This window comes from Centroberyx affinis, unplaced genomic scaffold (assembly GCF_046629955.1).
Source record: "Centroberyx affinis isolate AG114_WGS23_722 - 3 ecotype Tasmania unplaced genomic scaffold, CSIRO-AGI_Caff_v1 ptg000058l_1, whole genome shotgun sequence".
Lineage (NCBI taxonomy): Eukaryota > Metazoa > Chordata > Actinopteri > Beryciformes > Berycidae > Centroberyx > Centroberyx affinis.
Genome location: NW_027278769.1, coordinates 515,905 through 633,629, shown reverse-complemented (window position 1 = coordinate 633,629; position 117,725 = coordinate 515,905). Strand labels below are relative to the sequence as shown.

Sequence of the window (117,725 nt, the reverse complement as noted above, 5' to 3'; positions counted from 1 at the left end):
TACTTACAGTGTAAGAGATGGATGTGTTGGTTTTATTCTTCATCAGATATCCACAATTGGAAATGTTTAATGTGACACCTGACAAAATTATTGCTGGCATGAAAAACATCAATATAGATTATTGAATATATTGGATAAGTGAACATCTGATCATTAACATTGCATGTTGATGTTCATAACACTGTTTTTCCAGAGGGGATTTAAATTGTTTTGGAATTAAACTTTTCAGTTCTGTATTTTATGCCCACAGGTCACTGCCAGGACGTCACCCAACACCCTGAGATCAGCTGGAGTTTCGTGTCCAAATCTGCAGAGATGAACTGCAGCCACAAGAAAGATGTTGATTATTCACAGATGTACTGGTACAGGCAGCGTCCAGGAGAGGCCATGAGCCTCATTGTCTTCACAGCAGTTGGTCGGGAGCCAGTCTATGAGGGGGGCACTCAGCACAAATATCCAGCCATCAAAAATGTCTCAGAGAGCGGGGCTCTCACTGTGAAAGATTTGCAGCTGGAGGACAGTGCTGTGTATTTCTGTGCCGTCAGCAAACACAGTGATGTAAGAACTATGTGCAGCTGAACAAAAACTGCTTGCCATTCATTTGGTGAGTGTATTAGTTATGTGGAATCACATCTTTACTTTCATATGTTTCCTGTAGGTGGAGTTACAGCTCAACAGATACTCTCCAGCTCAACAAAGGCAGCACTATTCATCATGATATAGCTACAGTTTACTGTTATTTTAGCCAAGGGAGTACAGCTGCTGTTGTGTGTAAGATCAGAAGAGAGTCAACATGTCCACATTTTTCTTTTTCTCCTGGCTCATCGGTAATTACTTGGCTTACCATAAATGCTGTGTGCATACTTTGCTCTATGCAGTTCATTCATTTTCTCTCTTTCTAGGGTTTTCTCTGGGTCTTGAGGTCCATCAGACTCCTTCAGCTCTCCTCAGAAAAACTGGAGAGAAAGTGCAGCTGGTCTGCACTCATGGGAAAACTGACTACAGAGTGATGCTATGGTACCAGCAGTCACCTGGAGAGACAGCTATGAAACTCATTGGACATGTGAACGTCAAAGATCCCAAAATGGAAGAGCTGTACCAACAGCATTTTAATATCACTGGAGATTTGAGTGGGGAAACAGCAAAGAATGGCTCTCTGTTTATAGTTGACCTAAAGGCACCTGAGCACACTGCTTTGTACTACTGTGCAGCTAGCTATGCACGATGACTGCAGATCCCCTCTCCTCTATACAAAAACTCTACACTAACCTTTATCAACAATGGTTTTGAATCAGATCTTGAACAGGCTCCTCCCAGGCAGCTGCGCTTGAGGTCCCAATTTGATCTGATGCCATCCTCATTTCTAGCTGATGTACAGCAATGGTGTTTCTTCTTCACTTCCATTTCCTCCTCAAACCTCAGCAGCTCAGTGAGGCTCCAGGCAATTCCATCATCCACATCATCCACATTACATCCACATAAAACTGTCATATCTAGTCTGACATGTCATCTAAGGGTTTTAACTCAGTGTTTAGTGTTGATCTGTAGGCTAGAGGAAGTCAAAATGATCCGATTTCTCTTTTCCTGCTGCCTGACAGGTAATGACTTGGTCATGTTGAAAATGTATTTAGAATGTGGTTAGGTGTTTATTTTCATTGTTCATCCATCACAATGTAAGTAAATGTCTGTCTTTCCCTCTCTGTCCAGGTGTTTGTCTGGGTCTTGAGGTCCATCAGTCTCCCTCTTCACTCATCAGAAAGCCTGGTGACAACGTGCAGCTTGTCTGCACACATGGGAAAACTGATTACAGAGTGATGCTATGGTACCAGCAGTCACCAGGAGAGACAGTTATGAAATTCATTGGATATGTGAACGTCAACACTCCCAAAATGGAAGAGCCATATAAACAGCATTTCAATATCGCTGGAGATTTGGGTGGGAATAGTGCAAAGAATGGCTCTCTTCTAATCCAACTGAAAGGAGGTGAGCACAGCGCAGTGTATTACTGTGCAGCTAGTGATGCACACTGACACAAATCCCCTCTGCTCTTTACAAAAACTCTACTTTATCCTTTATCATCAGTGGTTTTGAATAAGACATGGAATAAACCGCTCTCTAGCACCTGCTTTTGTGGTTGTAATTTGTTTTGATGCAATCATATCATCCTCAGCCATTGCAACAGTGTTTCTAGATTTTATTTGTTCATTTTTATTTAAATTTTATTCAACAAGGCAAGTCAGTTAAGAACAAATTCTGATTCAAAGTGATTCACAAATGTTTGGGAATTGGGGAAGGCGGAAAAAAATGAATAATGTCAGTATGATAAAAAAATAAAAAATAACAGGGTGACATACTTCCCTTCTACATCACTTCCCCTTCCTCCTGACACTAAGGCAGCTCAACTCAAACACCATTAGCACCAGTGACAGTGATTCAATCTCATTTCCCATCAACACACACTGATAAAACACTGTCATATCCTGTCTGATATTTCACCCAGGAGTTTAGAGGAACTCATTGCTCTGTGTTGGATCTCTACATCATGATGATATTTATCTTCTTCTGTTTCCTCACAGGTAGCAACTCAGTCTGTTGTGATAGAAGGGATGTGCTGCACAGAATGAATGTATTTACATTAAATCTGAAGTAGATGTTCTCTCTTCCCATCTCTGTCTACAGCAGGTGTTACTCTGGGCCTTGATGTCCATCAGTCTCCCTCTTCACTCATCAGAAACCCTGGTGACAACGTGCAGCTTGTCTGCACCCATGGGAGAAGTGACTACAAAGTGATGCTGTGGTACCAGCGATTTTGGATATGTGGAGTTCAGAGAAGACAATATAGAAGAGTCATATAAAAAACATTTCAAACTAGCTGCAACTAGCAAAAAATGGCTCTTTTGCTATAATTGACCTAAAGCACCTGAACACACCGCAACCTACTTCTGTGCTGCAAGTGAAGCACAGTATATCAGACGCCCATCTGCTCTTCACAAAAACCTCTTCCCTTCCCTAATATGAGTGTGGCTTGACGAGTAAATTATCTCCCTCCCAAGCACAAGACATTTGGGGGTTTGACTTTGACTTGTTGCCAACTTATCATGTGATGCTTTTCACTCCACATCACTTCCCTTTCCTGCCTGAGGTGCATCAACATCAACAGTTTGTCTCTAATTGATTCTTCACACTCAACAGTGATGAAACTCAACATGAACACAGAACTCATCATAATTATCATCCCACTTTTCTGGATCAAAGGTACATAAAGTCATTTATTTTTGCTCAGTCTGAACCCTGAATCCTGTATGTGATTTGATAATGTGGCTTCATATCAAATACTTAATGAATAATAATTTTGTTTTAGTGTCCAACTGAATGCCATTATTCTCTGTTCTCTCTACAGGAGTGTCACTCAACAAAAATAAAGATGTTCATCAGACTCCAGCTGATCTGCTGGGGAACCTGGATGGTGAAGTCAACCTGACCTGCAAACACAGCATCAGTAGCTACGACACTATTCTCTGGTATCAGCGCTCAGAGGGAGACTCTTCTCTAAAGCTGATCGGATATAGTTATACAACCACTCAAAGTGTTGAAAAGCCGTATCAAAGTCACTTCAGTGTGAGTGGAAACGGTCAGAGCGAGGCTTCCCTTCACATTCTCAAACTGAGGCGTCCTGCAGACAGCGGCCAGTATTTCTGTGCAGCTTCATATGCACAGTGATAGAAAAGTCTCATGTTCCTCTACAAAAACCTCTATCTGATCCTGCACACCTGGATCAAACCACATGAACAGTCTGTTTTCTACAGTCAACGCACCAGTGGGAGGAGGATGAGAGAAAAAGACAGGAAGACAGGCAGGAAGACGGGGAGACAGGCAGACAGACTGAGGGGCAGAGAGACAGACAGTTGTCCACCATCTGAATGACAGACAGTTTCTCCATGTCAACACACGCTCTGATCTCTCTTCATCACTTCCTTCCCCTCCTTCAGATCCAGACAGCACAGCAGAGACTCCAGCTGGTTCTTCACATTCAGCAGCGCAGACAGACAACATGATCCCTCCTCCTCTCATCATATCTATCATCACTTTGTTCTGAATTAAAGGTATCACATATTAGTAGTTTTTAAATTCAAAGGTTATGAATTTTAATGTTCATAACACGTTTTTTCCAGAGGTGATGTAAACTGTTTTGGAATTCAACTGTTTCATCAAACCATCTCAAACTGCTGTTTCCAAACAACAAAGTATCTCCAAAAAGCAAAAAAAAACAAATTGTGTTTTGTTCTTTCCAGGAATTAAGTAGAGAACGCTGGAAACACTTTATATTATGGTTCCTTAAATACTGCTTACTTAGTGATTAAGCATTAACTGACCATGTGTTAACATATTGAAATAGTTATAAAGTATGCATCAGTCCTGGTCAATTAATGTGCTGATTAATATGTATACACATAATGAAGAAAAATGACAGTGCTACCAGTTTAATTAATTCAGTTTAGTTAGGGAACTTTGTTTTTGAAATCATACAATGGGTTTTTAACAACTTTCAAAAAATCAAAAATAACCTAAAACTGCAGTTACGTGGTTTCTCTGTGACAGAAGCAAAACTCTTCCAAACCGTTCAGCCAGGACTCAGCAGATACACCTGCTAAGCTGCTAAGTCTTTGTGATTATTGTCAATGGATTACATTTCAAAAATGTCAACCCAATAACCCAATAATGTAATAATTGTTACATTGACAAGAAAAAGATTATTATTTTAAAAACAATATTATTACACTATTAATCACAGAATATTACTACATTAATTATTTATTATGGTAATACTAAGTTATTACATTAAAAGTTGTAACAAGTTACAATGAAAAAACAAACAAACATGATCACAAACCTGAGTGATAATAAAGGCAAGACTATAGTTTCTCCATTAAGGCCCATAGTTTGTTATGGCTGACTCTGCAAAATTCAGATTCCATATTTGACTCCCAACAAAGAAACTAACACAACTTCCATAACAGTAACAACTTACCAATTAAATGCACGTTTATATAAATAGATTTTTGGTTGTGTGTTAAAAGTTCATCTGAGGTCTTTGCTGTCTGGTTTCCCCTCATCAGGTGGCAGTATATCTTTACTCACACCTTACACTGAGCCAGTGGTGCAGTGGTAGTTGAGAAAACTATAATGTTTAAGGGAGGAGGATGTACTATGACGCTACCACCTACATACTTAATGTTTATTATGCTGATAGGTGGGTTTACTCAGAAGAAGAGGTGTGTATAATCAGTAAACCTGCTTCTACACTGATGAAAACAGAGACAACAACAAGACTGTGATCTTATATTCTGCAATATAACCAGCCATTCAGAAAACACAACATGATCATCATATTCCTCAGCATAACCTTTAACACTATTATGGTCTCAGGTAATGGCATTAAATGTATTTTAAGACATAATGTTATTATAATTTTTTTTTTAAAAAGCTCTACTATCTATTTACAGTTTTATTAGTGTACAGACAGTGCTGCTATTTTAGTTGCAATTTCAGGCTCTCTCAGAAACTGAAGTAGCACATGTGCAATTTGAGATTCAAAGTCGGGATGGATATTTTCAATTCTGTTCACAGATTATACTGCTAAATTTCTGTCACCGTAACACTCTGATGGTTGTATACAGTATTGTCTGTTGTTGTCTGTTGTTCTTTTCCACAGGTTCCTCTCTCAGAGACCAAGTCTACCAGACTCCAGCTGACATGTACAACAAGCCAGGAGAAACAGCCAAACTCAACTGTTCACACAGTATTCAGAACTATGATCGAATCCTCTGGTACAAGCAATCAAAGAACAAGCAAATGCAACTCTTGGGATACATGTTAGGAAACAATGTATATCCTGAGACTGGAATGTCTGTCAAGATGGACGGAAGTGCAAATAAAAATGAAATCAGCACTTTAACAATTGAGGGACTCAGACTGAACAGCAGTGCAGTTTACTTCTGTGCTGCTAGATTCCACAGTGCGACGTATCGCTGCTCCTCACTACAAAAACCTCCCATCACACATTTTTCCATCTCTGTATTACAGTTCACAGCCCCTTGCACCTGTATCAACCCACTCTAACTAATATTGGCCTTCCCTCTCATTCAGATTAGAGATTATAATGGGAGGTTCCTTCTCTGGAGCGATGCAATACTTAACCCTCCACTCCCCATTATAAACACCAGCCTCAGACATTTAGTGTGTCTGTTGTGGCAGCAGCTCATTTTAACAGGATCACTATGATTACTCAAGTTCTCATCACATTCACAGTCTCATCTCTGTGGCTTCAAGGTACAAGAACTAACATGAAATTACTTACAGTATAAGAGATGGATGTGTTGGTTTTATTCTTGTCATTTATTATAGTAATATATTAACATGACTACATGTACGTTGATGACATACATTTTCTGAAAGTTACATTTAGCCTCAAATTTTGCTTCAGAAGATTGGTGAGAACTGAATTTCAATATATCAGTAATTGAAGAGTTTGAGTTTCATTCCAAAATCAGATATCTACAATTGGGAATGTTTAATGTGACACCAGAGAAAATTATTGCTGGCATGAAAAACATCTTGTCTGCACACATGGAAAAACTGACTACACAGTGATGCTGTGGTACCAGCAGTCACCAGGAGAGACAGCTATGAAACTCATTGGGTATTTGTACTTAAACGATCCCAAAATGGAAGAGCCATATAAACAGCATTTCAGTATCACAGGAGATTTGGGTGGGGATAGTGCAAAGAATGGCTCTCTTCTAATCCAACTGAAAGGAGCTGAGCACAGCGCAGTGTATTACTGTGCAGCTAGTGATGCACACTGACAAAAATCCCCTCTGCTCTTTACAAAAAATCTACTCTATCCTTTATCATCAGTGGTTTTGAATAAGACATGGAATAAACCGCTCCTAAGCACCTGCTTTTGTGGTTGTAATTTGGTTTTATGCAATCATATCATCCTCAGCCTTTGCAACAGTGTTTCTAGATTTTATTTGTTCATTTTCATTTAAACTTTATTCAACAAGGCAAGTCAGTTAAGAGCAAATTCTGATTCACAGTGATTCACAAATGTTTGGGAATTGGGGAAGGCGGAAAAAAATGAATAATGTCAGTATGATAAAAAAATAAAAATAAATAAATAACAGGGTGACACACTTCCCTTCTACATCACTTCCCCTTCCTCCTGACACTAAGGCAGCTCAAGTCACACACCAGTAGCACCAGTGACAGTGATTCAATCTCATTTCCCATCAATACACACTGATAAAACACTGTCATATCCTGTCTGATATTTCACCCAGGGGTTTAGAGGAACTTGTTGCTCTGTGTTGGATCTCTACATCATGATGATATTTCTCTTCTTCTGTTTCCTCACAGGTAACAACTCAATCTGTTGTGATAGAAGGGATGTGCTGCACAGAATGAATGTATTTACTTTAAATCTGAAGTAGATGTTCTCTCTTCCCATCTCTGTCTACAGCAGGTGTTTCTCTGGGTCTTGAGGTCTCCCCCTTCCCTCATCAGAAACCCTGGTGACAACGTGCAGCTTGTCTGCACCCATGGGAGAAGTGACTACAAAGTGATGCTGTGGTACTAGCGATTTTGGATATGTGAGTTCAGAGAAGACAATATAGAAGAGTCATATAAAAAACATTTCAAACTAGCTGCAACTAGCAAAAAATTGCTCTTTTGCTATAATCGACCTAAAAGCACCTGAACACACCGCGACCTACTTCTGTGCTGCAAGTGAAGCACAGTATATCAGACGCCCATCTGCTCTTCACAAAAACCTCTTCCCTTCCCTAATATGACTGTGGCTTGACGAGTAAATTATCTCCCTCCCAAGCACAAGACATTTGGGGGTTTGACTTTGACTTGTTGCCAACTTATCATGTGATGCTTTTCACTCCACATCACTTCCCTTTCCTGCCTGAGGTGCATCGACATCAACAGTTTGTCTCTAACTGATTCTTCACACTCAACAGTGATGAAACTCAACATGAACAGAGAACTCATCATAATTATCATCCCACTTTTCTGGATCAAAGGTACATAAAGTCATTTATTTTTGCTCAGTCTGAACCCTGAATCCTGTATGTGATTTGATAATGTGGCTTCATATCAAATACTTAATGAATAATAATTTTGTTTTAGTGTCCAACTGAATGCCATTATTCTCTGTTCTCCTCTCTACAGGAGTGTCACTCAACAAAAATAAAGATGTTCATCAGACTCCAGCTGATCTGCTGGGGAACCTGGATGGTGAAGTCAACCTGACCTGCAAACACAGCATCAGTAACTACAACACTATTCTCTGGTATCAGCGCTCAGAGGGAGACTCTTCTCTAAAGCTGATCGGATATACAACTTATACAACCACTCAAAGTGTTGAAAAGCCGTATGAAAGTCACTTCAGTGTGAGTGGAAACGGTGCGAGCGAGGCTTCCCTTCACATTCTCAAACTGAGGCGTCCTGCAGACAGCGGCCAGTATTTCTGTGCAGCTTCATATGCACTGTGATAGAAAAGTCTCATATTCCTCTACAAAAACCTTTATCTGATCCTGCACACCTGGATCAAACCACATGAACAGTCTGTTTTCTAGAGTCAACGCACCAGTGGGAGGAGGATGAGAGAAAATGACAGGAAGACAGGCAGGAAGACGGGGAGACAGGCAGACAGACTGAGGGGCAGAGAGACAGATAGTTGTCCACCATCTGAATGACAGACAGTTTCTCCATGTCAACACACGCTCTGATCTCTCTACATCACTTCCTTCCCCTCCTTCAGATCCAGACAGCACAGCAGAGACTCCAGCTGGTTCTTCACATTCAGCAGCGCAGACAGACAACATGATCCCTCCTCATCTCTTGATATTCATCATCACTTTGTTCTGGATTAAAGGTATCATACATTAGTAAATGCATTTCTTCTTTTAGCTTGACTATACTCCATGTCCATAATGAATAACCAAATAGAATTAATGCTGTTTCACCTATTCTGGACTGCCTTGGATCTTGTTTTCCTCATGGCTTTATTCCAGTGTAATAATCTGTGTGGTGATCTATTGTAAGAACACAATGATAACTTACCATTGTGTACTTGCAAAAGATTACCACATATTAATACACAGACTAATACACTGGAAAAAATAAATTGTAAAGTGCTAAACACTCTTTCTTTCTCTGCAGGAGTTACACTCAGTAAAGAGAAACAAGTGCTTCAGACTCCCCCTGAACTGCTGAGGAAACTGAATGATGAAGTCAAACTGACCTTCACACATAGCATCACAAGCTATGACACTATTCTCTGGTATCAGCGCTCAGCAGGAGACTCTTCCCTAAAGCTGATTGCTTATATGTCTTACAAAACTCCATATGTTGAGTCACCATTTAAAAGCCACTTCAACGTGAGTGGAGACGGTGAGAAAAAGGCTTTTCTTCACCTCCTGAAACTGAGACATCCTGAAGACAGCGGAGAATATTTTGGTGCAGCAAGTATGCACAGTAATACAGACAGCTGCTCTCTCATACAAAAACGTCCATAACCATCCAGCAGATATCAGCATGAAACCACTGACACTACTTCACGTGAATTTGATTTGATTCTATTACATGATGATTCAAGTTGATGATTTTGTTTTAAGCCAAATTCTTGTTTTCCTTTTTTTTTTTTTTGCCCCATTAGAGTTTTGTTCTTTTTGACTGCACCTTGTTTTTCCTTGTGTGAGCTACAGTGAACCAAACTAAATTAAATCAACTAGGCTAAAATGTGGCAACGTTAATGCAAACTTTAAAGTAAGAATCCACAACTTTCTTTTATCATCAAACATACATTCCCTCAGCTGTGTCATATAGTACTGCAGTATAACCGACTGTATATGTAGCTGTATCAAAACTTTGAACAGCAGAGAGCAGTGATGCCACACTGACAGGAGGATAGCTGTAAGCTCCTCCTTCCTCTCGGTTTGACACCAGTGCATTCTTTTCAATGCATTTTTGTGAATGTATTATTCCACTCAACTCATCCATCTCACTGCTGTTGCTCACAGGACAAGGCACTGTGTTTCTGTGTCACTCCTAGTTAAGACTTAAGCCATTAGAGAGAACATTGTCTACAGGAGGAATGTGCTTTTCTACCTGCTCTACACAGTAATAAAGATGTTCAAAATCTTTGTCACTTTTGTTTTTTCTCTCCATTTACTCACAGGTAAGAATCATAATGTGTTGCCTGTCATTTATTATGACACTGACAGGACTTTCTGTTTAACATTAGTGTTTCTTTATGTCCTGTAGAGGTTGTGTTATCGTCCCTGCTCATCCAACAGACACCTGAAAATCTTTTGAGGAAGCCTGAAGAAGAAGAAGCCAGTCTTGGTTGTTATCACGGAGACAACAACTATCCCTACATGCTTTGGTACCAGCACAAGTCAGCAGCAGGAGGCCAGAGGGCCATGGATCTGATCGGAACGCTTCATTATGAAAAGCCAAACCTGGAGAAGAGTTTTGAAACACGTTTCAACATAACAGGCCATTCCAAGGGCAAAGCCCATCTTGTAATCTCCAACATAAACCCGACAGACAGTGCAGAGTACTTCTGTGCAGCGAGTCGCACAGTGTTTCAACTTCTTTGGCTCCCGCTCAAAAAGCTGCTGCTGGCCTACAGTGTCACACACACACCTGCATTAAACCCAGAGCTGCTTGATAAAGAGGAACGTAACATTTGTTATTCAGTCTTTTGCAGCGGATCTCAACCATGAACCATTGAAGCCCAAGAGTCCAGCCAAATCCTACAGCAGCAGATTTCACTGATTTTCACACCTTCAACCAGAGGGAACTAACTATATAAATAAAGATTGATTGGATGATTGAATACTTGTTTGATTGATTTATCCATTCTTTCATTCATTTATTCCCTCATTCATGTTCTTCTTCTTTTTTTTTTTTTACATACAATGACAAACCATGGCAAACTACTCATGCTTATATATGGAACCTCTATTCCTAAAACATCAACACTGAGCTGAACACAGATTCAGACTGCATGGAGATGTATTAAGCCACAGTTACAAATCTCAGCAGAGAGAACAGTGGAGAATATTTCTGTGCTACCAGGCGACACGATGCAAATAACCTGTCTCCTTATACAATGTTATGAATGGGACACAACTACAATCAGAACTACAAAAGCTCCCAATGCTAGTAACACCAGTTGACTTTCTTCTCCATGTATTCTCTTTGGTCTTGTTGTCGCTGCTGAGATTCTGATGTCATTTCCTCTCCACTTGTGTCAACTGAGGACTCGCTGCATTTTTACTTCAAATCCTTTTCCCTTCCCCAAGTCAAAATGATGCCAGGCCTCGTCACCTTCACTTTCTCTATGTTCTGGACTGCAGGTACAGTTAATATCTACACTTGTAATCATATTACACACACAGTTTTTTATGCACGCATAGTGTTTTATCTTCATTTATGTCCTTTGTTGCTCTGAAAGGCGCTTTTGGTCAGCAGCATTTTAAATAAACCTGGCTTGACTTTATAGAGTGATAAGACATTTCTTTACAGTATATTATGATGTTGGTAAAAGCTCTTGTGTTTTCTGTGTTTCAGGTGTGGGTCAGTCGGTGCTGATCACTCAGTGGCCGAGCTTCATCTCCAGTTTGCCCAGTGGTTCAGCAGAAATGCACTGCTACCAGAATAACACTGACTATGACTATTTGTACTGGTACAGACAGCTGAAAGGAAAAGGGCCTCAATTAATAGCATCTATTATAGCTGGAAGAGAGAGTTTTGAAAAAGAATTTGAATCTGGTTTTAAGGCGGTGAGATCGGAGACGAAGCACTGGTATCTATCAATAGCCAGTGTTCAGAATAAAGACGAGGCCGTCTATCTGTGTGCTGCCAGTCTACACAGTAGTGTGGCAACGTTCAAGTCTGTGACAAAATCCTACAGCGGGGGGGGGGGTCGTTACTGTTCTGACACCTGACTCACATGGCCTTCCACATCAAATGATCCAATGATGGAATGAACTCAACCACACTGTTGAGCAGATGATAACTTTGTCTCACACTGCACATGTTGTTTTGCTGAACTTAATGGAAGAGAGGAAGAAAGAAGGAAATAAAGGATAGCAAGAAAGGAAGCAGGGGGAAAGAAACATTATTTATTATTATTTCACTTACTGGAAATGCTGTTCTCATAACTTTCCTTAACTTCTATTGCTTTATGTTTTGAAAACTCTTTGAAATCCAGTTGAGAAAATACTCAAGTCGCCCTCACATGCAAAAACATAAAGGATCATGTAAATAATTCTGCAGAAATTGTGAACTATTAAATATCATAAACAATGCAAACTACAGCAGGTGTGTCAAAGATTATATTCGTCCAATAGGTGGAGGCACAGCACATGGTATTCAGCTTTCACCCCCCACCCACACAGAGACTCCCTTATTCTCTCACAGCAGCACTACATCACTATATCTGGCTCACAGCAGCACTTGACAATGTCTTTATCCATGTACGCATTTGGTTTTCTCTTGATCTGGTTTCCATGTAAGATCTCCAATTCTACCGTGATTTACTTTGAAATCCGTTCCAAGCATTTGTTCATTATGTTAAAACGTAAATACCGTCTCCTCCGTCCGTTCTGCATCAGCAACAATTTCATCTAAATCTGCTCTCTCCACAGGTCAGGTGAGGAGTGTCACATTTCAGCCGACTCGTCCCCAGATAGTGGAGGAAAGCACTGAGGTGAAGATCAGCTGCAGCCATGATGACAGTAACCTTGTGTCAATGCTCTGGTACCAGCAAAGAGAGAGCGGGCTGATGAGTTTAATAGGATATGCTGTTGGTAGTAACCCCAACTATGAGGGTCAGTTTGAAGATCGATTTAAGATTACACAAGAAGACACAGTGAGAGGAGCTCTGATCATTCACAGAGCAAACCTGTCAGAATCGGCTGTGTATTACTGCGCTGCCAGTACACAGTGATGTGGTTTAATGCCACTCCCTCACTAAAAACCCTGATCTGTTTTTTTTCTCCTGTAACAAATGACTTGTGCACATATGCATCTTTAAACAGAGGAGGAAAGAGGCAGCGTCTCTCTTCACACAGATTCTCATTGGAGGAAGCTGTTTCTCCTTCAGCAGTACAAACGTGGAGGATGTTTCCAGCTGTGATTGGATTTCTTCTCATCTTGCTTCCATGTAATGTTTCCTCAAGATTACTACTAAAAGCAGCAAATATAATATCTTAATAATGTTGTGGATGTTATACAGTATTTATATGAGTGTTATTGCTCCATGTATCAACCACTACTTGAATCTTTCTTTTTCCACAGATCAAGCCAACAGTGTGACGTTTCAGCCGTCTCAGCCCAAAATAGTCAATGAAACAGCCAGGGTCGAAATTAAATGCACTCATGATGATAACAATCTCAATGTAATGCTCTGGTACCAGCAAAGAGAGAGCGGGCTGATGAGCTTAATAGGATATAACTACATTGGTAGTGACCCCAGCTATGAGAAGGAATTCATAGATGGATTTGAGATTAAAAGAGAAGACACATTGAGAGGAGCTCTGATCATTCACAGTGTGAACTCATCAGACTCGGCTGTGTATTTCTGCGCTGCCAGTACACAGTGATGTGGTTTAATGCCACTCCCTCACTAAAAACCCTGTTCTCTTCTTCTGTTGTTTTCAACTTCTAGATCCTGAGAGACACTCTGGTGGATTTTGCACTACTGCAATTTGAAATATTGCCCAGACATTTACAACACAGAATAACAGCTTCAGTGCAACTGTGATTGTAAATACAACAGATAGAAAATGCAACAATTGTCTACATATGAAATACATTCAAGTTCACTAAATTACATACATATGTATAAATTCAAGTTATAGGACATTATACATACTTTATCTATGGAAGAGCATAGTGTAATGGAAGTGGAAGATAAAGCTGTACTAGGAAAGATTTTTATGTAAAAATACACCATCTTATCAGACTAAATCACAGAGTCGGGCTGCAATAGAGAAGAGAAATATGAACCAGAAAAAACTTTATTTTCTTAACAAGAGAGGAACAAGATCAGGTGCAGGCAGAGGAAGAAGGAAGGGAAGAGGCGGTGTGATTTAGTCATTTGTCATTTGACTTCTAATGAGTGTCAGCAGTAGAGCGATGTGTGGATGCTGAGCTTGTGTAGCTGATTTCATTACACATTGTGATTATAAAGGAGATATGGTGACAAATTAAACTCCTGTCTGTCTTTACACTGAACAGGACTTGAGTGAAGTTGTGTTTCCAGGATGCCTCCAGCTTTACACACACTTGGAATTCTTCTGCTCTTGCTCACAGGTAAACCTTATTCACTTTTAATATGATATTTCTCTGAATATTAAATCCTGTTGTCTCTGTACCATGTGTAACAAGGTAGCATTAATTTCACCAAGACAAATTCCTGTACATTTACTTGGTGAAGAAAGTGATTCTAATGCTGATTTAGTGACAATTTGCACTGTTTTCAATTCAAACGCTTTATCTCAATCATCACCTGAATCTACTTTCTTCACAGGAAAAGTGGAGAATGTTTCCTTTCAGCAGTCTTCATCCCAGCTTGTCAATGAAGGGACTGTGAAGCTCAAGATTAACTGCAGTCATGATGACAGCAGCCTTACAGTAATGCTCTGGTACCAACACAAACAAAGCAGTCAGTCTATGAGCCTCATTGGGTTTGCATATTCTAGTGGCTCCCCCACCTATGAGGGTCAGTTTGAAGATCAATTTGAGATTACAAGAGAAGACACAGTGAGAGGAGCGCTGATCATTCGTAGAGCAAACCTGTCAGACTCGGCTGTGTATTTCTGTGCTGCCAGCACACAGTGATGTGGTTTAATACCACTGCTTCACTAAAAACCTGATATAACAGCTACTGCATTAACACTGATGGCAGCTGCTGCTCAGCTGCTGTTTTATAGATAATTAAAGAGCTTATGGAAACTGATATTGGCCAATATCCATTTTATTTTACAAATACTGGCCAATCAGTGTCTACTTCCAATATGATGGAGGTTCCTCTCTGACCACAGCTACATAAAAACAAATTTAAAAAAATATCTGTAAAATCTGCAAGAAAAATGATAAAGAAAATCACATTTACTATGAAAGAATGCTTTTGCAAATTGTCACAACCACCAACCAGAACAAACATACCATTTACTTACCATTTACCATTAAAAACAAAGAGTCATTTCCCCTCTCTGCCATTCATCTCAAGTGTCATGCAAAAACATATTGTATATCAAATGCAACTGACTGATAACTGATCCCAATTCCCTCTCCTCATCTGTACTTTTCCAAAGGAAGGAGAGAAAAATGAGTCTTTGTGTCTGAAGATCTGGAGTTAGACTTGGATGGGTCATGTGCCTCACAGGCATGAAAACAGAAAGTTTTACCTTTCAACAGCAGCTGCTGCAGGGATCATGTGACCTCATGTTTCCTTTGTGCTGAACACAGTGATATGTGGCTTGGCATCATTCAGCTGGAGGAAGGCTTATCACTAACATGCTTGTCACAGTCCTATATCTGTCATTTCTTTTACACTCAGGTGGGTTCTGTTCATTCATTCATGGACGGATGTACTAGCTAACCAATGCTTAACTGGTCAAATTCCTTTCACATTTACACATCACCTATTTGTGTGAATTTACAGTTGTGTACATAGAAGTGGGACAGTATGAAACGTTCTCCTCCTACATGTGCTGCAGGTCTCACTGCTGGCCCAGTAGTTCTTCAGTCTGGAGGCCAAACGTCCCTCCCAGGAGTCACTGTGAGCTTGGAGTGCAGCATGGCTGCAGGGTTCAGCATGTCCGGCTACACTATGCTCTGGTACCGACAAACCCTCTATGGGGCGCCGCTGGAGTTCCTCACAAAAGAGTACGAGGAACCTGCGGGTCGCTTCCGCTCGTCTCTCGATACGTCGAACAACAACTTCTCCCTGGAAATTTCTAAGCTGCTCCTGAACGACAGCGGCACCTACTACTGTGCTGCCAGTCACAATGATGCACACAGGCCAGACAGTCATACAAATAGCAAGTGTGTAGGCCGGTCTGTCACAGATGGCACACAGGCAGGAAGAAGCTGTGGCTCACTTGGTTTTGATACTAAACCGTTTGGATTTAACTGTCAGAGCACAGTTGCCACAGTGGAACAGTATGCTGATGAGGAAACAGATTAATTGTAGTCAAACCCCCATAGTTTCTGCTTTATGTAGAGTTAGACCGTTATATCGGGCCAATACTGGGCTTCTAATAAATATTGGATATTGGTCAGTGATGTCGTCTATCTTAAATATGATGGAGGTTCCTTACTAATAATAACTGCTAAAAAAAAGTTGAAACCTCCAATGAATACATTTTTTTTCTTTGCACATTCTATTTATTCATTTAACTGTTAAACTGGCGAAAATCTAAGATTTTTAATATCGGCACAAACGATCAGCTATCTGCAACTTCAATTCAAAAATACCAGTATTGGCATTAGTGCATGTGTTCAGAAATCCCTTGGGTTAATCCCTTCTTGGCATAATCCAATAAAATGCATAAACCCAGTGATTTTGAGCAAAGAACTTAACCTCCAGTTGTTCCAGTTGGTAGAAGACTGTGGTTGTACTGGGAAACTCCCAGCTGTGTCACTATATGAATGTGGGCGGAGCTGAAAAAGAGCATGAGTGTTCAGAAAAACTCTTCCCTAGTAAAGGTTGAAAAAGAAAGGAGAGGGAGAATCAAATCTAATTTGACATGTTTTGAATGCAGCAGCCTACAGACTCCTACCAACCACTAGCTGACAGCCTGACAGAAGACAGGAAAGTTAGAAGGAAAATTGTGGATGGCTCAGATATTTCAATCTCAACTTTATGATCACTGTGAATATGAAGCTCTTCTCAGTTGTAGCACTTCTCTTCCTTGTCAGCAGTAAGAACCGTGATATTCAGTCGAAAGAAAGATCTCTGTTTTTTACTTTACTGATTTGCTTCTTGATTTCTTTATAGTCAAGTTCTCACTTTTCTTTTTGTCTTCTACCAGATTTCTCCTGCAGTGTGAAAATTCACCAGCCTCTATTTGCAATCAGCCATGAAGGAGACGCGTCTGTAACTCTGCAGTGTGAACAAGACGATGATCAGTATTCCTACATGTATTGGTATAGACAAAGAAGCCATCAGAAAATACAGCTGATAACATATTCTCTTGGTAAAGATGCGTGGAACACTGAAGCTCCTTTCAACAAATCCAAGCACACCATGTCCCGGCCTGCGGTGCTTCACTCCTCTCTGAAGATACACGGTGTTGAGGCTGGAGACTCGGCCGTGTATTACTGTGCCTCTGCTGGAGCACAATGGCTCAGACGCCTCAGCAGCTAAACAACAACCACAACACCAACCAGCAGCAGGAAGACAAGACAGGAGGAGGGAAGAGGGGTGAAGCAGGGCAACGGTTAACATCTGAACTATCCTCCATCACTGCTTTTAGCTCTCTTGTTTAGGAGAGTTGTTCATGTTCAGAAACATCACTTGAGCTCCTTGACCACAGAAATAGCAATGAACTCTTACAATGAGTGATGTTCGATCTGATATTAGCAATTTTCTTTGGAAAAACAGCCACTTGGTGGCACTGAGGAATAGTAATAAACAGAAGAGGACAAATAGCATCAAAATAATAACATCAAAACCTACTTTGCTAGTTAGCTAGCTAGCTTACTGGAGTAGCCTATGACATGACAGCAAAAAACATCAATGTGACATTTTGCTTTCTTTCTGTTCTCGTCTTCTATTTTCCTTCTTTCATTTTTCTACCTTCAGCTGATAAGTTCTTTGGCACATAGTCTGGTATTCTCTGAAAAAAAGGTTCACACACACAACAAACTTCTTGAAGAGTTTGGATGCACAACAATCTACCAAAAGTGTCTCTAAAATGATTCACATCAACAACTTTATTTTAACACTAGAAAGTCAAGTCACAGCTGTTGAATTTTAGAAATGAAATATCACACCTTTCAAAATGTCTTTCCATGCCCTTAACTTGACCCACTTTCTGTACAAACTAATGTTGTTATATGTTGTTATATGTTGTTATATGAATGGATTCTCTATATTTTAGATATATTGAATGATGGACTTAATCACTTCAGAAATTAACTGTTTACTCTTTAGTATGAAAAACCCTGTTCTTTTTGCTGTAGGGGGAAATTTCACTGTAAGTATCAAAGAAATTGGGCAAAAGTCAGTAAAGAGCATGGTGAACATCCACTAATTCACAGAGGAACAAAAACTGCTTCTCAGTCAATTCAGTGATGTTTGTGCAGCGGCAGAAAGCTGATCAGTTTAGATAAGTGCACAGGTGCTAACATGGTAAAGACTGTCTGTCCCATACAGTATTATCACCCTGTCTACACCTCTGTGTCACTCTGCTCTTAGTCTTTTCTTGTGCTTGGATACTATAATTATGTGAGCAGTTTGCCCAGATGAAAGTTTATTTCAAAAGGAAAAGTTTAAGAGATTATCATACACTGACCTCTACAGGACACATGTGGGATTACACATAAAAAAATCATAATCCTGAGTGCTTTTTGAATGCGAGACTAATATGTCAGTGGTGAGGCAGCCACATTATGAAAGTATAAATAGAGTTGTACAGGAACAAAGTGGACCTCTACCTACCGACCTACCTCTGCAGGGTAAATATGACATAACACATCGGTGGTAATGCCTAATCACAATCCCTAGTATTTGAATATAAAACTAATGCTTCAAATGAAACACAGTGCAGGAGTTCCATTAAACAGCAAATTAAAGGGACATAAAATATAGCAGTTTAAATATAAGCACATTGGTGTTACTGTCAAAACAGAAAATCGAATTTCACAAAAGTAAGGTCTAATGCTTCAAAGGAAAGACAGTAATATGTTGTTATAGTGAAACTTAATGGAATAGTTCCCTGCAGAGAATAAAACAGAATAAAACACAGTTTAGATATAAGCATGTTGTGGTAGAAACACAAACAAAGAGTTGAATCTGCTAAAGAAAAGTTTGGTGCAACCTACATGTGATGAAGTTAGAAGAAGATATTTTGTACAAGGACATTACTGCCTAATGCCTTTAGCAACTGATAATGTAATAACTGACAGATAATGTAATAACTTGTCAAAAATTAAATAAAATGCCCCTTTACATGTGTCACAAATGTAATAAAATCTGTTTATGTAAGAATTCCAAGACAATGTAATAACATCACATTATTACATTAACCTGACATTATGACTTCATAAGGGGTGTAGCACATTTTTACCTGATAAGTGTAATAATAGTATTGTTATTATTATTGTTATTATTATTCCATTCTTCTTATTCTTGTGAGTTATCACATCATTAGTCAATGTTATTACATCACCAGTTAAAAATACGCTACACCTCTTATGATGTCATAATGGCTGGTTAATGTAATAGTGCGATGTGGAATTTATTACATGAATAGTTTTAATTACATTTTTGACCATGTACAGGGACATTTTATGCAGTGACCTTTGAATGACTGTTGTTGCTCCAAATGAGAAAAAAATGTATCAATTTTGCAGGGTCGTACACAGAATCAATCACATCTTTCAGTGTGTGTTTGTGTCTGTGTCTCATCTGCAGTTCACTGATAACTGGGTGGGATGAAGAGGTGTGACCAGCAGTGATGTAACTTCCTCTCTGCAGCTACAAAAAAACACAAACAAAAAGTTTCCCTTTCCTTCCCTCCTTCTTGCTTCTTTTCTTAGCTGTCACAGAAATAGCAGCAGTCAGGTTGGAGCCCATTCAAACGTCAGTAAGTGCGGCCTGTGCAGCTGCGCTCACACACAGATAGTGAGAGATGGAGGCTGAGATATGGAGAAGCTGGGTGGGGGTGGGAAACAAGAGGGAACCAGAGAGAATTCATGTTTTTGTGTGATGCTTTTTCACCGTGGGGACAGGGGGCCACGGTGATACAATCCTATAGAGCCGCTGTACAAAAACCTCCTCCCATTCACATGCATAGTGTAGAGCGCTGCATGGAGCTTGGGACACTTGGTGCAGAGGAAAACATCAATATTCTGACTCCATGCAGGACGACAGACAACTCTGGGAGTGTAAAATCAACTTTAATGAGGAAATTTGGCTGGAATAAAATCTTTTTAAATGCTGAATTCATATCTGCTGCATTTGGATGTTTGATTCACGCATGTTGACAAAAACCCCACAGCTTGGACATGATGAAGCCCATCCTTTATGTTTACAACTTCTTTGTCCTATGGATTATTAGTTGTGTCTGAGCATGCTACTGAAGGCTGATTATGAAAAGTTTGGTGACTTTTTGGTAGAGGAGGCAGTCAGTGTGACACTGGAGCTCAGGCCTTCTTTGGAAATGGAACAAAACTGACTGTTTTGGGTAAGTCACAGCTCTCAAAATTCATGTTCACTGAAACAAACTTGAAATAGTGAAAATGTTTTGCTGACAATGAGGGAAGAATCTGCCTTCATGAAACAGATGAACTATTGAGTTGAACTGAGAACACTGTGACCAACACTCCTGCTTACTTTGGCAATGGAACCAAGCTGACCGTTTTAGGTAAATATTTCAGTTCAATATTGAATTTTGGTAAATGCCACATTGCCTTAGAACCTCAGTATAAAAAGTAGGATTCACAAAAATGCAAAATTTCCTAAGATAATTCTGGTAGGGAATGACAGAGGAGATTCATGCTCAGTGTTTCTGCACTGTGACAACAACCAAGCATACTTTGGAAATGGAACAAAACTGACTGTTTTGGGTAAGTCACAGCTCTCACAATTTATGTTCACTGCAGCAAACTTAATGACAATGTTTGACTGACAATAAGGGAAGAATCTGCGTTCATGAAAAAGATGAACTATTGAGTTGAACTGAGAACACTGTGAGCTACAATGAGCCTGCTTACTTTGGCAATGGAACCAAGCTGACGGTTTTAGGTAAATATTTCAGTTCAATATTAAATTTTGATAATTGCCACCTTGCCTTAGAACTTCAGTATAAAAAGAAGGATTTGTACACAAAATGTCTTAAGATAATTCTAACCCTAACCCTAAAGAATGACAGTGGAGATTCATGCTCAGTGTTTCTGCACTGTGACAATGCCAACCCAGCATACTTTGGAAATGGAACAAAACTGACTGTTTTGGGTAAGAGAAGGCTTATGAGGAAAGAATGAGTGTAAAAAGTGCCGTTTATTCAAAGTGGAGTGTGTTTGAATAGGAATGATAATGTGAGAAACTTATTTGGATCTTTATAGTTGTAGTTCTGCTCAGTGCTTTTTGATGTTAAGCTTGTGCACTGTGCCAATTACGAAGCCTACTTCGGCCAAGGCACAAAATTGACTGTTCTTGGTAAGTAAGATATTTAATTTTCTTCTCATGAATCCACCGGTAAGTGAAGTAAAATACATGTGAGCCTAGCAGGTCAGTTGCTGATGGAAACTATTTTGTCTTGCATCTAACTAGTACAAACAAGCTGAAGTACAGTAGATGAGTAGATGTTGGTTTGGGGGTTTAGAAGAAAGTGATCAATGGCCATTTAAAATCAATCAAAAATAAAGGAGAAAAGTAAAAGCAGCAGCTTGAGCTGATTTGAGCACTGATCAGGTTCACTGTGCCGATGGCAGAGAGGCTTACTTCGGTGGAGGAACCAGGTTAACTGTCTTAGGTGAGAAATCAAACATAAAGTTCATTCAAATATTGTTCATCATTGCCTTGAAACAGATTTAATCTCTTGTTGACTACAGTAAAGATGCTTCAAGGCTTGACTGACACTTTGCCTCAAATGATGATTCTTGACTGCTTTAAGAAAATAAAAACACTTAAAATATCTTATGAAAATAGCCATAATAACATACTCTATATGGATGTTTAAAAGGTTAACTTCAGTGCAGGTTGACTTGACTCCATTGCAAACTACAGTAGATCACATTGGGAGTGTTTACTCTTCAAAGTGAGACAAATTTACAATCATTTTTCAAATTGGAGCCTCAGTAAGAGAAGCAGTAGGAAGAGTTTTTGTTACAGTCCAAACACTCTGTGTTCATACAACGAGGCTTACTTTGGAGCTGGAACTAAACTCACTGTTTTAGGTAAGAAAATCTTCAACCAACAATCTGAGTATGTTTCACAGCTGATTTAGGTGAGAGAAGACAATGGAGAATATTAAGAATCTGCTTTTAGACATTTTATTGACAGTAGTGAACGTAGTATACTGTTTTTAAACTGTGAAAGAAGTTAATGGCAGAAGTTAGTTTGTTCCAGTACAAGACTAATAACAAGCGTTGTCAATGTTCTCCAGCAATAAGACATTTGGCTGAACGCCCAGATTATTGCTCTCATAGTAAGTTCTTATCAGCTCTGTAAAGGACTGTGAGTTTCCAGTCAGAGGCTTACTTTGGGAACGGAACAAAGCTTACAGTCTTAGGTAAGGAGAAACAATATAATGTCATTCAAACAATACTGTATACTACGTAATATTCCATAGTGCATAATGGTAAAGTAGTTGGTTTGATAACTAGGTTAGAGTTGAGTTTCTTTACTTCATTCTCTTAAATGGACCTTAATTCAGCAGGCTAATGTCAGGTAGTGATGTTGTTTGGTCTAAACAGAACATTTTATACATAAATGCTGGCCTTGTGAGTCTGTCTGAACTGAGAATATAGTTTGGAGAAATTTGATAATAATAATTATTTATAATATAAAAGTTATATGTTCAGAGCTATATTTAAGGCTGTAGAAAAACTAGTTTAATGTCTTAGTTTAGATATTCTAGTCTAGATTTCTGGGGCCATCTTGTGCTGTTCTGCAAGTTTGTAGTAAAATCCATCTAATGAGATAAATGTAGACATGATTTCCCACTGTGCTTCGGCGAACAGGCTACGTTTGGTCCAGGTACCAGACTCACTGTTATAGGTAAGACATTCAAATAATGATGATGGCATTCAGAAGTTGTCGTTAAAAATATACATGATTGATAACATTGCTTAAGTAAGCAGAATAGGAGGGATAGGAAGTATAGGAGGTGATGTTGTGATTGTACTGTATATTTACAGGTTAGTGGAGAAAATGATCATGGTTCACTAATACAATAAGTGAATTGTTGGTTCAGCTCTTGTAAGGCCGTTGCTAGAATGATGTCAGTTTTGTGCATGTGAGTATGTGGTGTGCTCCGGCTCTTATCCTGCTAGTTTTGGAGAGGGAACCAGGCTCACAGTTCTTGGTAAGATCGCTGCAAAAACTCCATAGAAACCTGAAAATGATCTAAAGAAATGAAATGATAACATATAAAATGATAATGTGGTTTGTGGCATTTATGTTTAGTGTTAAAAGGTCTTCCTCTCTCATCCTGTACCCCATTAAGTCTAGCGTTCATTCATGTCTAAATTCTGCTATTAAAAAGTCTAAATGTTTGTAAGAATGAAGGATTGTAGGTTGATCCACTGTAGATCTCCAGGACATTGACAATGACAATAATTTAATGATTTATGTTGTTTGTCTATGCAGAGCCAAACATTGATGTCACCCCACCAACAGTGAAAATACTTCAACCTTCGTTAAAGGACTGTAAAGACAAGAAAGACAAGACAGGCAAGAAAAACAAGAGGACCTTAGTGTGTGTGGCCTCTGGTTTCTACCCAGACCATGTGAGTGTGTTGTGGAAGATCGAGGCGGAGAATGTCACTGATGGCGTGGCCACCGACAACGCTGCCTTGAGGGACGGGGAAAAGTACAGCATCACCAGCAGGCTGAGGGTCCCGGCCAGAACGTGGCACACACCCGGCATGAAATTCACCTGCATTGTCAGCTTCTTCGATGGGAATGATACCATCGACCACTCTGATTCAGTTTATGGCACTGAATTAGGTATGAGTTAAAAAGTAGAACCTGCACACTGACATATGATTTAACTCTTTATTGCATTGTATCCATGATGGATCTCCTTCAGGTCAAATTAAAATTAGAACCACCTGTTAATTTGTTCTTAACTGATTCAGGTATGCCTATCTGAAACTCAGAAAGGACTTGAACTTGATCATCATGGGAAAATAATGCAATCACCAATCTAAACCTATCTGCACTTGTCTAATCCATTTTATTCTTCTGTCAGGTCAAGGAGAGGGCATGACAAGAGGTAAATATGCTGTTGTGTGGTCTAACATAGATCAAGGCATCAACACTGTTACATGAAAACCCTATAGTTTCCTAGCTAAAAAAATATAGATGCAGTCATGGTAGTGTGCATAAGGATATAAGCATCCATCAAATGTTTTGTTGCACACATAGATTGTCTCTGCAAAGTTGTCTCTGGTTATTTCCTCTTTGAATCATGTCACTCATTTGAACGTTTCAATTTTCTGCAGAGAAATATCTGAAGATCACGCAGACTGCCAAACTGTCCTACGGTGTTTTCATCGCCAAGAGCAGCTTGTATGGAGTCTTCGTCTTGGTTTTGGTGTGGAAGCTTCAGGTTTGTCCAACATGATCTCCAGCATGAACCATGTACCTTATGTATATATGTTATATATGAAATTTGTGATTGGGAAAGCAGTAAAAGAGCTCATGACAAAACAGACTACTAAGTGAGATGAAGTGAAGTGAAGTATTGCATCTGTATTGTTATTTGTAATAAACAGGTTTTACTTTATAATAAATCTCTGAACTTGTTTCCTTCTCTGTCTGCTGCACAGGCTTCATCTGGAAAGCAGAACAACTGACAGCTGAGCTGCGGCCGCAACAGACGAGCTTCTCTTTGTCTCTGTAAATAAAATCTAAAAGCATAGTACTTCTACTTACATTGTATTGTATCTTGCAGCGCATTTAGACTCAATAATATCTCTTTTGAAATCAATATCAATCAATCAATTCTGCATACATAAGAGGAACTGTTCTACCCATATCCTTAATGTTAGCACTATGACTGACTTCTCAAGCAAAGTATTTGAATAGTATGTTGCTCAGTTTTTATGTAAACTTTATAATGCTGTCTGTCTGTGTGCAGTTGTGAACTTCTTTATGCTTAACTTTCTATTCAATAAAAGTTTTTCAGAAGACCTTGTGAACCACGTGATTTCATTTTTCTTTTAAAGTTTGACCTAAGTGACAAAGATTGTGTTTGCCAGAAATCAGAATGACTTATGGATTATGAGTTTCTCACACTTTCAACAGGTTAGGTCAATTGTAAATATAATTACATCTTTGAAAAGGTTGTTATAGATGATGTGAAAATCACTTTCTTCAAACAGATAATAATTTGGTAGTCTCTCCTATAAATCATTTTCATGGCCTAGTGTGTCTGCACAGGCAGTAAAATGTTATTTTCATATCTAAACCAAAAGTGCATGCATTAATCTTTGCATCTTTCATAAACAGTAGTTAGCTTAGTAATATTTACCAAGGGGTGCTTCTATTTTTGAGACTGATTACATTACAAATTAAGACAGCATCTCCCTCACCGCTCTCACATCCCTTCCTGCACTGAACATCACTTGTTCCAGAGTCAGTGTGAGGTATTTTTAGCAGCTTGCTTATCTGTCTGATTTCTGAGAAATCCTCCATTTCTGGCCCACGTATGTTCTTAAGTTTCCATTTGCTGCACTAAGCTTCTGCTCAGCAAAGCTCTGCAAGTGGCTTCATTTGGGTCATGACTACATTTTCCACTAAGAAAGACTGAGAGATGACTAAAGTCTGTTGACATTTACTTGACAAGTTAAATCTGCTTATATGATTCATTTGAACTTACTAAAGTGAGTATACTATTTGAGTCATATCTAGCTTCTGCACTAATGAGAGCGGATTCATTTCTCTATTACATTTTACATATTCTTTGTGAAAAAAGGAATTTTCCTTTAAGAATTCAGTTGAGATGCTTTGCTTGTGTTGATTGACATTTAGGAGAAAAGTAAATGTACAAGTGTGAGTCTGCTCTAGCCCATATCAACAGGAAACCAATGTTCTCATCTGTGTACAGAAGAAGGTTGAGTGTGTTGGTGGAAAGGAAGAAACTGGGGCTTGAAACCTGCAGGGAGTTGAGAGCGACAGCAGAGAAGAGGATGTGGTCGCAGAGCTGCAGGCTGCAGGCTGCAGATCGTTCTCAGTGCTGAGAAATGACAGAGGTGCAAACTTCCACTTTACCACAACCTGCGCCTCGCAAAGGACACCTGCAACAACCCCCTCACACACACACACACACACACACACACACACACACACCTCACATCTCTGTATAAACAGCTGAGATAGCTTTGGATCAGGAAGAATGCTCCATTTATATCTATGTCAACTGAAGCTAAAGTATGTGTGTGTGTGTGTGTGTGTGTGTGTGTGTGTGTTGTATCACACACAACAGCTGTTTATTATGATCTGGTGCAGAAATTTGCATTTCAGTCTTTTAGGGTCAAACATGAGACAGATGTAAAACTTGAATTATGTTGCAATCACACAAATCAACACATTATCAGGCAAACTAAAGACTGCTAACTACAATCCATTTATAATAAAAGAGTGTGTGAGGGTGTTTACATTAAAGTCAATTACTTCAAATTGTTAATAGTTTTGTAGTTTCTGCCTTCAATAATCTTCATGCCAAGCTTGTGCAGCAGCATGTGTCTGTCTTTGAAACATAGCAGCCATATGGTGGATGTTTTTGTCCAAAGTGTCTCTTGTCAAAGTGCCAAAGCTCATTTCTATCATGTGACGCTCCAGTGGGAATCAAACTGAGGAAGAACATCTTCTACTTTCTCCTGTTGTCGCCTTGAAAAACATGTTTGTTGTTGCAGGAAACAAAGCCTCGCCTGAGAGACAGTAACTGAAACTAGAGGAGTCTGACATCCGTGCTGAAGATCATTCTATCTACTGATGCTGAGCCGGACCTTTACATGACTATATAAGCTGCTGCCTGAGTTGTTGGAGCAGCTTCAGTGTCAAACCCCTGCACTTCTCTCCCTGCAGTTGCTTTAATAAAGCTTTTGTATCAACCAACAGACTTCTGAAGTGGTTATTCTTCAATTCCCCAACCAAGGCAGTGTCAGTGTCATGCAATATTGAAGCCACACAGGAGTACATCATCATAATTTAGCTTGAAACCTTCTAATAAAGGCAAAAACACCCCTGAATATGAATAATATTACAATATCACTGCTTATAACAGAACTGTATTAAGTGCATTACAAAATAACACACCATGCTTGTTCATAAACCATATTTTGTGATGTAAACTCTGTGAACCCTGAAAGCAGCAGCATGTGATCTGAGATAAAGGCTCCCTTATGAATGATGGCATGTGGTTTTTGTATAGGATCCAGGCTGACATGCTATACTGTGCTGCTTGCCTACACAACACCATACAGCAGGCTGAGGCCGAGCCAAAGCAGCAGACTCCAGGACAAAACTCACACTGTCAGTGCTGCTGGCACTGAAACCATCCGAACTGGACGGAGCTAAGAGAGGCAAGAGCCAGACTGAAACCACCTGAGGCGGTCCAGCAGCACCAGAACAGAGAAGAGCTGCTGATTCCTGAGGAAGAGCAGTCGATTCTCATGCTGAACCAGGTTGAAGAACCAGGCTGGAAGGTTTCTACTCAACCTGGATGTTGCCCTCTGTGCCTACATGGAAAATGATTGGTAGATTTGAATCTTCACTGTTGAAATGTAAGAAGAGATGAATGGAATGAATGTAGGAATGTAAAGTATGAAGTAGGAGATGTGAGCGATTTGTTTCAATAGCAGATTAAAACACTTCAGCAACCAGACACAAAGAGGAAAGTGTAGCAACATGGTCGGTTTGAAGCAGCTGAGTGAAAGATTGTAGGTGAAGTCAGGCTCATAAAACTCTTAAACACACTCGGATACTGCATCTTCTGGACCTGTGGGTTGTTGTGCGACCCCTTGTGGTGAAAACAGGAATGGCATGTTGTGTTTAGGGTTCAAATAATTCAAGCCACCACATGTTTTATCAAAATATTATTCTTATTATCAAGTAATTACAAAAAACAATACAAAGTGAAAATAAAAAGCAAAAATCTGAGGTAGGAGCTCATTACCTGTCCCACAGAATCAGCTACAAGTACAATCTTGTATCAGTGAATTGTCATGATATCCATAAAAAAGAATAGTGGTTCAAACAGCACAGCAAATAGAGTCATTTCACAAGGAATGGATAAACTGAGAATGTTATTTACCCATTCCCTCATTTCCCAGGACCTTAAATGGGTAGTAGGTCCATAGGGATAAACAGGCACAGTAATAAAAGGTCAGCTTTTAATAAAGTATTGTTGTCTATCCCTATGAAACATTTACATATGTAATATAATAATTAATATATTAATTACTATTTATTTTGCTTTTTATATATGGTGATGCTCACATTGACTTTGAACTTTGACCCTGCTTGGTAGTATTTATATAAAATAGGCATTCATACTTTCATATGACTGATTATTTGAGACATACGTTATTTATGCATAGCAGTACTGTGGATTTGATAACGTCATTTCATGTTCACATTCTTCTCAGTGCTTTGGACTGAGGATCAAGACAATTGACTCTTAATTTATGTACTATGTGCGCAGATACAGCTCAGCAAAAAATAACAATCACACAGCATCAGAGAAGTTGTGTGGAGAAACACTACACCCTAGTGGATGATAGAAGTGTTGCATCAAAAGCAGTTATGTCACTGTGAGCCAGCTGTGTGATATCAGACGTTCACAGTGTTTCTCTGCTCTTCATGTGGTTGTCAGCAGGTGAATGATTGTGATTTAGTTCCTGGTGGATCACAGAGGGTTTTTGTTGAAGACAGAGGCTTTGTGCAGCACTGTGCTTCACTGGCAGCACAGAAATACACCACACTGTCCTTGGCTCTGCTCAGCTTTGGAATATGAAGAGATGACTGACTTCTCCCATCCCCGCTCACATTATAAATCTCTTTGAATGGATCTTCAATGCTGCGAGCATCGTATCGTACATACCCAATGAGTGTCATATCACTGCTCCCCATAGACTGTTTGTACCATTGGATCATATAAAAATTAGTGTTAGAGTGGCTGCAGTTAATCAGGAGTTTGTCTCCAGGATCTTTTATCATGGCAGTGGGAGTCTGATGAACGCTGTTTGTTGATGAATCTGTAGAAACACATTTGAAACATACAGCTTTAGTCAAGACAAAAAATGACCGGATACTGTAGGTTACTGAAGATATTTAGGATTTATTATAGCATTTCTCATTAATGAATGTAATATTACCTGTCAGACAGAGGGGCAGAGCTGCTAAATGTAGGAGAAGTCTGATCATGATCCTTGTAGAGATGAAAACAAAAGTATAATGAAGACTGCAGACTGAATAGAGCTGGCTGGATGGAGAAGAGGAGGGGCGGACAATGTGGACGTCACAACTTTGATTAGTGGATATATACAGTATCCTGCTGTGTTGGTTAAAACAGGAAGAGACAGGTTTCAATACTGATACTGGCTATGGTTAGATGCAGGTGTGCTCTTCTTCAGTGAAAATGTATGTGGTTGATTATCAGCAAAGGGTTTTTGTAGAGGAAAGAAGGTAATTGAGTCACTGTGCATACTAGCTGCACAGTAATACATGCCGCTGTCTTCTGGCTGTCTTAGTTTTAGAATATGAAGGTACGCTTCCTTTGAGCCATCTCCAGTCACATTGAAATTATTTTGGAATTGATCCTCAATGGTTGGGTTATTATAATACATATAGCCAATGAGTTCAAGGTTAGAGTCATTCATCAGACGCTGGTACCACAGTATCACATTGTATGAACTGATTGAGTGGCTGCAGTTGATTTTTGCTGAATCTTGAGGATTTCCCAAGATTGAGGAAGGAACCTGAAGGACTTTGTTGCTCAGTGAATGACCTGCGTTTAAAAAGAGAAAAAACATTAAGAAAACAGAAACTGTTGTGAAAAATGAAACTTTTAGCAAAGGTTTGTTGTTTGCATTCAAACCCACAGGTGAGCCAGAGAATTAGCAGAGTGATGCAGTTGAGTTTTCTGATCATGATGACTTTATCTTTCTCTCTGTCTCTGTCTCTGCTTTGACAGACAGACTGAACAGATGTTGTGGGATGAACTGAGAGGGGAGGAGACAGAAACTGTGACGTTTGCAAACAGACTTCTGGCTGCTCCTGTGCTCTGTCCTCTCTGGTGTAATGTGTACATGGAAGTGAATATACAAAGAAATATCTTCCTTATTAAAATATATCTAATATGGGAAATGAAGTGCTTTTAAAATCCACAAATGTTGTTGCTGTCAAAGGCTTTGAAACATCTGACCCAAGAAACTAAATATCATCTTTTAAATTACTCCTTTCATAATTTCCTTACTCTCTGATTTTATGCTTTATTTCTTGTTTTACAAGCTATGTATCTTCTCTTTTATTCTTGATCCTAGAGGTCTTTCTCCCTCTCTCTTCTATCATTATCTTTCATTTTTATTCAGGTTGTTAACTGCTTTTTGTGTCAAATTTTTATGCTAATTCTGCTATCTTTTGTTCTTCTTTTTTAATGATTCTGTAAAGCACTTTGTACTTCTGTGTTGAAAAATGCTATATAAATAAAGTGTATTATTTGTATTATCTATATGGCAAACTGATGAACTAGCGAACTGTCCAGGGTGTCTCCCTGCCTGCTGCCCAGTGCATGCTGGGATAGGCTCCAGCCCCCTGTGACCATGAATATGACTGACTGACTGACTGACTGACTGACTGACTGACTGAATCAATGAATCAATGAATTAATCTATGAATGAACGACTGAGTGAGATCTGCAATGAACTTAAATACAGTAACTTAAGCTGCATGATCCAGTAAGATCTACATTCCCTTGTGTTATGATAAAATCAGGCAGTATGCTAGTCTGAGTCTTGGGCTCGTGGTTTTTGTGCAGCTGTAAGTATCTGTATCATTGTGTGTTTGCTCACAGCACAGAAATACACTCTGTTGTCACCTGGTTCCACATTTTTCACTGTGAAGGATCCACTTTGGGCTTCAATCTTGTTGGCTGAGTATTTGTCTTTGCTAAAATCTCCAAAGTCAGGCGGGCTGTAAGGCACCGTGAAGACGATCAGTTTCATACTCTCATTTGGACATTCAGAGGTATGTGCCGCCCAGGTCACGACTGCAGTCCATCTGAGCAGACTGACCCCTCTCTAACAGTAACCTTGAGGTCTGGTGGATTCCTTTACTCGTAACAATACCTGTAACCAAACCATAAACCATTAGGATTAGGCAAAGTAAACAGCTGAAGTCATACATTTCCCTTTAAACTGCTCCCTTTTGTAACTAAATAAGAATTTGAAAGTAATACTTAATAAAATAGTTGAGCTTCTTTTATCTATGATGAATAGTCTATGATAAATACTACTATTACTACAATTACTACTAAGAATAAACATCATTTCCACATCATTTGTACTTCATTTGTATAGCATTTACTTACTTATTACTAGTTACAAGTGCTTTATGGGCAAACAAACAATAACTTAAATCCGTTGAGATAAACAGTAAAAATGTCAGCAGTATAATACCTGCAGCACAGAGCAGAGAAACAGTGCAGATGATGAGAGGTGAGACCATTTTGAGCCACTGAATAAACAGATCAGTGTCATAGTGAGACATTCAACACAGCAGCTGATGGGAGCGTCACATCATCCATCCTGTCACGTGCCGGTACTCTCTTTGAAAAGGTGTGTTATTAGTTTGGGGCAACACACACTTGTGTTACTTGTCACTTAACAGATACCCTGTGAGAATTTGCAGTTATTAACAGATGGCAGTTACAGTTGTGTTATGGCATACAGTATTGTCTTTTGTAAATTTGAGCTAATTGTAACCATCAAACAGGGTTTCTACACAGTTCTGGAAAGTCTGACATAGTAGGGAAAGTGAATTTGACAAAATTTCAGGTTTACAGAAGAAATTAATTTGGAATTGTACATAAATTAAAAAGCAACATAATTAGAATTTTACATTAATTAAAAAGGACTAGGTTTGGAATAATAAAAAAAAAGGATAGAATTGGAATTTTACACAAATTAAAAAGGAATGGAATTGTAAAAAATTCCAACTTCATTCTATTCCACTGAAAATGTCAGGAGACATATAGAAACATGTTCAGTGAGAATAAGTGCATATGGCTTCACATTTTATGTAGTCATCATAGTTTATTCATTTCCTGTATTGTGACATTTGATGCTGTGAAGAATATTCCTCAGCCTTGGAATAGTCATATTGTCCAGCCACTATCAGTACACATAATACTGAACACCAATCAACATTTAAGAGAGTTAAGAAATTGAAGTCTGGAAGGAATAAGGAACTTTAAAATGGAAAAAGTGTAGTGAACTTTATCATACATCAACCCTGTTATGTAACTGACTGTCTCCAGATGAGTATAACAGTTGGTCTAGAGTTCCCCCTACAGTGCATTAAAGAGACTGCTCTCTTTAATTCACTGTGATACCAACAGTGAGGTATTTGTACAGCTATCTAAGTCTCCTGTATCACTGTGTTGACTCACAGCACAAAAATACACTCCGCTGTCCTCAGGCAGCAGCTTCTCTACTGTCAAAGATCCAGTCTGAGCGTTGGGCTTCTGGACTGGAAATTTGTCCTCACTGAAGGCATTTTCATATTGAGGTTGGGAGTCTGGAGTCCTGAACACTATTTGCTTCATTCCCTCCCCTGGCTGCTGTCTGTACCAGTACATCTGGACATAAGTAGCACCCTTAGTGTGATTGCAGTCCATAGTGGCAGATTCACCCTTCTCCCTCCACAGCAGGGGGATCTGGGTGACATCACTCCCATCAATCAGACCTGTGTGGATAAAATGACCAAATGTTACAGTACCACCAATGTGTGTGTATACAGAATGGAAAAAAATCTATTAATTTTAATGCTTTCCAAGCTGTCCGGAAACATTGCCAATTTTGTTGTGATTTCTTCCTTCAATACTAAGCATCAAAATGTACAGTACCTATAATACAGAGTAGAGATGCAAAGAGCTTGATCAGATCAGGTTTGATCATGGTTGTGTTCTCAGGAAAATGGAGAGACCAGAGTCACATAAATGACTGTCAGTCTGTATAATGGGAGGTGTTACAATGGCAGCTGGTATTTTAAATTCAGTACAGCAGTTTGTGGGAGTGTCACATGATTCAGTAACCTGGTGTCATCTTGGGTTAGACTGATGTATCAGTTTCAAAAACCCATTATCAGTTGAATCCTGTGTGCAGTTAAACACACATCGATGTTGAGTGAGTTTGTGTGCACAATACTCTCAATACCAGCTCATTTCACTGTTAGCATCTCATTTTAAATGCGACTTTATACTTGATTCTCAAATATCCATATGAACATGATTAAACAGAATATTTTAAATATTACTATGAAAACTGAGCTGAACAGTAAATGGAACATGGTGCACACTTGCTTCTGTATCATGAATAATATTGGTCGATCCTGTATATCTTGTGTGACAACTTTTTGAATATTAACACTTTATTGGTGTTCATGTTAACACACTTGTGATGCAGGTTGACTAATAACTGCAGCTGTCAGTATTAACAGGAAAGGAAGTGACAGAACCTCATATTCCTCTGCAGTACGGAGGTTTTTGTGCAGCTTTATAAGTTAACTGTGGCACTGTGGGACTGACTGACAGCACAGAAATACAAGCCTTTATCTTCTGGTGCCAAATTCTTCACTGTGAAAGTCCCACTGGCAGCGTCAGGCTTGGTGGTTGAGAATTTCTCTCTGCTGAAATTTCCAAAGTCATGGTCTGTGCCAGCGGATGTTGTGTACACTATTTGTTTCATTCCTTCTCCTGGAAGTTGTCTGTACCAGTACATCTGGAAAAAGAGAGCGCCCTTAGTGTGGCTGCAGTTTATTGTCGCATTGTCACCCTTGTTTTTCCACACTATGGGGTTCTGGGTGACATCACTCCCATCAATAAGACCTGTGTGCATAACAATAAAGGTTACGAATAGTGAACATTTGAACTTTTCAAATTTTAACTTTAATAGACCATTGTTTAAAACCACTGTCAACTTCTGCTGTTTTTCATGGATATCACTTCCATCAATAAGGTTGATAATGTAACCAAAGGTGAAAAAATCTGTGTACAGTTTGTTTCAAAAACACTTTTCTCCCTTTGGTTGCAGACTGTGATGCAGTGTGTTGATCTTATTGTAATTTACCTGTAATCCAGAGCAGTAATACTGACAAAATGAGGTTGCCATGTTTGATGATGATAATGTCCATGTTCTGGAAGTCAGAGACAGCCAGTGTCATAGATGACTGTCAGTATAGCTACAGAGACATGAAGAATTGTCACCTTTTAGCTCTATTTGATATGACAACTGGTGGGAGTGTCACTGCATTTTGTGATGTGGTGTGATCCTGAATCTAACTATTGAAGCTTACCTAGCGAGTTTCAGGAGCAGGACCACACCTCAACCGTGCCTCTTCCGGCATCCCTTAAATACCACCCTAACCCTCTCTTCCCCTTTCGCTCTCGTATTCTGCGCCCCTCCCCCCCGCCCTATTCTTTCTTCCTGTTCTCCCTCTCCTTCCTCCCCCTTGGGGGTCCGTCGTGGCCCGGGTGCCGCGGCGGATTCCCTACGAAGCCTCCCCACAACGCATTCAGCTACCAGAAACCATGCTCATCAATCTTCCTTCAATAAATCATTTAAACGCATCTCGTTGATGGTGTGGTCCTTGCTAGTGAATAGATGGAAGTATTAGTGGAACTCGAGGTCCCCCTACAGTACATGAGATAATACACACATACAGTTGGCAACAGTTGTTCCTTCAGTGCATTGAGGTTTTTGTTCAGCTATCCAGTAAGTCTGTATCACTGTGTTCACTCACAGCACAGAAATACAAGCCTTTATCTTCTGGTACCAAATTCTTCACTGTGAAAGTCCCACTGGCAGCATCAGGCTTGGTGGCTGAGAATTTCTCTCTGCTGAAATTTCCAAAGTCATGGCCTGTGCCAGTGGATGTTGTGTACACTATTTGTTTCATTCCTTCTCCTGGAAGTTGTCTGAACCAGTACATCTGGGGGTAGCTAATGCCCTTAGTGTGCCTGCAGTCTATAGTCGCATTGTCACCCTTGTTTTTCCACACTATGGGGGTCTGGGTGACATCACTCCCATCAATAAGACCTGTGTGCATAACAATAAAGGTTACGAATAGTGAACATTTGAACTTTTCAAATTTTAACTTTAATAGACCATTGTTTAAAACCACTGTCAACTTCTGCTGTTTTTCCTGGATATCACTTCCATCAATAAGGTTGATAATGTAACCAAAGGTGAAAAAATCTGTGTACAGTGTGTATACTTTTGTTTCAAAAACACTTTTCTCCCCTTGGTTGCAGACTGTGATGCAGTGTGTTGATTTTATTGTAATTTACCTGTAATCCAGAGCAGTAATACTGACAAGATGAGGTTGCCATGTTTGATGATGATAATGCCCATGTTCTGGAAGTCAGAGACAGCCAGTGTTATAGATGACTGTCAGTATAGCTACAGAGACATGAAGAATTGTCACCTTTTAGCTCTATTTGATATGACAACTGGTGGGAGTGTCACTGCATTTTGTGATGTGGTGTGATCCTGAATCTAACTGTAGATGGGAGTATTAGTGGAACTCGAGGTCCCCCTACAGTACATGAGATAATACACACATACAGTTGTCAGTTCATTGAGGTTTTTGTTCAGCTATCCAGTAAGTCTGTATCACTGTGTTCACTCACAGCACAGAAATACAAGCCTTTATCTTCTGGTGCCAAATTCTTCACTGTGAAAGTCCCACTGGCAGCGTCAGGCTTGGTGGCTGAGAATTTCTCTCTGCTGAAATTTCCAAAGTCATGGTCTGTGCTACCAGATGTTGTGTACACTATTTGTTTCATTCCTTCTTCTGGAAGTTGTCTGTACCAGTACATCTGGGGGTAGCTAATGCCCTTAGTGTGGCTGCAGTTTATTGTCGCATTGTCACCCTTGTTTTTCCACACTATGGGGGTCTGGGTGACATCACTCCCATCAATATGACCTGTGTGCATAACAATGAAGGTTACGAATAATGAACATTTGAACTTTTCAGATTTTAACTTTCATAGACCATTGTTTAAAACCAATGTCAACTTCTGCTGTTTTTCCTTCCATCAATAAGGTTGATAATGTAACCAAAGGTGAAAAAATATGTGTACAGATACTTTTGTTTCAAAAACACTTTTCTCCCCTTGGTTGCAGACTGTGATGCAGTGTGTTGATCTTATTGTAATTTACCTGTAATCCAGAGCAGTAATACTGACAAGATGAGGTTGCCATGTTTGATGATGATAATGCCCATGTTGTGGAAATCAGAGACTGCCACAGTCTCATATATGACTGTCAGTATAGTTACAGAGATATAAAGAGCTGTCATAATGTTCTTCTATTTGATATGACAACTGGTGGGAGTGTCACTGCATTTTGTGATGTGGTGTGATCCTGAATCTAACTGTAGATGGGAGTATTAGTGGAACTCGAGGTCCCCCTACAGTATGTGAGATAATACACACATACAGTTGTCAGTTCATTGGGGTTTTTGTTCAGCTATCCAGTAATTCTGTATCACTGTGTTCACTCACAGCACAGAAATACAAGCCTTTATCTTCTGGTGCCAAATTCTTCACTGTGAAAGTCCCACTGGCAGCGTCAGGCTTGGTGGCTGAGAATTTCTCTCTGCTGAAATTTCCAAAGTCATGGTCTGTGCTACCAGATGTTGTGTACACTATTTGTTTAATTCCTTCTCCTGGAAGTTGTCTGTACCAGTACATCCGGATATAGCCAACACCCTTGGTTTGTTTGTAGTCTATAGTCACATTGTCACCCTTGTTTTTCCACAGTTTTGGGGACTGGGTGACACCACTCCCATCAATAAGACCTGTGTGCATAATAGTTATCAACAGTGAACATTTGAACTCATATAGAGCTTGTTTAAAACCACTGTCGACGTCTGTATTGACAGTGACATCAATCACTCCCATCAGTTACATCCCTGTTGATAACGTTACCAAAGGTGAAAAAAATATAGTAAGCACATTGTTGTTGTTGTTTTTTTGTTTGTTTTCAAAACAGGGGTCAACTTCAACATTTCCCCACTTTCCCCACTTCCCCCCCTGAGTTGACCTGTAATCCAGAGCAGTAATACTGACAAGCTGAGGTTGCCATGTTTGATGATGATAATGTCCATATTATGGGAGTCAGAGACTGCCAGTTTCACAAATGAGTGTATGAGAGTAAGTATAGTTACAGAGACATGAAGAGTTGATCTATTTTATAAGACAACTGGGGGGAGTGTCACTGCATTTTGTGATGTGGTGTGATCCTGAATCTAACTGTAGATGGGAGTATTAGTGGAACTCGAGGTCCCCCTACAGTAATTAAACCAAAAACTTTCCTAAACTAAGGCATATTGTTTTCTGAATATTCCAAAAATTGATCTACAGTACAGGGAAGTATATGACCAAATAGTTGCTGTTGGGTGAAAACCTTGTATGTCCAAAATGTTTGAGTAAAACAACCAATTTGAATTGTGGTGCATCTCTATGAATAAATCATAAAAATGGTATATTTCTAAGTCATGTGTTCATGAAATGAAAAAGCCTTTTCCCATTTATTCCCGTGCACTGTCATCATTTTACAAGGTATTTCAAAGGGTTTCTGGGTCATGAAACCAGACGACACATTCACAATATATAGAAGAATTAATGGTTTTAAATTCTATATATTCATCCAATTTTTAATTCCTAGGTTTCTCTGCAAAAATACAGAAATATTATCTACTAACTTTAGAACATCACAGATAAAATTTTGTACAGTAGATGGCACTGTTTTCATGCTTTTGCAACTGTGCATGCATTCGTGTGTGTGTGTGTGTGTGTGTGTGTGTGTGTGTGTGTGTGCCAAATATAATGATTGCATGAATATACTGTAATATGCACTTACGCGATTGGAATGTTGTTTATGCATCATAGGATTGAACCACAACACTTTATTAAAAACAGATCTTTTATTATTGCACCTGTTCATCCCTACGGACTTATACCCATTTAAGGTACAGCAGCACATCAGCTTCCATTGTTTGAGCACAAACCTTTTGCTTCATGGTTATTCCTCTGCGTCGGTCATGAGAACATCCTCATCTTTGACAGATTGAACAGTTCTGCAGGGAAACCACCAGCTGACAGCCTCATGTTTGCTTTGCTGATCCTCTCTCTGTTCCATTGGGGTAAATATAACATATGATGACATCTTCACTGTATAAAACATGTTCATTAATCCACCTGCGTTAAGTTATTTGAGTGAAAGTTAGAAGTAAATTTTGATGATTTATTCATCATTTAACAACATTTTTAAGTCACTCCAGCTTTAGCACACCTGTCACTCTTGCATGATTCTGCATTTTATTTATTCCATGCATTGCACCCTTGGCAGGACTGGCGCTGCGGCAGCCTGCTGAAGTGATGGTGGATCCGGACCGACCGGTGAATCTCCTCTGTGACCAGGAGGGCGTCGCCAAGTCTGTGATGTTCTGGTATCAGCAGAACGGAAGGTATTAAAAATAAGCATCAAAGAAAACAGAAAGCATTCCAACTAGCCATGTCCAACTTGTCATATTGATTGTAATGTAACTTTTCAGCTTGATCTTACTGTCCATAGTTTGGCCCTTTGTATGAGGCTCCTGTTGTCTTTGTATTATCTGTCATAACTTATCATGAAACTCTAAAAGTCAATACATCTATGCACCAATGCCACCGAGACAAATCTCTGTTTATTTATCATACTTGCCAGTTAAATGGCCTCTGATCCTGCTTTGATCCTTCTTGGTTTGAATGCATGTCCCATAGTTCCTTTCAGATGTTGCTGTTTTCCTATGGGAAAAGTCCCAGGCTTCGAGGGAAAAAGGAAAGACAACTCTCTGTCTCTGATCATCAACAAGCCCCAGCTCTCCCACAGCGCTGTTTACTATTGTGCCGTAAAGTCACACACAGTGAACGCTGCACAGCTGGAGCCCCGACTAAAACCTCCTGTGGGCAGATACAGCGCTCAGGAGGAGGAGACCGCCTCATTCAGACAGGAAAACTGCTGAAGGGATCCACTGAGGACTGCTGCTGCTTCAAATTCATATTGATACGGTCTATTAAAACATGGCTGCAGTGTGTCTTCTACTCCTGCTTCTACCACTAGGTACAAATGGGCTGTGATTGTAAGATACAGATTACATTTAAAGACTTACCACTCTCTCCATAGGTCTTGTTATGTTTACATTTGAAGTGTCATAGCCTACCGTCATTCTGGCATCTGTTTTAATATATTCTCTCTCTTAGGTCGTGCAGTGAAGCAGTCTCCTGAGCTGATCGTAGCCGAGGGGCTTAATGTGACACTGAGCTGTTCTCAGATCAGCACCAACTTTAACGGTATGGCCTGGTACATCCAGAAGCCCGGGCGATCTGTGGAGCTTGTAGTGAACGGATATTTACAAAGAATAACCATGGAGGACAGCTTCAAGCTCCGACACTCAGCGAAACGTTCAGGAGTCTCCCTGTTGCTGTCTGTGAGCGCTGTGAAGAGCTCCGACAGCGGAGTCTACTTCTGTTCCAAACAAGAGGCACAGTGGCACAGAGCAGTGTGTAACCTCAGCAAAAACTACCGCCAGGCCTCAGCTGTGTAGAGTCAGCAGCACACTTTGACTGTGTGCCTCCTCCATGCAAGTAAAGATAAGCCACACTAGAAGAGCAAAGATTTGGGAGAGCTACGTGGTAACACAAGCTCTTTGAAATGTGTATTACAAGAATGTATTAAGAAACAAAAATCTGAGGCACTTTGTGATGAGCAAAACTTAAAAGCCTTCCCACTGAGCAAAAGACGTGATTTCAACGTCGCGTCTATGCTTTAGCTCTCATATAGCCCAGGATCATTACGGCTATGTATAGACCTATTTTAGACCAAGCAGTAAATACATTATTACTATGAATAACCATCTGTAAATACCAAAAATATGCACCAGAGAAGTCCTGTAGACTAGCCTACAAGATAATTATCTGAGCACAAGAAGTAATTTCAACATTGCGTCTATACGTAGCTCTCATATAGTCCAGGATAATATTGTCTATGTATAGACATCTAATAAACTTTCACTTTTCAACCCCATTTAAACTTAATTTAGCCTAGACGGCTATGGCCATTTAGACGTGTTTTAAACGTCTAATCAACGTAAAATTGCTCAGTGGGTTTATTTTACATTGGCAATCTGCAAAGTTAAAACTGATCAATATGTTTCTGCTTAAATAAACCTTCATCAGGGAAACTTTCATTATCACAACAGAGTGCCTCAGACCCTCTTTAGTTTTTAATAAGCCACACGTCTAATGGAACTATTCAATACTTCATGCTGTGCATTTGGTGATTTTCATGTTTTCACTTCAATTGAAGGATCCATTTTGGGTTGAGAAAATTCTCTGACCTCTTGGGCTTTTGAAACCCTTTCAAAAGCCATTGGATCATATCAAAAATGCATTGTCATCAAGCTGAAACAAGGCTTTTTTTCTTATTTTGGACATACAAGGTTTTCACCCAACAGCGACAATTGGGTCATACACTTCCATGTACTGTAGATCAGTTTTTCAACAATATTCCTCAGTTTAGGATAGTTTAGTTTAATTACTGACAATCTTTGGCCCCCAAACTATGGAGTAAGTTTTTCTAACAGAGTACATTGATTTGATTATTGTTATATCTATAAGCTCTGTTCAGCTGCAGGTAGTAAGTCAGCTGGTCAGAATTTCATTGTAAATTTTCATAGAATGGAAAAAGATTATTTTGTATGACACAAAAAAACATTTACATATTGCAGATACCTCAATTTCACCAGCAGGGGGACACAAACTTTAACAAATGAAAGAATGACAGGTTACACTCCCATAGATTACAATATCAACACAGTGTGATCACTGCTGATAAAGTTAGAGCTGTGATCTCGATCCCTGACTCCTCCTCTGTTCATTACAGTAGTGGTGTGCTCTGGTCCACAGGTGCAGCAGTGACAGGATCTGAAAGGAAAGCTGATGGTAGAGTCGCATCTCAAGATCTTTAACATGATCTTCATGGTCTTCATAATTTGCCTCCTGCATCTGCCATGGATAAAGAGTGAGAAAAACAAGAGTATTCCAAACAGATGAGGAAACTGAACAGCTGATGATTCCACTATTTCAAATCTCCTCTTTTTCTTCTTTCCACAGGTTCTTCTCACAGCTCTAAAGTTGTCCAAATACCCTCTTTTATCATTAAGAGCGCTGGCGAATCTGTTGACAGTGAGATCCATTGCTCACACAGCATACCAAATTATGATCGTATTCTCTGGTACAAACAAGATGGAAGCAGAACTCTAAAGTTCCTGGGATTTCTCAATCTCGACTATTTAAACCCAGAGGAAGACGTGAAAGGAAAAGTCAGCTTTAAAGGAGATGGCCGTAAATATTCAAACCTCACCATTTCTAATCTCACGTTAACTGACAGCGCTGTGTATTTCTGTGCTGCAAGTCAGCACAGTGCTGCAGATTCCCCTCTCCTCCCTACAAAAACCCTCCTTTGTCTGTCTGTCCGCCTATACAGGCTGCTGAACACCTGCAGCCAAACTCTATCAGGCAACAACTGCTAAACCAAGACTTTGAAGATCTTATCGTATGGTTTTATGTTTTTTACACAGTTTTGACCTCTGCTGAGGACACGTAGGTTCACAGTGCAAACAGTTTCAGGTCTAATCCTTGGATGAGCATTTCACTCTTTCTGACATTGTTGACATTGTTCCAGACAAAGCACAACACTGTCACAATTTATACAGTTTATAATTTATATCTCTAACTACACTGACAGTTAAATATGAGGCTCTGGTTTCCTCTGTCCTCCAGCACATGAACATTATCATCATCAAACATGCAGCCTCCTCAGCCAGTCAGTGTTACTGATCTGGATTGTATGTAATGTACATGGGGCTGATGTACAGTAGGGGGACCTGGAGTTCCACTAATACTCCCATCTACAGTTAGATTCAGGATCACACCACATCACAAAATACTGTGACACTCCCACCAGTTGTCAAATCAAATAGAAGAACACTATGACAGCTCTTTATATCTCTGTAACTATACTGACAGTCATATATGAGACTGTGGCAGTCTCTGACTTCCAGAACATGGACATTATCATCATCAAACATGGCCTTCTCTGCTTGTCAGTGTTTTTGCTCTGCAATACAGGTAAAGTATTAATATTGTAATGATATAATATAATATAATATAATATAATATAATATAATATAATCAACTCACTGTATCACATTCTGCAACCAAGAGTTGACCCTGGTTTTGAAACAAAAATGTACATGCTGATTATTTTCATCTTTGGTAACGTAATCAGTCCCCATCTTATTGACGGGATTCATGTCCAGGGATGACAACAGAAGCTGTCGATTTTTTAAACAAAGGTTTATGAAAGTTGAAATGTTCACTATTGGTAACCTTTACTGTTATGCACACAGGTCTTATTGATGGGAGTGATGTCACCCAGAACTCCATACTGTGGAAAAACAAGGGTGACAATGCGACAATCAACTGCAGCCACACTAAGGGTGTTGGCTACAACCAGATGTACTGGTACAGACAACTTCCAGGAAAAGGAATGAAACAAATAGTGTACACAACATCTGGTAGCACAGACCATGACTTTGGAAATTTCAGCAGAGAGAAATTCTCAGCCACCAAGCCTGACGCTGCCAGTGGGACTTTCACAGTGAAGAATTTGGCACCAGAAGATAAAGGCTTGTATTTCTGTGCTGTGAGTGAACACAGTGATACAGACTCACTGGATAGCTGAACAAAAACCTCAATGCACTGAAGGCACAACAGTTGCCATCTGTATGTGTGTATTATCTCATGTACAGTAGGGGGACCTCGAGTTCCACTAATACTCCCATCTACAGTTAGATTCAGGATCACACCACATCACAAAATGCAGTGACACTCCCACCAGTTGTCAAATCAAATAGAAGAACACTATGACAGCTCTTTATATCTCTGTAACTATACTGACAGTCATATATGAGACTGGCAGTCTCTGACTTCCAGAACATGGACATTATCATCATCAAACATGGCCTTCTCTGCTTGTCAGTGTTTTTGCTCTGCAATACAGGTAAAGTATTAATATTCTAACATAATAATATAATATAATATAATATAATATAATATAATATAATATAATATAATATAATATAATATAATATAATATAATATAATCAACTCACTGTATCACAGTCTGCAACCAAGAGGGACAAATTGGAAGTTGACCCTGGTTTTGAAACAAAAATGTACATGCTGATTATTTTCATCTTTGGTAACGTAATCAGTCCTCATGTTATTGACGGAATTTATGTCCAGGGATGACAACAGAAGCTGTCAATTTTTTAAACAAAGGTTTATGAAAGTTGAAATGTTCACTGTTGGTAACCTTTACTGTTATGCACACAGGTCTTATTGATGGGAGTGATGTCACCCAGAACTCCATACTGTGGAAAAACAAGGGTGACAATGCGACAGTCAACTGCAGCCACACTAAGGGTGGTAGCTACAACCAGATGTACTGGTACAGACAACTTCCAGGAGAAGGAATGAAACAAATATTGTACACAATGTCTGGTAGCACAGACCATGACTTTGGAAATTTCAGCAGAGAGAAATTCTCAGCCACCAAGCCTGATGCTGCCAGTGGGACTTTCACAGTGAAGAATTTGGCACCAGAAGATAAAGGCTTGTATTTCTGTGCTGTGAGTGAACACAGTGATACAGACTTACTGGATAGCTGAACAAAAACCCCAATGAACTGACAACTGTATGTGTGTATTATCTCACGTACTGTAGGGGGACCTCGAGTTCCACTAATACTCCCATCTACAGTTAGATTCAGGATCACACCACATCACAAAATACTGTGACACTCCCACCAGTTGTCAAATCAAATAGAAGAACACTATGACAGCTCTTTATATCTCTGTAACTATACTGACAGTCATATATGAGACTGGCAGTCTCTGACTTCCAGAACATGGACATTATCATCATCAAACATGGCCTTCTCTGCTTGTCAGTGTTTTTGCTCTGCAATACAGGTAAAGTATTAATATTCTAACATAATAATATAATATAATATAGTATAATATAATCAACTCACTGTATCACAGTCTGCAACCAAGAGGGACAAATTGGAAGTTGACCCTGGTTTTGAAACAAAAATGTACATGCTGATTATTTTCACCTTTGGTAATGTAATCAGTCCCCATCTTATTGATGGGATTTATGTCCAGGGATGACAACAGAAGCTGTCAATTTTTTAAACAAAGGTTTATGAAAGTTGAAATGTTCACTGTTGGTAACCTTTACTGTTATGCACACAGGTCTTATTGATGGGAGTGATGTCACCCAGAACTCCATACTGTGGAAAAACAAGGGTGACAATGCGACTATAGACTGTAGCCACACTAAGGGTGGTAGCTATTTCCAGATGTACTGGTACAGACAACTTCCAGGAGAAGGAATGAAACAAATAGTTTTCACCACTGTGTCTGGTAGCACAGACCATGACTTTGGAAATTTCAGCAGAGAGAAATTTTCAGCCACCAAGCCTGACGCTGCCAGTGGGACTTTCACAGTGAAGAATTTGGCACCAGAAGATAAAGGCTTGTATTTCTGTGCTGTGAGTGAACACAGTGATACAGACTTACTGGATAGCTGAACAAAAACCTCAACGCACTGAAGGCACTACAGTTGCCATCTGTATGTGTGTATTATCTCATGTACAGTAGGGGGACCTCGAGTTCCACTAATACTCCCATCGACAGTTAGATTCAGGATCACACCACATCACAAAATACTGTGACACTCCCACCAGTTGTCATATCAAATAGATCAACACTGTTGCAACTCTTCATGTCTCTGTAACTATACTTACTCTCATACACTCATTTGTATTTCTGTGCCGTCAGTCAGTCCCACAGTGGCACAGCTAACCTGCAAAGCTGCACATAAACCTCTGTACTGGAGAGCAATATGTGGTTCTTTCCTGTTAATACTGACATCTGCAGTTATTAGTCAACCTGCAACACAACTGTGCTAACATGAACACCAATAAATTGTTCATATTTAAAGTTAAGTATTCCATCACTGAGATCTTTCCTGTAAGAATCACAGTTTCCATTTAGCTCTTGTGCCAAACAAGATATATGTGATTAGGGTTGCAAAATTCCGGGAATTTTCAAAGTTGGAAACTTTCCATGGGAATTAACAGGAATTTATGGGAATTAACGGGAATTTATGGGAATAAACGGGAATAAACCAGGAATTTACTAAATTGAAGGTATGCTCTTAATAGGGAACTTAAATATAGTTGGGGAAAATATATTTTAGCATAATCCTGACTAAAACAACCAGATATCATGCAAGTACAGTTGAATATCTATGCTATTCCTCAATCACATGCACACATAGCACACTGCTTACTGCAGGGCTATTGAGACCACGCCCCCTACATGCACTGTGCATTCCTGTGCATTTTTGTTAATTTTTGAATGGGTTGGGTCGGGGGGATGAGTAATATTTAACTCAACATTCATGTTTTTGTTCTTCAATGAAAGAATTGATTGTTCAATAAAATATTTAACACTTCATAAAGATCTACTTACAAATAAATCTGTTTTAATTGTATTATTTTGGATGGATGTCTGCTTATAACAAAACAAATATTTATGTTTGGATATGATACCTTTCCATTAAATTACCCTCAATTCCCAGTTAATTCCCATAGATTCCCATTAATTCCCATAAATTCCCATAAATTCCCATAATTCCCATGGAAAGTTTCCAATTTGGAATATTTCCAAAATTCCCCAGCTTAACTTCCCATGGAAATTTACTGGAAACTTTCCGGAAATTTACCGGAAATTTTCCACCCCTTTGCAACCCTATATGTGATAGATCAATATTATCCATGATACAGAAGCAGGTGTGCACCATGTTCCATCTACTGTTCAGTTCAGTTTTCATAGTAATATTTAAAATATTCAGTTTAATCATGTTAATATAATGAATCATTTTTTTTATACATAACCCTGTATCTAGTTGAGGGTTTTTTAAAGGTCTTCAGTTCCCATATTAGATATATTTCAATAGAGAAGATGTTTCTTTGCATATTCACTTCCATGTACACATTGCACCAGAGGGGACAGAGCACAGGAGCAGCCAGAAGTCTGTTTGCAAACGTCACAGTTTCTGTCTCCTCCCCTCTCAGTTCATCACACAACGTCTGTTCAGTCTGTCTGTCAAAGCAGAGACAGAGACAGAGACAGAGAGAAAGATAAAGTCATCATGATCAGAAAACTCAACTGCATCACTCTGCTAATTCTCTGGCTCACCTGTGGGTTTGAATGCAAATAACAAACCTTTACTAAACGTTTCATTTTTCACAACCGCTGCTGTTTTCTTAATGTTTTTTCTCTTTTTAAACGCAGGTCGTTCGCTGAGCAATGAAGTCCTTCAGGTTCCTTCCTCAATCTTGGGAAATCCTCAAGATTCAGCAAAAATCAACTGCAGCCATTCAATCAGTTTATACAATGTCATATTATGGTACCAGCAGAAGATGGATGACTCTAAACTTAAACTCATTGGATATACTCAGTATAATAACCCATCCATTGAGGATCAATTCAAAAATAATTTCAATGTGACTGGAGATGGCTCAAAGGAAGCGTACCTTCATATTCTAAAACTAAGACAGCCAGAAGACAGCGGCATGTATTACTGTGCAGCTAGTAGGCACAGTGACTCAATTACCTTCTTTCCTCTACAAAAACCCTTTGCTGATAATCAACCACATACATTTTTACTGAAGAAGAGCACACCTGCATCTAACCATAGCCAGTATCAGTATTGAAACCTGTCTCTTCCTGTTTTAACCAACACAGCAGGATACTGTATATATCCACTAATCAAAGTTGTGACGTCCACATTGTCCGCCCCTCCTCTTCTCCATCCGGCCAGCTCTACTCAGTCTGCAGTCTTCATTATACTTTTGTTTTCATCTCTACAAGGATCATGATCAGACTTCTCCTACATTTAGCAGCTCTGCCCCTCTGTCTGACAGGTAATATTACATTCATTAATGAGAAATGCTGTAATAAATCCTAAATATCTTCAGTAACCTACAGTATCCGGTCATTTTTTGTCTTGACTAAAGCTGTGTGTTTCAAATGTGTTTCTACAGATTCATCAACAAACAGCGTTCATCAGACTCCCACTGCCATGATAAAAGATCCTGGAGACAAAGTCTTGATTAACTGCAGCCACTCTAACACTAATTTTGAAATGATCCAATGGTACAAACAGTCTATGGGGAGCAGTGATATGACCCTCATTGGGTATGTACGATTCGATGCTCCCAGCACTGAAGATCCATTCAGAGAGATTTATAATGTGAGCGGGGATGGGAGAAGTCAGTCATCTCTTCATATTCCAAAGCTGAGCGGAGCCAAGGACAGTGTGGTGTATTTCTGTGCTGCCAGTGAAGCACAGTGCTGCACAAAGCCTCTGTCTTCAACAAAAACCCTCTGTGATCCACCAGGAACTAAATCACAATCATTCACCTGCTGACAACCACATGAAGAGCAGAGAAACACTGTGAACTTCTGATATCACACAGCTGGCTCACAGTGACATGATAACTGCTTTTGATGCAACACTTCTATCATCCATTGGGGTGTAGTGTTTCTCCACACAACTTCTCTGATGCTGTATGATTGTTATTTTTGCCAAACTGTATCTGGGCATTCAGTACATGAATTAAGGATAAAATGTTTGGATCCCCTGTCCTAAGCACTGAGGAGAATATGAACATGAAATGATGTTATCAACTCCATAGTACTGCTATTGAATAATGTATGTCTCAAATAATTGGTCACACGAAAGTATGAATACCTATTTCACAAATGTTATATCAGAGTTTTTCATTGTTTTTATTGTAGTAGGGGAAAGAGTCAAACATACAATAGTTCAGTTCAGTCCTGGTCAACTAATATGTTGATAAAGGTGTATGCACATAATGAAGTAAAACTACAGTGCTACAGTACCAGTTTAATTAAATCAGTTTAGTTAATTGATATGTAATCACTAGCTAATTAAGCATTCATTAGTGAACAGTCATTTATTTTGGAAATCATACACTGGCTTTTTAACTGCTTTAAAGAAATTGAAAAACACCCAAAATTACAGTTACGTGGTTTCTCTGTGACAGAAGCAAAACTCTCCCAAACCCTCCTGTATTAGTTTCAGTCAGCACTCAGCAGATACACCTGCTAAGCTGTTAAGTCTTTGGTGATCATTGTCAATGGATTACTTTTCAAAAATTTCAACCCAATAAAACCCAATAATGTAACAATTGTTATGTTGAAAAGAAAAAGGACATTACATTAATAACAAGAGTGTTACACGATTAACTGCAGATTGTTCTTACATTAATGATTTATTACATTAATGGGAGGCTATTACATTAACAGTTGTAACAAAAGTACAAAGTGCTGTAAAATGAATAAACATGTTAATAATTATTAGTTATATTAAAGGCAAGAATTGTTTTCAACTCCATTACAGCCCATAGCTCGTTGAGGCTGACAAATTTCAGATAATTGGACTCCCAACAAACAAACTAAAAAATATCTATACCATAATGACAACACTAACAACTTACCAAATGAGAGTTTATAAAAATATATTTTTGGTTGTATGTTAAAAGTTCATCTGAGGTCTTTGCTGTCTGGTTTCCCCTCATCAGGTGGCAGTATATCTTTACTCACACCTTACACTGAGCCAGTGGTACAGTGGTAGTTGAGAAAACTATAATGTTTAAGGGAGGAGGAAGTACTATGACACCACCCACCTACATACTTAATGTTTATTATGCTGATAGGTGGGTTTACTCAGAAGAAGAGGTGGGTATAATCAGTAAATCTGCTTCTACACTGATGAAAACAGAGACAACAACAAGACTGTGATCTTATATTCTGCAATATAACCAGCCACTCAGAAAGCACAACATGATCATCATATTTCTCAGCATAACCTTTAACACTATTCTGGTCTCAGGTAATGGCATTAAAGGTTTTTTCACACATTTTATTCTAATTTTTGTTTTTACAAAAATACTGTACATTTAAGGTTTTATTTGCATACACTGAAGCTTCTACAGTGCCGCCATTTTAGTTGCATATTCTCAAATCTGTTCACAGATTGTAATCCATAACAGTCTGACGGTTGCATATTCTCTGTTGTTGTCTGTTGTTCTTTTCCACAGGTTCCTCTCTCAGTGACCAAGTCTACCAGACTCCAGCTGACATGTAAAACAATCCAGGAGAAACAGCCAAACTCAACTGTTCACACAGTATTCAGAGCTACAATCAAATCCTCTGGTACAAGCAATCAAAGAATAGACAAATGCAACTCCTGGGATACATGATAGCAGGCAGCAAATATCCTGAGACTGGAATGTCTGTCAAGATGGACGGAAGTGCAGATAAAGACAAAATCAGCACTTTAACAATTGAGAGACTCAGCCTGAACAGCAGTGCAGTTTACTTCTGTGCTGCTAGTTTCCACAGTGCGACGTATCGCTGCTCCTCACTACAAAAACCTCTCGTCACACATTTTTATTTTGTCTCTGTATTACAGTTCACAGCCACTTGCACCTGTATCAACCCACTCTAACCAACATTGTCCTTCCCTCTCACTGAGATTAGAGATTATAATGGGAGGTTCCTTCTCTGGAGCGATGCAATACTTAACCCTCCACCCCCCATTATAAACACCAGCCTCAGACATTTAGTGTGTCTGTTGTGGCTGTAGCCCATTTTAACAGGATCACTATGATTACTCAAATTCTCATCACAGTCACAGTCTCATCTCTGTGGCTTCAAGGTACAAGAACTAACGTGCAATTACTTACAGTGTAAGAGATGGATGTGTTGGTTTCATTCTTGTCATTTATTATAGTAATTTATTAACATGACTACATGTACGTTGATGACATTTAAGTTTTCTGAAAGTTACATTTAGCCTCAAATTTTGACTTTAAAACATATCTTTTGCTTCAGAATTTCATTATATCAGTAATACAAGAGTTTGAGTTTCATTCCAAAATCAGATATCCACCATTGGAAATGTTTAAATGTGACACCAGACAAAATTATTGCTGGCATGCGCAACATCAGTATAGATTATTGAATATATTGGCTAACTGAACTGAACCCTGTTGCTTGAAATTTTTTTGCAAAGATCATTTCATTAACATTAAATTTTGATGTTCATAACACCGTTTTTTCCAGAGGTGATGTAAATTGTTTTGTAATGAAACTTTTCAGTTCTGTATTTTCTCCCCACAGGTCACTGCCAGGACGTCACCCAACACCCTGACATCAGCTGGAGTTTTGTGTCCAAATCTGCAGAGATGAACTGCAGCCACAAGAAAGATGCTGGTCATACACAGATGTACTGGTACAGGCAGCGTCCAGGAGAGGCCATGAGCCTCGTCGTCTACACAGCAGTTGGTGGGAAGCTAGACTATGAGGGGGACACTCAGCACAAATATTCAGCTATCAAAAATGTCTCAGAGAGCGGGGCTCTCACTGTGAAAGACTTGCAGCTGGAGGACAGTGCTGTGTATTTCTGTGCCGTCAGCAAACACAGTGATGTAAGAACTATGTGCAGCTGAACAAAAACTGATTGCCATTCATTTGGTGAGTGTATTAGTTATGTGGAAGCACATCTTTACTTTCATATGTTTCCTGTAGGTGGAGATACAGCTCAACAGATACTCTCCAGCTCAACAGAGGAAGCACAATTCATCATGATATAGCTGGTGGAGATTTGAGAGGAGGGCTTTGATAAAGTGTGTACAGTTTACTGTTATTTTAGCCAAGGGATGACAGCTGCTAAGTGTTGCATGTAAGATCAGAAGAGAGTCAACATGTCCACATTTTTCTTTTTCTCTTGGCTCATCGGTAATTACTTAGCTTACTATAAATGCTATGTAGAGACTTTCCTCGATGCAGTTCATTTATTTTCTCTCTTTCTAGGGTTTTCTCTGGGTCTTGAGGTCCATCAGACTCCTTCAGCTCTCCTCAGACACACTGGAGAGAAAGTACAGCTGGTCTGCACTCATGAGAAAACTGACTACAATGTGATGCTATGGTACCAGTAGTCACCTGGAGAGACAGCTATGAAACTCATTGGACATGTGTACGTCAAAAATCCCAAAATGGAAGAGCTGTACAAACAGCATTTTAACATCACTGGAGATATGAGTGGGGAAACAGCAAAGAACGGCTCTCTGTTTATAGTCGACCTAAAGGCACCTGAGCACACTGCAGTGTACTACTGTGCAGCTAGCTATGCACATTGATTGCAGATCCCCTCTCCTCTATACAAAAACTCTACACTAACCTTTATCAACAATGGTTTTGAATCAGATCTTGAACAGGCTCCTGTTGGAGTCATAAAAAAACATTTCAAACTAGCTGCAACTAGCAAAAAATGGCTCTTTTGCTATAATCGACCTAAAAGCACCTGAACACACCGCAACCTACTTCTGTGCTGCAAGTGAAGCACAGTATATCAGACGCCCATCTGCTCTTCACAAAAACCTCTTCCCTTCCCTAATATGAGTGTGGCTTGACGAGTAAATTATCTCCCTCCCAAGCACAAGACATTTGGGGGTTTGACTTTGACTTGTTGCCAACTTATCATGTGATGCTTTTCACTCCACATCACTTCCCTTTCCTGCCTGAGGTGCATCAACATCAACAGTTTGTCTCTAACTGATTCTTCACACTCAACAGTGATTAAACTCAACATGAAAAGAGAACTCATCATAATTATCATCCCACTTTTCTGGATCACAGGTACATAAAGTCATTCATTACTTAACCTGAACCTTGAATCCTGTATGCGATTTGATAATGTGGCTTGATATCAAATATTTAATGAACAATAATTATGTTTTAGTGTCCACTTGAATGTCATTATTCTGTGTCTCCTCTCTACAGGATTGTCACTCAATAAAGATAAAGATGTTCATCAGACTCCAGCTGACCTGCTGGGGAAACTGAATGGTGAAGTCAACCTGACCTGCAAACACAGCATCAGTAGCTACAACACTATTCTCTGGTATCAGCGCTCAGAGGGAGACTCTTCTCTAAAGCTGATCGGATATACAACTTATACAACCACTCAAAGTGTTGAAGAGCCGTATCAAAGTCACTTCAATGTGAGTGGAAACGGTGAGAGCGAGGCTTTCCTTCACATTCTCAAACTGAGGCGTCCTGCAGACAGCGGCCAGTATTTCTGTGCAGCTTCATATGCACAGTGATAGAAAAGTCTCATATTCCCCTACAAAAACCTCTATCTGATCCTGCACACCTGGATCAAACCACATGAACAGTCTGTTTTCTACAGTCAACACACCAGTGGGAGGAGGATGAGAGAAAAAGACAGGAAGACAGGCAGGAAGACGGGGAGACAGGCAGACAGACTGAGTGGCAGAGAGACAGACAGTTGTCCACCATCTGAATGACAGACAGTTTCTCCATGTCAACACACGCTCTGATCTCTCTACATCACTTCCTTCCCCTCCTTCAGATCCAGACAGCACAGCAGAGACTCCAGCTGGTTCTTCACATTCAGCAGCGCAGACAGACAACATGATCCCTCCTCGTCTCTTCATATCCATCATCACTTTGCTCTGAATTAAAGGTATCACATATTAGTAGTTTTTAAATTCAAAGGTTATGAATTTTACCGTTCATAACACTTTTTTTCCAGAGGTGATGTAAACTGTTTGGGAATTAAACTGTTTCATCTTGTATTTTCTCCCCAATCTCTCTTGTACCGCCCCGCTATCCAACATACTTTGTAGGAGGCTACAAAGGTCTGGGTATAAGATGGGGGCACCGGCCAGTATCTCAGGTGGGCGGTGCTTCCGGTGTTGATCCGATGTTAGACAAACCCTGTGTAGCAGAAATCTTCTTCATCAACTGTGAAACACTTGAAAAAACCCTCTCAAACTGCTGTTTCCAAACAAAATATCTCTAAACCAAAAAAATATTTTTTTCCAGGAATTAAGACGAGAATGCTGGAAACACTTTACATTATGGTTCATTAGGTAATGCTTACTAGTGATTAAGCATTAACTGACCATGTGTTAACATATTGAAATAGTTATAAAGTATACATCAGAACTGGTCAACTAATATGCTGATTAATATGTATACACATAATGAAGAAAAACTACAGTGCTACCAGATTAATTAATTCAGTTTAAATAGGGAACTTTGTTTTTGAAATCATACAATGGGTTTTTAACAGCTTTCACAAAATCAAAAATAACCTAAAACTGCAGTTACGTGGTTTCTCTGTGACAGAAGCAAAACTCTCCCAAACCCTTCAGTCAGGACTCAGCAGATACACCTGCTAAGCTGCTGAGTCTTTGGTGATCATTGTCAATGGATTACATTTCAAAAGTTTCAACCCAGTAACCCAATAATGTAATAATTGTTACATTGACAAAAGATTATTATATTAAAAACAAGATTATTACACTATTAATCACAGATTGTTATTACATTAATGATTTATTACACTCATGGGAAGTTATTACATTAACAGTTGTAACATAAGTTACAATGTGCTGTAAAGTGAAATGAATAAAACAAACATGATCACAAACCTGAGTGATAATAAAGGCAAGACTATAGTTTCTCCATTAAGGCCCATAGCTTGTTATGGCTGACTCTGCAAAATTCAGATTCCATATTTGACTTCCAACAAACAAACTAACACAACTTCCATAACAGTAACGACTTACAAGTTATATGCAAGTTTATAAAAACAGATTTTTGGTTGTGTGTTAAAAGTTCATCTGAGGTCTTTGCTGTCTGGTTTCCCCTCATCAGGTGGCAGTATATCTTTACTCACACCTTATACTGAGCCAGTGGTACAGTGGTAGTTGAGAAAACTATAATGTTTAAGGGAGGAGGAAGTACTATGACGCCACCCACCTACATACTTAATGTTTATTATGCTGATAGCTGGGTTTACTCAGAAGAAGAGGTGGGTATAATCAGTAAACCTGATTCTACACTGATGAAAACAGAGACAACAACAAGACTGTGATCTTATATTCTGCAATATAACCAGCCAATCAGAAAGCACAACATGATCATCATATTCCTCAGCATAACCTTTAACACTATTCTGGTCTCAGGTAATGGCATTAAAAGTATTTTGAGACATTTTATTAAAATTTTTGTTTTTACAAAAATACTGTACATTTATTTGCATACACTGAAGCTTCTACAGTGCCGCCATTTTAGTTGCATATTCTCAAATCTGTTCACAGATTGTAATCCATAACAGTCTGACGGTTGCATATTGTCTGTTGTTGTCTGTTGTTCTTTTCCACAGGTTCCTCTCTCAGTGACCAAGTCTACCAGACTCCAGCTGACATGTACAACAAGCCAGGAGAAACAGCCAAACTCAACTGTTCACACAGTATTCAGAACTACAATCGAATCCTCTGGTACAAGCAATCAAAGAATAGACAAATGCAACTCCTGGGATACATGTTAAGAAACAATGGATATCCTGAGACTGGAATGTCTGTCAAGATGGACGGCAGTGCAAATAAAGATGAAACCAGCACTTTAACAATTGAGGGACTCAGACTGAACAGCAGTGCAGTTTACTTCTGTGCTGCTAGTTTCCACAGTGTGACATATCGCTGCTCCTCACTACAAAAACCTCCCATCACACATTTTTCCATCTCTGTATCACAGTTCACAGCCCTTGCACCTGTATCAACCCACTCTAACCAATATTGGCCTTCCCTCTCATTCAGATTAGAGATTATAATGGGAGGTTCCTTCTCTGGAGCAGCGCAATACTTAACCCTCCACCCCCCATTATAAACACCAGCCTCAGACATTTAGTGTGTCTGTTGTGGCTGCAGCTCATTTTAACAGGATCACTATGATTACTCAAATTCTCATCACATTCACAGTCTCATCTCTGTGGCTTCAAGGTACAAGAACTAACGTGCAATTACTTACAGTGTAAGAGATGGATGTGTTGGTTTTATTCTTGTCATTTATTATAGGAATATATTAACATGACTACATGTAAATTGATGACATACGTTTTCTGAAAGTTACATTTAGCCTCAAATTTTGACTTTAAAACATATCTTTTGCTTCAGATGATTGGTGAGAATTGAAATTCAGAATATATCAGTAATACAAGAGTTTGAGTTTCATTCCAAAATCAGATATCCACCATTTGAAATGTTTAATGCGACACCAGACAAAATTACTGCTGATCATTAACATTACATGTTGATGTTCATAACACTGTTTTTCCAGAGGGGATGTAAATTGTTTTGAAATGAAACTTTTCAGTTCTGTATTTTCTCCCCACAGGTCACTGCCAGGACGTCACCCAACACCCTGAGATCAGCTGGAGTTTTGTGTCCAAATCTGCAGAGATGAACTGCAGCCACAAGAAAGATGCTGGTCATACACAGATGTACTGGTACAGGCAGCGTCCAGGAGAGGCCATGAGCCTCGTCGTCTACACAGCAGTTGGTGGGAAGCTAGACTATGAGGGGGACACTCAGCACAAATATTCAGCTATCAAAAATGTCTCAGAGAGCGGGGCTCTCACTGTGAAAGACTTGCAGCTGGAGGACAGTGCTGTGTATTTCTGTGCTGTCAGCCAACACAGTGATGTAAGAACTATGTGCAGCTGAACAAAAACTGCTTGCCATTAATTTGGTGAGTGAATTAGTTTTGTGGAATCACATCTTTACTTTCATGTCTTTCCTGTAGGTGGAGTTACAGCTCAACAGATACTCTCCAGCTCAACAGAGGAAGCACTATTCATCATGATATAGCTGGTGGAGATTTGAGAGGAGGGCTTTGATAAAGTGTCTACAGTTTACTGTTATTTTAGCCAAGGGATGACAGCTGCAAGTGTTTAGTGTAAGATCAGAAGAGAGTCAACATGTCCACATTTTTCTTTTTCTCTTGGCTCATCGGTAATTACTTGGCTTACCATAAATGCTGTGTGCATACTTTGCTCTATGCAGTTCATTAATTTCCTCTCTTTCTAGGGTTTTCTCTGGGTCTTGAGGTCCATCAGACTCCTTCAGCTCTCCTCAGACACACTGGAGAGAAAGTACAGCTGGTCTGCACTCATGGGAAAACTGACTACAATGTGATGCTATGGTACCAGCAGTCACCTGGAGAGACAGCTATGAAACTCATTGGATATTTGAACGTCAGAGATCCCAAAATGGAAGAGCTGTACAAACAGCATTTTAAGATCACTGGAGATTTGAGTGGGGAAACAGCGAAGAACGGCTCTCTGTTTATAGTTGACCTAAAGGCACCTGAGCACACTGCAGTGTACTACTGTGCAGCTAGCTATGCACGATGACTGCAGATCCCCTCTCCTCTATACAAAAACTCTACACTAACCTTTATCAACAATGGTTTTGAATCAGATCTTGAACAGACTCCTCCCAGGCAGCTGCGCTTGAGGTCCCAGTTTGATCAGATTCCCCATCGCTAATGGTTACAGTCAGTGTGATCCGATGTCAGATCCCATCAACACACTTCCACAAAAGACTGTCATATCGTGCTGACATCTCATCTAAGGGTTTTAACGCAGTGTTTAGTGTTGATCTGTAGGCTAGAGGAAGTCAAAATGATCCGATTTCTCTTTTTCTGCTGCCTGACAGGTAATGACTTGGTCGTGTTGAAAATGTATTTAGAATGTGGTTAGGTGTTTATTTTCATTGTTCATCCATCACAATGTAAGTAAATGTCTGTTTCCCTCTCTGTCCAGGTGTTTGTCTGGGTCTTGAGGTCTATCAGTCTCCCTCTTCACTCATCAGAAAGCCTGGTGACAATGTGCAGCTTGTCTGCACACATGGGAAAACTGATTACAGACAGATGCTATGGTACCAGCAGTCAACAGGAGAGACAGTTATGAAATTCATTGGATATGTGAACGTCAACACTCCCAAAATGGAAGAGCCATATAAACAGCGTTTCAATATCACTGGAGATTTGGGTGGGAATAGTGCAAAGAATGGCTCTCTTCTAATCCAACTGAAAGGAGCTGAGTACAGCGCAGTGTATTACTGTGCAGCTAGTGATGCACACTGACAAAAATCCCCTCTGCTCTTTACAAAAACTCTACTCTATCCTTTATCATCAGTGGTTTTGAATAAGACATGGAATAAACCGCTCCCTAGCACCTGCTTTTTGGTTGTAATTTGGTTTTATGCAATCATATCATCCTCAGCCTTTGCAACGGTGTTTCTAGATTTTATTTGTTCATTTTTATTTAAATTTTATTCAACAAGGCAAGTCAGTTAAGAACAAATTCTGATTCAAAGTGATTCACAAATGTTTGGGAATTGGGGAAGGCGGAAAAAAATGAATAATGTCAGTATGATAAAAAAAATAAAAATAACAGGGTGACACACTTCCCTTCTACATCACTTCCCCTTCCTCCTGACACTAAGGCAGCTCAAGTCACATACCAGGAGCACCAGTGACAGTGATTCAATCTCATTTCCCATCAACACACACTGATAAAACACTGTCATATCCTGTCTGATATTTCACCCAGGAGTTTAGAGGAACTTGTTGCTCTGTGTTGGATCTCTACATCATGATGAGATTTCTCTTCTTCTGTTTCCTCACAGGCAACAACTCAATCTGTTGTGATAGAAGGGATGTGCTGCACAGAATGAATGTATTTACTTTAAATCTGAAGTAGATGTTCTCTCTCCCCATCTCTGTCTACAGCAGGTGTTTCTCTGGGTCTTGAGGTCCATCAGTCTCCCTCTTCACTCATCAGAAACCCTGGTGACAACGTGCAGCTTATCTGCACCCATGGGAGAAGTGACTACAAAGTGATGCTGTGGTACTAGCGATTACCTGGAGACAAGGCTCTGAAACTCATTGGGTTTGGATATGTGGAGTTCAGAGAAGACAATATAGAAGAGTCATATAAAAAACATTTTAAATTAGCTGGGGATTTGAGTGGAGATGGAACAAAAAATGTCTCTCTTTCTATAATCGACCTAAAAGCACCTGAACACACCGCGACCTACTTCTGTGCTGCAAGTGAAGCACAGTATATCAGACGCCCATCTGCTCTTAACAAAAACCTCTTCCCTTCCCTAATATGAGTGTGGCTTGACGAGTAAATTATCTCCCTCCCAAGCACAAGACATTTGGGGGTTTGACTTTGACTTGTTGCCAACTTATCATGTGATGCTTTTCACTCCACATCACTTCCCTTTCCTGCCTGAGGTGCATCAACATCAACAGTTTGTCTCTAACTGATTCTTCACACTCAACAGTGATGAAACTCAACATGAACAGAGAACTCATCATAATTATCATCCCACTTTTCTGGATCACAGGTACATAAAGTCATTTATTTTTGCTCAACCTGAACCTTGAATCCTGTATGTGATTTGACAATGTGGCTTCATATAAAATATTTAATGAATAATAATTCTGTTTTAGTGTCCAACTGAATGTCATTATTCTCTGTTCTCCTCTCTACAGGAGTGTCACTCAACAAAAATAAAGATGTTCATCAGACTCCAGCTGATCTGCTGGGGAACCTGGATGGTGAAGTCAACCTGACCTGCAAACACAGCATCGATAACTACAACACTATTCTCTGGTATCAGCGCTCAGAGGGAGACTCTTCTCTAAAGCTGATCGGATATACAACTTATACAACCACTCAAAGTGTTGAAAAGCTGTATGAAAGTCACTTCAATGTGAGTGGAAACGGTCAGAGCGAGGCTTCCCTTCACATTCTCAAACTGAGGCGTCCTGCAGACAGCGGCCAGTATTTCTGTGCAGCTTCATATGCACAGTGATAGAAAAGTCTCATATTCCTCTACAAAAACCTTTATCTGATCCTGCACACCTGGATCAAACCACATGAACAGTCTGTTTTCTACAGTCAACGCACCAGTGGGAGGAGGATGAGAGAAAAAGACAGGAAGACAGGCAGGAAGACGGGGAGACAGGCAGACAGACTGAGTGGCAGAGAGACAGACAGTTGTCCACCATCTGAATGACAGACAGTTTCTCCATGTCAACACACGCTCTGATCTCTCTTCATCACTTCCTTCCCCTCCTTCAGATCCAGACAGCACAGCAGAGACTCCAGCTGGTTCTTCACATTCAGCAGCGCAGACAGACGACATGATCCCTCCTCGTCTCTTCATATTCATCATCACTTTGTTCTGAATTAAAAGTATCACATATTAGTATTTTTTAAATTCAAAGGTTATGGATTTTAATGTTCATAACACTTTTTTTTCCAGAGGTGATGTAAACTCTTTTGGAATTCAACTGTTACATCTTGTATTTTCTCCCCAATCTCTCTTGTACCGCCCCGCTATCCAACATACTTTGTAGGAGGCTACAAAGGTCTGGGTATAAGATGGGGGCACCAGCCAGTACCTCAGGTGGGCGGTGCTTCCGGTGTCGATCCGATGTTAGACAAACCCTGTGCAGCAGAAATTTTCTTCATCAACTGCGAAACACTCCTGAAAAAACCCTCTCAAACTGCTGTTTCCAAACAAAGTATCTCCAAAAAGCAAAACAATTTTTTTTTTTTTTGTTTGTTCCAGGAATTAAGTAGAGAACGCTGGAAACACTTAGCATTATGGTTCCTTAAATAATGCTTACTTAGTGATTAAGCATTAACTGACCTTAACATATTGAAATAGTTATAAAGTATGCATCAGTCCTGGTCAACTAATATGCTGATTAATGTGTATACACATAATGAAGAAAAACTACAGTGCTACCAGTTTAATTCATTCAGTTTAGTTAGGGAACTCTGTTTTTGAAATCATGCATTCAGCTTTCAAAAAATCAAAAATAACCTAAAATTGCAGTTACGTGGTTTCTCTGTGACAGAAGCAAAACTCTCCCAAACCCTTCAGTCAGCACTCAGCAGATCCACCTGCTAAGCTGATAAGTCTTTGTTGATTATTGTCAATGGATTACATTTCAAAAATTTTAACCCAATAATGTAATAATTGTTACAGTTCACAGCCCCTTGCACCTGTATCAACCCATTCTAACCAATATTGGCCTTCCCTCTCATTGAGATTAGAGATTATAATGGGAGGTTCCTTCTCTGGAGCAACGCAATACTTAACCCTCCACCCCCCATTATAAACACCAGCCTCAGACATTTAGTGTGTCTGTTGTGGCTGCAGGTCATTTTAACAGGATCACTATGATTACTCAAATTCTCATCACATTCACAGTCTCATCTCTGTGGCTTCAAGGTACAAGGACTAACATGCAATTACTTACAGTGTAAGAGATGGATGTGTTGGTTTTATTCTTCATCAGATATCCACAATTGGAAATGTTTAATGTGACACCTGACAAAATTATTGCTGGCATGAAAAACATCAATATAGATTATTGAATATATTGGATAAGTGAACATCTGATCATTAACATTGCATGTTGATGTTCATAACACTGTTTTTCCAGAGGGGATTTAAATTGTTTTGGAATTAAACTTTTCAGTTCTGTATTTTATGCCCACAGGTCACTGCCAGGACGTCACCCAACACCCTGAGATCAGCTGGAGTTTCGTGTCCAAATCTGCAGAGATGAACTGCAGCCACAAGAAAGATGTTGATTATTCACAGATGTACTGGTACAGGCAGCGTCCAGGAGAGGCCATGAGCCTCATTGTCTTCACAGCAGTTGGTCGGGAGCCAGTCTATGAGGGGGGCACTCAGCACAAATATCCAGCCATCAAAACTGTCTCAGAGAGCGGGGCTCTCACTGTGAAAGACTTGCAGCTGGAGGACAGTGCTGTGTATTTCTGTGCCGTCAGCAAACACAGTGATGTAAGAACTATGTGCAGCTGAACAAAAACTGCTTGCCATTCATTTGGTGAGTGTATTAGTTATGTGGAATCACATCTTTACTTTCATATGTTTCCTGTAGGTGGAGTTACAGCTCAACAGATACTCTCCAGCTCAACAAAGGCAGCACTATTCATCATGATATAGCTACAGTTTACTGTTATTTTAGCCAAGGGAGTACAGCTGCTGTTGTGTGTAAGATCAGAAGAGAGTCAACATGTCCACATTTTTCTTTTTCTCCTGGCTCATCGGTAATTACTTGGCTTACCATAAATGCTGTGTGCATACTTTGCTCTATGCAGTTCATTCATTTTCTCTCTTTCTAGGGTTTTCTCTGGGTCTTGAGGTCCATCAGACTCCTTCAGCTCTCCTCAGAAACACTGGAGAGAAAGTGCAGCTGGTCTGCACTCATGGGAAAACTGACTACAGAGTGATGCTATGGTACCAGCAGTCACCTGGAGAGACAGCTATGACACTCATTGGACATGTGAACGTCAAAGATCCCAAAATGGAAGAGCTGTACCAACAGCATTTTAATATCACTAGAGATTTGAGTGGGGAAACAGCAAAGAATGGCTCTCTGTTTATAGTTGACCTAAAGGCACCTGAGCACAGTGCAGTGTACTACTGTGCAGCTAGCTATGCACGATGACTGCAGATCCCCTCTCCTCTATACAAAAACTCTACACTAACCTTTATCAACAGTGGTTTTGAATAAGATTTTGAACAGGCTCCTCCCAGGCAGCTGCGCTTGAGGTCCCAGTTTGATCTGATGACATCATCATTTCTAGGTGATGTACAGTAATGGTGTTTCTTCTTCACTTCCCTTTCCTCCTCAAACCTCAGCAGCTCAGTGAGGCTCCAGTCTATTCCATCATCCACATTACATCCACATAAGACTGTCATATCTAGTCTGACATCTCATCTAAGGGTTTTAACTCAGTGTTTAGTGTTGATCTGTAGGCTAGAGGAAGTCAAAATGATCCGATTTCTCTTTTTCTGCTGCCTGACAGGTAATGACTTGGTTGTGTTGAAAATGTATTTAGAATGTGGTTAGGTGTTTATTTTCATTGTTCATCCATCACAATGTAAGTCAAAGTCTGTGTTTCCCTCTCTGTCCAGGTGTTTGTCTGGGTCTTGAGGTCCATCAGTCTCCCTCTTCACTCATCAGAAAGCCTGGTGACAACGTGCAGCTTGTCTGCACACATGGGAGAAGTGACTACACAGTGATGCTGTGGTATCAGCAGTCACCAGGAGAGACAGCTATGAAACTCATTGGATTTGTGGATTATAACACAATAAATCATAAAGAGTTATATAAAAAGCATTTCAATGTCACTGGGGATTTGAGTGGGAATAGTGCAAAGAACGGCTCTCTGTTTATAGTCGACCTGAAAGCAGCTGAACACAGCGCAGTGTATTACTGTGCAGCTCGCTACGCACGTTGAGGCAGATCTCCTCTGAACTCTATAAAAAACTAAACATCATCCTTTATCAGCTGTGGTTTTGAATAAAGCCTTGAATAGACCGCTCCCAGGCAGCTGCATTTCAGATCCTTGTTTTATTTAATAATATCTTCTTCCCCAGCCAGTTTGTGTCATATGATTTCTACATCACTTCCTCTTCCTCCTTCAACTCCAGGCTGTTGAGTAACTAAAGCATCAGTTGAGTTTTTCATGTTCAGCCCAGTCAATCAGCAAAGCTAGTCTTCTCATCATCATCATCATCATCATCATCGTCATCATCATCCAAAAGAGCGAGTCGTATCCTGTTTAATATCCCAATGAAGAGTTAAATTTTAAAGGACAAAGCGTCAAAATGATTCTATTTCTCCTCTTCTTTCACCTTATAGGTAATGAGATTATTGTGTGGATCATGAAGTCTTGCTGTGTATGTGTGCACTTTAGGTGTTACTTTACTTTGTTTCCTTGTTCATCAGCATGGAAGCAGTTAAATCTGTATTTTCCTCTGTTTCTAGGTGTTTCTCTGGGTCTTGAGGTCCATCAGTCTCCCTCTGGACTCATCAGAAACCCTGGTGACAACGTGCAGCTTGTCTGCACCCATGGGAGAAGTGACTATAGAGTGATGCTGTGGTACCAGCGATTACCTGGAGACAAGGCTCTGAAACTCATTGGGTTTGGATATGTTCAAAGTTCATAGTTCAAAGACGACAATGTGGAAGAGCCATATAAAAAACATTTCAAATTAGCTGGGGATTTGAGTGGAGGTGGAACAAAAAATGTCTCTCTTTCTATAATCGACCTAATGCACCTGAACACACCGCGACCTACTTCTGTGCTGCAAGTGAAGCACAGTATATCAGACGCCCATCTGCTCTTCACAAAAACCTCTTCCCTTCCCTAATATGAGTGTGGCTTGACGAGTAAATTATCTCCCTCCCAAGCACAAGACATTTGGGGGTTTGACTTTGACTTGTTGCCAACTTATCATGTGATGCTTTTCACTCCACATCACTTCCCTTTCCTGCCTGAGGTGCATCAACATCAACAGTTTGTCTCTAACTGATTCTTCACACTCAACAGTGATGAAACTCAACATGAACAGAGAACTCATCATAATTATCATCCCACTTTTCTGGATCAAAGGTACATAAAGTCATTTATTTTTGCTCAACCTGAACCTTGAATCCTGTATGTGATTTGATAATGTGGCTTCATATAAAATATTTAATGAATAATAATTCTGTTTTAGTGTCCAACTGAATGCCATTATTCTCTGTTCTCCTCTCTACAGGAGTGTCACTCAATAAAGATAAAGATGTTCATCAGACTCCAGCTGACCTGCTGGGGAACCTGGATGGTGAAGTCAACCTGACCTGCAAACACAGCATCAGTAGCTACAACACTATTCTCTGGTATCAGCGCTCAGAGGGAGACTCTTCTCTAAAGCTGATCGGATATACAAGAGTTACAATTCAAAGTGTTGAAAAGCCGTATGAAAGTCACTTCAGTGTGAGTGGAAACGGTGCGAGCGAGGCTTCCCTTCACATTCTCAAACTGAGGCGTCCTGCAGACAGGGGCCAGTATTTCTGTGCAGCTTCATATGCACAGTGATAGAAAAGTCTCATATTCCTCTACAAAAACCTTTATCTGATCCTGCACACCTGGATCAAACCACATGAACAGTCTGTTTTCTACAGTCAACGCACCAGTGGGAGGAGGATGAGAGGAAATAACAGGAAGACAGGCAGGAAGACGGGGAGACAGGCAGACAGACTGAGGGGCAGAGAGACAGACAGTTGTCCACCATCTGAATGACAGACAGTTTCTCCATGTCAACACACGCTCTGATCTCTCTACATCACTTCCTTCCCCTCCTTCAGATCCAGACAGCACAGCAGAGACTCCAGCTGGTTCTTCACATTCAGCAGCGCAGACAGACAACATGATCCCTCCTCGTCTCTTCATATTCATCATCACTTTGTTCTGAATTAAAGGTATCACATATTAGTATTTTTTAAATTCAAAGGTTATGGATTTTAATGTTCATAACACTTTTTTTTCCAGAGGTGATGTAAACTGTTTTGGAATTCAACTGTTGCATCTTGTATTTTCTCCCCAATCTCTCTTGTACCGCCCCACTATCCAACATACTTTGTAGGAGGCTACAAAGGTCTGGGTATAAGATGGGGGCACCGGCCAGTACCTCAGGTGGGCGGTGCTTCCGGTGTCGATCCGATGTTAGACAAACCCTGTGCAGCAGAAATCTTCATCATCAACTGCGAAACACTCCTGAAAAAACCCTCTCAAACTGCTGTTTCCAAACAAAGTATCTCCAAAAAGCAGACTTGTAAAGCAACACTTTACATTATGGTTCCTTAAATAATGCTTACTTAGTGATTAAGCATTAACTGACCTTAACATATTGAAATACTTATAAAGTATGCATCAGTCCTGGTCAACTAATATGCTGATTAATGTGTATACACATAATGAAGAAAAACTACAGTGCTACCAGTTTAATTCATTCAGTTTAGTTAGGGAACTTTGTTTTTGAAATCATGCGTTGTGTTTTTAACAGCTTTCAAAAAATCAAAAAAAACCTAAAACTGCAGTTACGTGGTTTCTCTGTGACAGAAGCAAAACTCTCCCAAACCCTTCAGTCAGCACTCAGCAGATCCACCTGCTAAGCTGATAAGTCTTTGTGATCATTGTCAATGGATTACATTTCAAAAATTTTAACCCAATAACCCAATAATGTAATAATTGTTACATTGACAAGAAAAAGATTATTATATTAATAACAATATAATTACACTATTAATCACAGAATATTACAACATTAATTATTTATTATAGAAATAGTAAGTTATTACATTAACAGTTGTAACAAGTTACAATGAAAAAACAAACAAACATGATCTCAAACCTGAGTGATAATAAAGGCAAGACTATAGTTTCTCCATTAAGGCCCATAGTTTGTTATGGCTGACTCACTGACAATGCACGTTTATATAAATAGATTTTTGGTTGTGTGTTAAAAGTTCATCTGAGGTCTTTGCTGTCTGGTTTCCCCTCATCAGGTGGCAGTATATCTTTACTCACACCTTATACTGAGCCAGTGGTGCAGTGGTAGTTGAGAAAACTATAATGTTTAAGGGAGGAGGATGTACTATGACGCCACCCACCTATATACTCAGTGTTTATTATGCTGATAGGTGGGTTTACTCAGAAGAAGAGGTGTGTATAATCAGTAAACCTGCTTCTACACTGATGAAAACAGAGACAACAACAAGACTGTGATCTTATATTCTGCAATATAACCAGCCATTCAGAAAACACAACATGATCATCATATTCCTCAGCATAACCTTTAACACTATTCTGGTCTCAGGTAATGGCATTAAATGTATTTTAAGACATAATGTTATTATAATTTTTAAAAAAAGCTCTACTATCTATTTACAGTTTTATTAGTGTACAGACAGTGCTGCTATTTTAGTTGCAATTTCAGGCTCTCTCAGAAACTGAAGTAGCACATGTGCAATTTGAGATTCAAAGTCGGGATGGATATTTTCAATTCTGTTCACAGATTATACTGCTAAATTTCTGTCACCGTAACACTCTGATGGTTGTATACAGTATTGTCTGTTGTTGTCTGTTGTTCTTTTCCACAGGTTCCTCTCTCAGTGACCAAGTCTACCAGACTCCAGCTGACATGTACAACAAGCCAGGAGAAACAGCCAAACTCAACTGTTCACACAGTATTCAGAACTATGATCGAATCCTCTGGTACAAGCAATCAAAGAACAAACAAATGCTACTCTTGGGATACATGTTAGGAAACAATGTATATCCTGAGACTGGAATGTCTGTCAAGATGGACGGCAGTGCAAATAAAGATGAAATCAGCACTTTAACAATTGAGGAACTCAGTCTGAACAGCAGTGCAGTTTACTTCTGTGCTGCTAGTTTCCACAGTGCGATGTATCGCTGCTCCTCACTACAAAAACCTCCCATCACACATGAATCCATCTCTGTATTACAGTTCACAGCCCCTTGCACCTGTATCAACCCACTAACCACTATTGGCCTTCCCTCTCATTCAGATTAGCGATTATAATGGGAGGTTCCTCTCTGGAGCAATGCAATACTTAACCCTCCACCCCCCATTATAAACACCAGCCTCAGACATTTAGTGTGTCTGTTGTGGCAGCAGCTCATTTTAACAGGATCACTATGATTACTCAAATTCTCATCACATTCACAGTCTCATCTCTGTGGCTTCAAGGTACAAGAACTAACGTGCAATTACTTACAGTGTAAGAGATGGATGTGTTGGTTTTATTCTTGTCATTTATTATAGTAATATATTAACATGACTACATGTACGTTGATGACATACGTTTTCTGAAAGTTACATTTAGCCTCAAATTTTGCTTCAGAAGATTGGTGAGAACTGAATTTCAATATATCAGTAATAGAAGAGTTTGAGTTTCATTCCAAAATCAGATATCTACAATTGGGAATGTTTAATGTGACACCAGAGAAAATTATTGCTGGCATGAAAAACATCAGTATAGATTATTGAATATATTGGATAACTGAACATCTGATCATTAACATTACATGTTGATGTTCATAACACTGTTTTTCAAGAGGGGATTTAATTGTTTTGGAATTAAACTTTTCAGTTCTGTATTATCTGCCCACAGGTCACTGCCAGGACGTCACCCAACACCCTGAGATCAGCTGGAGTTTTGTGTCCAAATCTGCAGAGATGAACTGCAGCCACAAGAAAGATGCTGGTCATACACAGATGTACTGGTACAGGCAGCGTCCAGGAGAGGCCATGAGCCTCATCGTCTTCACAGCAGTTGGTGTGCAGCCAGTCTATGAGGGGGACACTCAGCACAAATATTCAGCTATCAAAAATGTCTCAGAGAGCGGGGCTCTCACTGTGAAAGACTTGCAGCTGGAGGACAGTGCTGTGTATTTCTGTGCCGTCAGCAAACACAGTGATGTAAGAACTATGTGCAGCTGAACAAAAACTGCTTGCCATTCATTTGGTGAGTATATTAGTTTTGTGGAATCACATCTTTACTTTCATATCTTTCCTGTAGGTGGAGTTACAGCTCAACAGATACTCTCCAGCTCAACAGAGGAAGCACTATTCATCATGATATAGCTGGTGGAGATTTGAGAGGAGGGCTTTGATAAAGTGTCTACAGTTTACTGTTATTTTAGTCAAGGGATTACAGCTGCTGTTGTGTGTAAGATCAGAAGAGAGTCAACATGTCCACATTTGTCTTTTTCTCCTGGCTCATCGGTAATTACTTGGCTTACCATAAATGCTGTGTGCAGACTTTGCTCTATGCAGTTCATTCATTTTCTCTCTTTCTAGGGTTTTCTCTGGGTCTTGAGGTCCATCAGACTCCTTCAGCTCTCCTCAGACACACTGGAGAGAAAGTGCAGCTGGTCTGCACTCATGGGAAAACTGACTACAATGTGATGCTATGGTACCAGCAGTCACCTGGAGAGAAAGCTATGAAACTCATTGGACATGTGTACATCAAAGATCCCAAAATGGAAGAGCTGTACAAACAGCATTTTAGTATCACTGGAGATTTGAGTGGGGAAACAGCAATGAATGGCTCTCTGTTTATAGTCGACCTAAAGGCACCTGAGCACACTGCAGTGTACTACTGTGCAGCTAGCTATGCACGATGACTGCAGATCCCCTCTCCTCTATACAAAAACTCTACAGTAACCTTTATCAACAATGGTTTTGAATCAGATCTTGAACAGGCTCCTCCCAGGCAGCTGCGCTTGAGGTCCCAATTTGATCTGATGCCATCATCATTTCTATCTGATGTACAGTAATGGTGTTTCTTCTTCACTTCCCTTTCCTCCTCAAACCTCAGGCAGCTCAGTGAATCTCCAGTTGATTCCCCATCGCTAATGGTGACAGTCAGTTTGATCCGATGTCAGATCCCATCAGCACACTTCCACAAAAGACTGTCATATCTAGCTGACATCTCATCTAAGGGTTTTAACTCAGTGTTTAGTGTTACTAGGCTAGAAGAAGTCAAAATGATCCGATTTCTCTTTTTCTGCTGCCTGACAGGTAATGACTTGGTTGTGTTGAAAATGTATTTAGAATGTGGTTAGGTGTTTATTTCCATTGTTCATCCATCACAATGTAAGTAAATGTCTGTGTTTCCCTCTCTGTCCAGGTGTTTGTCTGGGTCTTGAGGTCCATCAGTCTCCCTCTTCACTCATCAGAAAGCCTGGTGACAACGTGCATCTTGTCTGCACACATGGAAAAACTGACTACAGACAGATGCTATGATACCAGCAGTCACCAGGAGAGACAGCTATGAAACTCATTGGGTATTTGTACTTAAACGATCCCAAAATGGAAGAGCCATATAAACAGCATTTCAGTATCACAGGAGATTTGGGTGGGGATAGCGCAAAGAATGGCTCTCTTCTAATCCAACTGAAAGGAGGTGAGCACAGCGCAGTGTATTACTGTGCAGCTAGTGATGCACACTGACAAAAATCCCCTCTGCTCTTTACAAAAACTCTACTCTATCCTTTATCATCAGTGGTTTTGAATAAGACATGGAATAAACCGCTCCTAAGCACCTGCTTTTGTGGTTGTAATTTGGTTTTATGCAATCATATCATCCTCAGCCTTTGCAACAGTGTTTCTAGATTTTATTTGTTCATTTTCATTTAAACTGTATTCAACAAGGCAAGTCAGTTAAGAGCAAATTCTGATTCACAGTGATTCACAAATGTTTGGGAATTGGGGAAGGCGGAAAAAAATGAATAATGTCAGTATGATAAAAAATAAAATAAAAAAAAATAACAGGGTGACACACTTCCCTTCTACATCACTTCCCCTTCCTCCTGACACTAAGGCAGCTCAAGTCACACACCAGTAGCACCAGTGACAGTGATTCAATCTCATTTCCCATCAACACACACTGATAAAACACTGTCATATCCTGTCTGATATTTCACCCAGGAGTTTAGAGGAACTTGTTGCTCTGTGTTGGATCTCTACATCATGATGATATTTCTCTTCTTCTGTTTCCTCACAGGTAACAACTCAGTCTGTTGTGATAGAAGGGATGTGCTGCACAGAATGAATGTATTTACATTAAATCTGAAGTAGATGTTCTCTCTTCCCATCTCTGTCTACAGCAGGTGTTTCTCTGGGTCTTGAGGTCTCCCTCTTCCCTCATCAGAAACCCTGGTGACAATGTGCAGCTTGTCTGCACCCATGGGAGAAGTGACTACAAAGTGATGCTGTGGTACTAGCGATTACCTGGAGACAAGGCTCTGAAACTCATTGGGTTTGGATATGTGGAGTTCAGAGAAGACAATATAGAAGAGTCATATAAAAAACATTTCAAACTAGCTGCAACTAGCAAAAAATTGCTCTTTTGCTATAATCGACCTAAAAGCACCTGAACACACCGCGACCTACTTCTGTGCTGCAAGTGAAGTACAGTATATCAGACGCCCATCTGCTCTTCACAAAAACCTCTTCCCTGTGTGTCTAGACAAGTAAATTATCTCCCTCCCAAGCACAAGACATTTGAGGGTTTGACTTTGACTTGTTGCCAACTTATCATGTGATGCTTTTCACTCCACATCACTTCCCTTTCCTACCTGAGGTGCATCAACATCAACAGTTTGTCTCTAACTGATTCTTCACACTCAACAGTGATGAAACTCAACATGAACAGAGAACTCATCATAATTATCATCCCACTTTTCTGGATCAAAGGTACATAAAGTCATTTATTTTTGCTCAGTCTGAACCCTGAATCCTGTATGTGATTTGATAATGTGGCTTCATATCAAATACTTAATGAATAATAATTTTGTTTTAGTGTCCAACTGAATGCCATTATTCTCTGTTCTCCTCTCTACAGGAGTGTCACTCAACAAAAATAAAGATGTTCATCAGACTCCAGCTGATCTGCTGGGGAAACTGAATGGTGAAGTCAACCTGACCTGCAAACACAGCATCAATAACTATGACACTATTCTCTGGTATCAGCGCTCAGAGGGAGACTCTTCTCTAAAGCTGATCGGATATACAACTTATACAACCACTCAAAGTGTTGAAAAGCCGTATGAAAGTCACTTCAGTGTGAGTGGAAACGGTCAGAGCGAGGCTTCCCTTCACATTCTCAAACTGAGGCGTCCTGCAGACAGTGGCCAGTATTTCTGTGCAGCTTCATATGCACAGTGATAGAAAAGTCTCATATTCCTCTACAAAAACCTTTATCTGATCCTGCACACCTGGATCAAACCACATGAACAGTCTGTTTTCTACAGTCAACGCACCAGTGGGAGGAGGATGAGAGAAAAAGACAGGAAGACAGGCAGGAAGACGGGGAGACAGGCAGACAGACTGAGGGGCAGAGAGACAGATAGTTGTCCACCATCTGAATGACAGACAGTTTCTCCATGTCAACACACGCTCTGATCTCTCTTCATCACTTCCTTCCCCTCCTTCAGATCCAGACAGCACAGCAGAGACTCCAGCTGGTTCTTCACATTCAGCAGCGCAGACAGACAACATGATCCCTCCTCGTCTCTTCATATCCATCATCACTTTGTTCTGAATTAAAGGTATCACATATTAGTAGTTTTTAAATTGAAAGGTTATGAATTTTAATGTTCATAACACTTTTTTTCCAGAGGTGATGTAAACTGTTTGGGAATTAAACTATTTCATCAAACCATCTCAAACTGCTGTTTCCAAACAACAAAGTATCTCCAAAAAGCAAAAAAAAAAAATTTTGTTTTGTTCTTTCCAGGAATTAAGTAGAGAACGCTGGAAACACTTTATATTATGGTTCCTTAAATACTGTTTACTTAGTGATTAAGCATTAACTGACCATGTGTTAACATATTGAAATAGTTATAAAGTATGCATCAGTCCTGGTCAACTAATGTGCTGATTAATATGTATACACATAATGAAGAAAAACTACAGTGCTACCAGTTTAATTAATTCAGTTTAGTTAGGGAACTTTGTTTTTGAAATCATACAATGGGTTTTTAACAACTTTCAAAAAATCTAAAATAACCTAAAACTGCAGTTACGTGGTTTCTCTGTGACAGAAGCAAAACTCTCCCAAACCCTTCAGTCAGGACTCAGCAGATCCACCTGCTAAGCTCTTTGTGATTATAGTCAATGGATTACATTTCAAAAATGTCAACCCAATAACCCAATAATGTAATAATTGTTACATTGACAAGAAAAAGATTATTATATTAATAACAATATTATTACACTATTAATCACAGAATATTACTACATTAATGATTAATTATAGTAATAGTAAGTTATTACATTAACAGTTGTAACAAGTTACAATGCAAAAACAAACAAACATGATAACAAACCTGAGTGATAATAAAGCCAAGGCTATAGTTTCTCCATTAAGGCCCATAGTTTGTTATGGCTGACTCTGCAAAATTCAGATTCCATATTTGACTCCCAACAAAGAAACTAACACAACTTCCATAACAGTAACAACTTACCAGTTAACTGCAAGTTTATAAAAATAGATTTTTGGTTGTGTGTTAAAAGTTCATCTGAGGTCTTTGCTGTCTGGTTTCCCCTCATCAGGTGGCAGTATATCTTTACTCACACCTTATACTGAGCCAGTGGTACAGTGGTAGTTGAGAAAACTATAATGTTTAAAGGAGGAGGATGTACTATGACACCACCCACCTACATACTTAATGTTTATTATGCTGATAGGTGGGTTTACTCAGAAGAAGAGGTAGGTATAATCAGTAAACCTGCTTCTACACTGATGAAAACAGAGACAACAACAAGACTGTGATCTTATATTCTGCAGTATATCCAGCCACTCAGAAAACACAACATGATCATCATATTCCTCAGCATAACCTTTAACACTATTCTGGTCTCAGGTAATGGCATTAAATGTATTTTAAGATGTAACGTTATTATAATTTAAAAATAAACTCTACTATCTATTTACAGTTTTATTAGCTTACAGACAGTGCTGCTATTTTAGTTGCATGTTCCTAAATGTAAATTCAGGCTCTCTCAGAAACTGAAGTAACACATGCGCAATTTGAGATTCAAAGTCGGGATGGATATTTTCAATTCTGTTCACAGATTATACTCCTAAATTTCTGTCACCGTAACACTCTGACTGTTGCATATTGTCTGTTGTTGTCTGTTGTTCTTTTCCACAGGTTCCTCTCTCAGTGACCAAGTCTACCAGACTCCAGCTGACATGTACAACAAGCCAGGAGAAACAGCCAAACTCAACTGTTCACACAGTATTCAGAACTACAATCAAATCCTCTGGTACAAGCAATCAAAGAACAAACAAATGCAATTGCTGGGATACATGTTAGCAGACAGTAGAAATCCTGAGACTGGAATGTCTGTCAAGATGGACGGCAGTGCAAATAAAGATGAAATCAGCACTTTAACAATTGAGGAACTCAGTCTGGATAGCAGTGCAGTTTACTTCTGTGCTGCTAGTTTCCACAGTGTGACATATCACTGCTCCTCACTACAAAAACCTCCCATCACACATTTTTCCATCTCTGTATTGCAGTTCACAGCCACTTGCACCTGTATCAACCCACTCTAACCAATATTGGCCTTCCCTCTCATTTATTTAGATTATAATGGGAGGTTCCTTCTCTGGAGCAATGCAATACTTAACCCTCCACCCCCCATTATAAACACCAGCCTCAGACATTTAGTGTGTCTGTTGTGGCTGCAGCTCATTTTAACAGGATCACTATGATTACTCAAATTCTCATCACATTCACAGTCTCATCTCTGTGGCTTCAAGGTACAAGAACTAACATGCAATTACTTACAGTGTAAGAGATGAATGTGTTGGTTTTATTCTTGTCTTCTTGGAATATATTAACATGACTACATGTAAATTGATGACATACGTTTTCTGAAAGTTACATTAAGCCTAAAATTTTGACTTTAAAACATATCTTTTGCTTCAGATGATTGGTGAGAATTGAAATTCAGAATATATCAGTAATACAAGAGTTTGAGTTTCATTCCAAAATCAGATATCCACCATTTGAAATGTTTAATGTGACACCAGACAAAATTATTGCTGATCATTAAAATTACATGTTGATGTTCATAACACTGTTTTTCCAGAGGGGATGTAAACTGTTTTGAAATGAAACTTTTCAGTTCTGTATTTTCTCCACACAGGTCACTGCCAGGACGTCACCCAACACCCTGAGATCAGCTGGAGTTTTGTGTCCAAATCTGCAGAGATGAACTGCAGCCACAAGAAAGATGCTTCTCATATACAGATGTACTGGTACAGGCAGCGTCCAGGAGAGGCCATGAGCCTCATCGTCTACACAGCAGTTGGTGGGAAGCTAGACTATGAGGGGGGCACTCAGCACAAATATTCAGCTATCAAAAATGTCTCAGAGAGCGGGGCTCTCACTGTGAAAGATTTGCAGCTGGAGGACAGTGCTGTGTATTTCTGTGCTGTCAGCAAACACAGTGATGTAAGAACTATGTGCAGCTGAACAAAAACAGCTTGCCATTAATTTGGTGAGTATATTAGTTTTGTGGAATCACATCTTTACTTTCATGTTTCCTGTAGGTGGAGTTACAGCTCAACAGATACTCTCCAGCTCAACAGAGGAAGCACTATTCATCATGATATAGCTGGTGTAGATTTGAGAGGAGGGCTTTGATAAAGTGTCTACAGTTTACTGTTATTTTATCCAAGGGATTACAGCTGCTAAGTGTTGTGTGTAAGATCATAAAGGAGTCAACATGTCCACATTTTTCTTTTTCTCTTGGCTCATTGGTAATTACTTGACTTACCAGAAAGGAATATGCTGTGTGCAGAATTTGCTCTATGCAGTTTATTTATTTTCTCTCTTTCTAGGGTTTTCTCTGGGTTTTGAGGTCCATCAGACTCCTTCAGCTCTCCTCAGAAACACTGGAGAGAAAGTACAGCTGGTCTGCACTCATGGGAAAACTGACTACAGTGTGATGCTATGGTACCAGCAGTCACCTGGAGAGACAGCTATGAAACTCATTGGACATGTGAACGTCAAAAATCCCAAAATGGAAGAGCTGTACAAACAGCATTTTAATATCACTGGAGATTTGAGTGGGGAAACAGCGATGAATGGCTCTCTGTTTATAGTCGACCTAAAGGCACCTGAGCACACTGCAGTGTACTACTGTGCAGCTAGCTATGCACGATGACTGCAGATCCCCTCTCCTCTATACAAAAACTCTACACTAACCTATATCAACAATGGTTTTGAATCAGATCTTGAACAGGCTCCTCCCAGGCAGCTGCGCTTGAGGTCCCAATTTGATCTGATGCCATCATCATTTCTATCTGATGTACAGTAATGGTGTTTCTTCTTCACTTCCCTTTCCTCCTCAAACCTCAGCAGCTCAGTGAGGCTCCAGTTGATTCCCCATCACTAACGGTGACAGTCAGTTTGATCCGATGTCAGATCCCATCAACACACTTCCACAAAAGACTGTCATATCTAGCTGACATCTCATCTAAGGGTTTTAACTCAGTGTTTAGTGTTGATCTGTAGGCTAGAGGAAGTCAAAATGATCCGATTTCTCTTTTTCTGCTGCCTGACAGGTAATGACTTGGTTGTGTTGAAAATGTATTTAGAATGAGGTTAGGTGTTTATTTTCATTGTTCATCCATCACAATGTAAGTAAATGTCTGTGTTTCCCTCTCTGTCTAGTTGTTTGTCGGGGTCTTGAGGTCCATCAGTCTCCCTCTTCACTCATCAGAAAGCCTGGTGACAACGTGCAGCTGGTCTGCACACATGGAAAAACTGACTACACAGTGATGCTGTGGTACCAGCAGTCACCAGGAGAGACAGCTATGAAACTCATTGGATTTGTGGATTATAACACAATAAATCATGAAGAGTTATATAAAAAGCATTTCAATATCACTGGGGATATGAGTGGGAATAGTGCAAAGAACGGCTCTCTGTTTATAGTCGACCTGAAAGCACCTGAACACAGCGCAGTGTATTACTGTGCAGCTCGCTACGCACGTTGAGGCAGATCTCCTCTGAACTTTACAAAAACTAAACATCATCCTTTATCAGCTGTGGTTTTGAATAAAGCCTTGAATAGACCGCTCCCAGACAGCTGCATTTCAGATCCCTGTTTCATTTAATAATATCTTCTTCCACAGCCAGCTTGTGTCATGTGATTTCTACATCACTTCCTCTTCCTCTTCCTCCTTCAACTCCAGGTTGTTGAGTAACTAAAGCATCAGTTGAGTTTTTCATGTTCAGCCCAGTCAATCAGCAAAGCTAGTCTTCTCATCATCATCATCATCATCATCATCATCATCCAAAAGAGCGAGTCGTATCCTGTTTAATATCCCAATGAAGAGTTAAATCTTAACGGACAAAGCGTCAAAATGATTCTATTTCTCCTCTTCTTTCACCTTATAGGTAATGAGATTATTGTGTGGATCATGAAGTCTTGCTGTGTATGTGTGCACTTTAGGTGTTACTTTACTTTGTTTCCTTGTTCATCAGCATGGAAGCAGTTAAATCTGTATTTTCCTCTGTTTCTAGGTGTTTCTCTGGGTCTTGAGGTCCATCAGTCTCCCTCTGGACTCATCAGAAACCCTGGTGACAACGTGCAGCTTGTCTGCACCCATGGGAGAAGTGACTATAGAGTGATGCTGTGGTACCAGCGATTACCTGGAGACAAGGCTCTGAAACTTGTTGGGTTTGGATATGTTCAAAGTTCATAGTTCAAAGACGACAATATGGAAGAGCCATATAAAAAAACATTTCAAATTAGCTGGGGATTTGAGTGGAGGTGGGACAAAAAATGTCTCTCTTTCTATAATCGACCTAAAGCACCTGAACACACCACAACCTACTTCTGTGCTGCAAGTGAAGCACAGTATATCAGACGCCCATCTGCTCTTCACAAAAACCTCTTCCCTTCCCTAATATGAGTGTGGCTTGACGAGTAAATTATCTCCCTCCCAAGCACAAGACATTTGGGGGTTTGACTTTGACTTGTTGCCAACTTATCATGTGATGCTTTTCACTCCACATCACTTCCCTTTCCTGCCTGAGGTGCATCAACATCAACAGTTTGTCTCTAACTGATTCTTCACACTCAACAGTGATGAAACTCAACATGAACAGAGAACTCATCATAATTATCATCCCACTTTTCTGGATCAAAGGTACATAAAGTCATTTATTTTTGCTCAACCTGAACCTTGAATCCTGTATGTGATTTGATAATGTGGCTTCATATAAAATATTTAATGAATAATAATTTTGTTTTAGTGTCCAACTGAATGCCATTATTCTCTGTTCTCCTCTCTACAGGAGTGTCACTCAATAAAGATAAAGATGTTCATCAGACTCCAGCTGACCTGCTGGGGAACCTGAATGGTGAAGTCAACCTGACCTGCAAACACAGCATCAGTAGCTACGACACTATTCTCTGGTATCAGCGCTCAGAGGGAGACTCTTCTCTAAAGCTGATCGGATATACAAGAGTTACAAGCATTCAAAGTGTTGAAGAGCCGTATGAAAGTCACTTCAATGTGAGTGGAAACGTGCGAGCGAGGCTTCCCTTCACATTCTCAAACTGAGGCGTCCTGCAGACAGCGGCCAGTATTTCTGTGCAGCTTCATATGCACAGTGATAGAAAAGTCTCATATTCCTCTACAAAAACCTTTATCTGATCCTGCACACCTGGATCAAACCACATGAACAGTCTGTTTTCTAGAGTCAACGCACCAGTGGGAGGAGGATGAGAGAAAATGACAGGAAGACAGGCAGGAAGACGGGGAGACAGGCAGACAGACTGAGGGGCAGAGAGACAGATAGTTGTCCACCATCTGAATGACAGACAGTTTCTCCATGTCAACACATGCTCTGATCTCTCTTCATCACTTCCTTCCCCTCCTTCAGATCCAGACAGCACAGCAGAGACTCCAGCTGGTTCTTCACATTCAGCAGCGCAGCCAGACAACATGATCCCTCCTCGTCTCTTCATATTCATCATCACTTTGTTCTGGATTAAAGGTATCATACATTAGTAAATGCATTTCTTCTTTTAGCTTGACTATACTCTGTGTCCATAATGAATAACCAAATAGAATTAATGCTGTTTCACCTATTCTGGACTGCCTTGGATCTTGTTTTCCTCATGGCTTTATTCCAGTGTAATAACCTGTGTGGTAATCTATTGTAAGTACACAATGATAACTTACCATTGTGTACTTGCAAAAGATTACCACATATTAATACACAGACTAATACACTGGAAAAATAAATTGTAAAGTGCTAAACACTCTTTCTTTCTCTGCAGGAGTTACACTCAGTAAAGAGAAACAAGTGCTTCAGACTCCCCCTGAACTGCTGAGGAAACTGAATGATGAAGTCAAACTGACCTTCACACACAGCATCACAAGCTATGACACTATTCTCTGGTATCAGCGCTCAGCAGGAGACTCTTCCCTAAAGCTGATTGCTTATATGTCTTACAAAACTCCATATGTTGAGTCACCATTTAAAAGCCACTTCAACGTGAGTGGAGACGGTGAGAAAAAGGCTTTTCTTCACCTCCTGAAACTGAGACATCCTGAAGACAGCGGAGAATATTTTGGTGCAGCAAGTATGCACAGTAATACAGACAGCTGCTCTCTCATACAAAAACTTCCATAACCATCCAGCAGATATCAGCATGAAACCACTGACACTACTTCGCGTGAATTTAATTTGATTCTATTACATGATGATTCAAGGTGATGATTTTGTTTTAAGCCAAATTCTTGTTTTCCTTTTTTTTTGTTTTGCCCCACTAGAGTTTTCTTCTTTTTGACTGCACTTTGTTTTTCCTTGTGTGAGCTACAGTGAACCAAACTAAATTAAATCAACTAGGCTAAAATGTGGCAACGTTAATGCAAACTTTAAAGTAATAATCCACAACTTTCTTTTATCATCAAACATACATTCCCTCAGCTGTGTCATATAGTACTGCAGTATAACCAACTGTATATGTAGCTGTATCAAACTTTGAACAGCAGAGAGCAGTGATGCCACACTGACAGGAGGATAGCTGTAAGCTCCTCCTTCCTCTCGGTTTGACACTAGTGCATTCTTTTCAATGCATTTTTGTGAATGTATTATTCCACTCAACTCATCCATCTCACTGCTGTTGCTCACAGGACAAGGCACTGTGTTTCTGTGTCACTCCTAGTTAAGACTTAAGCCATTAGAGAGAACATTGTCTACAGGAGGAATGTGCTTTTCTACCTGCTCTACACAGTAATAAAGATGTTCAAAATCTTTGTCACTTTTGTTTTTCTCTCCATTTACTCACAGGTAAGAATCATAATGTGTTGCCTGTCATTTATTATGACACTGACAGGACTATCTGTTTAACATTAGCGTTTCTTTATGTCCTGTAGAGGTTGTGTTATCGTCCCTGCTCATCCAACAGACACCTGAAAATCTTTTGAGGAAGCCTGAAGAAGAAGAAGCCAGTCTTGGTTGTTATCACGGAGACAACAACTATCCCTACATGCTTTGGTACCAGCACAAGTCAGCAGCAGGAGGCCAGAGGACCATGGATCTGATCGGAATGCTTCATTATGAAAAGCCAAACCTGGAGAAGAGTTTTGAAACACGTTTCAACATAACAGGCCATTCCAAGGGCAAAGCCCATCTTGTCATCTCCAACATAAACCCGACAGACAGTGCAGAGTACTTCTGTGCAGCGAGTCGCACAGTGTTTCAACTTCTTTGGCTCCCGCTCAAAAAGCTGCTGCTGGCCTACAGTGTCACACACACACACCTGCATTAAACCCAGAGCTGCTTGATAAAGAGGAACGTGACATTTGTTATTCAGTCTTTTGCAGCGGATCTCAACCATGAGCCAGTGAAGCCTAAGAGTCCAGCCAAACCCTACAGCAGCAGATTTCACTGATTTTCACACCTTCAACCAGAGAGAGGAAACTAACTATATAAATAAAGATTGATTGGATGATTGAATACTTGTTTGATTGATTTATCCATTCTTTCATTAATTTATTCCCTCATTCATGTTCTTCTTCCTTTTTTTTTTACACACAATGGCAAACCACTCATGCTCATATATGGAACCTCTATTCCTAAAACATCAACACTGAGCTGAACACAGATTCAGACTGCATGGAGATCTATTAAGCCAGGAGATCAACAATCTCAGCAGAGAGAACAGTGGAGAATATTTGCCGACACGATGCAAACAACCTGTCTCCTTATACAATGTTATGAATGGGACACAACTACAATCAGAACTACAAAAGCTCCCAATGCTAGTAACGCCAGTTGACTTTCTTCTCCATGTATTCTCTTTGGTCTTGTTGTCGCTGCTGAGATTCTGATGTCATTTCCTCTCCACTTGTGTCAACTGAGGACTCGCTGCATTTTTACTTCAAATCCTTTTCCCTTCCCCAAGTCAAAATGATGCCAGGCCTCGTCACCTTCACTTTCTCTATGTTCTGGACTGCAGGTACAGTTAATATCTACATTTGTAATCATATTACACACACAGTTTTTTATGCACGCATAGTGTTTTATCTTCATTTATGTCCTTTGTTGCTCTGAAAGGCGCTTTTGGTCAGCAGCATTTTAAATAAACCTGCCTTGACTTTATAGAGTGATAAGACATTTCTTTACAGTATATTATGATGTTGGTAAAAGCTCTTGTGTTTTCTGTGTTTCAGGTGTGGGTCAGTCGGTGCTGATCACTCAGTGGCCGAGCTTCATCTCCAGTTTGCCCAGTGGTTCAGCAGAAATGCACTGCTACCAGAATAACACTGACTATGACTATTTGTACTGGTACAGACAGCTGAAAGGAAAAGGGCCTCAATTAATAGCATCTATTATAGCTGGAAGAGAGAGTTTTGAAAAATAATTTGAATCTGGTTTTAAGGCGGTGAGATCGGAGAAGAAGCACTGGTATCTATCAATAGCCAGTGTTCAGAATAAAGACGAGGCCGTCTATCTGTGTGCTGCCAGTCTACACAGTAGTGTGGCAACGTTCAAGTCTGTGACAAAATCCTACAGCGGGGGGGGGGGTCGTTACTGTTCTGACACCTGACTCACATGGCCTTCCACATCAAATGATCCAATGATGGAATGAACTCAACCACACTGTTGAGCAGATGATAACTTTGTCTCACACTGCACATGTTGTTTTGCTGAACTTAATGGAAGAGAGGAAGAAAGAAGGAAATAAAGGATAGCAAGAAAGGAAGCAGGGGGAAAGAAACATTATTTATTATTATTTCACTTACTGGAAATGCTGTTCTCATAACTTTCCTTAACTTCTATTGCTTTATGTTTTGAAAACTCTTTGAAATCCAGTTGAGAAAATACTCAAGTCGCCCTCACATGCAAAAACATAAAGGATCATGTAAATAATTCTGCAGAAATTGTGAACTATTAAATATCATAAACAATGCAAACTACAGCAGGTGTGTCAAAGATTATATTCGTCCAATAGGTGGAGGCACAGCACATGGTATTCAGCTTTCACCCCCCACCCACACAGACACTCCCTTATTCTCTCACAGCAGCACTACATCACTATATCTGGCTCACAGCAGCACTTGACAATGTCTTTATCCATGTACGCATTTGGTTTTCTCTTGATCTGGTTTCCATGTAAGATCTCCAATTCTACCGTGATTTACTTTGAAATCAGTTCCAAGCATTTGTTCATTATGTTAAAACGTAAATACCGTCTCCTCCGTCCGTTCTGCATCAGCAACAATTTCATCTAAATCTGCTCTCTCCACAGGTCAGGTGAGGAGTGTCACGTTTCAGCCGACTCGTCCCCAGACAGTGGAGGAAAGCACTGAGGTGAAGATCAGCTGCAGCCATGATGACAGTACCCTTGTGTCAATGCTCTGGTACCAGCAAAGAGAGAGCGGGCTGATGAGCTTAATAGGATATGCTGTTGGTAGTAACCCCAACTATGAGAAGCAGTTCACAGATCGATTTGAGATTACACAAGAAGACACAGTGAGAGGAGCTCTGATCATTCGCAGAGCAAACCTGTCAGACTCGGCTGTGTATTTCTGCGCTGCCAGTACACAGTGATGTGGTTTAATGCCACTCCCTCACTAAAAACCCTGATCTGTTTTTTTTCTCCTGTAACAAATGACTTGTGAGCATATGCATCTTTAAACAGGGGAGGAAAGAGGCAGCGTCTCTCTTCACACAGATTCTCATTGGAGGAAGCTGTTTCTCCTGCAGCAGTACAAACGTGGAGGATGTTTCCAGCTGTGATTGGATTTCTTCTCAGCTTGCTTCCATGTAATGTTTCCTCAAGATTACTGTCTAAAATGAAATTAGCTGCAAATATAATATCTTAATTATGTTGTGGATGTTATACAGTAATTATATGAGTGTTATTGCTCCATGTATCAACAACTACTTGAATCTTTCTTTTTCCACAGATCAAGTCAACAGTGTGACATTTCAGCCGTCTCAGCCCAAAATAGTCAATGAAACAGCCAGGGTCGAAATTAAATGCACTCATGATGATAACAATCTTGATGTAATGCTCTGGTACCAGCAAAGAGAGAGTGGGCTGGTAAGCTTAATAGGATATAACTACATTGGTAGTGACCCCAACCATGAGAAGCAGTTCGCAGGTGGATTTGAGATTAAAAGAGAAGACACATTGAGAGGAGCTCTGATCATTCACAGTGTGAACTCATCAGACTCGGCTGTGTATTTCTGCGCTGCCAGTACACAGTGATGTGGTTTAATGCCACTCCCTCACTAAAAACCCTGTTCTCTTCTTCTGTTGTTTTCAACTTCTAGATCCTGAGAGACACTCTGGTGGATTTTGCACTACTGCAATTTGAAATATTGCCCAGACATTTACAACACAGAATAACAGCTTCAGTGCAACTGTGATTGTAAATACAACAGATAGAAAATGCAACAATTGTCTACATATGAAATACATTCAAGTTCACTAAATTACATACATATGTATAAATTCAAGTTATAGGACATTATACATACTTTATCTATGGAAGAGCATAGTGTAATGGAAGTGGAAGATAAAGCTGTACTAGGAAAGATTTTTATGTAAAAATACACCATCTTATCAGACTAAATCACAGAGTCGGGCTGCAATAGAGAAGAGAAATATGAACCAGAAAAAACTTTATTTTCTTAACAAGAGAGGAACAAGATCAGGTGCAGGCAGAGGAAGAAGGAAGGGAAGAGGCGGTGTGATTTAGTCATTTGTCATTTGACTTCTAATGAGTGTCAGCAGTAGAGCGATGTGTGGATGCTGAGCTTGTGAAGCTGATTTCATTACACATTGTGATTATAAAGGAGATATGGTGACAAATTAAACTCCTGTCTGTCTTTACACTGAACAGGACTTGAGTGAAGTGTTTCCAGGATGCCTCCAGCTTTACACACACTTGGAATTCTTCTGCTCTTGCTCACAGGTAAACCTTATTAACTTTTATCAGGATTTTTCTCTGAATATTGGATCCTGTTGTCTCTGTACCATGTGTAACAAGGTAGCATTAATTTCACCAAGACAGATTCCTGCACATTTACTTGGTGAAGAAAGTGATTCTAATGCTGATTTAGAGACAATTTGCACTGCAGTATGTTTTCAATTCAAACACTTTATCTCAATCATCACCTGAATCTACTTTCTTCACAGGAAAAGTGGAAAATGTTTCCTTTCAGCAGTCTTCATCCCAGCTTGTCAATGAAGGGACTGTGAAGCTCAAGATTAACTGCAGTCATGATGACAGCAGATTTACAATAATGTACTGGTACCAACACAAACAGAGCAGTCAGTCTATGAGCCTCATTGGGTTTGCATATGTTAGTGGCCCCCCCACCTATGAGGGTCAGCTTGAAGATCAATTTGAGATTACAAGAGAAGACACAGTGAGAGGAGCGCTGATCATTCGCAGAGCAAACCTGTCAGACTCGGCTGTGTATTTCTGTGCTGCCAGCACACAGTGATGTGGTTTAATACCACTGCTTCACTAAAAACCTGATAACAGCTACTGCATTAACACTGATGGCAGCTGCTGCTCAGCTGCTGTTTTATAGATAATTAAAGAGCTTATGGAAACTGATATTGGCCAATATCCAATTTATTTTACGAATACTGGCCAATCAGTGTCTACTTCCAATATGATGGAGGTTCCTCTCTGACCACAGCTACATAAAAACAAATTAAAAAAAATATCTGTAAAATCTGCAAGAAAAATGATAAAGAAAATCACATTTACTATGAAAGAATGCTTTTGCAAATTGTCACAACCACCAACCAGAACAAACATACCATTTACTTACCATTTACCATTAAAAACAAAGAGTCATTTCCCCTCTCTGCCATTCATCTCAAGTGTCATGCAAAAAAATACATATTGTATATCAAATGCAACTGACTGATAACTGATCCCAATTCCCTCTCCTCATCTGTACTTTTCCAAAGGAAGGAGAGAAAAATGAGTCTTTGTGTCTGAAGATCTGGAGTTAGACTTGGATGGGTCATGTGCCTCACAGGCATGAAAACAGAAAGTTTTACCTTTCAACAGCAGCTGCTGCAGGGATCATGTGACCTCATGTTTCCTTTGTGCTGAATACAGTGATATGTGGCTTGGCATCATTCAGCTGGAGGAAGGCTTATCACTAACATGCTTGTCACAGTCCTATATCTGTCATTTCTTTTACACTCAGGTGGGTTCTGTTCATTCATTCATGGACGGATGTACTAGCTAACCAATGCTTAACTGGTCAAATTCCTTTCACATTTACACATCACCTATTTGTGTGATTTTACAGTTGTGTACATAGAAGTGGGACAGTATGAAACGTTCTCCTCCTACATGTGCTGCAGGTCTCACTGCTGGCCCAGTAGTTCTTCAGTCTGGAGGCCAAACGTCCCTCCCAGGAGTCACAGTGAGCTTGGAGTGCAGCATGGCTGCAGGGTTCAGCATGTCCGGCTACACTATGCTCTGGTACCGACAAACCCTCTATGGGGCGCCGCTGGAGTTCCTCACAAAAGAGTACGAGGAACCTGCGGGTCGCTTCCGCTCGTCTCTCGATACGTCGAACAACAACTTCTCCCTGGAAATTTCTAAGCTGCTCCTGAACGACAGCGGCACCTACTACTGTGCTGCCAGTCACAATGATGCACACAGGCCAGACAGTCATACAAATAGCAAGTGTGTAGGCCGGTCTGTCACAGATGGCACACAGGCAGGAAGAAGCTGTGGCTCACTTGGTTTTGAAACTAAACCGTTTGGATTTAACTGTCAGAGCACAGTTGCCACAGTGGAACAGTATGCTGATGAGGAAACAGATTAATTGTAGTCAAAACCCCACAGTTTCTGCTTTATGTAGAGTTAGACGGATATATCGGGCCGATACTGGGCTTCTAATAAATATTGGATACTGGTCAGTGATGTCGTCTATCTTAAATATGATGGAGGTTCCTTACTAATAATAACTGCAAAAAAAGTTGAAACCTCCAATGAATGATTTTTTTTTAACTGCACATTTTAATGATTCATTTAACTGTCAAATTGGCGAAAATCAAAGATTTTTAATATCGGCACGAACGATCAGCTATCGGCAACTTCAATTAAAAAATACCAGTATTGGCATTAGTGCATGTGTTCAGAAATCCCTTAGGTTAAGAGCCTTCTTGGCATAATCCAATGAAATGCATAAACCCAGTGATTTTGAGCACCTCCAGTTGCTCCAGTTGGTAGAAGACTGTTGTTGTACTGGAAAACTCCCAGCTGTGTCACTATATGAATGTGGGCGGAGCTGAAAAAGAGCATGAGTGTTCAGAAAAACTCTTCCCTAGTAAAGGTTGAAAAAGAAAGGAGAGGGAGAATCAAATCTAATTTGACATGTTTTGAATGCAGCAGCCTACAGACTCCTACCAACCACTAGCTGACAGCCTGACAGAAGACAGGAAAGTTAGAAGGAAAATTGTGGATGGCTCAGATATTTCAATCTCAACTTCATGATCACTGTGAATATGAAGCTCTTCTCAGTTGTAGCACTTCTCTTCCTTGTCAGCAGTAAGAACCGTGAAATTCAGTCGAAAGAAAGATCTCTGTTTTTTACTTTACTGATTTGCTTCTTGATTTCTTTATAGTCAAGTTCTCACTTTTCTTTTTGTCTTCTACTTTCCAGATTTCTCCTGCAGTGTGAAAATTCACCAGCCTCTATTTGTAATCAGCCATGAAGGAGACACGTCTGTAACTCTGCAGTGTGAACAAGACGATGATCAGTATTCCTACATGTATTGGTATAGACAAAGAAGCCATAAGAAAATACAGCTGGTAACATATTCTCTTGGTAAAGATGCGTGGAACACCGAAGCTCCTTTCAACAAATCCAAGCACACCATGTCCCGGCCTGCGGTGCTTCACTCCTCTCTGAAGATACACGGTGTTGAGGCTGGAGACTCGGCCGTGTATTACTGTGCCTCTGCTGGAGCACAATGGCTCAGACGCCTCAGCAGCTAAACAACAACCACAACACCAACCAGCAGCAGGAAGACAAGACAGGAGGAGGGAAGAGGGGTGAAGCAGGGCGCCGGTTAACATCTGAACTATCCTCCATCTCTGCTTTTAGCTCTCTGGTTTCAACTCTAGGAGAGAGTTGTTCATGTTCAGAAACATCACTTGAGCTCCTTGACCACAGAAATAGCAATGAACTCTTACAATGAGTGATGTTCGATCTGATATGAGCAATTTTCTTTGGAAAAACAGCCACTTGGTGGCACTGAGGAATAGTAATAAACAGAAGAGGACAAATAGCAGCAAAATAATAACATCAAAACCTACTTTGTTAGCTAGCTAGCTTGCTTACTGGAGTAGCCTATGACATGACAGCAAAAAACGTCAATGTGACATTTTGCTTTCTTTCTGTTCTCGTCTTCTATTTTCCTTCTTTCATTATCTATCTTCAGCTGATAAGTTCTTTGGCACATAGTCTGGTATTCTCTGAAAAAAAGGTTCACACACACAACAAACTTCTTGAAGAGTTTGGATGCACAACAATCCACCAAAAGTGTCTCTAAAATGATTCACATCAACAACTTTATTTTAACACTAGAAAGTCGAGTCACAGCTGTTGAATTTTAGAAATGAAATATCACACCTTTCAAAATGTCTTTCCATGCCCTTAACTTGACCCACTTTCTAATGTTGTTAAATGTTGTTGTATTTACACCCTTTAGACCTCCAAAATCCATTGTCCTTTCTAGTGTTAAAATAGAGGTAGTTAACTTATGTTATTTGTTGACAAACTGATGACACTTTTAGAGACTGGATTCTCTATATCTTAGATATATTGAATGATGGACTTAATCACTTCAGAAATTAACTGTTTGAAAACCCTGTTCTTTTTGCTGTAGGGCGAAATTTCACTGTAAGTGTCGAAGAAATTGGGCAAAAGTCAGTAAAGAGCATGGTGAACATCCACTAATTCAGAGAGGAACAAAAACTGCTTCTCAGTCAATTCAGTGATGTTTGTGCAGCAGCAGAAAGCTGATCAGTTTAGATAAGTGCACAGGTGCTAACATGGTAAAGACTGTCTGTCCCATACAGTATTATCACCCTGTACACACCTCTGTGTCACTCTGCTCTTAGTCTTTTCTTGTGCTTGGATACTATAATTATGTGAGGAGTTTGCCCAGATGAAAGGAAAAATGTAAGGGATTATCATACACTGACCTCTACAGGACACATGTGGGATTACACATTAAAAAAAAAAAAAATTAAATTAAATTAAAAATTAAAAAAAAAACATGATCCAGAATGCGTTTTCAATACAAGACTAATATGTCAGTGGTGAGGCAGTCATATTATGAAAATATAAATAGAGTTGTACAGGAACAAAGTGGTCAGGATATGGTGCCATTTACATATAAATTAATTACCTCTGCAGGGTAAATGTAGGGTAACAAAACACAACAGTGATAGTAATGCCTAATCACAATGCCTAGTATTTTAATATAAAACTAATGCTTCAAATGAAACACAGTGAAATAATGAAGCTTCATCATGCAGTAGTTCCATTAAGCAGCATAAAATAAAATACATAAAATATTGCAGTTTAAATATAAGGACATTGGTGTTACTGTCAAAACAGTTAGTACAAAATATTTTTATTATAATAAAAAATAAAAAAAATCGAATTTCACAAAAGTAAGGCCTGATGCTTCAAAGGAAAGACAGTAATATGTTGTTATAGTGAAACTTAATGGAATAGTTCCCTACAGAGAATAACACAGAATAAAACACAGTTTAGATATAAGCAGGTTGTGGTAGAAACACAAACAAAGTTGAATCTGCTAAAGAAAAGTTTGGTGCAACCTACATGTGATGAAGTTAGAAGAAGATATTTTGTACAAGGACATTACTGCCTAATGCCTTTAGCAACTGATAATGTAATAACTGACAGATAATGAAATAACTTGGCAAAAATTAAATAAAATACCCCTTTACATGTGTCACAAATGTAATAAAATCTGTTTATGTAAGAATTCCAAGACAATGTAATAACATCACATTATTACATTAACCTGACATTATGACTTCATAAGGGGTGTAGCACATTTTTACCTGATAAGTGTAATAATAGTATTGTTATTATTATTGTTATTATTATTCCATTCTTCTTATTCTTGTGAGTTATCACATCATTAGTGAATGTTATTACATCACCAGTTAAAAATACGCTACACCTCTTATGATGTCATAATGGCTGGTTAATGTAATAGTGCGATGTGGAATTTATTACATGAATAGTTTTAATTACATTTTTGACCATGTAGAGGGACATTTTATGCAGTGACCTTTGAATGACTGTTGTTGCTCCAAATGAGAAAAAAATGTATCAATTTTGCAGGGTCGTACACAGAATCAATCACATCTTTCAGTGTGTGTTTGTGTCTGTGTCTCATCTGTAGTTCACTGATAACTGGGTGGGATGAAGAGGTGTGACCAGCAGTGATGTAACTTCCTCTCTGCAGCTACAAAAAAACACAAACAAAAAGTTTCCCTTTCCTTCCCTCCGTCTTGCTTCTTTTCTTAGCTGTCACAGAAATAGCAGCAGTCAGGTTGGAGCCCATTCAAACGTCAGTAAGTGCGGCCTGTGCAGCTGCGCTCACACACAGATAGTGAGAGATGGAGGCTGAGATATGGAGAAGCTGGGTGGGGGTGGGAAACAAGAGGGAACCAGAGAGAATTCATGTTTTTGTGTGATGCTTTTTCACCGTGGGGACAGGGGGCCACGGTGATACAATCCTATAGAGCCGCTGTACAAAAACCTCCTCCCATTCACATGCATAGTGTAGAGCGCTGCATGGAGCTTGGGACACTTGGTGCAGAGGAAAACATCAATATTCTGACTCCATGCAGGACGACAGACAACTCTGGGAGTGTAAAATCAACTTTAATGAGGAAATTTGGCTGTAATAAATGCTGAATTCATATCTGCTGCATTTGGATGTTTGATTCACTCATGTTGACAAAAACCCTACAGCTTGGACATGATGAAGCCTATCCTTTATGTTTACAACTTCTTTGTCCTATGGATTATTAGCCTGTGTCTGAGCATGCTACTGAAGGCTGATTGTGGAAAGTTTGGTGACTTTTTGGTAGAGGAGGCAGCCAGTGTGACTCTGGAAACGAGGCCTTCTTTGGAAATGGAACAAAACTGACTGTTTTGGGTAAGTCACAGCTCTCAAAATTGACAAACTTGAAATAGTTAAAATGTTTGGCTGACAATGAGGAAAGAATCTGTTGTCATGAAAAAGATGAACTATTGAGTTGAACTGAGAACACTGTGACCAACAATCAGCCTGCTTACTTTGGCAATGGAACCAAGCTGACCGTTTTAGGTAAATATTTCAGTTCAATATTTAATTTTTGTAAATGCCACATTGCCTTAGAACCTCAGTATAAAAAGTAGGATTCACAAAAAATGTTAAATTTCCTAAGATAATTCTGGTAGAGAATGACAGAGGAGATTCATGCTCAGTGTTTCTGCACTGTGACAATGGTGAAGCATACTTTGGAAATGGAACAAAACTGACTGTTTTGGGTAAGTCACAGCTCTCACAACTTCAGTTTACTGCAACAAACTTGAAATAGTGAAAATGTTTGGCTGATAATGAGGGAAGAATCTGCGTTCATGAAACAGATGAACTATTGAGTTGAACTGAGAACACTGTGACCAACACTGATCCTGCTTACTTTGGCAATGGAACCAAGCTGACGGTTTTAGGTAAATATTTCAGTTCAATATTGAATTTTGCTAAATGCCACATTGCCTTCGAACCTCAGTATAAAAATTAGGATTCACAAAAAATGCCACATTTCCTAAGATAATTCTGGTAGAGAATGACAGAGGAGATTCATGCTCAGTGTTTCTGCACTGTGACAATCGCGAAGCATACTTTGGAAATGGAACAAAACTGACTGTTTTGGGTAAGTCACAGCTCTCACAATTTCACTTCACTGCAACAAACTTGAAATAGTGAAAATGTTTGGCTGACAATGAGGAAAGAATCTGTTGTCATGAAACAGATGAACTATTGAGTTGAACTGAGAACACTGTGACCAACAATCAGCCTGCTTACTTTGGCAATGGAACCAAGCTGACCGTTTTAGGTAAATATTTCAGTTCAATATTTAATTTTGGTAAATGCCACATTTCCTTAGAACCTCAGCATAAAAAGAAGGATTTGTACGCAAAATGTCTTAAGATAATTCTGGTAGATAATGACAGAGGAGATTTATGCTCAATGTTTCTGCACTGTGACAATGCCGGCCAAGCATACTTTGGAAATGGAACAAAACTGACTGTTTTGGGTAAGAGAAGGCTTATGAGGAAAGAATGAGTGTAAAAAGCGCTGTTTATTCAAAGTGCAGTGTGTTTGAATTGGAGTGATAATGTGAGAAACTTATTTGGATCTTTATAGTTGTAGTTCTGCACGGTGCTTTTTGATGTTAAGCTTGTGCACTGTGTCAATACGAAGCCTACTTCGGCCAAGGCACAAAATTGACTGTTCTTGGTAAGTAAGATATTTAATTTTCTTCTCATGAATCCACCGGTAAGTGAAGTAAAATACATGTGAGCCTAGCAGGTCAGTTGCTGATGGAAAATATTTTGTCTTGCATCTAACTAGTACAAACAACCTGAAGTACAGTAGATGTTGGTTTGGGGGTTTAGAAGAAAGTGATCAATGGCCATTTAAAATCAATCAAAAATAAAGGAGAAAAGTAAAAGCAGCAGCTTGAGCTGATTTTAGCACTGATCAGGTTCACTGTGCCGGTGGATATGAGGCTTACTTCGGTGGAGGAACCAGGTTAACTGTCTTAGGTGAGAAATCAAACATAAAGTTCATTCAAATATTGTTCATCATTGCCTTGAAACAGATTTAATCTCTTGTTGACTACAGTAAAGATGCTTCAAGGCTTGACTGACACTTTGCCTCAAATGATGATTCTTGACTGCTTTAAGAAAATAAAAACACTTAAAATATCTTATGAAAATAGCCATAATAACATACTCTATATGGATGTTTAAAAGGTTAACTTCAGTGCAGGTTGACTTGACTCCATTGCAAACTACAGTAGATCACATTGGGAGTGTTTACTCTTCAAAGTGAGACAAATTTACAATCATTTTTCAAATTGGAGCCTCAGTAAGAGAAGCAGTAGGAAGAGTTTTTGTTACAGTCCAAACACTCTGTGTTCATACAACGAGGCTTACTTTGGAGCTGGAACTAAACTCACTGTTTTAGGTAAGAAAATCTTCAACCAACAATCTGAGTATGTTTCACAGCTGATTTAGGTGAGAGAAGACAATGGAGAATATTAAGAATCTGCTTTTAGACATTTTATTGACAGTAGTGAACGTGGTATACTGTTTTTAAACTGTGAAAGAAGTTAATGGCAGAAGTTAGTTTGTTCCAGTACAAGACTAATAACAAGCGTTGTCAATGTTCTCCAGCAATAAGACATTTGGCTGAACGCCCAGATTATTGCTCTCATAGTAAGTTCTTATCAGCTCTGTAAAGGACTGTGAGTTTCCAGTCAGAGGCTTACTTTGGGAACGGAACAAAGCTTACAGTCTTAGGTAAGGAGAAACAATATAATGTCATTCAAACAATACTGTATACTACGTAATATTCCATAGTGCATAATGGTAAAGTAGTTGGTTTGATAACTAGGTTAGAGTTGAGTTTCTTTACTTCATTCTCTTAAATGGACCTTAATTCAGCAGGCTAATGTCAGGTAGTGATGTTGTTTGGTCTAAACTCTGTATTCTTCAACAGCGCATGTGTACAGAAGTCCAGTTTCTTAGTAAATCTCTAAAGTAGAGCAAAAAGTCAGACAGTTTACAGGCTTCAGGGCTTAAAGGGTGAAGAGTTTTTTCTGTAGCCATGTGTCAGTGTGAGCAACTATGAACCTGCTTACTTTGGAAATGGCACCAAACTGACTGTGTTAGGTAAGAAAAGAACATTTTATACATAAATGCTGGCCTTGTGAGTCTGTCTGAACTGAGAATATAGTTTGGAGAAATTTGATAATAATAATTATTTATAATATAAAAGTTATATGTTCAGAGCTATATTTAAGGCTGTAGAAAAACTAGTTTAATGTCTTAGTTTAGATATTCTAGTCTAGATTTCTGGGGCCATCTTGTGCTGTTCTGCAAGTTTGTAGTTAAAAGCAGCTGAGAAAATGTAAAATCCATCTAATGAGATAAATGTAGAGCATGATTTCCCACTGTGCTTCGGCGAACAGGCTACGTTTGGTCCAGGTACCAGACTCACTGTTATAGGTAAGACATTCAAATAATGATGTGAAATTTGGCATTCAGAATTGTCGTTAAAAATATACATGATTGATAACATTGCTTAAGTAAGCAGCCAAAACAGATAGGAAAATGTAATGTGTCCTCCCGTGCATCGGTTTTAAATTCCACATAAAGTTAATGAGTCAATGACAGTGATATCAAATAGTAGAGCAGAATAGGAGGGATAGGAAGTATAGGAGGTGATGTTGTGATTGTACTGTATATTTACAGGTTAGTGGAGAAAATGATCATGGTTCAGTAATACAATAAATTAATTGTTGGTTCAGCTCTTGTAAGGCCGTTGCTAGAATGATGTCAGTTTTGTGCATGTGAGTATGTGGTGTGCTCCGGCTCTTATCCTGCTTATTTTGGAGAGGGAACCAGGCTCACAGTTCTTGGTAAGATCACTGCAAAAACTCCATAGAAACCTGAAAATTATCTAAAGAAATGAAATGATAACGTGTAAACTGATAATGTGGTTTGTGGCATTTATGTTTAGTGTTAAAAGGTCTTCCTCTCTCATCCTGTACCCCATTAAGTCTAGCGTTCATTCATGTCTAAATTCTGCTATTAAAAAGTCTAAATGTTTGTAAGAATGAAGGATTGTAGGTTGATCCACTGTAGATCTCCAGGACTTTGACAATGACAATAATTTAATGATTTATGTTGTTTGTCTATGCAGAGCCAAACATTGATGTCACCCCACCAACAGTGAAAATACTTCAACCTTCGTTAAAGGACTGTAAAGACAAGAAAGACAAGACAGGCAAGAAAAACAAGAGGACCTTAGTGTGTGTGGCCTCTGGTTTCTACCCAGACCATGTGAGTGTGTTGTGGAAGATCGAGGCGGAGAATGTCACTGATGGCGTGGCCACCGACAACGCTGCCTTGAGGGACGGGGAAAAGTACAGCATCACCAGCAGGCTGAGGGTCCCGGCCAGAACGTGGCACACACCCGGCATGAAATTCACCTGCATTGTCAGCTTCTTCAATGGGAATGATACCATCGACCACTCTGATTCAGTTTATGGCACTGAATTAGGTATGAGTAAAAAGTAGAACCTGCACACTGACATATGATTTAACTCTTTATTGCATTTTATCCATGATGGATCTCCTTCAGGTCAAATTAAAATTAGAACCACCTGTTAATTTCTTCTTAGCTGATTCAGGTATGCCTATCTGAAACTCAGAAAGGACTTGAACTTGATCATCATGGGAAAATAATGCAATCACCAATCTAAACCTATCTGCACTTGTCTAATCCATTTTATTCTTCTGTCAGGTCAAGGAGAGGGCATGACAAGAGGTAAATATGCTGTTGTGTGGTCTAACATAGATCAAGGCATCAACACTGTTACATTAAAACCCTGTAGTTTCCTAGCTAAAAAAAAATATATGCAGTCATGGTAGTGTGCATAAGGATATAAGCATCCATCAAATGTTTTGTTGCACACATAGATTGTCTCTGCAAAGTTGTCTCTGGTTATTTCCTCTTTGAATCATGTCACTCATTTGAACGTTTCAATTTTCTGCAGAGAAATATCTGAAGATCACACAGACTGCCAAACTGTCCTACGGTGTTTTCATCGCCAAGAGCAGCTTGTATGGAGTCTTCGTCTTGGTTTTGGTGTGGAAGCTTCAGGTTTGTCCAACATGATCTCCAGCATGAACCATGTACCTGTGACTTTGTCTTATGTATATATGTTATATATGAAATTTGTGATTGGGAAAGCAGTAAAAGAGCTCATGACAAAACAGACTACTAAGTGAGATGAAGTGAAGTGAAGTATTGTATCTGTATTGTTATTTGTAATAAACAGGTTTTACTTTATAATAAATCTCTGAACTTGTTTCCTTCTCTGTCTGCTGCACAGGCTTCATCTGGAAAGCAGAGCAACTGACAGCTGAGCTGCGGCCGCAACAGACGAGCTTCTCTTTGTCTCTGTAAATAAAATCTAAAAGCATAGTACTTCTACTTACATTGTATTGTATCTTGCAGCGCATTTAGACTCAATAATATCTCTTTTGAAATGAATATCAATCAATCAATTCTGCATACATAAGAGGAACTGTTCTACCCATATCCTTAATGTTAGCACTATCACTGACTTCTCAAGCAAAGTATTTGAATAGTTTGTTGTTCAGTTTTTATGTAAACTTTATAATGCTGTCTGTCTGTGTGCAGTTGTGAACTTCTTTATGCTTAATCTTCTATTCAATAAAAGTTTTTCAGAAGACCTTGTGAACCACGTGATTTCATTTTTCTTTTAAAGTTTGACCTAAGTGACAAAGATTGTGTTTGCCAGAAATCAGAATGACTTATGGATTATGAGTTTCTCACACTTTCAACAGGTTAGGTCAATTGTAAATATAATTACATCTTTGAAAAGGTTGTTATAGATGATGTGAAAATCACTTTCTTCAAACAGATAATAATTTGGTAGTCTCTCCTATAAATCATTTTCATGGCCTAATGTGTCTGCACAGGCAGTAAAATGTTATTTACATATCTAAACCAAAAGTGCATGCATTAATCTTTGCATCTTTCATAAACAGTAGTTAGCTTAGTAATATTTACCAAGGGGTGCTTCTATTTTTGAGACTGATTACATTACAAATTAAGACAGCATCTCCCTCACCGCTCTCACATCCCTTCCTGCACTTAACATCACTTGTTCCAGAGTCAGTGTGAGGTATTTTTAGCAGCTTGCTTAGCTGTCTGATTTCTGAGAAATCCTCCATTTCTGGCCCACGTATGTTCTAACGTTTCCATTTGCTGCACTAAGCTTCTGCTCAGCAAAGCTCTGCAAGTGGCTTCATTTGGGTCATGACTACATTTTCCACTAAGAAAGACTGAGAGATGACTAAAGTCTGTTGACATTTACTTGACAAGTTAAATCTGCTTATATGATTCATTTGAACTTACTAAAGTGAGTATACTATTTGAGTCATATCTAGCTTCTGCACTAATGAGAGCGGATTCATTTCTCTATTACATTTTACATATTCTTTGTGAAAAAAGGAATTTTCCTTTAAGAATTCAGTTGAGATGCTTTGCTTGTGTTGATTGACATTTAGGAGAAAAGTAAATGTACAAGTGTGAGTCTGCTCTAGCCCATATCAACAGGAAACCAATGTTCTCATCTGTGTACAGAAGAAGGTTGAGTGTGTTGGTGGAAAGGAAGAAACTGGGGCTTGAAACCTGCAGGGAGTTGAGAGCGACAGCAGAGAAGAGGATGTGGTCGCAGAGCTGCAGGCTGCAGATCGTTCTCAGTGCTGAGAAATGACAGAGGTGCAAACTTCCACTTTACCACAACCTGCGCCTCGCAAAGGACACCTGCAACAACCCCCTCACACACACACACACACACACACACCTCACATCTCTGTATAAACAGCTGAGATAGCTTTGGATCAGGAAGAATGCTCCATTTATATCTATGTCAACTGAAGCTAAAGTATGTGTGTGTGTGTGTGTGTGTGTGTGTGTGTGTGTGTGTGTGTGTGTGTGTGTGTTGTATCACACACAACAGCTGTTTATTATGATCTGGTGCAGAAATTTGCATTTCAGTCTTTTAGGGTCAAACATGAGACAGATGTAAAACTTGAATTATGTTGCAATCACACAAATCAACACATTATCAGGCAAACTAAAGACTGCTAACTACAATCCATTTATAATAAAAGAGTGTGTGAGGGTGTTTACATTAAAGTCAATTACTTCAAATTGTTAATAGTTTTGTAGTTTCTGCCTTCAATTATCTTCATGCCAAGCTTGTGCAGCAGCATGTGTCTGTCTTTGAAACAGCAGCCATATGGTGGATGTTTTTGTCCAAAGTGTCTCTTGTCAAAGTGCCAAAGCTCATTTCTATCATGTGACGCTCCAGTGGGAATCAAACTGAGGAAGAACATCTTCTACTTTCTCCTGTTGTCGCCTTGAAAAACATGTTTGTTGTTGCAGGAAACAAAGCCTCGCCTGAGAGACAGTAACTGAAACTAGAGGAGTCTGACATCCGTGCTGAAGATCATTCTATCTACTGATGCTGAGCCGGACCTTTACATGACTATATAAGCTGCTGCCTGAGTTGTTGGAGCAGCTTCAGTGTCAAACCCCTGCACTTCTCTCCCTGCAGTTGCTTTAATAAAGCTTTTGTATCAACCAACAGACTTCTGAAGTGGTTATTCTTCAATTCCCCAACCAAGGCAGTGTCAGTGTCATGCAATATTGAAGCCACACAGGAGTACATCATCATAATTTAGCTTGAAACCTTCTAATAAAGGCAAAAACACCCCTGAATATGAATAATATTACAATATCACTGCTTATAACAGAACTGTATTAAGTGCATTACAAAATAACACACCATGCTTGTTCATAAACCATATTTTGTGATGTAAACTCTGTGAACCCTTAAACTAGCAACATGTGATCTGAGATAAAGGCTCCCTTATGAATGATGGCATGTGGTTTTTGTATAGGATCCAGGCTGACATGCTATACTGTGCTGCTTGCCTACACAACACCATACAGCAGGCTGAGGCCGAGCCAAAGCAGCAGACTCCAGGACAAAACTCACACTGTCAGTGCTGCTGGCACTGAAACCATCCGAACTGGACGGAGCTAAGAGAGGCAAAAGCCAGACTGAAACCACCTGAGGCGGTCCAGCGGTACCAGAACAGAGAAGAGCTGCTGATTCCTGAGGAAGAGCAGTCGATTCTCATGCTGAACCAGGTTGAAGAACCAGGCTGGAAGGTTTCTACTCAACCTGGATGTTGCCCTCTGTGCCTACATGGAAAATGATTGGTAGATTTGAATCTTCACTGTTGAAATGTAAGAAGAGATGAATGGAATGAATGTAGGAATGTAAAGTATGAAGTAGGAGATGTGAGAGATTTGTTTCAATAGCAGATTAAAACACTTCAGCAACCAGACACAAAGAGGAAAGTGTAGCAACATGGTCGGTTTGAAGCAGCTGAGTGAAAGATTGTAGGTGAAGTCAGGCTCATAAAACTCTTAAACACACTCGGATACTGCATCTTCTGGACCTGTGGGTTGTTGTGCGACCCCTTGTGGTGAAAACAGGAATGGCATGTTGTGTTTAGGGTTCAAATAATTCAAGCCACCACAGGTTTTATCAAAATATTATTCTTATTATCAAGTAATTACAAAAAACAATACAAAGTGAAAATAAAAAGCAAAAATCTGAGGTAGGAGCTCATTACCTGTCCCACAGAATCAGCTACAAGTACAATCTTGTATCAGTGAATTGTCATGATATCCATAAAAAAGAATAGTGGTTCAAACAGCACAGCAAATAGAGTCATTTCACAAGGAATGGATAAACTGAGAATGTTATTTACCCATTCCCTCATTTCCCAGGACCTTAAATGGGTAGTAGGTCCATAGGGATAAACAGGCACAGTAATAAAAGGTCAGCTTTTAATAAAGTATTGTTGTCTATCCCTATGAAACATTTACATATGTAATATAATAATTAATATATTAATTACTATTTATTTTGCTTTTTATATATGGTGATGCTCACATTGACTTTGAACTTTGACCCTGCTTGGTAGTATTTATATAAAATAGGCATTCATACTTTCATATGACTGATTATTTGAGACATACTGTACGTTATTTATGCATAGCAGTACTGTGGATTTGATAACGTCATTTCATGTTCACATTCTTCTCAGTGCTTTGGACTGAGGATCAAGACAATTGACTCTTAATTTATGTACTATGTGCGCAGATACAGCTCAGCAAAAAATAACAATCACACAGCATCAGAGAAGTTGTGTGGAGAAACACTACACCCTAGTGGATGATAGAAGTGTTGCATCAAAAGCAGTTATGTCACTGTGAGCCAGCTGTGTGATATCAGACGTTCACAGTGTTTCTCTGCTCTTCATGTGGTTGTCAGCAGGTGAATGATTGTGATTTAGTTCCTGGTGGATCACAGAGGGTTTTTGTTGAAGACAGAGGCTTTGTGCAGCACTGTGCTTCACTGGCAGCACAGAAATACACCACACTGTCCTTGGCTCCGCTCAGCTTTGGAATATGAAGAGATGACTGACTTCTCCCATCCCCGCTAACATTATACATCTCTTTGAATGGATCTTCAGTGCTGCGAGCATCGTATCGTACATACCCAATGAGTGTCATATCACTGCTCCCCATAGACTGTTTGTACCATTGGATCATATAAAAATTAGTGTTAGAGTGGCTGCAGTTAATCAGGAGTTTGTCTCCAGGATCTTTTATCATGGCAGTGGGAGTCTGATGAACGCTGTTTGTTGATGAATCTGTAGAAACACATTTGAAACATACAGCTTTAGTCAAGACAAAAAATGAGCGGATACTGTAGGTTACTGAAGATATTTAGGATTTATTATAGCATTTCTCATTAATGAATGTAATATTACCTGTCAGACAGAGGGGCAGAGCTGCTAAATGTAGGAGAAGTCTGATCATGATCCTTGTAGAGATGAAAACAAAAGTATAATGAAGACTGCAGACTGAATAGAGCTGGCTGGATGGAGAAGAGGAGGGGCGGACAATGTGGACGTCACAACTTTGATTAGTGGATATATACAGTATCCTGCTGTGTTGGTTAAAACAGGAAGAGACAGGTTTCAATACTGATACTGGCTATGGTTAGATGCAGGTGTGCTCTTCTTCAGTGAAAATGTATGTGGTTGATTATCAGCAAAGGGTTTTTGTAGAGGAAAGAAGGTAATTGAGTCACTGTGCCTACTAGCTGCACAGTAATACATGCCGCTGTCTTCTGGCTGTCTTAGTTTTAGAATATGAAGGTACGCTTCCTTTGAGCCATCTCCACTCACAGTGAAATTATTTTGGAATTGATCCTCAATGGTTGGCTTATCATACTGAGTATATCCAATGAGTTTAAGGTTAGAGTCATCCATCAGCCGCTGGTACCACAGTATCACATTGTATGAACTGATTGAGTGGCTGCAGTTGATTTTTGCTGAATCTTGAGGATTTCCCAAGATTGAGGAAGGAACCTGAAGGACTTTGTTGCTCAGTGAATGACCTGCGTTTAAAAAGAGAAAAAACATTAAGAAAACAGAAACTGTTGTGAAAAATGAAACTTTTAGCAAAGGTTTGTTGTTTGCATTCAAACCCACAGGTGAGCCAGAGAATTAGCAGAGTGATGCAGTTGAGTTTTCTGATCATGATGACTTAATCTTTCTCTCTGTCTCTGTCTCTGCTTTGACAGACAGACTGAACAGATGTTGTGGGATGAACTGAGAGGGGAGGAGACAGAAACTGTGACGTTTGCAAACAGACTTCTGGCTGCTCCTGCGCTCTGTCCTCTCTGGTGTAATGTGTACATGGAAGTGAATATGCAAAGAAATATCTTCCTTATATCTAATATGGGAAATGAAGTGCTTTTAAAATCCACAAATGTTGTTGCTGTCAAAGGCTTTGAAACATCTGACCCAAGAAACTAAATATCATCTTTTAAATCACTCCTTTCATAATTTCCTTACTCTCTGATTTTATGCTTTATTTATTGTTTTACAAGCTATGTATCATCTCTTTTATTCTTGATCCTAGAGGTCTTTCTCCCTCTCTCTTCTATCATTATCTTTCATTTTTATTCAGGTTGTTAACTGTTTTTTGTGTCAAATTTTTATGCTAATTCTGCTATCTTTTGTTCTTCTTTTTTAATGATTCTGTAAAGCACTTTGTACTTCTGTGTTGAAAAATGCTATATAAATAAAGTGTATTATTTGTATTATCTATATGGCAAACTGATGAACTAGCGAACTGTCCAGGGTGTCTCCCTGCCTGCTGCCCAGTGCATTCTGGGATAGGCTCCAGCCCCCTGTGACCATGAATATGACTGACTGACTGACTGACTGACTGACTGACTGACTGAATCAATGAATCAATGAATTAATCTATGAATGAACGACTGAGTGAGATCTGCAATGAACTTAAATACAGTAACTTAAGCTGCATGATCCAGTAAGATCTACATTCCCTTGTGTTATGATAAAATCAGGCAGTAAGCTAGTCTGAGTCTTGGGCTCGTGGTTTTTGTGCAGCTCTAAGTATCTGTATCATTGTGTGTTTGCTCACAGCACAGAAATACACTCTGTTGTCGCCTGGTTCCACATTTTTCACTGTGAAGGATCCACTTTGGGCTTCAATCTTGTTGGCTGAGTATTTGTCTTTGCTAAAATCTCCAAAGTCAGGCGGGCTGTAAGGCACCGTGAAGACGATCAGTTTCATACTCTCATTTGGACATTTGGAGGTATGTGCCGCCCAGGTCACGACTGCAGTCCATCTGAGCAGACTGACCCCTCTCTAACAGTAACCTTGAGGTCTGGTGGATTCCTTTACTCGTAACAATACCTGTAACCAAACCATAAACCATTAGGATTAGGCAAAGTAAACAGCTGAAGTCATACATTTCCCTTTAAACTGCTCCCTTTTGTAACTAAATAAGAATTTGAAAGTAATACTTAATAAAATAGTTGAGCTTCTTTTATCTATGATGAATAGTCTATGATAAATACTACTACTACTACAATTACTACTAAGAATAAACATAATTTGCACATCATTTGTACTTCATTTGTATAGCATTTACTTACTTATAACTAGTTACAAGTGCTTTATGGGCAAACAAACAATAACTTAAATCCGTTGAGATAAACAGTAAAAATGTCAGCAGTATAATACCTGCAGCACAGAGCAGAGAAACAGTGCAGATGATGAGAGGTGAGACCATTTTGAGCCACTGAATAAACAGATCAGTGTCATAGTGAGACATTCAACACAGCAGCTGATGGGAGCGTCACATCATCCATCCTGTCACGTGCCGGTACTCTCTTTGAAAAGGTGTGTCATTAGTTTGGGGCAACACACACTTGTGTTACTTGTCACTTAACAGATACCCTGTGAGAATTTGCAGTTATTAACAGATGGCAGTTACAATTGGGTCATGGCATACAGTATTGTCTTTTGTAAATTTGAGCTAATTGTAACCATCAAACAGGGTTTCTACACAGTTCTGGAAAGTCTGACATAGTAGGGAAAGTGAATTTGACAAAATTTCAGGTTTACAGAGGAAATTAATTTGGAATTGTACATAAATTAAAAAGCAACATAATTAGAATTTTACATTAATTAAAAAGGACTAGGTTTGGAATAATAAAAAAAAAGGATAGAATTGGAATTTTACACAAATTAAAAAGGAATGGAATTGTAAAAAATTCCAACTTCATTCCATTCCACTGCAAATGTCAGGAGACATATAGAAACATGTTCAGTGAGAATAAATGCATATGGCTTCACATTTTATGTAGTCATCATAGTTTATTCATTTCCTGTATTGTGACATTTGATGCTGTGAAGAATATTCCTCAGCCTTGGAATAGTCATATTGTCCAGCCACTATCAGTACACATAATACTGAACACCAATCAACATTTAAGAGAGTTAAGAAATTGAAGTCTGGAAGGAATTAGGAACTTTAAAATGGAAAAAGTGTAGTGAACTTTATCATACATCAACCCTGTTATGTAACTGACAGTCTCCAGATGAGTATAACAGTTGGTCTAGAGTTCCCCCTACAGTGCATTAAAGAGACTGCTCTCTTTAATTCGCTGTGATACCAACAGTGAGGTATTTGTACAGCTATCTAAGTCTCCTGTATCACTGTGTTGACTCACAGCACAAAAATACACTCCGCTGTCCTCAAGCAGCAGCTTCTCCACTGTCAAAGATCCAGTCTGAGCGTTGGGCTTCTGGACTGGAAATTTGTCCTCACTGAAGGCATTTTCATATTGAGGTTGGGAGTCTGGAGTCCTGAACACTATTTGCTTCATTCCCTCCCCTGGCTGCTGTCTGTACCAGTACATCTGGAAATAAGTAGCACCCTTAGTGTGATTGCAGTCCATAGTGGCAGATTCACCCTTCTCCCTCCACAGCAGGGGGATCTGGGTGACATCACTCCCATCAATCAGACCTGTGTGGATAAAATGACCAAATGTTACAGTAACACCAATGTGTGTGTATACAGAATGGAAAAAATCTATTAATTTTAATGCTTTCCAAGCTGTCCAGAAACATTGCCAATTTTTTTGTGATTTCTTCCTTCAATACTAAGCATCAAAATGTACAGTACCTATAATACAGAGTAGAGATGCAAAGAGCTTGATCAGATCAGGTTTGATCATGATTGCGTTCTCAGGAAAATGGAGAGACCAGAGTCACATAAATGACTGTCAGTCTGTATAATGGGAGGTGTTACAATGGCAGCTGGTATTTTAAATTCAGTACAGCAGTTTGTGGGAGTGTCACATGATTCAGTAACCTGGTGTCATCTTGGGTTAGACTGATGTATCAGTTTCAAAAACCCATTATCAGTTGAATCCTCTGTGCAGTTAAACACACATCGATGTTGAGTGAGTTTGTGTGCGCAATACTCTCAATACCAGCTCATTTCACTGTTAGCATCTCATTTTAAATGCGACTTTATACTTGATTCTCAAATATCCATATGAACATGATTAAACAGAATATTTTAAATATTACTATGAAAACTGGGCTGAACAGTAAATGGAACATGGTGCACACTTGCTTCTGTATCATGAATAATATTGGTCGATCCTGTATATCTTGTGTGACAACTTTTTGAATATTAACACTTTTACCTGTCTCTTCACACTATTGGTGTTCATGTTAACACACTTGTGATGCAGGTTGACTAATAACTGCAGCTGTCAGTATTAACAGGAAAGGAAGTGACAGAACCTCATATTCCTCTGCAGTACGGAGGTTTTTGTGCAGCTTTGTAAGTTAACTGTGGCACTGTGGGACTGACTGACAGCACAGAAATACAAGCCTTTATCTTCTGGTGCCAAATTCTTCACTGTGAAAGTCCCACTGGCAGCGTCAGGCTTGGTGGCTGAGAATTTCTCTCTGCTGAAATTTCCAAAGTCATGGCCTGTGCCAGCGGATGTTGTGTACACTATTTGTTTCATTCCTTCTCCTGGAAGTTGTCTGTACCAGTACATCTGGAAAAAGAGAGCGCCCTTAGTGTGGCTGCAGTTTATTGTCGCATTGTCACCCTTGTTTTTCCACGCTATGGGGTTCTGGGTGACATCACTCCCATCAATATGACCTGTGTGCATAACAATAAAGGTTATGAATAGTGAACATTTGAACTTTTCAAATTTTAACTTTAATAGACCATTGTTTAAAACCACTGTCAACTTCTGCTGTTTTTCATGGATATCACTTCCATCAATAAGGTTGATAATGTAACCAAAGGTGAAAAAATCTGTGTACAGTGTGTATACTTTTGTTTCAAAAACACTTTTCTCCCTTTGGTTGCAGACTGTGATGCAGTGTGTTGATCTTATTGTAATTTACCTGTAATCCAGAGCAGTAATACTGACAAGATGAGGTTGCCATGTTTGATGATGATAATGTCCATGTTCTGGAAGTCAGAGACAGCCAGTGTCATAGATGACTGTCAGTATAGCTACAGAGACATGAAGAATTGTCACCTTTTAGCTCTATTTGATATGACAACTGGTGGGAGTGTCACTGCATTTTGTGATGTGGTGTGATCCTGAATCTAACTATAGATGGAAGTATTAGTGGAACTCGAGGTCCCCCTACAGTACATGAGATAATACACACATACAGTTGGCAACAGTTGTTCCTTCAGTGCATTGAGGTTTTTGTTCAGCTATCCAGTAAGTCTGTATCACTGTGTTCACTCACAGCACAGAAATACAAGCCTTTATCTTCTGGTACCAAATTCTTCACTGTGAAAGTCCCACTGGCAGCATCAGGCTTGGTGGCTGAGAATTTCTCTCTGCTGAAATTTCCAAAGTCATGGCCTGTGCCAGTGGATGTTGTGTACACTATTTGTTTCATTCCTTCTCCTGGAAGTTGTCTGAACCAGTACATCTGGGGGTAGCTAATGCCCTTAGTGTGGCTGCAGTCTATAGTCGCATTGTCACCCTTGTTTTTCCACACTATGGGGGTCTGGGTGACATCACTCCCATCAATAAGACCTGTGTGCATAACAATAAAGGTTACGAATAGTGAACATTTGAACTTTTCAAATTTTAACTTTAATAGACCATTGTTTAAAACCACTGTCAACTTCTGCTGTTTTTCCTGGATATCACTTCCATCAATAAGGTTGATAATGTAACCAAAGGTGAAAAAATCTGTGTACAGTATGTATACTTTTGTTTCAAAAACACTTTTCTCCCCTTGGTTGCAGACTGTGATGCAGTGTGTTGATTTTATTGTAATCTACCTGTAATCCAGAGCAGTAATACTGACAAGATGAGGTTGCCATGTTTGATGATGATAATGCCCATGTTCTGGAAGTCAGAGACAGCCAGTGTTATAGATGACTGTCAGTATAGCTACAGAGACATGAAGAATTGTCACCTTTTAGCTCTATTTGATATGACAACTGGTGGGAGTGTCACTGCATTTTGTGATGTGGTGTGATCCTGAATCTAACTGTAGATGGGAGTATTAGTGGAACTCGAGGTCCCCCTACAGTACATGAGATAATACACACATACAGTTGTCAGTTCATTGGGGTTTTTGTTCAGCTATCCAGTAAGTCTGTATCACTGTGTTCACTCACAGCACAGAAATACAAGCCTTTATCTTCTGGTGCCAAATTCTTCACTGTGAAAGTCCCACTGGCAGCGTCAGGCTTGGTGGCTGAGAATTTCTCTCTGCTGAAATTTCCAAAGTCATGGTCTGTGCTACCAGATGTTGTGTACACTATTTGTTTCATTCCTTCTTCTGGAAGTTGTCTGTACCAGTACATCTGGGGGTAGCTAATGCCCTTAGTGTGGCTGCAGTTTATTGTCGCATTGTCACCCTTGTTTTTCCACACTATGGGGGTCTGGGTGACATCACTCCCATCAATATGACCTGTGTGCATAACAATGAAGGTTACGAATAATGAACATTTGAACTTTTCAGATTTTAACTTTCATAGACCATTGTTTAAAACCAATGTCAACTTCTGCTGTTTTTCCTTCCATCAATAAGGTTGATAATGTAACCAAAGGTGAAAAAATATGTGTACAGATACTTTTGTTTCAAAAACACTTTTCTCCCCTTGGTTGCAGACTGTGATGCAGTGTGTTGATCTTATTGTAATTTACCTGTAATCCAGAGCAGTAATACTGACAAGATGAGGTTGCCATGTTTGATGATGATAATGTCCATGTTCTGGAAATCAGAGACTGCCACAGTCTCATATATGACTGTCAGTATAGTTACAGAGATATAAAGAGCTGTCATAATGTTCTTCTATTTGATATGACAACTGGTGGGAGTGTCACTGCATTTTGTGATGTGGTGTGATCCTGAATCTAACTGTAGATGGGAGTATTAGTGGAACTCGAGGTCCCCCTACAGTATGTGAGATAATACACACATACAGTTGTCAGTTCATTGGGGTTTTTGTTCAGCTATCCAGTAATTCTGTATCACTGTGTTCACTCACAGCACAGAAATACAAGCCTTTATCTTCTGGTGCCAAATTCTTCACTGTGAAAGTCCCACTGGCAGCGTCAGGCTTGGTGGCTGAGAATTTCTCTCTGCTGAAATTTCCAAAGTCATGGTCTGTGCTACCAGATGTTGTGTACACTATTTGTTTAATTCCTTCTCCTGGAAGTTGTCTGTACCAGTACATCCGGATATAGCCAACACCCTTGGTTTGTTTGTAGTCTATAGTCACATTGTCACCCTTGTTTTTCCACAGTTTTGGGGACTGGGTGACACCACTCCCATCAATAAGACCTGTGTGCATAATAGTTATCAACAGTGAACATTTGAACTCATATAGAGCTTGTTTAAAACCACTGTCGACGTCTGTATTGACAGTGACATCAATCACTCCCATCAGTTACATCCCTGTTGATAACGTTACCAAAGGTGAAAAAAATATAGTAAGCACATTGTTGTTGTTGTCTTTTTGTTTGTTTTCAAAACAGGGGTCAACTTCAACATTTCCCCACTTTCCCCACTTCCCCCCCTGAGTTGATCTTATTGTACTTTACCTGTAATCCAGAGCAGTAATACTGACAAGCTGAGGTTGCCATGTTTGATGATGATAATGTCCATGTTATGGGAGTCAGAGACTGCCAGTTTCACAAATGAGTGTATGAGAGTAAGTATAGTTACAGAGACATGAAGAGTTGATCTATTTTATAAGACAACTGGGGGGAGTGTCACTGCATTTTCTGATGTGGTGTGATCCTGAATCTAACTGTAGATGGGAGTATTAGTGGAACTCGAGGTCCCCCTACAGTAATTAAACCAAAAACTTTCCTAAACTAAGGCATATTGTTTTCTGAATATTCCAAAAATTGATCTACAGTACAGGGAAGTATATGACCAAATAGTTGCTGTTGGGTGAAAACCTTGTATGTCCAAAATGTTTGAGTAAAACAACCAATTTGAATTGTGGTGCATCTCTATGAATAAATCATAAAAATGGTATATTTCTAAGTCATGTGTTCATGAAATGAAAAAGCCTTTTCCCATTTATTCCCGTGCACTGTCATCATTTTACAAGGTATTTCAAAGGGTTTCTGGGTCATGAAACCAGACGACACATTCACAATATATAGAAGAATTAATGGTTTTAAATTCTATATATTCATCCAATTTTTAATTCCTAGGTTTCTCTGCAAAAATACAGAAATATTATCTACTAACTTTAGAACATCACAGATAAAATTTTGTACAGTAGATGGCACTGTTTTCATGCTTTTGCAACTGTGCATGCATTTGTGTGTGTGTGTGTGTGTGTGTGTGTGTGTGTGTGTGCCAAATATAATGATTGCATGAATATACTGTAATATGCACTTACGCGATTGGAATGTTGTTTATGCATCATAGGATTGAACCACAACACTTTATTAAAAACAGATCTTTTATTATTGCACCTGTTCATCCCTACGGACTTATACCCATTTAAGGTACAGCAGCACATCAGCTTCCGTTGTTTGAGCACAAACCTTTTGCTTCATGGTTATTCCTCTGCGTCAGTCATGAGAACATCCTCATCTTTGACAGATTGAACAGTTCTGCAGGGAAACCACCAGCTGACAGCCTCATGTTTGCTTTGCTGATCCTCTCTCTGTTCCATTGGGGTAAATCTAACATATGATGACATCTTCACTGTATAAAACATGTTCATTAATCCACCTGCGTTAAGTTATTTGAGTGAAAGTTAGAAGTAAATTTTGATGATTTATTCATCATTTAACAACATTTTTAAGTCACTCCAGCTTTAGCACACCTGTCACTCTTGCATGATTCTGCATTTTATTTATTCCATGCATTGCACCCTTGGCAGGACTGGCGCTGCGGCAGCCTGCTGAAGTGATGGTGGATCCGGGCCGACCGGTGAATCTCCTCTGTGACCAGGAGGGCGTCGCCAAGTCTGTGATGTTCTGGTATCAGCAGAACGGAAGGTATTAAAAATAAGCATCAAAGAAAACAGAAAGCATTCCAACTAGCCATGTCCAACTTGTCATATTGATTGTAATGTAACTTTTCAGCTTGATCTTACTGTCCATAGTTTGTCCCTTTGTATGAGGCTCCTGTTGTCTTTGTATTATCTGTCATAACTTATCATGAAACTCTAAAAGTCAATACATCTATGCACCAATGCCACCGAGACAAATCTCTGTTTATTTATCATACTTGCCAGTTAAATGGCCTCTGATCCTGCTTTGATCCTTCTTGGTTTGAATGCATGTCCCATAGTTCCTTTCAGATGTTGCTGTTTTCCTATGGGAAAAGTCCCAGGCTTCGAGGGAAAAAGGAAAGACAACTCTCTGTCTCTGATCATCAACAAGCCCCAGCTCTCCCACAGCGCTGTTTACTATTGTGCCGTAAAGTCACACACAGTGAACGCTGCACAGCTGGAGCCCCGACTAAAACCTCCTGTGGGCAGATACAGCGCTCAGGAGGAGGAGACCGCCTCATTCAGACAGGAAAACTGCTGAAGGGATCCACTGAGGACTGCTGCTGCTTCAAATTCATATTGATACGGTCTATTAAAACATGGCTGCAGTGTGTCTTCTACTCCTGCTTCTACCACTAGGTACAAATGGGCTGTGATTGTAAGATACAGAGTACATTTAAAGACTCCACTCTCTCCATAGGTCTTGTTATGTTTACATTTGAAGTGTCATAGCCTACCGTCATTCTGGCATCTGTTTTAATATATTCTCTCTCTTAGGTCGTGCAGTGAAGCAGTCTCCTGAGCTGATCGTAGCCGAGGGGCTTAATGTGACACTGAGCTGTTCTCAGATCAGCACCAACTTTAACGGTATGGCCTGGTACATCCAGAAGCCCGGGCGATCTGTGGAGCTTGTAGTGAACGGATATGTACAAAGAATAACCATGGAGGACAGCTTCAAGCTCCGACACTCAGCGAAACGTTCAGGAGTCTCCCTGTTGCTGTCTGTGAGTGCTGTGAAGAGCTCCGACAGCGGAGTCTACTTCTGTTCCAAACAAGAGGCACAGTGGCACAGAGCAGTGTGTAACCTCAGCAAAAACTACCGCCAGGCCTCAGCTGTGTAGAGTCAGCAGCACACTTTGACTGTGTGCCTCCTCCATGCAAGTAAAGATAAGCCACACTAGAAGAGCAAAGATTTGGGAGAGCTACGTGGTAACACAAGCTCTTTGAAATGTGTATTACAAGAATGTATTAAGAAACAAAAATCTGAGGCACTTTGTGATGAGCAAAACTTAAAAGCCTTCCCACTGAGCAAAAGACGTGATTTCAACGTCGCGTCTATGCTTTAGCTCTCATATAGCCCAGGATCATTACGGCTATGTATAGACCTATTTTAGACCAAGCAGTAAATACATTATTACTATGAATAACCATCTGTAAATACCAAAAATATGCACCAGAGAAGTCCTGTAGACTAGCCTACAAGATAATTATCTGAGCACAAGAAGTCATTTCAACATTGCGTCTATGCGTAGCTCTCATATAGTCCAGGATAATATTGTCTATGTATAGACATCTAATAAACTTTCACTTTTCAACCCCATTTAAACTTAATTTAGCCTAGACGGCTATGGCCATTTAGACGTGTTTTAAACGTCTAATCAACGTAAAATTGCTCAGTGGGTTTATTTTACATTGGCAATCTGCAAAGTTAAAACTGATCAATATGTTTCTGCTTAAATAAACCTTCAACAGGGAAACTTTCATTATCACAACAGAGTGCCTCAGACCCTCTTTAGTTTTTAATAAGCCACACGTCTAATGGAACTATTCAATACTTCATGCTGTGCATTTGGTGATTTTCATGTTTTCACTTCAATTGAAGGATCCATTTTGGGTTGAGAAAATTCTCTGACCTCTTGGGCTTTTGAAACCCTTTCAAAAGCCATTGGATCATATCAAAAATGCATTGTCATCAAGCTGAAACAAGGCTTTTTTTCTTATTTTGGACATACAAGGTTTTCACCCAACAGCGACAATTGGGTCATACACTTCCATGTACTGTAGATCAGTTTTTCAACAATATTCCTCAGTTTAGGATAGTTTAGTTTAATTACTGACAATCTTTGGCCCCCAAACTATGGAGTAAGTTTTTCTAACAGAGTACATTGATTTGATTATTGTTATATCTATAAGCTCTGTTCAGCTGCAGGTAGTAAGTCAGCTGGTCAGAATTTCATTGTAAATTTTCATAGAATGGAAAAAGATTATTTTGTATGACACCAAAAAACATTTACATATTGCAGATACCTCAATTTCACCAGCAGGGGGACACAAACTTTAACAAATGAAAGAATGACAGGTTACACTCCCATAGATTACAATATCAACACAGTGTGATCAATGCTGATGAAGTTAGAGCTGTGATCTCGATCCCTGACTCCTCCTCTGTTCATTACAGTAGTGGTGTGCTCTGGTCCACAGGTGCAGCAGTGACAGGATCTGAAAGGAAAGCTGATGGTAGAGTCGCTTCTCAAGATCTTTAACATGATCTTCATGGTCTTCATAATTTGCCTCCTGCATCTGCCATGGATAAAGAGTGAGAAAAACAAGAGTATTCCAAACAGATGAGGAAACTGAACAGCTGATGATTCCAGTATTTCAAATCTCCTCTTTTTCTTCTTTCCACAGGTTCCTCTCACAGCTCTAAAGTTGTCCAAATACCCTCTTTTATCATTAAGAGCGCTGGTGAATCTGTTGACAGTGAGATCCATTGCTCACACAGCATACCAAGTTATGATCGTATTCTCTGGTACAAACAAGATGGAAGCAGAACTCTAAAGTTCCTGGGATTTCTCAATCTCGACTATTTAAACCCAGAGGAAGACGTGAAAGGAAAAGTCAGCTTTAAAGGAGATGGCCGTAAATATTCAAACCTCACCATTTCTAATCTCACGTTAACTGACAGCGCTGTGTATTTCTGTGCTGCAAGTCAGCACAGTGCTGCAGACTCCCCTCTCCTCCCTACAAAAACCCTCCTTTGTCTGTCTGTCCGCCTATACAGGCTGCTGAACACCTGCAGCCAAACTCTATTAGGCAACAACTGCTAAACCAAGACTATGAAGATCTTATCATCTGGTTTTATGGTTTTTACACAGTTTTGACCTCTGCTGAGGACACGTTTTAGGTTCACAGTGCAAACAGGTTCAGGTCTAATCCTTGGATGAGCAGTTCACTCTTTCTGACATTGTTGACATTGTTCCAGACAAAGCACAACACTGTCACAATTTATACAGTTTATAATTTATATCTCTAACTACACTGACAGTTAAATATGAGGCTCTGGTTTCCTCTGTCCTCCAGCACATGAACATTATCATCATCAAACATGCAAACCTCCTCAGCCAGTCAGTGTTACTGATCTGGATTGTATGTAATGTACATGGGGCTGATGTACAGTAGGGGGACCTGGAGTTCCACTAATACTCCCATCTACAGTTAGATTCAGGATCACACCACATCACAAAATACTGTGACACTCCCACCAGTTGTCAAATCAAATAGAAGAACACTATGACAGCTCTTTATATCTCTGTAACTATACTGACAGTCATATATGAGACTGGCGGTCTCTGACTTCCAGAACATGGACATTATCATCATCAAACATGGCCTTCTCTGCTTGTCAGTGTTTTTGCTCTGCAATACAGGTAAAGTATTAATATTGTAATGATATAATATAATATAATATAATATAATATAATGTAATGTAATGTAATGTAATGTAATGTAATGTAATGTAATGTAATATAATATAATATAATATAATATAATCAACTCACTGTATCACAGTCTACAACCAAGAGTTGACCCTGGTTTTGAAACAAAAATGTACATGCTGATTATTTTCACCTTTGGTAACGTAATCAGTCCCCATCTTATTGATGGGATTTATGTCCAGGGATGACAACAGAAGCTGTCAATTTTTTAAACAAAGGTCTATGAAAGTTGAAATGTTCACTATTGGTAACCTTTACTGTTATGCACACAGGTCTTATTGATGGGAGTGATGTCACCCAGAACTCCATACTGTGGAAAAACAAGGGTGACAATGCGACAATCAACTGCAGCCACACTAAAGGCGCTGGCTACCCCCAGATGTACTGGTACAGACAACTTCCAGGAAAAGGAATGAAACAAATAGTTTTCACCACTGCAAACTCCAAACCTGACTATGAGCCCGACTTCAGAGATGAGAAATTCTCAACCACCAAGCCTGACGCTGCCAGTGGGACTTTCACAGTGAAGAATTTGGTACCAGAAGATAAAGGCTTGTATTTCTGTGCTGTGAGTGAACACAGTGATACAGACTTACTGGATAGCTGAACAAAAACCTCAATGCACTGAAGGCACAACAGTTGCCATCTGTATGTGTGTATTATCTCATGTACTGTAGGGGGACCTCGAGTTCCACTAATACTCCCATCTACAGTTAGATTCAGGATCACACCACATCACAAAATGCAGTGACACTCCCACCAGTTGTCAAATCACATAGAAGAACACTATGACAGCTCTTTATATCTCTGTAACTATACTGACAGTCATATATGAGACTGGCGGTCTCTGACTTCCAGAACATGGACATTATCATCATCAAACATGGCTTTCTCTGCCTGTCAGTGTTTTTGCTCTGCAACACAGGTAAAGTATTAATATTCTAACATTATAATATAATATAATATAATATAATATAATATAATATAATATAATATAATATAATATAATATAATATAATATAATATAATATAATATAATATAATATAATCAACTCACTGTATCACAGTCTGCAACCAAGAGGGACAAATTGGAAGTTGACCCTGGTTTTGAAACAAAAATGTACATGCTGATTATTTTCACCTTTGGTAACGTAATCAGTCCTCATGTTATTGATGGAATTTATGTCCAGGAATGACAACAGAAGCTGTCAATTTTTTAAACAAAGGTTTATGAAATTTGAAATGTTCACTGCTGGTAACCTTTACTGTTATGCACACAGGTCTTATTGATGGGAGTGATGTCACTCAGAACTCCATACTGTGGAAAAACAAGGGTGACAATGCGACAATCAACTGCAGCCACACTAAGGGTGGTAGCTACAACCAGATGTACTGGTACAGACAACTTCCAGGAGAAGGAATGAAACAAATATTACACAATGTCTGGTAGCACAGACCATGACTTTGGAAATTTCAGCAGAGAGAAATTCTCAGCCACCAAGCCTGACGCTGCCAGTGGGACTTTCACAGTGAAGAATTTGGCACCAGAAGATAAAGGCTTGTATTTCTGTGCTGTGAGTGAACACAGTGATACAGACTTACTGGATAGCTGAACAAAAACCTCAATGAACTGACAACTGTATGTGTGTATTATCTCACGTACTGTAGGGGGACCTCGAGTTCCACTAATACTCCCATCTACAGTTAGATTCAGGATCACACCACAACACAAAATGCGGTGACACTCCCACCAGTTGTCATATCAAATAGATCAACACTGTTGCAACTCTTCATGTCTCTGTAACTATACTTACTCTCATACACTCATTTGTATTTCTGTGCTGTCAGTCAGTCCCACAGTGGCACAGCTAACCTGCAAAGCTGCACATAAACCTCTGTACTGGAGAGCAATATGTGGTTCTTTCCTGTTAATACTGGCATCTGCAGTTATTAGTCAACCTGCAACACAACTGTGCTAACATGAACACCAATAAAGTGTTAATATTCAAAAAGTTAAGTATTCCATCACTGAGATCTTTCCTGTAAGCATCACATCCTGTTTCCATTTAGCTCTTGTGCCAAACAAGATATATGTGATAGATCAATATTATCCATGATACAGAAGCAGGTGTGCACCATGTTCCATCTACTGTTCAGTTCAGTTTTCATAGTAATATTTAAAATATTCAGTTTAATCATGTTAATATAATGAACCACCCCGTTTTTTTTTATACATAACCCTGTATCTAGGTGAGGGTTATTTAGAGGTCTTCATTTCCCATATTAGATATATTTTAATAAGGAAGATATTATTTGCATATTCACTTCCATGTACACATTACACCAGAGAGCACAGAGCACAGGAGCAGCCAGAAGTCTGTTTGCAAACGTCACAGTTTCTGTCTCCTCCCCTCTCAGTTCATCCCACAACATCTGTTCAGTCTGTCTGTCAAAGCAGAGACAGAGACAGAGAGAAAGATAAAGTCATCATGATCAGAAAACTCAACTGCATCACTCTGCTAATTCTCTGGCTCACCTGTGGGTTTGAATGCAAACAACAAACCTTTACTAAAAGTTTCATTTTTCACAACAGTTTCTGTTTTCTTAATGTTTTTTCTCTTTTTAAACGCAGGTCATTCACTGAGCAATGAAGTCCTTCAGGTTCCTTCCTCAATCTTGGGAAATCCTCAAGATTCAGCAACAATCAACTGCAGCCATTCAATCAGTTTATACTATGTGATACTGTGGTACCAGCAGAAGATGGATGACTCTAACCTTAAACTCATTGGCTATACTTATAATGAGAACCCAACCATTGAGGATCAATTTAAAAATAATTTCAATGTGAGTGGAGATGGCTCAAAGGAAGCGTACCTTCATATTCTAAAACTAAGACGGCCAGAAGACAGCGGCATGTATTACTGTGCAGCTAGTAGGCACAGTGACTCAATTACCTTCTTTCCTCTACAAAAACCCTTTGCTGATAATCAGCCACATACATTTTCACTGAAGAAGAGCACACCTGCATCTAACCATAGCCAGTATCAGTATTGAAACCTGTCTCTTCCTGTTTTAACCAACACAGCAGGATACTGTATATATCCACTAATCAAAGTTGTGACGTCCACATTGTCCGCCCCTCCTCTTCTCCATCCAGCCAGCTCTACTGAGTCTGCAGTCTTCATTATACTTTTGTTTTCATCTCTACAAAGATCATGATCACACTTCTCCTACATTTAGCAGCTCTGCCCCTCTGTCTGACAGGTAATATTACATTAATAATTAAATGCTATAGTAAATCCTAAATATCGGCAGTAACCTATACAGTATCCGGTTGTTTTTTCTCTTCACTAAAGCTGTATGTTTCAAATGTGTTTCTGCAGATTCATCAACAAACAGCGTTCATCAGACTCCCACTGCCATGATAAAAGATCCTAGGGACAAAGTCCTGATTAACTGCAGCCACTCTAACACTAATTTTCAAATGATCCAATGGTACAAACAGTCTATGGGGAGCAGTGATATGACCCTCATTGCGTATGTACGATACGATGCTCGCAGCATTGAAGATCCATTCAAAGAGATTTATAATGTGAGCGGGAATGGGGGAAGTCAGTCATCTCTTCATATTCCAAAGCTGAGCGGAGCCAAGGACAGTGCGGTGTATTTCTGTGCTGCCAGTGAAGCACAGTGCTGCACAAAGCCTCTGTCTTCAACAAAAACCCTCTGTGATCCACCAGGAACTAAATCACAATCATTCACCTGCTGACAACCACATGAAGAGCAGAGAAACACTGTGAACGTCTGATATCACACAGCTGGCTCACAGTGACATGATAACTGCTTTTGATGCAACACTTCTATGATCCATTGGGGTGTAGTGTTTCTCCACACAACTTCTGTGATGCTGTATGATTATTACTTTTTGCAAACTGTATTTAGGCATTCAGTACATAAATTAAGAGTAAATTGTCTAGATCCTCTGTCCGAAGCACAGAAAAGAATGTGAACATGAAATGATGTTATCAAATCCATAGTACTGTTATGCATAAACAATGTATGTCTCAGTCAGTCATATGAAAGTATGAATATACCTATTTTATAAATGTTACATAAGAGTTTTATTGAGCAAAGACTCAAAACTACCAGGCAGGGTCAAAGGTCAAAGTCAATACATAAAAAGCAAATAAATAATGATTAAGAAAAATACTAATAATACTAATACAATTACCAATACCTCTGCTGCTACTAATAATTATTTCCCCATTGAGATCATTATTTTTACCATATGACATCTTTGTCTCATCTTTGCCTTCTTTGAATTGGATGGGATGCACTGAATTCCTTTAAAAGTTTATGGTTAAATCATTCCAGATTTTTACAGTAAGTAACATAAGGACTATTTCAGTCTTACAGAAAATGGACTTTCCATCAGTCTCTGTTCACTTTTTGGGGTAAATGTTATTCAATAGTATCAAATTAACTTGTCTTATTTGGTATACAAAATGTATGAGTTACAGCTATTCATGTTATGTAGGACTCCACCTCTATAAATGTTCTGGAGTGAAGCTTTTATATCAAGCAGCTTGTGTAACAGAATGTTGTGGCCTCTGTGATACGCAGCTCAGTTCTTTGCTGAGGGGAGGGACTTGGATAAATCTTCCTCTGACCTCCAGACAAATACGACTGTAAGCCATTCTCCGACAGGAATCAGCACATTTGTTTTTTTACAAATACTTGAGAGCATCAACTTTTTTGCTTCCCCAGTTAAAGTCTTTGTGGAGCAACATGTCCTATGTTTGTGTCCTCTGCTTTTTCACTGTGGTTGTTTCCATGGGTAAATGCAATTACATTTCAACCAAATTTAAATCTTTGAATGTTTTCTGTGGAAGCTTGCCCCTCATGTGTTTTTCTTCTCTCCTCCTAAAGATCTCTGTCTGGGTGCTGATGTATTCCAGAGTCCAGCTGTTGTGATGAAGCGTCTTGGAGAATCTGTGAATTTCCAGTGCAGGCATGGTGTATCACAATTCACCACCATCCTCTTGTACAAGCAGTTCCAAAACAGAAGTCTTGCGCTGTTGGGACGACTTATTGTAAACTCAGAGAATCTTGAGCCAGGATTCACACAGAAACTCAAAATAGAAGCAACTGCAAATGAGAAAGCATCAGTCACCATTTATAATATGACATCAGAAGACACTGCTGCGTATTTCTGTGCCGAGCAGCACGGGGCACAGCCACGCAACCAAACCACACTGCTTCTGTGGTTTGATTTGAAAACCTCTCAAACTGATGTTGCCAGACAAAAACCAAGTATGTCCAAAAAGCAAAACATTTTTAGTTTTTTTTGTTCAGGAATTAAGAAGAGAATGCTGGAAACACTTTACATTATGGTTCCCTAAATAATGCTTACTTAACTTGTGATTAAGCATTAACTGACCATGTGTTAACATATTGAATAGTTAAAAAGTATGCGTCACTCCTGGTCAACTAAGATGCTCATTAATGTATAGAATCAGAATAATCAGAATAAAGTTTATTGCCAAGTACTATTATTACTACATGTTAATACTAGTATTAACATGATAAAGAGAAAACTACAGTGCTATCAGTTTAATAAAGTCAATTTAGTTAGTTAATACGTTAGTTAATAATCATTACTTAATTAAGCATCCATTAGTGAACTTTGTTTTTCAAATCATACAATT

The 117,725-nt window shown here is 39.5% G+C and overlaps 1 protein-coding gene and 3 gene segments (V, D, J or C); all 4 read left to right on the top strand.

The window, feature by feature from the left end:
- Nucleotides 1–8,026: 8,026 nt before the first annotated feature.
- LOC139644258 (T-cell receptor beta-2 chain C region-like) lies at nucleotides 8,027–25,170 on the top strand. The segment is given in 7 exon segments: nucleotides 8,027–8,090; nucleotides 8,239–8,557; nucleotides 21,751–21,791; nucleotides 23,630–23,989; nucleotides 24,234–24,257; nucleotides 24,487–24,593; nucleotides 24,814–25,170. Coding segments are annotated over 7 exon segments (939 nt in total).
- Nucleotides 25,171–50,285: 25,115 nt separating this feature from the next.
- LOC139644063 (T cell receptor beta variable 7-2-like) lies at nucleotides 50,286–50,991 on the top strand. The segment is given in 2 exon segments: nucleotides 50,286–50,295; nucleotides 50,663–50,991. Coding segments are annotated over 2 exon segments (339 nt in total).
- Nucleotides 50,992–54,476: 3,485 nt separating this feature from the next.
- Nucleotides 54,477–94,952, top strand: LOC139644274 (M1-specific T cell receptor beta chain-like). The gene is made up of 8 exons (XM_071519681.1): nucleotides 54,477–54,540; nucleotides 54,741–55,034; nucleotides 78,436–78,453; nucleotides 90,898–90,933; nucleotides 93,406–93,765; nucleotides 94,009–94,032; nucleotides 94,262–94,368; nucleotides 94,601–94,952. The coding sequence occupies exons 1-8, from the start codon at nucleotides 54,492–54,494 to the stop codon at nucleotides 94,625–94,627; spliced, it is 915 nt and encodes a 304-aa protein (XP_071375782.1). The 5' UTR covers nucleotides 54,477–54,491; the 3' UTR covers nucleotides 94,628–94,952.
- A 16,902-nt stretch (nucleotides 94,953–111,854) lies between these two features.
- On the top strand, nucleotides 111,855–112,624 carry LOC139644055 (T cell receptor beta variable 29-1-like). The segment is given in 2 exon segments: nucleotides 111,855–111,948; nucleotides 112,290–112,624. Coding segments are annotated over 2 exon segments (429 nt in total).
- Nucleotides 112,625–117,725: the final 5,101 nt, after the last annotated feature.

What these genes read in the sequence shown, in the direction of transcription:
- LOC139644274 (XM_071519681.1), top strand. Translation starts at nt 54,492, where the DNA reads ATGATCATCATATTCCTCAGCATAACCTTTAACACTATTCTGGTCTCA. An exon ending in TAACACTATTCTGGTCTCAG is followed by an intron (nt 54,541 to 54,740) that starts GTAATGGCATTA and finishes TCTTTTCCACAG; the next exon opens with GTTCCTCTCTCAGTGACCAA. An exon ending in TTTTGGTGTGGAAGCTTCAG is followed by an intron (nt 94,369 to 94,600) that starts GTTTGTCCAACA and finishes TCTGCTGCACAG; the next exon opens with GCTTCATCTGGAAAGCAGAG.